We start from the raw sequence: 143,694 nt of genomic DNA, 5'->3' as shown, positions 1-143,694 counted from the left end.
ACACTGCTGCCCTGAACTTCTTGCAAGAATGGTAAGATGCAGGTGTAATAAATAGGTTTAGTGGAAGAGAACCAAGTATCCATACCTGTCCATGGCTATTGGCAAGGTTGTCCGATTCACCTCCCAGGTGATGATGGCAGGAGGGTTGGCAGAGATTTTGCATGCAAAGCGAGCCACACTCCCTTCATGCGCCTCCACTGGAAGTGGCTGAATTTCAAATGCAGACATAGCTAAAAGAGGGGGAGAAAAATGAAAACTTGAGAATTAACACAGAAAACAAGCAAAAAGCAAAATGAATGCATTATCCTATTAAGAAGAACACATTCTTTTCTTCTTTAAGAAAACAGCCTCTAAAGAGAGATCAATTTAGACAACAGATGAATGAACCAGTCTCACAAGGATATATCCTTGCAACTAAACTGAAATTCCATTAAAAAATGCACTTCATTTGCCAAATGCTTCCATAACGCATGAATTTTTTTTACAGGTCATGCTGCAAACATTTCCCAGGCAATTGGCAAAACCCATTTTCGGCTGCACCAGGAACCAGTCAGAGATTAGGCACGGTGGCTCTCTGCCACATAGATACATACACTCACATGAAGTCCCTACTGCAGCCAACACGTGACTCTTTAAAGTGCTTTCTCTAGAGTAGCCTTCTCCAACCTGGTGCCCTCCAGCTGTTTTGGACTACAAAGCCCATCAACCCCAGCCAGGTTGCTCTATAGAGGTTACTTTAGGCAAACGAGAGCTACTGCAATGACCTCCTGCTACAATGGGTGGGTTACAGAAATCCTAGCCAATCAGTCATATGGGTTTTAGTCAATTAGCCAATCAATTAATGCATTACATTTGCATATGAGTAAAAAGTAACCAAGTAAGTTTGAAGTAAAACAACAAACAAAACACAGCCCTTTGTTAATAGACAATGTACTACTGCCAGTTTCCACAGACCGCTTCCTGAAAACCCCACATCACCCTCAGCTGGGATCTCCTGCAAAGCACCGGGAAGCAAGGGGCACAGTCTACTGTGCAAATCACTACTTTTTTCCTGCTTTTTACTTTACAAGATATTGGTGTGAAATTTTTTTTAAAGCAACAACCACCAGCAGGTACAGCGATCTCACACACTCAGTATCCAGCCTGCCTAGCTTCCCAAACATTTTTTAAAAAATAAGTTTTTATTAAAGATTTCATCGTTTACAAAAACACATGCATTGTCTCTTTTTTTCAAGTGATGTTTCATTTGTTGTGAGACTTTGATTTAAAGTCCAGCAGAAATTTCCATAAAGTAGCTCCTCCCATGAGGCTTTTTTTTCAAACCAGCAAATGTGGGCAGCTAAGTAAGATGAAAATGCTGGAGAGGTAGGTGAAGCAAAGAAAAAACACACAAGCACATCACCCCTGGCCACCTCATAAGGAAACCCCACACTCGCTGCAATTAGAAGAGAGGAAGATGGAGGCCTATTTTTTGAGGGGGGGGAGGGGAAATTCAAGAAACGAGTATAGGCTTCAGTTCATCACTAAACTGAGACACCTTTTAGCAGAGTACAGTGGTACCTCGGGTTAAGAACTTAATGCGTTCTGGAGGTCCGTTCTTAACCTGAAACTGTTCTTAACCTGAGGTGCCACTTTAGCTAATGGGGCCTCATGCGGCCACCACACTATTTTTTCTCATCCTGAAGCAAAGTTCTTAACCTGAGGTACTATTTCTGGGTTAGCAGAGTCTGTAACCTGAAGCGTCTGTACCCTGAGGTACCACTGTATTTTTAAAAATGATGTAGTCAATTAAGAAGTTGCAGGCCTAGTGCTGATGTTCTTGAGAGGCACTGGACAGGTAAGCTGCAGGTGGGATTTATGGCTAAGAAACCTTGGAGGTTAACCATTTGATGAATCAGATGAGGCCAAAATACACTAGTGATTGCATGAGACAAATGTGCCTGTAATCAGATTTCAGGGAAAGAAAACCCAACTCACTTTTCTATGTAGAAAGCTGCACCTGGTAGGAGAGGAAGAGCCCCCACAAAAAGAAGCTGCCCTTTCTTCCTTGTCCTGGGTTGCAAGGGCTACAGGACTACGTACCTTATCTGCAACATTAAGCTGCAAATCTACAAGCCCTAAGACTGATAAGACACAGGCAATAAATGCGAGGTCACTCAGCATAGAAAACAAACATTAAGGACAGGGAAACAAAATGGTGCCTCAAGGCTCAGTTTATTGGAAGACAGAGTAGACCAATCAGCCACTCATTTTCCCGCAGGGCCACTAGAGATGGCAGTGATGGTCCAAATTCTGTTGCAGCATTTTACTTTTCTGCCACAGGCTACCAATGGAACAACACCGGTGTCATTCCCAGCCTCTGATCCCATCACCCGACTGCCAACCAGCTAAGCCTCTTGCCGCAGATGGCACCACACCACTTTTGCCTCACCAGGCTGACAACTACGAGGGCTCCAAGTGGGCAGAATTTGACTCAAGGGGACTGAAAGTTGCTGACCAGTTTGGCCCTCAGACTTCACTGCTGCAGAAATTGCTTTATACCGCTCTTGGTTTTATGGTATGCAATTTATCTTTAGTGAAAAGTGTTTGTGTCATTGCATCACATGCAATGTTTCCTGGCATGAAAACTACTGTGAAGCACTTATTGGCCAGCCCCATGGAAATGACTTTTCCTTATGGGCCCCCCCCCTTTTATTGCAACCAAGGCTCAGGAAGGGACATCTAACGGTCCTTTGATTGGGAGAGTGGTTTGGGGGTTGGCACATGCTATGATTAACAGACAGTTGATTTAATTTCCTTGAGCAGGAGTTTCCCCTAAGCTTTCTTCAAGAGCCACTGCTTTTCAAATCAGGACTGAAAAACATGGGGCTTATCTCTGGGCAACACAGCTTGATTCTCAGTTTACTGGGCTTTACAAACAAAAACACCAAGGAATAAGGCCCTTCATATCTAAAACTACAAATGCAAATAAGTCTTTGGAGAATGGGGAGCAGATTACATTTGACTCCTTAAAAGGGAGCCACAAACTTGCAAGAATTCCAGAATCAAAGCACAGAGAGATAATATATTGTCTGCTACTTAATTTAGTAACAGACTAGATGTGTATAAACTTTGTGAGCTGTTTGCAATGCTACCCTACATGAGTGTGGCGGCAAATAGAGACATTTCTGTTTACCTGGCCATCTCCTGACTGTCGAAACAGAGATCTTTGTTGTTGCTCTGGCTGTGGTTGTTACTAAAATTAGGTGGTATTACTATCTGGATATTTTGACTGTTCTTACTTATTGTTAGTTAATGTTTATAATGTATATCATGAGCCACTTTATGAGATTTTTAAATGAAAAAATTATCGTGTAGCAACTGTGAATAAGGTGAATTCCATGTTAGAAATAATTATTAAATGAATTTGGAAAGAAAACTGCTAATATCACCTTGATCATTTTGGTGTGCCTGCACTTGGAATACTGTGTACAATTTTGGTCACTTCACTCCCAAATATATCTATTTGTAGAGCTCGAAAAGGTTCAGAAAGGGGCAGCCAAAACGATCGAGGGGATGGTGCAACTCCCCCACGAGGAAAGGTTTTTTTCTAGTTTTTTAGTTTTTTAAACATGTGAGTTACAGGAGACACGATGGAGGTATATAAGAATGTGAAGTGGGGCCATGCAGTGAAGCTGAATGTTGGGAGGTTCAGGACTAGCAAAATAAAGTGCTTTCTCACACAAGAGTATTAAAGCTATGGAACTGGCTTCCCAAACAGGCAGTGATGGCCAACTTGGGTGGCTCCAAAAGAGGATTAAGACAACCTCATGCATGGAAGAGGACAAGGTCTCAATGGCTACTAGCCATGATGGTTATGTTCCACCACCTCCACTGCCAGAGGTGGAATGCCTCTGAATACCAGTTGTTGGGAGTCACAGGTGGGGAGAGTGTTGCTGTTGTGTTCAGGTCCTACTTTCAGGCTCCCCCTAATGCACACCTGGTTGGTCACTGTGAAAACAGAGTGTTGCAACAGGTGGGTATTGGCACTGGCAGAGGAACAGGGGTGCGGGGGGAGCGCACGACCCCTGGCGACATGATCCCAGTGGGGTGCCATTGCAGCTGCTCCCCATGGGCTGGGCATCACGCCCCTGAGGGCGCCGCGCCACACCCCCGGGACACATGCCCACCAGCCACGCCCACGCCTGCTCTCCGCCCCCCCACCCCCGGCAGAGCCACTGGGTATTGGGCATTGAAACATGTCGCAGAGTGCGTGCAGAGTAGACCACACAGATGGAAACACTGAAGAGACGCAAAGATATCTTTGCAAGGTTTAATAACAACTTCCCAAACACACATCTTACATAGTGTCTGTAATCGTCACCCACCAGGGCAGAATAAGGTACATACTGCACATTATATATCATTCACAATTGCTGACACAGCTAATTACAGTGACTTATCAGCACCTGCTACACAGCTGTAAAAACTAGGTCAGGATATGACCCTGGCTTTTAAAGCCGTACACATCCTGTGAAACAATAATGAACCCTAAGATTTAAACAAACTATTCAACAGTGGGTCCCCCCTTTGGTCTGATCTTGCTGCAGCAGGGCTCTTCTTGGGTGGGTTGTTATGAGATCAGTGGGCTCTGGGTTCTGGAAGAGGCCAGGCCAGGTTTTGAATAAGGACTAAGGAGCTAGTTAAGGACTTGAGCTAAATAGTCCTGCAACTGAGGCAAGTTGTCTCAGAAACATCTTGGAGCAACCAGCAGAACTCTCTAGTCTGGGCAGGGAGTCAAGATAGAAGCCCCTCCACCCAAGCACCATCTGTCCAGTTAAAGTGTTGGTGCCCTTGTCCGTAGCGGCTGGTTTTTCAAGCTGTGGGGACTGCCTTGGGGAAAGCTACTCAGGGCTCTCCTGACCCTCCCATGTGCCTGAGTCCAGGAGCAGAGGTGTCTCCTCCTCATGGTTCAGGGAACAAGGTATGGGCTCTGGCTGTCAGATGGTTCAGGGTGGAAAGACTGGAGGAACAGGGTTGCTGGGGCACACATAGATGCTGCCCAAATATATCTGTCATTCTCCACAGCTTTCCCCCCTCTCTCTTGTTCTTTATTTATTTTTTGTTTATAAGAAGAAATGTTCTCCCAAGAGTTTGCTTTATAGCAGCATCAATCAATCAGTGGTGCTACTGTAACATAAACACAGTGAGTGATAGTTGTTGCTATGGCGGAGCGTTAATATATTTTCCTTTCCCCCTCTTGAGTCCTGTCCACATCTGGGTTCATTCAGAAATAAAATACACGCCATGTTTTCAGACCAGTCCCTTGTGGGCAACTGCCTGGAAAAGGGAATCACCCAGACAACTCATGTTTTGGTTTAGGCAGCTCAGTGCTGCAGCGCTTGGGAGGGCAGGGAGCTCATGAAGTAGATGAAGTAGCAGCAGCCAATGTTGCCTCTTGTCACCCGGCTGCCAACAGCCTTGGCCCCACAATGGAAAAGGAATGATGCTTCAGCAACAAAAGTTTGGGGTTCAGTGTTTTCGTATTAATCGATCCATCTGTTTGATCATCCTTCCTCAACCTGGTGTCTCCCAGATGTTATTGCACTCCCACTCCCATCAGTCTCAGCATCACACAGCCATCTTGGCTGGGGTTGGTGAGAGGGGTGGTCCCAAACATCTGGAGAGCAACACTAGGTTGGAGGTGGCTGCTTTTGATCTATTTAAGAGCAGCAAGAATGTTGTTTGCCCAGAAATGGAAGGCTCAAATATCACCTCAGAGTATTGAGTGGCTAAGCAAGCTTTGGGAAATAGCTCCAATGCCAAAATTAACATATTATTTAAGATTTAAAACAAAACAAAACACGGTATGGACAAAATAGATTTCTGGAAGTCTTGTTTATTTGGTGTTGCCAAATAAATTGTCTCCAAAAAATTCATTGTGGTTTTCATGGTCCATATGCTCTTCTGTCAAATAGTCATGTGAATATATTTGTTTTATTTTCTTTTAAAATAATTCAAAGAATGTGGTGTGTTGGATCTTGAAAGGTTTAACAAGGCTATCATAAGGAAAAGCTTTATAATTAGGAAAAACTTTATTGACAAAGATGTAAGGCACACTGTAATTGACAGTACCTTAAAGTACTGTGTAAAAAAAGGTTTGCTTATAAGCCACTTATCTATCTATCTTTCATTCCCTACGAATTGGGCAAAACTTTTAAAGTGACTCAATTTTAAGGCAGGTACATATAAAAACTTGCAGGTGTCTGGCAGCGCCTTCAGGGAACTATTCTCTCTTCACTTTCACACCAGATGGGATGTATATATTCCCAGAATTTGTATGTTGTTTTTCAGCCACACAACTCGCTCCCCAAGACAGTCTAAAACCACAAGCAATAAAACCATATAAATATATTATTAGAATATCATCTTTTAAGATGATACCTGCTGCAATATGCATCCACGTGCCATCTAAAAACCAAGTATGCTTTTTGTCTTCAGAGCTCTTGTTTCCATCTTATGAAGGATGCTGATGTTGTGCTTGGATCCTGCTTGCAGGTTTCTAAGTGGGGTGCATCTGGCTGGCCATTGTGATGACAGGATGCTGGAGTTGGTGGACCTTTGGCCTCGTCCCACAGGATTCTTCTTGCATTCTTATGGAACCGCATGCAGATTTAAAATGGATTAAAACTAAGTTTCAACTAGCTAACTGTTTAAGATGTTTTCTTTTGTTTTGTTTTCCACGCTAGACAGGACTGCTGGGAGCTGCAGTTCAAAACATCTGGAAGCCACCAGGCTGGTGAAGGCTAATTTAGCTAATCACAAGGAGGGGAAGGAGCAATGCAAGTTAGTGAAGCCCTATCCTGACACCCCCACGCCCCACCCCCCAAGCTCTGGAAGCCACCCCTGCTCGGCTCTTCTCACCCCTCCCCATCACAGCATCTGAGGTTCTCTGGACTTGTCCACTCATTTTCAATTCCCCTTGTACAATGATGGGAGGCATCCCAGCCAACAAGCAGCGACATTTTAGGGGGGGGGCATGGTCCAGAGCTATATCCAAACACCAGGATTGCCCAATGCATATCAGCCAGAAACACTTTCCCCCTTGTGGAAAATGCTGTTGGGAAATCAGCTCTGCATCTTCCAAGTGCCTCCTAAAGTCTCACTAACCCATCTGCGAAGATTATATTAAACCTGCATTTCAGCAGTTCCCTCTCACCTGCCCAGCGCATGTACGAATCATCAGAAATTGATCTCATATATGGATCATTTCCCCCTGCCTGCTGGGAAACACCAGCAGCCACAGCTGACCCCCTTCCCAGACAGAGGGCCTTCTCGGTAGTGGCGCCCTCCCATCAGATGTCAAGGAAATAAGCAGCTATCCTATTTTTAAAAGACATCTGAAGGCAGCCCTGTTTAGGGAAGTTTTTAATATTTAATGCTGTATTGTTTTTAACACTGAATTGGGAGCCACCCAGAGTGGCTGGGGAACTCAGCCAGATGGGCGGGGTATAAATAATAATTAATAATAATAATAATAATAATAATAATAATAATTACAATCTAGGCCAGGCAGATGAGCAAAGCACACAGAACATGCCCTCCAAATTGCATTTCCTAGGACTTGACAGCTCACAATTACCATGTCCCTTTCTGGAATTGTAGTTCCCAGGGATCCCTGGTGGGGGGGGAAGGACTTAAAGAGCTCAACCGCATTGCGGAAATGTGGCTTTTGAAATAAAGTGCTTTGTTCAGAACCATGAGGACTAGAAGCTCTCTCTATTTTTAAGGGAAGGCTGCATAACTCAGTGGTTTTGCATACGAAAGGTCCAAGATTCAGAGCCACTGTCAGTCAGTTTAGAGTGGCAACAGTGAGCTAGATGGACAAAGTTTGACTCTGTATAAGAAGCAGCAATTTCAAGAACACCCACATATTGCTCACACAATATAATATAGATATACAGTGGTACCTCAAGTTAAGAACTTAATTCGTTCTGGAGGTCTGTTCTTAACCTGAAACTGTTCTTAACCTGAAGCAGCACTTTAGCTAATGGGGCCTCCCGCTGCTGCCGCGCGATTTCTGTTCTCATCCTGAAGCAAAGTTCTTAACCCGAGGTACTATTTCTGGGTTAGCGGAGTCTGTAACCTGAAGCGTCTGTAACCCGAGGTACCACTGTAGATGCTCACACTGGCTAGATGCGGAACACGTATGGCTATCCCCAAAAGGGAAAACGCAAATGTTCCATTCTGGACAAATCAGAGAAGTATGGAGGCAACAGGAAGCCCAAGATGAGTGGCATTTCCTCTTCACCTGCTTCTTGGCATGTTCAAAGACATTCAGGGGCAGACAGAGGAAAATGACCCACTCCTTTCCGTTTTAAATATTTTTCGGTAGTTTGTGTGTGGCCGAACCCCAAGGAACAGATGCATGAGCTGTCCACTTTTTGCTGCAAACTGCCCTGATCACAATACGAAGCCCTGAGCCCTGGGAGTCAATGGGATTGCACCAGCACCTTGCAGGCATAGCCCCTCTGCTCCCCTCCCCCTTTGTATTCGGAGGGCCCAGGGGAACCTCTGCAAAGGCAGCAAGAGACAATGCAAGTGCATTCATTAAAAGAAAAGAAAAAGTCTCCTGAGCATGCGTGAAAAACTTCTTGAAGGGGAGGCAACTGAAGACCCTTACACAAGCCCAGAAGAGTCGTTTTCATTGCTTAGGAGTTCCTGGGCCTGCAAGGAAGCCTAGAGGCTGTTTGGTGCCTCCCACAGATGCAGCAGAGGGGGCAACTTGTGCTGGCAGATAAGCAAAAGCTCAGCCACTGCACAATGCAGAGCAATATAATTTTTGATTATTATTTTTTTGAAGGATAATGCCAGACGGAAGAGCACTGGATTTAGTGCCAGAAAGAGGCACATGGTTTTGCAAACAGTCCTGTTCTGCAGTCCCCATCCTGTTTCAGGCAGCATAAAGGTAGAAGAGGCTAGGGTGAGCTCCTACATCACTCTGTCCCACCAGTAAGCAAAACATCACAAAGCAAGTGGGACTGGGTAAGAAACCAGAAGGCTTCTCCTCTTGGGAAAAGGAGGAGGCACCTGGGTGTGACCTAGAGCAACATGCTGCTGTTTGGAACTGGTATATCTCAGCATGGCAAGGAGGCCAGAGGCGATGTGTACCCTCATGCGCTCTGCCAGTGGCAACCCTGAGCACCTTTGCAAGAGCTGTGAGTCAGGCCGTTGTGAAATCATGATCAAAGCCCAAATGACTCTTGTTTTCCACATTGTGTTTTTCTTTGAGCTGTGAAGGGGCATAAATCTGCCTTGCGTAGAGAGGTAATTACACAAAGCTTTCATCAATAAATAGCGAGGGGGGGCGGGGATTCCAGATGCAATAATGAGAGAGGATTCTGGCCATCTGTCCCTCCTGCTAGGCTCAATTCATCACCTTTGCCCTGGACAAATCTTTGCAGGGCCTGATCGCAGCAAAGCGAAAGGCTGGAGGGGGGGATGCAGCACACAAAGGCTGCTTCAGCCAGTTCTCCCCCCCCCCCCAAGCAGCCTCCTCTGTCCTGTGCAGTGGTTTAAACCATTGAGGCTCTGCAACAGAATGAAATTTAACTTCTTAACCATATGTCAGCTGCCCTCTCAGGAGAGCAGAGAAGGGGAAAGGGAATGGAAAGGCAAGTAGGTCCGTTGACCCTCTGGGGACAAAGTCACTTGCCCCCGCCCCCTCGAACAAGTGGGGAGTGAAGAAGGGAGCAAGGAAGGAGCGCCTGCTCCGCTCCTCCTGCAAGGAAGTAAGATGCGCCTGGAGGATTGGGCCCCTAGGATACAGAGGCAGCAACCCAAATGCTGCTTTTCACTCTTCTAACACACCCCTGCCTTCTCCACTGGTTTGGTTGGAATTATTATTTAAGTCTTTAGCAAATGAACTGCTTTAGTCCTATTGTGATGCCCCCCTTTTGGGTCGTGGGATTTTTCTCTCTGTTTGCCTTGGGAGAATCTAGTCAGCTGGCATGCACAAAATATGTTTTATGCATATAAAAAAAAATTAAGAAAAGCGCCTGGAGGTGGCACAACGGGTGACTATGGCTGGCTGTTAACCAGAAGGCTGATAGTCTGAGCCCACGCAGGGACAGCTGTGGACAGGATTCCTGCATTGCAGAGGGTTAGGATGGATGACCCTCAGGGTCCCTTCCAACTCTACAATTCTATGATTCTAGTTCAGGGGTCAGCAAACTTTTTCAGCTGTGGGCCGGTCCATTGTCCCTCAGACCTTGAGGGGGGCCAGACTATATTCTGAAGGGAAAAAATGAATGAACTCCAATGCCCCACAAATAACCCAGAGATGCATTTTAAATAAAAGGACACATTCTACTCATGTAAAAACACACTGATTCCTGGACCGTCCGAGGGCCGGATTTAGAAAGCGATTGGGCCGGATCTGGCCTCCAGGCCTTAGGTTGCCTACCCCTGTTCTAGTTTAACAGGACCTTAAGCTCTAGCAATGAAGCTCAAGCAGCCCTGAGCCCGGCTTCGGCTGGGGAGGACGGGATATAAATAAAATTTATTATTATTATTTATTATTAAGAAAACAGTATTTAAGGCTGTAGACAATAACATGTGGGCTGTGTTTTAATTATTACAGGTTTGCATAACCACAGAAGGTTTTCAAAATAAAATAAAATAAATGTATTTACTCATTTCACAATAAGCACAACAGAATGTTTTGATGTTATTAAGAAATGAAGCCCTAACTAGTCGCCAAAGGCTGTCATCTAAGAAAAATAAGAGGCCGCAGCCTCAACATAGGGGATACGAAGGTGTTATAAGCTCGTGAAACTCATTGCCACAAGACCACTGGTTACATCAGTTGATGGGAGTTGTAGACCAGCAACATCTGGAGGGCACCAGGTTGCAGCGGAAGGCTGAAGGGGGAAAGGTCTGTGTAATCCCCACCAATGGCAGAAGTGCCCCTGCAAGAGGAGCTGGCTAACCAAATGATTCCAGTGCAACAAAAAGAGAAAATCAATGCAGTGCTGGTTTAAACCTCGCCAGAGCGTGATGCAAGACGCAAAACATCTCCTCACCAGACATCAGATCAATTGATAAGTACAATCAGCTGAGGGAGGGGTATGCTACCTGCATCTTGTGTGTGTGCCTGAGAGAGTGTGGGTGGCTACACACACCAGCGGCATCTACCGCCCCCCCCCCAAGGGTTGGCCCAGTGTGAATGTAGCCCTTGGGCCAAAAAGGGTTGCCACCCTTGTCCCTCAGTCACATGGCAAGAAGAGGCTACCTTAGTAACAGATGCTGCTGGGGGTTCCAGACAGAGATAGCCCACCATGGGCACAATCTACTTGGGTGTTCTTCTGTGGAAGGCCAACTGGGGTGGGGAACACCTGGGGCCAGCTGTTGCTGAATTCCATCTCCCATCATTTCTGGTTATGCTGGGAGTTGCGAGTCCAGCAATATCTGGAGAACCACAGATGTTTCCCAGGCATGTTAAAGAACAACCAGGAGCCCCAGGAAACACAGCCAGAGCTCTTGAGTCTTATTTGCAAAGCTCTCAGTTCCACTGCTATCAAAAAGCCACCAGAGCACAGCAGGCTTGTGTTCTTCTGCCTCCAGAGTGGCAAAATACTCTCTGAGAACAGTGAACCAAGAAGCAAGCACCTTCCTTCCTCCCACAGAACACAAGCAGGAATCAGGGATGGGGCAGGCAGCAGCCCAGGAGCAAATGGCAGCGATTGTTCTGCAGGGTTCTGCCCAGGAATTTGCCATTCTACTCTGATCCTGTTTCATATGAAATGAGGATTTTGTTTAAAACTGCAACACAAGTCTCCTTGGAGGACACCTGCAAATCGTTTTTAATCTACTTACTACTAAGAGCTGTATTGTGGAGACACTCAAGCCCTGCTAATACATGGCATGAATCTCTTATTTTAAACCAGCAGTTGGCAAACTAAGGTCCGTGGGCTGGATCAGGCCCAATTGCCTTCAGGATCTGGCCTACGGACTGTCCGTGGATTGGCGTGGGGATTCTGTTCATTCGGGCTGCGCCATTTTTTTCCTGAGCCATTCCATACTCCCCCACACACCGCGGTGGCGCCTCCTCCCTCCCTCCTCCTGGCTTCTCCCCGCCCTGCCTAGAGAAGGAAGGGGGCTGGCTGAGCACCATTTTAAGCAGCCCCTCTCCAGAGCCAGCCCTTTTGTGCCGCTCATCTTCCCTCCGCCACCGCCGTCACCCTGGTGCTCCTGTGGGCCAGAGAGCGGAGTGGAGGAGCTCACTCTGCCTACCCATGAGAAGCAGAAGCGGTGGTGGCAGTGGCGGGGGTAGCCCCAGGGAAGGTAAGCGCAGTGGCTGGACTACTTGCCCCCCTCGCCTCTTCTTCCAGCTCCCCTGCCCCGTGCCACTTCTCTGGCCCACCACAAGGTCTAAGGGACAGTGGACCGGCCCGCGGCTAAAATTTTTTGCCAAGCCCTGTTTTAAACCAGCTCATGTTGGCCACCATAACTCCAGTTACTTATAAAGCAGAACATCAAGGTTACCACAGGCAGGCAGGCAGGCTCCACCTTCTGCAGCCGGCTGTGATTTTCATGTCCTGCAGCAGAGAAGACCTCCAATGGCGAGAGGCCTCCACCTGCTTTGATCTGGGCCTCCACACTCCCAAGTTTTCCTGGGCCTCGCCAAGAACCCCTTTCCAAAATCGATGCAAGGCCCACATGGCCGTATGTATTGTGCTCCCAAACCTTTGGACAGTAGCTCATAAATACGGTAGCTGAGGGAAGAGCCAGATCTCAAAGGGCTGCTGTGGGAAGTAGAAAGATGCATCCTCTTTTCCATCAGGCAACATCCGCTCCAGCCAATTGCTGAATGTAACATTCTGCAGCATGGTAATAAAATGCACCACAGCAACTGAGTGTCCTTCATGGCCCTCTAGGTTCCGCCTCAATTCAGATTTTCAGGAGCTCAAAATTCTGACACTCCATATGAAAAAACCATGAGCAACCCATGAGATAATTGCAAAGGTAATATCCAATGCACAGGCAAACCAGCCTAGGTTTCCTGAAAGCTTGGAACAGCAGCCCAAATTATGCACATGGAGAGAGAGGAGGAGGAGGAAGGAGAAATTCACTACTTAAGTCAGTACTGAGCAGATGGGAGTTGTTGTCCGCAACATCTGGATGAAAAAACCAGGGCTGACTTCATGCCTTGGAGCGGCTCAGGAGAAACGGAAGAATTTGACCCACAATTCCCAAGGAATGGGCACAACCCAAACACAGCCTTTTAATCCTGGAATGCCAAGCACAAACAGAGGCGCAGGCAATTCCCTTCTCCCAAAACCAAACTCCATGTTCCTGCTGCAGAGTGAGCAGGCAGCAAAGGCCTACGCAGAGCCCCAAAATCATGCCCACGTGCCGGGTTCCTTTTGAATTACAGTCTTTTTGCTTTGAAGGGTAGAAGAGCAAGAGGCTGGCTAGGAGCCAGACTGAAATCCCTTCGTAAAGCATCCATTAAGCCAAATCAAAACAATACATAGTTTGTGTGAGGGAGGATAAAGATCCATGTAGGCGTCTGCTGCAGCCCATCATGTCCGCTGGCAGAGAGCCAGGAGCCTGACACGCTTTTTAACACGACAAGGTTTCCAACGGGTAAAAAAGGTTGTTCAGACTGAAAACAGCCACAGAAAGCTACAAACACGGCCCTCTCACCAGAACTCCGTTCCGGCACCTCTCAGGTGGGCACCATTGCCATTCCAAGAGAACAAGGGAGGCTCATGGTGAGTCCCAGCACCGCTTTTTCTAGAAAAATAGCACTGGGTACAAACCACCACTAAGAAGGACACTTGTCAGGACTGAAAACAATGGAGAGAACTATTGGGTGGAGTGAGAAAGAGAAAGGGTTTTTTAAAAATTAAACTTCCCTATGACAGCATTTCAAATCCATTTCAGCTTCTGATAATAAGGGCTAAGCAGTGTCCAATTAAAGGATGGAAAACAACAGGAATCTTAAGTTCATGAGGCTGGTATAAAAATCATAGGAGATGTTTATTAACAGCTTGGAGACTATGCTGTCTACAAAGCTTCACTCTGTGATCAAGAGAACTAGGAGCCTGTTTTAGGGTTCTCACCAGGAATGCAAAAGCCTTCCTTGCCCCTTCTCTCTTAAAAGACCTCCTCTGTGGCATTGGGAGAACTAAGCTAACAAATAGGAACACAGGGATTTGCAGGTGCTGCCCCAGGCACAAAAGCCATGAAATGACATGCCAAGGCCCCTGCTTGTGCCAGTGCTCTCCCGGGCACTCATTTGAGGGTCATTTTTATATAATGCATTTTTCACATATAGACTGGCATAAGGATACCCTAAGTGAGCAGTGGCAAACCCAGGTATGCTGCTGTAAACCGGCCTTCTACAACCTGGTGTCCTCCAGAGATTCTGGACTACGACTCCCATCATCCCCAGGCAGCACTCCCTCCAGGTTGGGGAAGACTGCTGTATATGGTGGCAGCTTATGGCACTTAAGATCCAGTGGTAGAGGAGCTGCACCTCAGTGGCCGTGCGCATGCATTGCACGCAGAAGGTTCTTCCAGGTTCAATTGCTGGCAGCCTCTCTACTTAAAAGGATCAGATCCTAGGAGGTGATGGGAAAGACATCTCTTTTCCCACATCCTTGGAGAGCTCCTGCCACTCAAGAACTGGCAGTTTTGTGTTAGCTGGGCTCAGTGACCTCCTCCTTCAGGAGCAACCTTAAGCCAGGGCATGCACAAGTAACACGTACAGTGGACCCTCCAGATACGAACTGAATTCGTCCCAATGGTCCGTACGTACCCCAAAAAATCCGTATCCAGAGGCACCACTTCTGCTTATGCGCATGGCGCGATAGAGCGTTTCTACTCATGCGCGAAGCGCGCAGAGCTGCATTCACAACCCAAAATTATTTTACCCAAAGGTAATGTAACCCGAGGTACCACTGTACTGTAACAGACTGGTTACACTATCACCAATTGGATGACACCTTTAAGGTAGACAAAAAAAAATGGCTTTGCAACATAAACATCGGAATTAGAAAAAGGTCTATTAAAAAATAAATACAAGTGACTTTCCAAAATGTACAGGTTATTGCTAGATTGGGAAGTAAAAGAAGAGGAGGTAAAATAGCGGCTATGGTTCAGGGGGCAAAGGACTTCGGATATACTGTACTTTTTCATGTATAAGACTATGGTTTTTTTATTCAAAAAACATGTTCAAAATCAGGGGTCGTCTTATACATGGGTAGTGCATTGTGGGGCTGTGGGATTGGTTGCTGCTGCAAGTTGGAGGTTGTTATTGGTGGCTGCTGCAAGGACTGTTGTCGATTGGCTGTCGCTGCGGCAATTGGGTGGGCAACTTGCTCTTTTTTTGGCAATGGGACAGAGGATAGGTTGCCTTGTTGAGGTGTGCAAGCAGCATTGTCGGTATGGCTGCTGAGCGATTTTTGGTATTTCCTGGCTCCCCCCCGCAACAACTCTGGCTCCCCCCCCCCAAAAAAGCTCAACAACAGTGGGCAATGCTCCCCCCCAAAAGCTCCACAACTTCAGGAATCCCCCCCATTTTCTTAATTTTGAGTCCCTCAAAATAGGGGGCGTGTTATACACGGGGGCATGTTATACACAGAAAAGTATACAGTAATATACAGATGGCGGAATGGGAAAACTTACGGAGAAATGAACTGAAATTTACGGATTGCTTTACTATAAAAAGAAAACTTTATGAAGATGCTATGAAGATGGTACATCACCCCCAGCAAATTGGCTAAAATGTACAAAACCAACTCAAATTTATGCTGGAGGTGTAGAGAACTAGAGGGAACAATGTACCACATGTGGTGGGGTTGTAAAAAAATTAAGAGCTTTTGGGAACTTATATACAATGAATTAAAAAAAACTGTTAAAAATAACATTTATCAAAAAACCTGAAGCCTTCCTCTTAGGCACTGTGGCATCAGACATCCCAAGAGAGAAAAGGAGGGTTCTTTTGTACGCAACAACAGCAGTGAGGATGCCGATTGCCAAGGGATGGAAAGGAGATGAAATCCCATCAAAAGAGGAGTGGCAAGTTAAACTGCTGGAATATATGGAACTAGCGAATATGATGGAAAAGATCAGGGATCGATCGACCCAAAAGTTTAAAAAGGAATGGGAGATTTATAGGCAATATTTAAAAAGAACATTGTCCCCACATTAAAACTTTAGAATGCTTTGAATAACTCTCGGAATTGTATAAGGTATAAAGAACACAAATAATATTTAATACAGGCTAAGTTTATTGAAAACAGAGGCAAGCAATAAGGAAACGAAGAACCCACACCAAGAAGGGCGGAAGTTGATGGCTGAAATATTTTTGTGTTTTCACATTGTATCGTTTTCTTTTCTTTTTATTTGTGAGTTATGTGTTGTGGTTTTGTGTGTGTGTGTGTGTGTGTGTTGTTTATAAACCAATAAAGATTGAATTTGGAGCAAAAAACCAAAAACCACGTGTGTCTGGAGGGAGGGGCCCTTTGCTTATCCCCTTGTGCAAGCAGTAACACAATCCAGGATTACCGTATTTTTTGCACCATAACACTCACTTTTTTCCTCCTAGAAAGTAAGGGGAAATGTCTGTGCGTGTTATGGAGCGAATGCCTACGGATGGCGGGGGGGATCTGCTGCAGTCGTGAGCAGAGGATCCATGGTTCCCCTTCCTTCCCTCCTCTGTGGTTACAAAGCATGGATCCACATGGATCCTCAGGATTTTTGCATTGGGCTACTCCAAACTCACTGTCAGATCACATGTCTGTGGCCACAGCATGAACCACAAAAATCATATATCCACTATTTCGTTTAGAATTTTTTTTTTCTTGTTTTCCTCCTCTAAAAACTACGTGCGTGTTATGGTCTGGTGCGTGTTATCGAGCGAAAAATACGGTAAGCACTAACTGTAGTTTCCCATTGCATGAGAACCTGGAAATGATAACTAATGGCTCAGAATCAAGGCATGATATGACGCCATGGTTAAAACTTGGGTTCCCAACCCTGGTTTGCTCGGAAACAATTAACAATGGTTTCCAGGTTTGCACGTAACAGGAAGTGCTGAACCTTGGCTTGTTTTGCTGTTTGCACAATCATGGGGAATAAAAGAATACAAAAGGGGCCTGCCCATACCACATACTGGCTTATTGAGCCAGGATCTCTGACTTAGCTTGATGTCTGAACCTTGCTTCCAATGTTCCAAAGAGGCTTTGATTTCCAGAAATGTTTGTGCGATATAAAACTACCACCTTTGGTGCTAGTGTCATACCATAATGTCTGAAATAACTAAAAGGAGCTATTTCCAAATTGTTTGAAAAGCTAGCATTGGCTACTGTGGAATCACAAGGGCCCTAGATGTGTGATGAAAAAACCAAATTTACTTATCTTCCTACCTAGCGTGGCAGACATTGTCTTTGTCTAAGCAAGCTCACCCCCAAAGCAGAATAATCTCTGGCATGGATGTGGAGTCCAGCTGGTGGAATGCAGGACAGGACTTATTGTCCTGCTGAAATGGGAGCTCTCTCTGGCCTCTTTGTGAGCAGCACAGAGTGCTAGCAAAGAGAGAGAGAGAGAGCGCAGCAGAAAAAGAAGAAGAAACAGCCCTAAATCTTCCTTTGATAGAGGGTCATATTAAGGCAGAGCCATGCAGGGGCTCTTCTGACCCAAAAGCAATCCACTCAGTCAAATAATGCCTCTGTCCCCCTCCCATTTAAGAAGAATGAATAGCCCCCTCCTCCGCGTCCCTTTCTCCCCTGACAAGCCCTCGACAGAAGAATGTGAATCTGGACACGGGAGAGAATCAATGGCCAGCTGCTCCTCTATGGAGGAGAAGAGGCACTGAAAAGCCTCAGTGGAGTTCACTGACCACTGGCCAGAACAGGACAAAGGCCTGCCTGGCCCCTCCAAAGATCTGGCTTCAGGGTCCAAGAGGTCAGCCAAAAACTCTGTCAATAGCTCTCTCCTGCCAACAGGGACGTCTTCTGCTATTCTGGGGAGGCAGCCTTGGAACAGGGGTGTCCACAACACTCACCCTGCAAAGCCAGGCTGCGTTCATTGGGTGAAGAGGAGCCCCATAAGCTAAGCAGCAGCAAGAAAGCAGCTTGTTGACTGGGCTGCAAGCTTTATGCTGATAGATTAGCCCAATAAGGACTCAGTTATTAAGTTTTATCCACAAGGTCACATTTTATCAGATCACTTTTCAATGGTGGGATTTTGGCACTCTGTCTAGCAAGGGGTAGGAGCTTTTTAATTGATCTAAGACAGTAGCTCTGAGGTCTTGATAGCATGCAAATGTATTTGCATTTTTAAAATAATTGTTTAAAAGTCAGGTGCGTACAGTCATACCTTGGGTTTCAGATGCTTCGGGTTGCGTATTTCGGGTTGCGCACCGCGCCAAACCTGGAAGTACCGGAACAGGTTACTTCCAGGTTTTGGCAATCGTGCATGCGCAGAAGTGCTAAATTACACTTTGCACATGCGCAGAAGTGCCGAATCACGACCCGCACGTGCGCAGATGCAGCACTGCAGGTTGTGAACGTTGCGGGTTGCGAACATGCCTCCCGCATGGATCACATTCGCAACCCGAATTTAATCCACTAGCAAAATATTCAATAGGTTAACTACATTAACTTGTTTGTACAGTGGTACCTCAGGTTACATACGCTTCAGGTTACAGACTCCGCTAACCCAGAAATAGTGCTTCAGGTTAAGAACTTTGCTTCAGGATGAGAACAGAAATTGTGCTCTGGCGGCGCAGCGGCAGCAGGAGGCCCCATTAGCTAAAATGGTGCTTCAGGTTAAGAACAGCTTCAGGTTAAGAACAGACCTCCGGAACGAATTAAGTACTTAACCCGAGGTACCACTGTACTGGAGGCTGGTTCACTGTGTTACTGTGATGTGTGTTCTGATTGCTATTTATAGTGAAATGGTTGTTCCATTACTTTTTAAATTTTATGTCACCATTGAGGATTTGGCCTAAGGAGACTTAATACATGGAAATAATAAATAACTAACAGACTGCTTTAATAAAAATACAAATGAAGTCACATGCCATTATTGACACACTTAAGAGTTAAATTTTATTAAAAGTTGCACATGCACCTAAGTTTTGTTGCGGACTGCTTCTGTTCAAGGTGCCCTTTTTCATTTTATGCTCTCCAACTTCCTTGGGATGCTTGAGGGTCCTCCCGCCTTAGAATTTCTAAGCCTTTTTTAAACTTCAGTGAACCTTGGAATCCCCCCCCCCCAAGTCTGGAGATAGTCTGCAGATCTGGAGAGCCAATATTGCTCAGGCATACAAATAAATATTGCAGATCATCATCATCCAAAACCAAGGCTATGTTCAGAGCAGAGAAGCAGGAAGGTCTGCTGTACACGTAAGGACTGTGGACATACCAGCAATCTGTGTGGCTGTGTCGTACTCTGGCAAGGCCAAAACCTTAGCTGAGCCATGACATCTTCTTTTCTTTGGTTCTCAATCACTGCATTTGACCACTGTCTGAGTTTTGCTTCCAGCTCAAGAAGCTCTGCTGGCCTGAGCTTCCCACACAGCTCTTGCCACTGGTCAGATTGGACTAAACAAAGCTTAAGTCATTCTTCTGCACACTTAAAGCAAGGTAGGCTGTCATCCTGGCAGGCCGACTGGGAAGGAGAGATCTTTAATTATCAACAATGACAATATTTGGTCTTCAGCAGGTAATGTAGTGAGCTCTTCCTGTGATAGCTCAGTTGGCAGAACATGATACTCTTAATTTCACAGTTGTGGGTTTGAGCCCCACGTGGGGCAAAAGATTCCAGCACTGTAGGGGGCTGGACTGGATGACCCTCATGATCCCTTCCAATTCTACCATTCTATGATTCTTCCAAGTAGCTGGATACAATTTGGGATTACTTGGGATTAGTAAATGGGGTGGATACAGCTGCCTTTAACACCTCTCTCCTGTCCCCTCTCCTGCTCAGCAGGAACAACAGAGACATTGAGAGAAAAAGCTTCCTGGTGTAGGGTTGTTTGGTGCCACTAAGGCAAAGCAAAAAAATCTCTCAACTGTAAATGTTTCAAAATATGGATCACCTTGCTAAGCCCACAAAAGTCCACATAAAAGTACTACATTGGCGTAAAAGTCCATGCAGCCCATTCCCACAGACCAGACTCCATTCCTGGTGCAACCAGAAATGTTTGGATTCTTTTCCTGCTAATGTTTAGCTAAATGCAACACCAGGACTTCTGTAGCAGGCAGTGCATCCCTGCTAGTGCTTGGCTCCAGGATGTTGACACCTTCAGTTTCCTGCTGCTTTACCCAATGCATAAATGCAATTTTTGTGTTCCTTCTGTACTGCTGTTTTTGAACACAGGAATCTGCCTTATACCAGGCAAGGCCATTGCTCCATCTAGTTCAGCAGTGGTCCATCTCTGACTGTTGTTTTGGATGCAACAAAACAATACAGACCCAGGAAAAAGCTGGAAACTTTTTTCTTAAATGGCCACATTGTGAACCACAATCACAATCCTTACTTTCCTTTCCTAAAATCTCTGATGGCCTCAACCATGTTGTGAAACCAGTTTAGCCCAGACTGCTCTTTGTAGTAAATACTGCAAAACCAAAATAGCTTGCAGGAGAACAGCAGCTGATTTTTAATTCCCTTTCATTTTTCAAAGTTCACTTTCCAATTACACACTAAAAACAGATAACTGCAAGAAACAATAATTATAAAATATTTTCCAATTTGCATTTGAAATACAAGACTGAAAAGGAAAGCCACTTCTTTGACGAGTGGAATAGATTTGTCTGAATCACAATATGACTCTTAAAACACATGCTACAAGCCATTATCCATTTTTAAATTAAGAGAGAGATGGGTTAAGGAGGGTCTTGCAGAGGGTGTGTGTGTCTTATCCTGCATTATTTCCCTAATGGAATGGATGTAATAATCACCAAATATTTGACTCCAGTATTTCTGACAGTGCTACTTCTACAGGCTAACTTTTGTCAAATAAATAAATATTACAGTTTAATATGTTACCCTATTTGAGGTGCAACTATTAAGCTGTGTCCAAGTTTTCTGAACATTCATGCTGACAGACAATGATATTAGAAAACTATGGCTTTAACAATCAAGAGTTTGGGAATTTTATAGAAGAGAATTTGTTTGTTTTAAGGTACAGGCCACTGATGTAAAAGCCAGTGATTTACTATCTGAAAGCCTGTGCATATGTGTTTTTCCACAGTGAAAGAAAGTTATGACCTTTGACATGTGTCTGCGGTGCTGGAGAAGCTGCCTGCAGATACGTGTAAGGGAAGAAGCAGAAATCAATAAATTCATTTAATCCAGTGAACTATTATGCAGGGGCACACAATATATTATAAGGGGCCCGATGTGCTACCATTGTTTCAACAGACTGCATATCGCGTCTATGGATTTTCTTGGTTATTCAGCTGCCTTCTTCCCCTGTCTTTTTACTCCGGGGCGGTTGCCTTGGCTCTGCTTATTTTACACAGCTGCCTGTTTATGTTTTAACAATTTCTGCTGTGACCTGAGAAGAGGTTCGTCTATGAAGCTAATCCAGCTAGGACCATGGGACCCTGCCACCCAGCTGTGTAACCAAGCAAGCTCCAGTGAAATGGATCTTAGTGAGTGTAAGATTTGCACATCCGCAAGAATCAAAACCAAGAAGGCAGGATGGGGCCATTTCTTTCACCCAGCCCAGAGTCTACAGTACTGCACGTACAGAGGACAATCCTCTGGGACTTTCAATGGGGTTCTGCATAAGAACATCTCAGACAATCAGGCACAAGGTAATTCCAAACACTCCAGCCAATGTTGTAGCCAACCTGCTGCAATTTCTTTCTGTCTGGCACCATGCTCACATCAAAGTTGGTGCCAGGTGAGTCTCCCTGGGGACAGCATTACTGGGAAAGTGTGGTCATTGCTGAAAAGGCAATTTCTCCTTTTGCATGCAGAAGAGCCCAGTTAAAAGGCTCTCGGGTAGCACAGCCGGTGATGGGCAAAGGCCCTTCTCTGCTCAAGGCTGCCCTGAAGAACTTGCTACAATATAAAGGAAAGAACAATATGAACCAGTTGCCTGAACTGCAATATCACTGCTTCTTGCACGTGCAAGTGAAACTAAACTTTGTATTTTCTCTTGCCCTGGACCATCTAAATAGGAGCACTTCACAAGTTCCAAGCTATATAATGAGGCTAATAACAGTTAGGTTTGCCTATCTCTGTTGGCTGTTGGGCTGTTTAACGGAAATGAAGGTTCCCAAGGCTGCTGTGTACTCATTTATTTACAAGACAGACAGATGACACCCCTGTAATTTGGGACATACATTGTACAAAGTTTTGTCTCCTCCTCAGGCAAAATGACCGAGCCCTACCACATCTCCCAACAAAAATTTCCAGTTCCCATCAATTTACTAGATGTCAAAGACAAGTTTAATCATAAGTGATGGATATCTGGCAGGGCCAACGGCAGCTCAATGCATTCTATTTACAAAGAGCCTACGTAACACACAACTTAGCCTAAGGCACACATTACAGTTGTTAAGGAACTTCTGAGCCCTCTAACAGGGCCTAGAGCCACAATTAGCAGCCTCAGTCTACACATGCACCAGACCAAGAGGGAAGCAAGACAGTCGGATCCTGAGGTAGTTAACTAGATGGTGCTACCTCAGGCTGTAGGTGCAGAGGCAACTTCATAGACAGACTTCAGGGGGGAAAGGAAACTTCCCCCCAAGTGAGGGGATTGGTAAAAAGGAAGTTGGAGAGCCAGTGATGGAATAGTTAGAATGTCGGACTACAACCTGGGAGACCTGGGTTCAAATCTCCACACAGCCATGAAGCTTACTAGGTGACTCTTGGGACAGTCACTACCTCTCAGCCCAACCCACCTCACAGAGTCAATGTGGGGATTAAATGAGGAGAGGGAGAACCATCTACGCCACCTTGAGCTCCTTGGAGAAAAATGTAGGAAATACAGTGGTACCTCGGGTTAAGTACTTAATTCGTTCCGGAGGTCCGTTCTTAACCTGAAACTGTTCTTAACCTGAAGCACCACTTTAGCTAATGGGGCCTCCTGCTGCCGCCACGCCACCGGAGCCCGATTTCTGTTCTCATCCTGAAGCAAAGTTCTTAACCCGAGGTAATATTTCTGGGTTAGCAGAGTCTGTAACCTGAAGCGTATGTAACCCGAGGTACCACTGTAATTGCAACAAATAAATAAGAGGAAAAGCCAAGAGGCTCCGGTCTCTCCAAAATGCTTGGGAGTTGTTTAAAGCCACAATACAAGAAGCTGAGCTAGAATGTATACAGGGCTGCCTATCTGGTTAATGAAAGGAGCCTAAACTTACTCAGTCAGCAAACATGGAGACAGTGCTGGTGAGGAGACACTCAGCCATGTGCTCCCTTGACCCCTGCCACTCCTGGCTTATTAAATCTAGCAGAGGGTATTTCACAGAGTATTGAGATCCATGGATGACACAAGTTATTGAGAGTAGCATGGAGGGACTGCTTTTTGGCCCCCTGGCAGTTACTGTACAGTGTGCCGCAGGGCACGATCTTATATCCAATGTTTTTTTAATATCTTTATGACGCCACTGGAAATGGTCATTTGGAGTTTGGGAGAATGTTCCATCCGTATGCTGATTACACCTTGCTCTATTTCTCCATAACATCCGGATCAGGGCAATTGCTATGTACAACACTCCCATCCTTTTCCTTCTCTTGCTGTGAAATTGCTAAGTTGTTCATTTGTTATGAAACAGACCCATAAGTGACTCAGCAACAGCCATTCCGTCAGGCTGCCTTGATCATTAGAAGAACTATAATTTTATGGACTAGTCAGTGAGCTTGCTTTTTCCTCCTCCCTTCCCACCCCTTTTTCCTTGTGTGTGGAATCTTTTAGAATGTCAGCAGGCACTGTCATAACGACTGACTTTGGAAAGCCTCTCTGGGAGCCTTTTCTGCTTCATCCATTTGGTCTGTCGGCTTCTGATCCGTTAATAATTTTCGCCATCACTTTTTCAAAAGCTGCTGACTAGAGAAAACACGTTTTTTCTTTCAGTGAGGCCCAGCGTTCTCTGGCTTCTAAACAAGAAAAAGCACACGGGCTGCAAAATGTGCCTTGGGGCCACACGAACCTTGGAGATTGGAGGCTGCCCTTGCCTGCCCTCCAGAGCCAGCCTGTGTAGAAGGAAGACCTTAGATGCCAAATCAAAACAATGGCTGGATCCCAGTCTCCACATCCTCCTTGCGCAGGCCCCAAATCAGGTCAGGGAGGGTTGCCCACAATGGCCACTGCAGCAGCAGCATCCAGATGTCACTTCATTCATCTTGCCTGGGCCATTGTTTATGCCATAAACACACACACGCAAATAGTGGGCAATAGGAAAACCATCCACGAATAAAACAAAAGCAATCCTTACGGAGTTATTTTATTTATTCTCACAAAATACAATGTAGGAATTTGGCCCTTTAAAAAGGCCTTCAGTGCCATTTGCTCTTCAAAAGCCAGGCTGCAAATGCAGGAGCAATTTATCATGGTAAAAGATCAAACTTCACAAGAATTGCTTGCTATTTTTTAAACACACACACAAGGGAGGACACCAAATCACCTAATTAGATTGGAGGGTAGAAGACAGCCTTCTTTTCCCCAAAGCTCTCTAATCATTTAACCAAATACTTGTCTTTTGTATTCCCAGCTGTTTCAGTGTCAGCCCGGCCTCTGTCCTCTATCAATTTTGCTTATTTCCTTCCTTCGGCTTGCTATTCAATTAGGCATTCAGAAAATCTAAGAACAAGGAGCAAGAAAAAGAAGCTTCGGGTTTATCTAGCCTGTTAAAAACTCCAGGTACATGATGGTGTGCTCAGCATATAGCAAACTTTCGTTTCTTCCCAGAACATCAACGCCCTGCTTTATTTAGCATCTGCTTAAACTTTAAGCAGGGCAGCAACTTCAGTTGAGCAGTCAACAATGGTGGAGCTGTGTTGACTAGTTTTCACTTAGGTGGTGATTGCCGGTTATAAAGACGGGAGGTAATCAATCCCAGTTTAACAGCTGGGCCTACTGAGGGAGGGGGCAAAAAGAAAACAAGGCCAAACTGAGAGATACACCCAAGCTCTTTCGAAAGGTTCGGCACCAACATTTGGGACAGGATTCTCTCCCCACCCCCCACCCCACACAAGACACTTCAGAAATGGCTGTGCTTCTTATACGAAATTCTGCCTTTGGAGGTGCCCCTGTATCATTCCTTTATCATATGTTCTGTACCCAGCCAAAGGGCCCATGACAAAAGGGGTCTGTGCTGAAGGCCCTTTGGACAACTGCTGTGAGAGAACAAAAGTGGCCAGAGCAGAGCACAGCACCGGCTCAGCTATTAAAATATAAGGCTTGCAACTCAGCTCCGTCAGCACATGGGGGAACCCCTACATACACAGGTGACCCAGAAAGAAGATGGACAGAAGCAGGAAGCACCCCCAAGTTTTGCAGAATACTGTTTCAGAATTACAGTTGTAGTCTGAGCAACCTCTCCTGTGTGCCATTTCTAAACTTTACTTTGATATTCTTTTTTTTGTAGCCCTTGTTATATTGTTGCTGCTGTCTTAAAATTGCAAAAGCTTCATAAATACCATTTTTTATTTTAAAGAAAAGATTAGTACTGTGATGCAGAGTACACTTACACGTAAGCAAGTCCCACCAAAATCATCAAGCTCATTGCAAGCGAGCCTGGTTAGAATTAGGCTCCATGTTAGTCATCGAACAACCTGCCTTACAAAATATACACAATTCCATTAGTCTCTTAAGAGTGAAACCCTATACATGTCTACTCAGAGGTAAGTCTCACTGAACTCATTAGGATTCAGCCATAGATGCTCATAGGACTGCAGCCTTAATCAGATGAAGATATATCCCATCTGGGGACTGCCACAGAAACCACGAAGGTGCTTCCTTAACCAGGGTTGAGAGAGCAAGAGGGGGCCATCAGATGGGACACCCACCAACATCTCAAGTGCACTTAAGCGCTACAGCAGCAGCACTAATATTAGCTAAGGTGAAACTAACCAGGGGTTTGCTTTAAAAGAGACGCTACAGCAGCTCCAAACGCTTTCATGCTAACTGCAGCTTACACCAGTGTTTACTATCTAGTCCAGGAGTTTCCAATGGGGACACCCACCTCTCAGCCCCAGCCAAGGCCCCTTGACCAATTGTTGCTTTTTAATTTGTGATGGGTTGTGGGGGGTTAAGGTTTCTTGAGGGGCACTGCTTTTTTGCCTATGCTTTATTTGTTCTGAGTGTTTTAGGGGGCAGGTTCTTAGCATCAGAGGTCATTCCTGTGGTGCCTGCCACAGTTTCTTAGATTTCCAAATGTGCCCCCCAGGCTCAAAAAGCTGGGGACCCCAAATCTAGCCTGATGAAGCATTCTGAAGTACTCTAAGACTGGCACCCTATTATGTGACATTTTGGTTGGCCTAGTAAAGGTACAGTGGAACCTCTGTTTGCGAACGTGATTCGTGCAGGAGGCACGCTCGCAGCCCACAGCGTTCGCAACCCACAGCGCTGCATCTGCGCATGCATGTGACACGATTTGGTGCTTCATGCGCAAAGTGCGATTTAGTGCTTCTGCGCATGTGTGAGCACTGGAACCTGGAAGTAACCCATTCCAGTACTTCCAGGTTTCGGCGCATCTGTAACCTGAAAACGTGTAACCCGAAGCGTCTGTAACCCGAGGTACCACTGTATTGCCCTAACAGGGATTGTGGAATTTTTCTTAAGTGGGCTTGGGTATAGACACTCATCCAGTCAAACTGTCTGCAGGCAACCAGAAACGAAAACTTTTATAATGGAAAAGCAGATTTCTCTTTCCCCTGTGGTCACTGCATGTGGCTCTTCCTTACCCATGTGTTCTGCTGCTGGGGAAGTCTCTTAGTTCTCACCCCCCCCAACCCAAGAAAGGTTTCTGCTGCCCCCACTTGCTCAGGGCCTCAGCTTTGCATCATTTGATATGACCTCCTTAGCATGTCTCATGCTGCTATTCGCAGCTTTAAATCCTGAAAATGGGTTTTGTGGTTTGCACTAGAATACGAAAACTCCAAAATGCACAGTTATGAAATGCCCTTTTAGTACCAACCAAAGCATCAGAAAATCTTGGCTTTTCAAGCTCTCCAGAACTCTTCATCAGGCAACATGTTAACACAAAGTGAGGCAATGAAAGCAGAGGCAAGCGGGGGGGACAAAAAAATACCAAAAAAATAGGCTGGATGTAGTACTGTACTCTGTGATGTTTTGGTTGGTTGGCAGTGGATTTTAAATTTCCCGCATTACGGACCAGCCATTGCTTTTTAATAAAATTAAAAAAAAAATTATACTCCTCTCTCACACACAAAAGCTAAATATCACCCCCCAAAAAACCCTACTTGATTTTAAAAAAGAGGGAAAGCTTCCAGTGACTCCTGGTCCATCCATATACTAGGTAGGCTTTTAACTATAAACAGGAAGCAAACGTTTGTATTCCTAGGGAGGGAGGGGCGCTACCTTAAGCCCCTGGAGAGGCAAGAAAGCAGATGTGAAAGAAGCAAAAGTCCATCACCTCATTGTCTGAAGCAGCAGACAATCAGCGAGGCTCTAACTTCCCTTCCACTCAACTGGCAGCCACCCACCTTTGTTCAAAGGAATTTTCTACAGAAAAGCAAAACATAAACAAACAAACCCTGCAAACTGCTTTTGTGCTGACACAATCAATTAGAAGATCTGGAGTGATTTTAAGTCAGTATCCTCTGATACCCATCTATGCCCTGCAGTGCAGAAATCAATAATATGCCAGCTATGTCACTGTCTCCTTTGATCTTAAAAAAGAAGATAAGAAGCTCTCTCTCTCTCTTAAAAAAACAACACACCACACTTCCATCCATCCACCCTTAACATCCATCTCCTTCAGTCAGACGAAGGGTTTCCAATCTGCACTAGAGTGCTTTACTTTAGTATCTTCCAGTGCATCTGTTATCCAAAGGCTAATTGTATTTAAAAAGTAAATAATTTCAGGGGGACCCATCCAACCAACCTTATCAAGCTTTTGTTCCAGTTTTAACTGTACAGGGCTTAAGCATTAGGTTCCAATGCCCCAACACCCCCCCATCCTTGTTGAAAAGACCTCAATGCTCAAATACTCTAGCAACTTTGAATCCTGTTAGTCAAAGAGGCGCTGCTAGCCTGAACTTCCAATAAGCTGTTTAATCTTCAGATATTAGCATTTTACCCACACATGGTGCCTCACAAAGAAACTGTGAAGGAGGAAGGCATCTTCCTGCATGCTCCCCCCCCCACCGCCCCCCCCATTACCCTGTTGCATTAGGAGGAGCAGCAGGCACCTTCCCAAAATGCAATATTTTTTAACCTAACCGATATGGTGAAGGGCAGAAAGGGATGCTGGAAGGAAAGAAAATAAAGACTAGAAGCAAGTCAAAATTCTTTTGTGCTTGGATGAACAACAGGAAAGCAAAAGCAGGGGTGGGGGCGCTGGAAAGGGATCCTGGCCCATCCCTGCAAACTTGTTCTGATGGGCTCTTGAGATAAGGCTGCAGAGGGGCAGCGGAGGGGAGGCCAGGACGCATTGGGAACTCTGCATTCCTCAAGAACAATTCATGGCAATCACTAACTTTGCAGAGGAGCTTACATGAAAGCTTTGGCCAGTGAATGAGGGTCATCTGCTCTTTATCACAAGGGTAAACCTCATCCTGGCCAGTTTCTAACCTTTTAACCCTGTGAATTCTTAATTTGCACATGAATAATGGAATGGCTGCCTAGAGTGCAACCCTCAGCTTCCCCTCCCTAACTTTAGATCCAAGCTCCCCATGTGCTCAAATCTCAAACTCTGGAGCAGATTAAAGTTTCAGATTTCCAAATGCAGCACCCAGGAATACACTTCTGAAACCAAAGATAAACCAAGGTGGTGAGAGATTTGAGCAAGCAAAAGGGAGAGAACAGACTTGCACCCTGCTGCTTGCGGGGTGGGGGTGGGGGGCTGGAGCAGCCGCCTTTTGCTTTTCACCCTTTGCAAAGGAAGAAAGAGAAGAAAGGGAAGCCCAGCCTCCACCTGCTTAGTATGTATAGTTTCAGCTTTGCCATGGCCACAAAGAAAGTCATTTTGTTCTTCAGAGCTGTAAAGCCATCATGAGCCCAGCTAAAACTATTTCCTTTGACTACAAAATGCTGGAAATTCATTCGCATCTTCTGAAATTCTGAGAAACAGGAAAGGGGGCTTCCTTTATTTCTAATGCATTTGGGGTTTGAAAAGTTGAGTTTGACCCCTTATCACATTTAGACTGCAATCCTATACACATTTACATAGGACAAATAAATAGGTGTAGGATCATGCTGTAAGGCATAAACTTTGGCTATATTTTAAACTTTGCAATTCCATATAAACACAGGAAAAACACTTGATTCAAGAAAGTGGGGGGGGGGGGAATCACCATAATGTATATTGTTCCGTAACTCTATTGTCTACCAAGCCTGACCATTGTCCGAATTATTTTAATTATATTCATGGTGACCCAAACACCATCTTGTGAGACAATGTGACGAGAGAATGGAGCTATACCTTTCAATGTCAAAACATATGGATCAGAATTTAGATGGTTGGGTCACCCTACTTGATCCAAAATGAAAGCAGCAAAACTTTGGGAGGAGCTTACTAACTTCTGGGGCCATGGTGGTCACAGACTGCCCAGTCGTCTGTCTTCTATTGTGGGAAATGTTTTCATAGGCAAGACTAGGCTTCACGAAATGTATCAGAAAGGATGGAGGTGTGAACTCTCTAGGAGCTCATCTACCACCTTTTCTGAGAATCAAGAACAAGGTGCTCTGGGATCCCCCACCACTTACTTGGACCATGTTTCTACATAGGTTTGACACCACCATTTCTTCAAATGTGTCCTGCCTGCCTCCAGTGTCATCAGAGGCTTCCCCAGGAAGCTGGGAGACTGTTATTATGGAAATCTCACAGCAATAATTATTTTGCCTTTAGGACTTTCTTCCACACACAGGCAAAGACCACCCAAGCCAAGATTCGGCAGACATGGGTTCCAATCCCCAACCATCGGGAGATTAAAAGCACAAATGAGCCAGGAACAAAAGGGACATCTTCCAGAATCTGTAGATATACAGGTTGAACCATCAACTCAGAAAGTAGCAGGTGACTGACTCTCCACTTATTTGAAACCTGAGAACTTAGGCGTGGGATATTTCATTTATAAGGTAGGCTACTGATGGAAGGCTTTCCCCAACTCTGACACCAAAAGCCAAGCCAGGCAGGAAGTTCCTCAAATCCTTGGTTGCAAAGAGGAATTAGCTGGTGGAGGTCACTCTTTGCCCCACTGAGTGGGCAAAGCTGGGAAGCAGCAGGCAGCCATAGGCCTCCAGGAAGCTCCAAATCCCTCTGGAAGGAAGCCTTGCAAAACAAGATAAAGAGTTCCCACAAGGGCAAATCTTGTGGTGGGGAGGCCAGAGCACCAAGTGCTTTGCTTGGGATATAAAAGCAAGCAAGGATAACGCTGGCAGTATTACCATATACCTCACTCACCTGTCCCAGAAGTTCACATGCAGCCCTGTCTCAGCTTCCCTCTTGCATATTTATGCCACCACCCAGATAACTGTTTAAATGTGTGGCATAATGGTTATGGCCTAGGAGACCAGGGTATGAATCCCCACTCAGCCATGGAGCTCACTACTGGTGGGCCAGTCACCATCTCTTAGCCTAACCTACCTCACAGGGTGGTTGTGAGGATGGAATGGGAAGGGGGATAACCAGGTGCACTTCCTTGAGCTCCTTGGAAGTCAAAGGTGGTATAGAAATGTAATAAACAGACAGACAAATTTGACTTTTAAGGTTGCACTCTTACTTGGAAGAAAAACTAGACATGTTTTGGGTCAAGCTGTAAGAAAAATGATCCTGAATAAGCTTGCTCACAAGGAACAAAACTGAGACAAAAACCCAGACTCAAAGTCTGGGAGGCCATTTCCATCCCACAGAAGATTGAACATAAGAGTGAGGCTGGGAGAAAAGGAATATATTCAAGGGAAACTATGCTTCTGCTGTGCAAGTTTTTTTGGCCACAGCCCAGCAGCAACTCCTCCCCTGCTAGTCAAGACAGTGGATGAGCTCCTTGCAAGAACCACTGTACTGGCTGAGGGTGGGAGGGCTTTTGTGTGATAAGAAAAGCCCATGCAGGAACACCCTGATGTGGTCTTGAAGAGTTTTTACTTTTCAAAGTAAGTGGCAGTCACTTTCCAGTCATCACATTTGGCCAACAAGATGCCACTGCACAGCCATTTAAGATCTAGGTGTGGTCTGCAGGCACTTGATGCACAACTTAAGCTGAAGTTAAGCAGTTCTGGCTTTGGTCAGTCAGTGCTCAGATAAGACACAACCTGGGACCCTCCACAGACACACACGTATGCTGCCTTAAATTCCGAGATGCAAGAAAAGCAGAATCTAAACATAGCAACTACAAGTAAAGTAATGGCTTTCACACCACCACATGCAGCATTGAGAAGCTGGCTCATTCCTTACACAGAAGTGGTTAAATATCTCACTCCTTCCTCCTTTCCCCACTTCTGTGGCAGCATATGGAGTGGCCTTTTGTGATCTCCAGACACTATGTAAGTAATTAGTCTCTAAACCAACTCTCAGCATCAGGCACCAACATCTAAGTTCTCATTGGGAAACAACAGTGTCTCCTGTGGGACAAAACACACTTTTAAGGTCTTGCAGCACCTTAAGATTAAAAAATATATATATTGTGTCATAAACTTCCCTAGACTAGAGTCTACTTCATCAGGTGCATGAAGAGTCATGAGAGTCTGCATCTCCAGCAAAGAATTCCAAACTTTATCCTCTGGACTGCCATTGGCCCACAAGCTTCATTCAGGTGGGAATTGGAACATCCATCATATAAAATATTCATATTGATGTTTAATTGTATTTTATTGCTTCTTTTATTTCCCAAGTGTGTTTTACTGTTATCACAATCTGAATTATATAGGGTTTACAACTGCTACAACAGGCAGAAAAACCTGTGGCCTGCCAAAGATGCTCAGCAATTTTCAAATGGGCCAGAGTGGGAAAAACTTGAGCACCACTCATCTACAGATGAGCACAGCCACAGCAGTTGCTGAAACCTTCCAAAAGCTTGACCTCATACCCAAAGGTGCACCCCTCCCTTGTCTCCTGGGACAGAGGGATGCCAGCTATACACAGTACATCAGGCATAGACAAACTCAGCCCTCCAGATGTTTTGAGACTACAATTCCCATCATCCCTCACCACTGGTCCTGTTAGCTAGGGATGATGGGAGTTGTAGTCCCAAAACATCTGGAGGGCCAAGTTTGCCTATACCTGCAGTACATACTCATCTACAGATGAACACAACAGCCACTCCCCCAAATTTAGCTGTACAGAATGAAAATGCATCAGCCCATGCTAGAAGAGTATTCATTGTTTTTGCTGCTGCAGACCAACACAGGGCTGAGTACCCTTCTGTCCAGTTGAGGAACAGCAGTGGCACACTTACAGAGGACCAATAGCCGATCCTCCTTCACAGGAAGGGCTGCCCTATAGCTAGTCAGATCACTTTGCCATCTAGCTGTCAACACTAACTGGTCTACGCTAACTTGCAGTGGGGCTCTCCCAGGTTGAAGGCAGGAGACAGTTCTCAGCCCTGCCTGGAGAAGCCATTGGGGATTGAAGTTGCGGCCTTCAGTATGCAAGGCAGATGCTGCACCACTGAGCTTCAGCCCTTCAAAGCAAGATGGCAGCAGGTGTGGATTCCCAACTCTGATATCAGCAGATTAACAACAACAAAACAGAGCTTCAATGTGCTTAAAGGCAAGCATCTCACAAATATTTAGGTCCCTGGGAGCCAACCTTCCTTAACCTGTTGTAGTCCAACAGCACCAGGAGAGCAACCCTCATGAGCCCCGATTTCATGCAGCCACACTGACTGAGGCTGATGGAGCTAAAACCCCAAAGAGCTGGAGGGTGCCAAGCTGGGGAAGGGCTGTTGTAAGTTCATGTATTCACAATGTTTTAAAAGATAGTTTGCAGCAATAGTTCGCTCACTCAGAAATCTCCCTTTAGGAAGATGCCAGGTGTACTATTTGGAGTAGCCCAGACAAAGTCAACCTCTATGTAGCAGAGGTTAAAAGAGGCTTCACAAACACACGCATTTACAAACTGAACCGTGAAGTCATTTAAAATTCCCCTAAGGTTTAAAATTGTACTGGAAGAATGATAGCAATGCATTTTATCGAGCACGCATGGGCTAATGTTGTCACTCTGTTCCTGAACAGGTTTACAAAGGAAGGAAATGATCAACAGCGAAGAACAACTGTGATGACTTACTGGCTAACGTAAGGTGGGCTTTATGGCTGAGGATAGCACCGTATTTGTTGAGAGCCAAGCACTGGTAGTGTCCTTCGTCCAGCGTCTCCCCACGTTTGCTCTCCACTTCGCTGATGTACAAAGAGCCATTAGACAAAGTGTAGATCCGTTCATTTTCAGCCACCTTCACCCCGTTTTTGAGCCACGTGATGGTGATGGGGACTTCGCCTCGTGCCTGGCAGTCCAGAACCACAGCCTCCTTCCTAGCAACGGTTACGTCCTGTGGCTCTTTCGCAAAAAACAGTTCACTAAAGCACCATATTCCTGAGAGAAGGAGAAAGAGGGGAAAGGAAAGAGAAAGAAAGTAGTTTCTTTTCTGTGTAGGGTCAAACACATGCTAACTGCTGTGTAACTGGTTTAAAGTGCTGGAGGCCTGAAATATTTTAATAACACTCCACACATAAAACATTATATATACAGTGTTTGCTGGGTGCATTGCTAAAGGTTACGTTTTTAAAACTGTACTTGTTTAAAAGCTGAAAGAGAGCTTTTTCTCCTTGTTGATTGGAAGGGGGGGTGTTTTTATTTTTGGTCAAATTTATTAACAGATTAATTGAACAAACACTGCAGCCCAACCGAGCAGATGGCGACCAGATCAAAGGAGAGGGAAAGCAGCTAACACGTGGATAACTTTATTTAAAGGTCCTTTGGGAAGAAAGTTCTGTCTCCCCGCCCCGGAAAAATTTAGAGCCCCAGCACTATCGATGCCCGTTGGGGTTTCACAGTCCCACCCTGGTTGGCCAAGGGGAGCAAACGGGCATGCTGCCCCCAGGAGGAACACTCGGGGGGCGCACACCGCCTCGCCCGCGGAGCCTGGCCGGCTCGGCTGGGGCTGTTGGGGAGAAGCGCTGCCAGGAGAGCCGCGGAGGGGCGGGAGGCGCCCGGTGCGACTCCCCTTCCTTTCGCCGGGGAAATGGCCCCTCGCCTCCCTTCCCGACCTGGGGAGCCGGGCTCCTATGATGTCCCTGTGTGGAAACGGCCCCTCCGGCCAACGCGGGAATGAAGGGACCCCCCCCCTCCCGCGAGGGAATAGGCGCTGCTGCGCGCGGGGTCTTCGAGCCTCGTCGCCGGGCCCCTTCCAGGCCACAAGCCGGTCGCTAATTTTACAAGCTCGTCAAAAAAAAGATCCCGCGCGGGGCGCCTCGTAAAAGGCTCTTTTTACAAGAGCTCGTTAGCCCGGCCAGCGCTGGACTGGCGGGAGGGGGGGAGGGGGGAGCCCTGAGCGGCCGGGACGCAGCGAGGCCAGCGAGCGAGACCCCCCCCCCAAAAAAAAGAAGGGGAACGCGCCGCTCCGGGGAAGAGCTCCGAGGGACGGAGAGGCGCCGTCTGGGCAGCCGTCGGGCTCTGGGCAGAGGATGCCGCGGCTCCGGAGGTGGGAAGGGGAAGCGCCGAGCCGGAGGAGAGGAGGGGCCGGGCGGCCGCCTCCGCCTCTTCTGGGCCGGCTGCCAGGAGGAGGACCGGCCGAGCCAGCGAGCGAGCGAGCGGCCGGTCGGCCAGTTAGTCCGGGGGATGCGTGGCGGAGCCCGGCCGGCGGCTCACCTGGGAGGGCGAGGAGGCCGAGGAAGGCGGCGAGGAGCGGGTTCCGTCGGGGCGCCATTTAGCCTCTCTGGGGCATCGCCCTCCTCCGGCCAGCAGCGCGTCCGTCCGTCCAGAGGGCCGAATGGCTTCTCTCTGCCTGGCCGGCCAGCGCGCCCGCCGGGGGACTCTTTCTTCTTCTTCTCCCCCCTCCCCGCTTGGGGCTGCGCAGGGACACAGCGTGGAAGGACGCAGCAAAGGGAGGAGGGGGCCGCGGCCGGGGTCCGGCAGGAGGAGGCGGGGGCGCGGGGGGCTCCCCGGCCCTACTTTCGGGGCCTCTCCATTGGCCTTTGGCTGGAGCCGGCCCTCCGCCCCCGCCCCGCGCAGGCACCTGAGGTCAGCCTCGCCGAGCGCTCGCCGGAGAGGAGGAGGAGGGGGCGGGCGAGGAGGCTCTGCCGGGGGATCCCCTCGCTGCCTCGGCCCGGCGCGGCCTTGATGCGCGCCCTCCTGAACGGGGTCCTCGCCCCGGGAAGAGCCTCCAGCGCCAGGAGCAGCTGGGCGGAGGGGCTTCCCGCCTCGCAGCCCGTGCACAAGATCCCCCCGAGCCGGCGGCCCGCTGCAACCGGAGCTCAGGGAGCGGACCTTTCTCTCCCGAGGCTGCCACCCCCCGACGTCTCGCTCGCGGCGCTGCTCCTGCCCGAAGTAGACCGGCAAACGCGGGGGGCTTCTGAGGGACCCCAAGGGGAGCTTCGTGGGGGCCGCCGGGGTCCCCGAGCAAATAAAGGGCAAAAGATGCCCCTCCAAGCGCCGTTAACCCGTTGTTGCCTTCCTATTTGTCTCTGTATATTTAAAAGAATGGCTTGGGGCAATATGTATTTGAAGAGCCTGCCAAACTCCGCTTTCTTTTCTAGTTATCTATTTACGGCTGTCCTCCTAGCTCTGATTTTGATGAATTGCTGCTATAACTGGAGACCTCGTTGAAGCTATGCAAGGTATAACACGCAGCACTTAGGGCTGATAAAGATCTCTCCGCATCAGTGCTGTGTGTGGCCAGCATAAAACTCCCATTGGCATTCTTTCGCAGTGAATATTCGACTCTTTCATTTCCTCTCGTTTAATTCCATAAGAAGAACTGGGCTGCTGGATCAGACCAAAGGCCTGCCCGGTCCTGCATCCTGTTCTCATAGTAGCCCAATGGGAATAAGCTTGAAAGCAGGGCATGTGCTCCCCACATGTCACTGCCATGGAATGAAGTCTAGGGCCACATTACTGCAAGAAGTTCTCCAGTTGTCCCAAGGAAGCTCCCACTGACCACCTCTTGTCTCTGGCAGGGACCCAGAGCTGGCATTAACCTTGCGCACAGATCTGGAAACACTTAGGGAAGAGGACAGGAGTTTTCAGGGACTGAGGATTAAGCATACCCCGTCCCCCGCCACAAACGTAACTTGGGGTTCAGAAGTATGCACAGGGCTATTGTTAGATGCCTGGCTAGAATGCCACCTGCCTTTTGGCCTTTGTATAGGCTGAACCTGCCACCCAAGGGTGCCCCTCAGAGTTGTTCTTTATTGCAGCATTTTGGCCACATTGCTGAATTTCCTAACAAACTCACACTTTAAAAGTGGAAAGCTTGACCAGAGACCTACTGAGGCCCAGAGATACACGCAAATGTGTTTCATGTCCTTGTCTACTCTTACGTGGATTTTTAGGAATTAGCTGTTTGATTCCCCCCACCCCTTTTTATCTTCAATTACATCAGAAGGATAGATGGCTGAGGCCTTCTGCCTCTGCTCCATTTTATCTCCCGCAGACGTGCAGGAACTCTGACCAGAGGCGGCTCCACCAGGCCTGTCCCCTTATCTTAACCTCCCCCCTCCTCCAAAAGGCCCTTCCTACCTACCAGCTGCTGTCACAGCACAAGAGCGATGACCTCTCAGGAGTGTGAAGATAAACAGATCGGAAGCCTCCAAGGCATCTCCCAAGCCCTCTCCCTGCCTCTCTCTCTCTCACACACACTGGACCACAGGTCTAGCTTCCATAACAATATTTCTCCTCACCAGGAGTCTTATATTTCAGAGAGGTCCTGAACCACACACAAAAGCTCCTCTGATGCGGTTTAAGGCCTTTTTGCAAAAAACAAAAACAAAAGAGTCCATGAAAGTTTGTCCATTTGCTCATCTTGCTAACAAAACTGTTCATTTCCAGCTAATGCTAGAAACTCTTGGAATTTTTGCTTAGCTCAGATTGGATGCACTAGGGGAGGGGAGGGGAGGGAGGAATTTGTTTCCCTGGACCCAACAGGCTTTGTAGTAGGATTTTTTCTGCCTGGCACCAAACTGGAGTCAGAAACAAGCCCTTTCTGTATTCCTTCTGCATGTCTCCAGGAACGTTAGCAAACTTCCAGTAATGCAAAAGTACAAGTGACACCTTTTGCTGGTTGTGTGTCGAGTGGCATGGTCCTTGCTTCCATGGGAGATACAGTACTGCACCAAAGCAGGTGCCACAACGACAGAGGCAGCACTTTGTGAGGATTTTGCACAGAACACATTCATCTGCAACACTCTTCCACAAGTAGAAGCAGGCTGACATAGAAGACAATGGACAGTGGCTTTAATCTTTAAGTGGGTTGTGTAGTGGTACCTTGGGTTGAGTACTTAATTCGTTCCGGAGGTCCGTTCTTAACCTGAAACTGTTCTTAACCTGAAGCACCACTTTAGCTAATGGGGCCGCCTCCTGCTGCTGCCGCGCTGCCGGAGCACAATTTCTGTTCTCATCCTGAAACAAAGTTCTTAACCTGAGGTACTATTTCTGGGTTAGCGGAGTCTGTAACCCGAGGTACCTCTGTATTATGAATCAGAAACTGGTTAAAGAGAATAAGGATGAACCAAGACAGTTCTTGCTATGGAGAGATGGAACCGGTGGGAACCCTGAAGATCTGCAACAGGATTAGTGCTTTTTAATTCCAAGCAGGACTTAGTTGAAAACAATTATAGGTAACAAAGTCTGAGGATGGCACCAAATTATTTAGAGTGGAAAAAAGAAAAGGAATCAGGAGGAGCTCCAAAAACTTCTCTCCATACTAGATAAACTGGCAGAAAAATAGCAGTGTACACAAGTATAAAATATCACAATGGGGTCTGAGCTGGCAGTGGCTGAGCAGAGAGAGGAGAGGCAGCAGAGGGATTGCGGAAAAGCGAAGAACATAAGATGAGCCTGTTGGATCAGGCCAACGGCCCACATAGTCCAGCATCCTGTTCTCACAGTGGCCACTCAGATGCTTGTGGGATTTGAGTACAGCAGCACACTACCCTCCTGTGGTTTCCAACAACGCGTATAAGCAAATCCAGTGGTACAAGTGCTTGCTCCAAATATAACCCAGAGCCACTATAACCACTTTTTGAGACATTTCCCCACCATTGGGACATTTCACTAAAAACACCAACTACTTTTAAATGCACAGCTGCCTCCATCGTTGCCTTCCAGGAAAACTCAGTGCAGCCTTCGGCAGCCTAGCGCCTTCCAGATGTTTCGGACTACAACTCCCATCATGCTGCTCAGAGCCGGTGGAAGCTGTAGTCCAAAACTTCTGGAGGGAACCACATTTTTGAGTTATTTAAGATGGTATTCATAAGATTCGGTGGCTACTCCTTGTGGAATTGAAGAGGTTTCTGCTTACTCCAGTGGGAACAGTTGTCAAGTTGACTGAATTAATCACATATTCAGGATGAATGTTGGATCCTATTTTTTGTGTTCATGAAGCTTTTCTCCGCCCTTTTGTTACTGGGTCCAATTCCCTTCAGACCCCATTAATATCCCTACCAGGAGATAAGGTGATTTGGGGCACCTCAGACAACAAATTTCAGAGTACTGTATTTGAGTCCTAAACTTGTGTATTCTTGCTCAGGCCCTAAATTCATCTGCAATGTGATAGCTGGCTTGTTATGCCCTCTGGTGGAGCTTGAGGAGTAATCAAAATTGCCTCAATCTCCCAAGAAAGAGAGATTCCTCATCATTAGTGCTGTTAACTCATTGCCTGCAAAGGTGCAGGGAAAATCTTTGCCACTGAATACCGCTATTTGAGGAGAGACAGAAAGCTGTCTATACCAGTAAGACAGACTAGCAAAAATGGCTTGGGATATCTTGTGGATAGCAAGAGCGCTTTTAACCTCACTAACCTTGATGGGGAAAAAGTGAGACCTCCTGGAATAGATGATCAGCAGCTGAATCAAAGGGGGAAAGGGACATATTTATGTCACTCAGAGCAGAGTTGCACTGCAGAGAAACATTTCATTTCTTCTATTGAAGAAATGCAAAGGCATCAGACCACAATCTTGGATAACTTATACATTGGCTGATCCCACCCTCACCCATTGGGGTTTTTGATCTGTGATCAGCCTCTGAACCGCATGTTTAGCACTTCCATCTAACTCAGGCTTCCTCAATCTCGGCCCTCCAGATGATTTTGGCCTACAACTCCCATAATCCCTAGCTAGTGGGACCAGTGGTCAGGGATGATGGGAATTGTAGTCTCAAAACATCTGGAGGGCCAAGGTTCAGGAACTCCCCATTTGAAAGAAGTCATCTGGACTATGTGGAAGTGGAATATAACCCATTTTACAAACCTCACCCATCATTTCTAGGGGCTGTGGAAGGCTCAGAGGGAAGCTGGACATCTTGTGACTGCCTGGCAGGCTGCAACTCACAGAACTTGCTTGATCCAGGAAATAAGCTTGGTTTTCATAATCATCCAACTACATAGTAAGGCAAATCAACTGATGTCTGGTTTGACACAGCTGCATGTTTGGGAGTAGCTTTTATCTACGCATTAAATAAACAACTGCATTTTGTCACAGGTCATTGGTTCTCAAATGGTGTGGCAGGAGATGATGGCAAATGTGGCAGGAAGGTTCAAGGGCAATCAGAGAAACATTTAAACATTTCAGGGTAGCTTAGTAGACTATAAAAATAAAAGAAAAAAATTGGATATGCAACCATTGGTTATTCTTCTGGTGCTCCATGACATATGTCTGTCTCAAATTAGAGATTACCTGCCAAAGGCAAGCTCACGCCCCTCACTGAGTCTGCATACATACTTAAGGTATATATGTTTATAATTATATTTTGGGAATGATTTGTGTTCCTATGTAGCTACATTGTTTTATACCTTCTGGATGTCCTATGATCATATTGTAAAGCATGTTATAAATCAAGCACTGCTAGGAGTTGTTTCTTTTGGTTTTCTTATCAATAAAAAAATTCAGTACGGCATGAGCAAATTTCTATTCTGCAAGTGTAGCCCAGAGAAAAATGTTTGAGAACCACTGTCATAGGTTTTCACACACAGTCCCCACTCCATAGTTCAGGGTTTTTATTTATTTATTGCATTAATATGCCACCTTCCCTCTCCAAGGAGGCGCTCAAGGTGGGGTACCTGGTTCTCCACCTCCTCATTTGATCCACACAACAAGGAACAGTGAAAGGTAAGAGGATATATAGCAAGAGCTTTGGGAGCAGATATTTCCTGGAGCCAAGAGGCAAAGGAGGAGAAACTGATGGGAATGGCTGCTTCAGAGAACTAATTATTGACCATTTCAGTAGTACCGAATGGACCCGAATGAAAACCAGCCAGCTTATCAGAATAGATTTTATTTACCGTTTCAGGTTCTTCAGGTTGTTCATTTGTTAGACTAAAGTACTCTGTTACATTCAAATTTATACAGACAGATTATTCCAAATTTTACACACACAACCCCCCCAGAAAGTATGTATATTGAATAGTCATTTTTATTTACTTGTAATACTCTTGAATGCATTAGACCCCGTCCAAAAAGGATTTGAAAGACCCCTTAAGGCCCATTTGTTAGGGCGAGTTGCAGGCCTTCGACAATGTGCATGTGAGATGGCCACTGGCCACAGGGGTGGACCTGCCTTTTCTCCACGTCTTTGGTGCAGTTCACCAAGTGCTGCGGCAGCCCAGTGACCTTTCCAACAGGTCAGGCATGAGCCCCTTCCAACTGGGTCAGGATTGTGGCACTTGGGGAACTGCTCCAGGTACGTGCATAACAAAAGGGTTCAAGAGTCAACCAAAACCAAAGACTGTTGTGTAAGCTTCCACTTCTCAAAACATGATTTTAAACCAGCATTGACCAAAATACCAGCCCTGACGCTCATACTAAAATATCCTTATTTATTATTGAACAAATGTACAAAATGTTTCATGCTGAATTGCACATTATATACTATAACTTTGGTTATACTGTATTTTTATTTGGTTTCTAGACTAAATGTTGACAAAACATAAAAATGCAGTTGGAATAGGGATGGAAGAGGAGTCCTGTAACATCTAAACTAATTTCAGGGCCAAATTCTGCCCTGGGTGCTTATTCTGAGAAGCGTCACTCACGTTTCCACAGATCAGATTGCTGAATTTGGCCCGCAAAACCCTGTAAACATGTCTGCATATTTATTTATTTATTGTGGTGCAATACTGCAAGAATGAATATGAAAAGGCATTTTGCTATGACTTAACACTGTAGTATTCAAAAACAAAAAAAGTCTGTCTTGAGTTCAAAAAAGCAAAGCTGAAAATATTATTTGTTAGACAATTTATCAAAATATGATTTACCAAAAATACACTAGCATATAAATCCAAACAGGTTTTAAAATAATCTCATTTAAGTCCATGCTACTTTTTTAATCTCAAAAGTTAAAAAGTTTAGAAATAGAATTGGGAATACTAAAAAAGGAAACAACTGAGCATAATCGACTGGGAAGAAGTTTCCTCCTGTGCAATGCCCAGGGAAGCAGCTGCCAGTCTCCGTGCACAGCTTCTCACTACTCAGAGCAAGCACAGCTGGACAGGGAAGCTGCCATCCAGCACCCAGGCACAAGCCCTACCAGCTCGGCGCCTGCAGCAATGTGCACAAGCGCAGCCAGAGCCAGTTTACTGCGCACAGGTGGAAAGATTTTAAGGTTACCCAAAGATATAGTTAAGGTGCTTTGGAAAGTCTGAAGAAGTGATTCGCAACCCAAGAGCAGAATCCGTGGGCTGTCCGGCCACATCTGGAGAGAGAATGCACACATGGACCGACAAATGGACGGAAGACAGACAGACACACTCGGCTTTTCACAGCTTACGCTTTCAGTAGTTAAGATTGCCAAGGCGGCAAATTCTTGAAAGAGGTAATGCAAGGCTCATTCATGCCAGCCTCACCAGTGTTCATGCGCACCCGCTAATCCAACAGGCAAGAGTTTGAAATGCAAAATACAATTAGCTGTAACTGAAATTAACACTTTTTTTTAAAAAAAAAAGAGGATACCATAAAGATTCAGTTGCCATTCAAATGCAGCAACAGTCCCTGGAATATTTGTTTTGCTTGTAAACTCTCAAATTGCAGCACAGAAAAGAAGTACAGCATTGTCACCCTCCTCTCCTGGGGCTCAGTCAACGCCATCAAACCCCTGAGCATTTTCAATTGCAAAGTGAAGCTTGTCCCACAAGTCTTCAAAAGATTCATACGGAGGCAAATCCAAGCGGTTAAAACTGGGGTGGGGTGGGGTGGAGATGGATAGAAGAGACACACACAAAAAAACAGCTATATTATATGCCAGGATGGACAGAGGAACATTCTCAACAGAATACTTCATGCTCAGGAATATTTACCAAGTATGAGCTCTCGGCAGTTTGTCAGGGCTGCCCCAGTACTCAATGGTGAACAACTGTGGTCCATTTGAACCTGCAAGGAACATACACAGCAAGCCTAATGATTTTAGATCCTCACCTGGTCACAGTGTAAGCCTTGGCTACAGGCAGCTCTCATTTATGGAAGTGGAACGTGCAAACTATGAGAAAAAGAAACTAATCCAGCAACAGCAGGGTAAGGGCCAATACTGACTTGTGAATCAAGGTGGTCCAGTGGAGAAGACCTTACCTCTGCCCTGTGGCAAACCCCATCCTCATCTGCAACACAAGGTCAAAAGCCTACCTTGCAGGAGCGTGGTAAAGGGTTCCTGACATAATGAACGTGATGAGGCTGCTTGAACGCAAAAGAAGCAGCTCAATGTCATGTGCTGATTCCAAAGTGCCTCTAGACTTGGTGACCCTCCCAAATGGGTTCATGGCACCTTGTGCAGCCATTAACAGATGTGGGGAATCATGATATTTAAGAAGTTATTTTCCAAGAACATGCAGCCTAAGTTGGCCCCACAACTCAGCTCTGAGGGAGCAGGACGGAGGGCTCCTGTTAAGTATTTTTGCTCCTATTTGGGTAATTGCAGCGCAAACAAATCAATACATCTTCCCGTTAGTTATTAAATTAATTCTAGTTACTGGGGATAAACAAGAGCTGGTGATTTTGTCAGCTGCATCTCCCCAACCCCACACCGAAGAGGGGTGTGTGTGTGTGTAGGGGAGGGTAGACAGGAAGGGCACATGCAAGGGACCACATGTGCTATTATCAGCTTTACAGAAATGGGGCAGAAACGGAGCCTACATTTCCCATCTGGCCTGGGCCTATTGCCAGCTTTGCATGGGCCTTGTTCTCCATTGGACTTGGGAGGACATCCTGCAAGGTCCATTGGGTGGAGGATAAGTAATCCTTTGCTGGATGTCCTCCAAGTCGAATGGAGAAAAAGGGCCATGCAAAGCTGGCAATAGGCCCAGGCCAGATGGGAAATGTAGGCCCCGTTTCTGCATTTACTTATCTATATTTCTGTATTGATCTTTTTGACTCTTCTTTAAAAGATTAACATCCTGTGCTAAAGGACCCCCCCCCCTTGATTCTCCTTGCAATATCAATAATCTTTACCAAATATTTGCCCCCTTTGCCTCTACCAGGAGGACTTGGAGGACGCCCATGCCAACTGGCCCACCTGCTCTGGCCTGAGGGAAACTGGCAGGTAGAAAGTGCAGGAACCCACCCACACCCCACAAATCCCTCTACAAGTTGCCCCTGCATTTATCTTGCTTACACATGATATTGGGACAGGCACACCCTCTCTTTTTAGGGTGTTAAGGTAAAGGGACCCCTGACCATTAGGTCCAGTCACGGATGACTCATCTCACTTCACTGGACGAGGGAGCCGACGTTTGTCTGCAGATAGTTTTTCCGGGTCATGTGGCCAGCATGGCTAAGCCGCTTCTGGCGAACCAGAGCAGTGCACGGAAACGCTGTTTACCTTCCCACCAGAGCGGTACCTATTTATCTACTTGCATTTTGACGTGCTTTAGAACTGCTAGGTTGGCAGGAGCAGGGATTGAGCAACGGGAGCTCACCCCGTCGTGGGGATTCGAACCGCTGACCTTCTGATCAGCAAGTCGTAGGCTCTGTGGTTTAACCCACAGCACCACCCGCATCCCTTATTTTTAGGGTGTTATTTTACCCCAATGAGATTTTGAAGGCAATAACTTAAAAGCCCACCTCAGGCCATAAACTCACAAAGAGGCCACCACCACCTCAGCTTCATACACAGACACACCCATCTGTGATACGGGGATAATATGAGGTTGTGAAGGATGACTCAGCGTGTGAAGGATTTGCTCCAGAATGCCCATGCAAATGCCTTGCTATTGTAACTGTTACTTCCCTGCAAGTACATACCATATAGTTCAGCAAATCCATTCATAGGTACGCGGGATGTGCCCGTCACAAATTGAAGGAGTCGGATTCTTTTTTCAGAGTCCATCAGCAGCACAGCCTAGGAAGAGTTACAAAGACTTACTGAAATGCTAACCTTATGACCAACCATCACACGTGTTCATTGTTCAATCTGGTCAATTTGGCTTGTTTATTAAGTGTCTGCTCAGAGAAAATTAGCCTGGTTTCATTCCAGGCGGAGTTTTTTTTGGTTTGTTTTTTGCTTCCACTGCACAGAAGAAACATTTGTTGTTAACTTAGGAGGTTGCCAGGATCAGTGATGGGTGGTTAAACAGTGCCACTGTTTTAAGTTGAATTCCATCCATCTTTAGTACAACCATGGCAGAAGAGAGCATGCTGAGCACCCTATGTACTCTTCGCTACTTGTAGCAGGACATAAACGCTCTCATGCAATTCTGGCCTAACATTTGCTTAAAACATTCCTGATAGAAGAATTAAATCATTATTTTGGTTACCTTCCAAAACCATTGAATAACTATGTGATTTGCACTGTAGCCGTTTTTGTACTTTGTGTGTTCCCTCCAGTCATTCACATCTACATCTCCCAGGCCACACATCAGTAACTGAAGAGAGAGAGAGAGAAAACATTATCTCAGAAAATATCAACACACAAACTCCCCAAAGGAAACAGGTTTTGAAAGAAGCAGAAGAAAGCTTACCTCCAACTCATTTTCATCGAAGATTGTGATGAGATCTTGTGGTATTAGTTCAAAAAAACCCTAGAATACAGAAGAGGCATAAGGCAAGCTGGACAACTTGCATGGCGATGTGTTTGTAGCCATAACCCCACAACCCCACCATTACGGAATTCCCCCTCAAAGAAGCTTTGCTGCACCTCGGTCCCATTCCATTTTGGACAGATTCCTATTTTATCCTGACTGAGACAAAAACAAAAACAAAACCCCTTGCAGCAGCAGGACACATCTTCTTGACCATATGTAGACAGACTGAGCTGCTTCTGACAAAATTCATCCCCATAAAATACGGATGGAGTTAAGAGCGGGGAGAGAGAATCTAAGTTTTCCACATTCTCATTTGGGGTTTCATGCTGTGCTCACACAGCTTTATGGCTTTAAAAATAATAATGCAAGCCACTCTAGGTATAGAGAAAGGTAAAAATTCAATAGCACACAGGTAAAAAATTAATGGACTGAAATCAATATTGAAACAGACTATTGACAACATTAGAACACAAAGAGTATCTGCAAATGACGGTACCTCTTTGAAGGCAGCCATTTGTTTCCTGATCCTGTTCACAAATCTCCACTGTATTACAAGACTGTAAAATGGAAGGAAGTATTGAGTTTTGAACACCAACATGACAGCTACATTTAAAAGGTTTTTACAGATTCTTCATAGCATTAGCTTTAAGATAGGGCAGATTGGAAACTGAACAAAGAGTTTATGGCAAACAGTTGCCACTGGAAAATGCACACACAAGGGGTGGGGTGGTGTCAGTTCTGCAGTCTGTTACTTACTAAATATACTCTTGCTTGTTCTTATTTGTGACCACCACATCTGACCCTCCAGGTTTCAATTCATGTTGATGAGTCTAAAGACAAGAGGACCAAAGCAAACTGAGCACTACATAAGGCGTAAGGCAAAATCTCCTCCTCCTCCCTCAAACACAGACCTCCTATTTGCTGATCACCTGAAGTGAGTGATGAGATACAGCAAGGGCTTGCTGGCGGAGCTTCAGGATTTCTCCATTTAATTTTGAGGTTTCTTACAGTCCCTTCACCATAGGGTCCCAGGGCGAGTTACAATGAAACAATGATACAATTCAAAATCAAAATCAAATCAGTATATTTACACCAGAAGCACAGGCAGGTGGTTGACTTCCCTTCCATGAGCTGCTTATCCACATCTTCAGACCACAATACTTGAAACTGGTCCAGCGCAGATGTGACAGGCAGGGCTCTGGGCACCTCCATGGGAGACTTGCTCTAACCATGGCGTCTAATTCTGTCTGAATCTGAGTGTTTTATCCCTAAAGTGTCTCACAAAACTGTCCCAGCAGACTTCTGAGGGTGCCAGAGCAACACTCTCCTGGTCAGATGACAAAAGACCATTTGCTACTCTGAAAAACTATATCTGTTTAAATTCAAATTAAATTCTTTGTGGTCACAGGCTTGTGGCAGTGTTTTGCTTGTGTTTGCATGTATGCTTCACTGCAATTTAAACTTATTTTGTAGATGACCACAAATATTGAGACGACCAGGTAAAAACTCTAATTCAACTCCCTTATCAACTTAATGTTTCATTATCAAAAAAGGACAAATCAGCATTGGACAAGGTAAGACTGAAGCAACCATGAGGCATCCTGTACCTTTTGAGTGTTCTAATTTAAGCCCTGCGTGGCTACAAACCTGCCCAAAAAGTTCTTCATCAACTGTGAACCGGAGGTCCAGTTCCTTGGGATCGTTTTCAAGAATCCACCTCAGAGAACTGTAGTATTCACTGTCCTAGAGTGAACATGACAGGGATGAGTGATTAAGACCAGCAACATAAACTGTCCTTTGGGTAGAAGGTGCTAACAAATGTAAATAATGGGTAAGAATGTGCACCAATTTAATTCACCATAAAAATGTGAGGCAACAACAGCAGCTTGGGGTGAACATTACATACCACAGATTCCATATCATGAAGAATTATTGGCTTTTGAAGCATCATTTTGTAAAAAGGGCGAATAAAGAAACCTGCAAGAGACAAAGAGGAAGAGCTTGGTCGCAAAGAAATGTTATGGAGCACAGTGCTAATAATAGCGGCCAAGAAGCAGCCTCTGTAATGTCAAGTACAAACCATCTAAGAGCTTCCCATGGTAGACGGCCATCCCTGCCACACGGCCGATGAACTTGAAGTATGAAAGGTGGTCTTCATTGCACATGCCGGAGTTTGGATTAATCTGGAGAGTATAGTTATCCCTGCAAGGGAAGTAGAGGCCATGTGCTCCATATACTAGCAGTAGACATTTGCTCAAACATCTCAGAAGCTGCCCTATGGGGACCAGGCCATTGGTCCATCAGGATCAGCTTTGACTATGTGGACCAGCAATGGCTCCCTAAAGTCTTTTCCCAACTCTACCTAGAGATACTGAGCACTGAAGCTGCAGTTCAACCAACCTGGAGCACCCAGAGCTCTCTGCCACTGAGCTATTGCCCTTCCCCAGGAAGTCAGAATTTGCCATCCATCCAGTCTAGCACTTGCCTCATCCCACTGGGCTCTCTCCCAGGTAGAAGCGCAAAGATGAGTTGCAGAAGGGCTACTTCCTTCACCTCCTCTTCCTGGAGTTTGGCTCAAGGTTAAATTTGGTTCTTAAGACTCAAATTTTAGAACTGCCATTCTCAAAGAAATGGGCAAAGAGGAGCCTTAGGGTAGCCAAGTTTAGCCAAGAGAAGAAACTTAGTGCTCCCTCTATAGACACACACATAGCTAACATAGGAGAACTTCAAATGAGGTATGAAGTATCTGGATAGCAGGCTGGCTAATTTCTTGTTTAAGCTGTTCAACATTTCACACCCACAGAAGAATCTTGGCCACAGCAGGTGTCTTACTTACGTGGCAGAATATTCAAACAATCCGTAGTATGGGTTAAACATTTCCTTGGAGATGAAGAAGAACCACTCCCTGGCGACCCCTCCATAGTCCAAACCCTTTTCACCATCAAATTCAATCCATAGCCTGGCTTTGAGATACTCCGGCTTCTTTACAGCACTAATTCTTCTGTAGGAGTCTTCGAAGATTGTGGCACGGTGAAGTTTCATTTCAAACTTACTTGGAATATCACCCTGAAGAGAAACACGGTAACTGATTGTTAGAGTAGTCTGTCAAGCAAAATGAAGGGAGGATACTTAAACAGGGCCCTGCACTTTTGGCAAGAAGTTTGATCAATGAAGACTGAAGAATACTCTTCAATTAAACACGGAGCATTTGAAGTTATGTGCCCTAACAAATATCAGCCTAGACTGTTAGTACTCCAAGCTTACAAAGACTACACTTAAGTAGTATACCTTTTTTAAAGCTATTTTTTCATAGAGCACACAGCTAATGAATTCACTCCCACAAGATGGCCACCAACTTGGATGGCTTTGAAAGAAGACTATGTATTTTTTATTATTAAATCTATATATTGCCCTTCATCTGAGGATCACAGGGCAGGTGACAGGATTAGATGAATTCACAGAGGATAAGGCTCGGATGAGTTTCAGTTAGTATTGCTTGGGGGCATGGACAAGGTGCTCAGATTGGCACAGGCGACCACGTGTGCTATATAGTATTATTTTATTTTTTTATATGCCACCCATCTAACTGGGGTGCCCCAGCCACTCTAGATGGCTCCAAACAAAATCTTAAAAACACAATAAAAACCAACCATTAAAAACTTCCCTGTGCAGGGCAGCCTTCAGATGTCTTCTAAAAGTCATATAGTTATTTATCTGTTTGACATCTGACCGGGGGGGGGGGAGTTGTTCCACAGGGTGGGTGCCACTTCTGAGAAGACCCTCTGCCTGGTTCCCTGGAACTTCACATCTCACAGTGGAGGAACTGCCAGACCCCTTGACCCCTGCCCTTCATGACCAATAAAAACTAAGAGGGACAGCATACCCGTTTGCTGGGGATCAAAAATGGGGAGAGCACTGCTGGTGCACTCAGCTCCTGCTTGTGAGCATTCTGTAATGGGCCAATGTGGGAACAGGATGCTGGACTTGATAGGCCTTGGGTACCCTTTGGTCTGACCCAGCAGGGTTTTTCTTATGTATAGTTAACAAGGTGGGCATGCAGGTGCAACTGTACTTCTGTGCCAAGTGACTATTTAAAGTAGCCTGTACACTAGCCATTCCACTGGTTTGTTCAGTGGTACATCATGTAACATTGTCATAGCCCAGGGGGCGGGGAAGATCACTAATTGTAGTCGGGGGGGGGGAGTGGTGAAATACTGCTGATCTTTGCACTCATTGCAAGAGAAGAAGACAGGAGAAGCAGCACACATTCTGGAAACATACTGACTTTGAAGTTACTGGATTCATAACTTACTTGCTTTTTTAACTTCTTTCTGAAGAATTCATACTTTCTCTTATAGTCTCTGGAATAAGGCACAGCCTTTGAAGAAGAAGAGGGAAGGGTAGAAGAATGTAAGATGTCCAAGCATCTAGCATCACATTTCACTGGGGCAAATATTTGTTGATGCATGACAGTTTCTGCCTTAGGCCAGGGGATTACAGTTTTGTGACAGAATTTGGGGTAGGAAGACACTCAGGAGGGAACTAGAGCATCTTTCAGTTATACCACACACTTGTTTTGCAATCCTTGTCCACAGTACTACCCAAAGTTTTAATTCACTTTTTATAGAAATACAGTGGTACCTTGGTTTAAGAACAGCTTAGTTTATGAACAACTTGGGTTAAGAATGCTGCAAACCCAGAAGTAGGTGTTTTGGTTTGTGAACTTTGCCTTGGAATAAGAACGTGTTTCACTTCCTGTTGAGTGTGTTCCATTTGTAAAGTGAGTCCCCCGCTGCTATGGGAAAGCACGCCTTGGTTTAAGAATGCTTTGGTTTAAGAACAGACTTCTGGAATGGATTAAGTTTGTAAATCAAGGTACCACTGTATTAATATAAATTTATTCCAACAAAAATTTCTCATTTTCTGCAAGCCAGCATTGGATCACTTATCCCTCACAAACACAAAATCAGCCCCTTTAGTAAACCTCCTTAGCTTTTTCTATTTTGTCCGGGGGGAAATAATGAACAGGAACAGATCTCACAACGGATCCAAAATGGTTCAGATACCACCTTTAGTAAATAGTTTCAACAGAGCCTGCCAACAGGAGCCTGACTTCACTCCACCTACTTATCTCAGGGATGCAACTGAGCTGTGGCTGGAGACCAATTTGAGAGCCTTGCACTTTATTTTAAAGCATTTCTAAACTGCTTAATGTTTCCAAATATCTCTAAGTGGTGTACACTATGTACAATATAAATCCCCTATCCCTTAAAAGAAAAGGACAACCCAAAATCAATGCAACAGTATGAAAGCATAAAATGAAGATTCGGGGATTCAGATGCATAAAACTGGGTTCAATCTTATGGCTCAGTTGTGACAAGGGGAGTCTCAAGAATTCTTCTCAAATCCAACTGTCAATATAGAGATGGGCGAAACCACTTTCCGCCCCTCCCGCCATCTCAGTTTAGACGAGCTTTTCCAAAAGAAAGAAAGAAAGAAAATCTGAAAAACGCACAATTTCCAAGTCAATTCCAAAGTTAGAGGCCCAGTGATGGTACCAGGAACCCATGCCAGGAATCAAGTACTTCTCCTCACCCCAGGCCTTTTATTTTCCTGGTAGAAGCAATGGAGGGGGGCCCTTCAAGGCACTCCCCTTGCAAAACCATCATTACCAGCTGGCGTTTGGAATGCTGGACTGGCTCAAAGAGCCCCGGGGGAAGGGTTACTTTAGCTCACTTAATGTTTATTAGCCAAATTTTCCCAAGGCCGCATACAGTATCTGATAAAATCAGTTTAAAACATATACAAAACAATAGACAGGTGAACATCACTGAGCTCTAGGAGATGTTCATCTTCACAAGCACTGCCCCGCCTCCTGCCTGTGAACTTCAACACTATCGCCTCCCACCACTAATTCAATTCCTGGCCCCATTTCAGTCACTTCTCACATTCAAAATAACTGCACCAATGCATTTGAACCATTTTGCATCCTCTTATTTCTACCATACAGTTTGGCAACTGCTCAGAAGGATAAATATTGAACCTGCACCCGACTTATAAACTTCTGAGGTGAAAGTGCCCTGGGGTGAACAGAAGATGCAAATACTTGGCTAGCTGCTACAATTGATTTTAAAGTAATCTAGGGAGTCTTACTGGTCCAGCAATTGCGACATTCTGCAAGCGAGGGTCTTCCCACTGAGTTTTCTTGGTATCTGCAAGCACACATATGTATTAGCTGCAATAAGGCTGAGCAATAAGGGAGGGTCTTATAAGGGAGAGTCGTGCTATATCTTCTACATACTGTGGTTTATGTAGAATGTTCTTCCATCTGTATGTATTCGTTCTTCCCAGCCAGGCTAAAGGAAAGAGAGAAAACCATAAGTACCCGCTGGCAGGATGCTAAATGATGGGTGTGCTGGCATGGTTCCACAGATTTAAACAGCAGCAGCCCTTTAAATGTTTGTGCTTAATGGTAATCTGAGGGATGCAAAGTATTAAAAAGGCCAAGAGGCAGGTGCTTACCGGTAGAGGGCTAAGGTCTGCAGGGTCCAAAGAGGTCCTTCTTCTCATTTGAGCAGGAATTCTCAATCTGGGGTCATCCTTTGACAAGGGAAAAAACACTGTTAAGCTACTGTTTTAGCCATGGACATTTAAGACTCTTGGCTGGCTGCTAAAGGAAGGCCTCCACACAAGGGAAGCCACTGAACTCTACTTTCCCACAAGCAGCTGGAGGCAGAATTCAAACAGCAGATCCATGTGACACTTCACGGAGAGGAAGATTTCCCCATAGAAATCCAGCCATGCCTCTCTCCATGGGCGAAATCATGGTTCAACGGGACTTAATCCCTGGAAAATGTGCTTAGAACGGCTGCTTTCAGTCAGCAAATCTGACAGATTTAAGCAGCTCTATCTGCTCCCCATTGCTTTCAAAAGCGAATTCTGCTTTCTCGGGGCAACTGCTCCTTTTGTTAGCAGCTTCCCTCCAGGTAATGACAGAATGTTCTCCAGAAAGAGAAACTGACATGCCATGCTGGGGTTTGAGACCAGTGCCTGGATTGGGGTCGGGTGGTGAGGAAAGATATAGCTCTAGCTCAGCTTTGCTTTATGGAAACAGGCTTGTTCTCAACTCGGTTTTCTTCGCAGCCAGCCAATTTTCTTGTTATTTTACTGTTTTTGGTTTTTATAATCAAAACAAATAAATGGCTACTAGGGTATAACTGAAGCAGCTGGCAGGATAAGTAACACAGCAAGGAATCAGGAAGGGAAGGTGCTCAACAGCAGGACCTGCTAGCAAGTCAGTGCCTTGTGTGAGGCAGATCACATGGAAACCAAGCTCAGAGGGAGCCTTTCAAGGGGACAAGCCGGGCCTTCCCTTCCTCAGAGAAAGTCACAGATTCCTCCTCTTTCACGTGACATTGCTGGGAAGTGTCTGCAGTTCAGCAAAGGTCAATCAGCAAGCCAAACACTCTCGCGGGTGTAAGGACCTTGCATTGCTCTTTAAAGAATTGTCCTTTCACCCCAACCCACTTTCTGTCTCCTCAATATTAAAAATACACAGCAGTATTAAATCTAGAAGCTACCTACCCACGTTGTTGTTTTGGTATTGTGGTCAATAAAGAAAGGCCTCCCATTTGGAGCGTTACGAACTTCCCAGCCTTTTGGGAGAAGTCCTAGATCAGCTTCTGGGGGTTTCTGGAACGAAGGCTGCTGCGGTGAGTCATCTGATGCCAACTGTTGTCTGGAGGAAGAATGTGGAGCCGTGGCCTGCTGACCCACATCCACCCCAATCTGATGGAAAATTGAGAATGCAAGTAGAGTGAAATGCGCGGGCAAGCAGGGAAGACCTTGCTCAACACCTCAGGCCAGAGTCTATGAGATGGATTACACAAGAGGGAATGTTACCAGTCTCAGTTACCATGTTTTACAATTGACAGAATACAGGTTGGTTGTTTTTAATGCGGGGCAATTTCAAATTATTTGTTTTAAAATTATTACTGAGGTTTGGCTTAAGAGTGTTATTTTCCTGATTTGCACATACGGTTTGCACAAGAGTGATAAAGTCCCCAGTTATATTTCACTAAATGGTTGTTTATCTACTAATTATCTACTAAATAAACTCTGTTTATTTTTTGAGTATGGTTAATGTTGTTTGTAATTAATATGGCAGGCATGTTGTTTTTGTTTTTTTAAAAAAATAAATGTTATGTTAGATGATATATTGGTGTATGACATGATCCATCCACTTTCTCCCCCTTACGGTTTTTTGTGTGTATATATATCTGATATGCATATATATTGCTGTAAGTCACTTGGAGACCTCCGAGTGACAACAGGTTTAATAAATAATAACAACAACAACAACAACTGTTGCGCTTTTGATGCGGGGGACAATATCTATTCCTACTTGTTAGTTTATCTTAATTAATCAGAGGTCTTGTGCAAGACTGTAGCTATACTGAAATTCTGATAAAGATCTTGCACAAGACCCCTGTATTTCCCTTTTTTTAAGCCCAATGTGTGCACTGCAATTACAGCCGCTCAGGTAAACTCTTGCATGTACTGAAGTGCCCTCAGCATGGGACCCTTGGATGGATATAAGACATGCTTGCATCATTTGGGCTGCTGGAAGAAAACGGCAGGTTGTGCTCAGGGGACGAGCAAATGGAACGAAAGGACGACAACCAATTCTTCACAGATCTCAAAGAAACATGATTCACTGGTTTCAAGGTGCCCCAATAGGAAACAGGATGAGACAAACTCTGTCAGCTCCTTAATGCAATTTCCAATGCTATCATCCAAATACATGTTGATACAAGCAAACTCTGTAGTGACATGCACACCATCAGGGATGGTGGAGTTTGTTGCAATGTTTATCTGAACAGGGACAAGGGACCTGTGGCTCTCTAGAGATCAGACTGCAATTTCCATCATTCCAGGCTAATGTCCATGCTGGGCTAATGGGAGTTGGGCATTCCACAAGACTGAAAGACTACAAGGTCCACGTTTTCTTATCCAATGAGACTTGCAGAGAAAGCTTGAATAAGCAGGAACTGATTGCTGTACGTTTTAGTGACTTGGCCAAACCCCATGAAGCAATCTTAATTCTAGATCAGATGACTATGGGGTGGGGGGGGGGAAGGTACCTGTACAGCTGGCTTCTTCCAGGTGGTAGTCTGGGAATTGTGGTCTATATAATACGGCCTTCCTTTGTCATCTTTCCTTACTTCCCAGCCTGGAGGCAGTCCAGATGAAGTAGGCAGTAACTAAAAGAAGATAGAATTAGCTGGCAAAGGCTACCTGTGGATTTTTTCCCAAGGCTCAGACACATCACAGTACAAAGATTTAAATATTTTAGGAAGCAAGTTGACAACTGAGAACGTACATGCCAACTAAGTTAACTGCTGTGTTAGGCAGTTACCAATACAGTCAACCTCCACCACCCACTAGGCAGTCTCCTACTCCATCCGTGAGCAAGTCCAGAGGTGGTAAACTAATATAAAGCAACATCAGCCACTGGCAATAAATTTGACCAACAGAAAGAGGTTGCAGGTGCCATCCCAGTCAGTCAGCAGTATTCTGATCATCCATAAGTTTGCCTAGCCCCATTTTGGAAGCTAGGAGTGAATTCCAAACACCAACAGGGTGCTGTTTGAAGGGAGTTCTACTTGTTTTCAGATTAATTGCTCATTTCCCAGTTAGTTCTGAAACGCACAAGTTCCCCTCCGTTCACCACCACTTTGCTAAGCTAATCACCCTCCAAACTAGTTCTTCTCTCCTATCTGTTTTCCTATTCTTTGGTGATCTTGAATCAGCACAGGAAACCCTTAAACACTATTCCAATATATTCTCCCAATGCTTTAGGTCGTAGTGAAAGGATTGCAGTAACACGGACGGAGCACATGCGACTTGGTCACATGCAGTGAAAAGAGTCACAATCAGGCAGGATAATTCAGAGCTTAACTTACAACAGGAAGAGCTGGTTGTTCTTCAGCTTGGTACGACTGAGGGTTACTTCTTCTGCTTAAATCACTCTTGAAGGACAAGAGAGGGAAAGGCTTTTTAGTTCTACATTTACTGTTGTGATGAGCAGCACATGCAAAGGTGTCAATCCCTGGTACATGCATACCCTACTATGCTTACCCAATACACCAGAAAGCAGGAGATGGAACTAGGCTACCCTTTGAACAAGCCAGCTGTTGGGAGAGGGTGTGTGATACAGAGCCTCTTCAGGGGCAGACCCTGCTGCTTAAAGCATGCAATGCTTGATTTATCATCATGCTTACAGTGCAGGAAGCTGCTTGGGCAGCAGTGGAACTCCCAGAGGTCGTAAGCTCTGTGCTCAGTTCTTCTGTAAGGCTGTTCTCTGCCTCAGAATTGTGTTGCACAGTGACTTGGGGAGTCTGGTTGCTGTACATAGTTGCTTCATCTTCTGTGATGATCTCCCAACTCTAAGAAACGTTAAATATTTCATCAGAATTTTAATGTCACTATCATCATCACCATCATTGTATCCCGCTGTGTGGGAATCCCTCACAGATGACCACAGTGCCTGGAGACAGACAGTCAGGTCTATCCATGGCTGTGACCAGAGGAAGAATGACTGCTGGGAGGAGCACAGGCAGAAGAAACAACATGGTGCATCTGCAGCAGCACAACCAGACGTCTCCATCTGCCCCAGCTGCAACAAAACATGTTTCTCCCAAATCGGTCTCTGCAGCCACAGCTGGTGCTGGAACTCCAACGGTTTGACTTTGACATACGCTTCCACTGTCTCTCGAGACAGACAGGTGACAACAATTATTATTTAACTGACCTTCATTCTAAGGTCCCAAAGCAGATTATAACATTAAGACTCAATATCTAAAACACTTTAAAACAACTTACAATTACAAAAATAAAAATATCCATCCCAAGTATCAAAGTCAGGGTAAAGAGGTGCTATGAAAGCTATGAAAAGTGAGGTTCCCACCTCAGGAGATTCTCTGTGGTCCAGATTCTCCGCCTCCTCGGTTATTTGATGCCGGCGAGAAAAGGCATGTTGCACTTCCAGCTGAATGTTGCCAGTCTCTGCATCGGGTCCGTTGTCCCTGCACAAAAATGTTGTTTAAGGGAACATGGGAGGTGGGTGGATTCTGAGGCTTCAAATATTTGAAGAGGTACAATGTAAACGAAAGGTTTGCTTTCATAGGGAGATGAGGCAGGTCACAAGATTAAATAATGGAGCTGGCTGAGAAGTTTAAAGTAGACGTTGGTAAGGCATTTGGCAGAGCTTTCAGCATTTTGAATGACCGGAGAACATGACAAGCTTCAGACCTGACACGGGTGTCTTCCAGATGAAGGGTTTATTCTGTTTTTGTGGTTTTATTACTGTACAGTGGTACCTCGGGTTAAGTATTTAATTTGTTCCGGAGGTCCGTTCCGAACCTGAAACTTCTTAACCTGAAGCACCACTTTAGCTAATGGGGCCTCCCGCTGCTGCCGCGTTGCCAGAGCATGACTTCTGTTCTCATCCTGAAGCAAAGTTCTTAACCCAAGGTACTATTTCTGGGTTAGCGGAGTCTGTAACCTGAAGCGTATGATGGTGTTTCCTGCTTGGCAGGGGGTTGGTCTCGATGGCCCTTGTGGTCTCTTCCAACTCTATGATTCTATGATTCTATGTAACCCGAGGTACCACTGTATTTTTTTTCTTGTTTGGAACTGGGGCCAGTCATCAGGCCAACGAGGCAGCCACCAAGGGCAAAGACCTCAGGGGGGCGCAATACTGACCTTTGAGGGGCACGGTTTTAAAGAGATTAGTTTTTGTTATATGATAATGTTTGACATTTATTTTATATTTTGAAGAATTTTATCATTTCTCTGAGACATCTGTCTTTGAAAACTGAAGTTAGCACAACAACAAAAATTAGGAGGGGTGCAAATTTTTCTTGCCCAGAGCACAAAATGGCCTGGCGCCGTCACTGCTTCTAACTCATTTTAGGGCTTTTTAGTGGCGAGCTATAAGCAAATTTAATAAACCTAGCTTCATTCTCAACTCCCACCAAATATGCCTGGCTGATATTGAAGATGACGAAAAGGAGACCTTACTGTCTATAAAAAGTGACCATCTTAGGAGTTCCTGCTCCCCAGTTACTACCTTCCTTCCAAGGGAAGAGCAGGAAGAGTCTTGGGAGGCTTCGGTTGTTCACCTGCAGAGTTGGGGCCTGAGGTGCTTACCCTTCCTTCCTAGCATCTGGGAACTGCTACCCTGCTAAAGCTCAGGAGGGAGACACAAGGGCCCCTGTGATCTGTGAAGAAGGCGGTGGAGAGTTGAGATGGCTCTTTTTTTTTTATCCTGTTGCCGCTACAAGTATATGCATCTCTAATATACTGTGAGACAGAAGAAGTGAAATCCACCTGAAAAAGACAGCTAAAGGCTATTTCTCATGATCTTTCCTTTCCTTTCTATTCTGCCTGCGCTTCTATTCCTGCTGCCTGCTTCTTCCGTGGACATAATCCTGTGCCACCTCCTGCCCAGTTTCTAGGCCCGCTGACCGCTTTGTGTTTCCTCCAGTGCTGCAAGAAGGGCAATGACCCACATTGGCTCCTTCCTTCCTTCCTTTCTGGATGCAGCTGAAGAGGAAGAGGCATTAAGGGGTATTGCAAATCTGTAAAAGAAGCCTACTGGTGCTGACTTCTGGGGAAATAAGAGTCAAGCACCCCCACCGATTCAGAGGACCATTGTGAAATACTGGTGAAATAAACAGCACTACAGCACAAGTAAATGATTTTTTTAAAAGACTGATGTGGGAAATAATTGGGCCTCTGCACACACAGCTATGTCATGCCTACTAGTGTCAACAGAACACAATGCAATATTCACAGGGGTCAAAGTGCAACAACATTCCCAATTATCTGGGAAATTACTTGCAGTTTTGCCTGTAGCTTACAGCGGAAGAGCAATGGGCTGGTCGGCCCTCTACACAGAAGCACAAATGGTGCATGACTAGTCAAAGAAAGTAGCTCTAAAAATGCAAAACCAATTTGTTTCATTTAAAATTGTGGGGGTTTCCCCTTTAAAAATGGAAATCAAGAAATGTTCTTGCTTAACAACCATCTCAGAAAAGTATTTTGAATCAGATCCACAGATGAGAAGTCCTAAGCACCTCCCACAGACAAGCCTTCTCTAGTAACATGCATTTAGTAATATCCCTATCGCGGACTATTTTGAATTAAGATCGCAGTAAGACTTACTGAGCGGTTGGTCTTTTCCACTGTGTCCTTCTCGATTCATGGTTGACAAAGTAGGTCCTGCCAAGGACATCCTGCCTCTCTTCCCAGCCTGCGGGTAGAGAAGACTCTGGCTCCCGCAACTGGCAAGTAGCATCAGGTTGGTCCAATAAAATCCAGCCAGGCTGCAAACAACAAGAGCAGGTGGTTTATGTGGTTATAACTTGCCCAGGACCTTATGTTGAAGGGCGGCTAAGAAAGCCATATGAAGAATGGCATGAACACTGCGATGGCTGCCTGAATCTTGCCTCTGCACATACAGCCAGGTACTCAAGACAGGCCATGTTCCCATCATGCAGCATTCCTCATGCCTTCCAACCAGATACAGACACCAGAAAAGTCTATTTTCTTATAATGCTTCTACTGTAGGGGTGAAAACACCAAACGTTCTGATCCGTCACTGAAGTCAGATGGATCCTAATTGTTTTGAATGAGATACTGACAATGAATTATCAGATTATATGAAGGATTGCTGATAAAAATACATGGGTGTTATATGGGGCTTATAACAAGTCTGGTGTTGTGATGGGGTCTGCCACTCAGATACCTCAACTGACTCATTTCCCCCTCAATTCAAAATCTCATAGCAGCATAGATGCCACGTGGTTTATAAATTGTATTTTTATTGCTTCTTTTATTTTTTACATATTGTATTTTGTGGAATGCAGCATAATAAATAAAAGAGGCAATAAAAATACAATCAGAAATCAATATAAATATTTAACACAATGGATGAACTGCCTCCCACCTTCAGCTGCAAATCCACAGGCATGCCACAGACCATCTGAATGAAGTTTGGAAACCCCTATTCAAGAACTGCTGCTGATCCAATTTCAGCAGATGCTAATCTTGTGGCACATACTCAGTGGGGACCCCTCCTCAATGTGGCCAGAGGCTGAATTCATTCTGATGACTAAAGTCACCTGAAAGGCATGTGCCAGCTGAATTCATCATACCAGATCAGGCCACATTTCACACCAAAGACCAAACCACTCACCTCTAGCTCTTCTGCCTGTTCTGTGCCATCTTCCTCAGATCCATTGTTTTTAGGTATGTAGGTCATTTTTAACCTGAGATGCCCCTTCACTCTGGATTTATGGCTGCAGCAGAGGGGGGTGGGATTGTAAAAGTTTGTGAGCCTGTTAAAATGCCAACACTTGCAAACATTTATAAATAGTGCCTGGCCTCATGCTGGACTAGTAGCCATGCCTCATCTACCCACCCAGGCTGCCTCCTATTTCTTTCATTCTATTCCTGCAGCTGGAAGCCCACCAGAAGACGGCCCTCACCACTGGATCAGACCAAAGGCCTACCTGGCCGGCTCTCACAGATGCTTATGAGAAACCCACAACCAGGAACCCTGTGCAATGGCATTCTCCCACTCACAATCCCCAACAATGGGTAGTCAGAGGTATACTGCTTCTGATACATAGCCTTATCCCTCCTCCATGAATATGTCTAATCCTCTTGTACAGCAGTCCAAGCTGATGGCCATCATGCCATCCAGGATCAGTGGAGTCCATTTTAACCATGCACTATGTGAAAGAAGCCTTCTTTTTGTCTGTCCTGAAACTCCTTGCCCATCACTTTCATTGGACAGGATATTTGGGCCAGACAAAAGGAATTGCTGCTGCTTCTTCATACACTGCAAAGCTAAGCTTGGATTTCATTGCCACAGGATGCAGCCGTGGCAACCAAACTTGTACAGCTCTACGAAGTGATTAATCACATCCATGGAGGAGGATAAGGCCATCAATTGGTGCTACTCATGATGGGTGTGTGGTTCCCTATGAATACCAGTTGACGCGAGACTGCTATTGCACTTGTAGATTTCCCAGAAGTACCCGGCTGGCCACAGGACAACGGAAGGACAAGTTTTCTGAAGAAAAGTCACTCCCACCAAGAATGAGAGAGAACACGTTCATGCTAATGTACAGTGCAGATCAGGATGTTCAGTGCTTTCCAGGTATGATGTTTACTGACCTCCTTGGATGAAGAAGAAAATCCTTAAACGTATATGGTCTCTCAGTAGTTGGATTCTCTGTCTGAAATGAAACAACAGTTTCAGGTTTTTCTTCACCCAAGCAAAAATACCGATGCTTTCCTCCGTTGAGAAAAGAATTTATGCAGTGTTCACTTCTCCAAAGAACATCCTGTTTTACAGCAGCAACAGTCCATGCTCGTCACAATGGCAAAGACGTTGAGCCACAGCTCCACCCTGCCAGAGGTGTCTCTCTTTAAGATATCTGCCTTCTGTAGCCCTCACACTTTTTAAGTAGGGATGTCCTGTCTTCCTCACTACTTTTGAATCCAGGAGCTGAGCCATTTTTTAAGATATCCTGTCTGTCAGGACAGTGGTCCAAGAGGGAGATAACCAGAGCATGTACCTCTCTGGCGAGACAGGGCACAGACAGGTTACACAGGGTAATCAAGTTCAGTTTACCTGCTGCTGCAAATGCTCAAAGGTACCACATACTTAGGACAATCTCTCTCCCTTTAAAAAATAGACAAAAAGGTACTAAAAAGACACAGAGGAATTTTGAACTGAAGAGCAAAAGATTATTTTTAAACAAATACAAACCGGCAGTTGACAGAGAGGCACATCTACTTGGCCAAGAAAATCATCTCTCGTCTAGGAAGAGAAAAAACAATTAATGGCATGCAACCTTTAAGAAAAGGTTCTGTCTGAGCAAAAGCCCCCCACCCCCAAAATGTGTTGTGTGTTCTCAAGGCAGGTCCACACAGAGAACAAAGGCATCAGGCACCAAGAATAATGGAAGAAAGTTTATAAATAGACATTTGTTCTGATTTACTCAAAAACATGCAATGCATCTTCCTTCACAAGCCTCCCTTTTTGAGGGTTTAGAGTTACTGTCTAGGAACTTGCTGCTACCTAAGTTCAAAAACAGGATCCATTTTTTATTCTCAGCTGTTTCCCCAATATTTCCTTCAACATATATCTATCCCACTTTTCCTATGCAACACCCTAAAAAGCTAACAACCAGTTTATTAAAACATTCAGTGATAAAACACAGCTTTAAAACAAATCAACAGTTCACATTAAAATATCATAACTGAGGAACAGATAGTATCAGTAAGTCATAGAAAACTAAAACGAAGCCAACAAGAGATTGAAAACAAGCTGGAACAAGCATGTCCTAATTGTCCATGTGAAAGCAAGGAAAGAACGAGCTTGGCAAATCTCCCCAAGGACAGCTCTCCAAATCTAGGTGCCACCACAGAGAAGGCCTCATCTCTGATACTTACTAGCCTGCCTCAAACATTGATGGGACACAGCAGGTCAGACAGGTTCATGTAGCAGAAGGCAATTCTGATGGCTTCCTGGTCCTAGGCCCTTAAGGACATTCAAATGCTAACACCAGCAGCTTGAATGGGTAGTCGGTGGAGATGAAGTAAGATTAGTCATATGATCTGCTTTCTGAGTCTCAGTTAAAACTCTAGCAGCTGAATTTATGACAGGGCAAAGCAGGATAAATTCTGGTTGACAAACATCCTCACACCAGTCAGTTAGAGCCAGTCTGCAGGCAAGATACAGTGGTACCTCTGGTTACAAACTTAATTTGTTCTGGAGGTCCATTCTTAACCTGAAACCGTTCTTAATCTGAGGTACCACTTTAGCTAATGGGGCCTTCTGCTGCCACTGTGCCGCCGCTGCCGCCGCGCGATTTCTGTTCTCATCCTGAGGTAAAGTTCTTAACCTGAGGCACTACTTCCGGGTTAGCGGAGTCTGTAACCCGAAGTGTTTGTAACCCGAGGTGTTTGTAACCTGAGGTACCACTGTACTCACATTTTGCTTTTATTGCCTGGGTCCAAATAGCATTTTTCTTTTTTAACATTTCAGAGCTGACCCAACTAAAAGATGAATGTGCCCACTGGCATATCTCTAAACTGTTAGAGATACAAACAAGTTTACCTTTCTTAACCCATGACCAGGGACTAGTTGGGCGAGATGGTGATTTGGGTATTCTGGTCCTCAGATATATACACACACAATAAGACTGCATTGCCAAATACTTGTCACTTGTCCACCTTGGGGAAAGCTGGAGCTTCTGTTTCTCATACTCTCTATTTAATAGCCCAAGGTTATTAAAAATTATTTAGAATTTATACAGATGTCAAGTGCCCCATCTTTTATACTGGAATCTAACGCTGTTTTAATGGGGCTCAAAACATAGACCTCTAGAGGGAAACACAAAATGCATCCCAGGATACACTTTCCCCCTTATGCTATGGATTCTTAGTGCCTGTGTTTCCGAGGGAACTTCTGCTTGCCATGAACAAGGTCAGACACTTGACTATGCTTGTCTTGAAGAGTTAAACAGCTCTCTTGTCTGTAGCAAGGTCTGAGAACTTCTCCACCACTTCAGTCTCCTCTCCCTCCTCCCCCCCCCCCCCGGCACCACTTCAAGTTCCTCCCATATTTCATAATTTGCTTCAGTTCTTATTTCATTTTGGCAGCTACAAATAATATGAGATAATTTTTTTTTCAGGCCAGTAAGATGCATGCTGAAGTTTGTACAAAAACACACACTCCTGCAGTGAGCACAGAAATACCAGGAACAGTTTGTGAGTAACTGTGCTAGGTACTTGCTAGGCTTCCTTTTGGTAAAGAATACAGTTGATCCTTGCAGAGGATAGGAAGCAAAGAGTTCTTGATATATCACTGGATGTACTCCAGAAGAAAGAGATGTCCACATGCCAAGGAGGCTTTGGTTTAAATTAGACACCCCGCAGAGGAAATTCATCCCCTCAGAGTCAGGACACTGGATAAACATTTGTGCAGGGACACCAATAACTTTATGCAACTTCACAGGTTCTTCTCAATCAAGTACAAGTTTTCAGAAGCACCTGGGAGGATTCAGGTGACAGGAATTAAGGGGGCACAAGGCTCTCAAGACCCTGAGCCAAGGTCCAGAAGGTTACAAAAGAATAACAGTAAAGGCAACGGATAAGTAACAGGCAAAACCTAGTCATATTTACTTGCAAGTCAGCCCTAGAAAGATCATTGTGAAGAAACAGAATGCAATAATTTGCATGACTTGAAAATGGAAGTTATTTGTAAAAAAATGTATTACACAGACAAAGCCAAACATCAGCTTTAGTATTACCAGAAAATCAGAGTTGTGCTGCTGAAGTAAGTTACAGGGCCTGCGTATCAACAGTTTACTAAAACATACCAAGAATATATCACACCTTGTTTTGTTTAACCTTGGTTTGGGGACACCAGTCCACAACACTGGAGGTGGGGAAAGACTGGCAAGACAGGGCCTCAGAATATTCTTCTTACCATCTCAGTTTCACTGCATTATATATTGGACTTAATGTCTAAACATCAGAAAGGCGGCTTCATGTTTTACTGGCAATGCATGTTTTCTTTGCAAACTTCAGGAAGATACAGGTTTGGCCTAAGCTTAAACAGCCAGAATCTACGATTCTATGAGTCACAATGGGAAAGAAGGACCAAGACACGCTCCAAACTGAGTCAAGGCTCTTATCAGGTGAAGCATCACCCATACCCATCAACTTTTTCCTTTTTTTAAGGGAAATTCCCTTATTCCGAATAGGATTCCTCGCAAAAAAAGGGAAAAGTTGACAGCTATGCCCATATCCCAAACCTGGAAACAAACACAGTACAGTTCCCATGTGTTGCAATGTCGCCCTCACACAGCATTTGCCCCACACGGAACAAACATTAGAACAAGGCCAGTTCGTTCTATTTCATTAAATGCAATAATGCTTTGCTTGAGATGAGCTTAGAAGCAATGTCTTGTAAGAAAGCAAACTGCAATTAATTTTAGTCCAATTTCTGGAGTGTGTATCACCCACCCACCCACACTTCAACCCACCCTTATGAGCGGTAATGCTCACTCAGGTGACTGTGTAAGCTTGTATTGAGCTTGATGCACAATCTTCACCATCAACATTCCAAAAAGACCAATCCTGTAAGATGCTTATCTGTTTGTAGCTGGACGTCCTTACCACAGAGTATTTACTAACATCTGCAAAGGCCAGGATGAAACATCTAGATTTTGTAGCATTGACACTAACAGCCTGTATAACTGCTAGCCTTCTGGGACATGCAAATACGAGGGCATTTGACAAGATGGTTGGGGACAAAGATTCCAAAGAAACTGATTCAGGGTCACATAGGGGCACAGAGCAAGTTTAGGCCCTTTCAGCAGCATGCTCAATGACCAGCCTAACAGGTACAGGACCTTACAGCCCAGGGGCTTTTCTAGTTATCAGATGTCTTATGGGCTATAGCAACTGCCTGCATGCCAGCCTGCCAGTCTTGACTGGTGCTGAACTGGTCTGTGGGGTGGGGGGGAGTTGAGCAGGAGTCACTCTACCCAATTCACCCACCCTGTTCTTGGTTATACAAGTCAGTTCCCTCACTGGTAATACTAAATCATAGATAAAGGTGGTCTTCTTATATACTGACCTGGCATTGATCAACAGGAGCACCGGGCTAGAAGCCTCAGTAGCCAAATAACCAGTTATCTGCAAAATGGGGTCAGTAGAGCCAAAGGTCTGGTGCCACCTTCCCCCTCTATTTTTCTGTTCACCATAACATTATCTTCCCTCCCAGAAATAACTTGTTATGGGATACCGATTCCCCTCCATGTCACCCCAGCATGCTTATTCCAACACATCCCACCACACTCATCCTGTGCTCACATCACAAATTCCCCGTTATCCAAGTGTGTAACCGGGAACAGCTGATCTAAGCTCTCACCAAAGCAGCTGTTCCCCCCAGCACTCCTCCTCTCCCTGAGAGGCTAAGTTGAAAACTCACCCCACACACTCCGTTACGTCTGTTTCTCACTCAAGAGTTACCCAACCTCTCAAAAAAAAAAAAATATATCACAGAATGTGAGGTCTATGACTTCACTGCTGCCCAAAGGAGTAACTCAACCCAAAGGGACAATTTCCTTTGGTGCCTTCCTTTTGGTGTCCCCTGCTGGGGTGAATTGCTGTGCCTTGTTAATGTATCTTTAATAAAATTGTGGACCAATCAGTTTGATATGGGCCAGCTGTTCCCAGCGTTCTCCTCTGCTCCCCAGGGTTCTTGCAGCATGTGATACCAGCAACAGGCCAAGACAAGCACGTTACTGGCAAACGGTGTGTGTATGTCTAAGGTGGAAACTATCACATACACACCCCGCACAAAAAAACCCTTCCCATTCTCCTCTCCACCTGGCAAAATTCTAGCTGTATCCTTCATGTGTGGCTTGCTCCCTCTCCCAAACTTTTCAAGTCAAAGCTCCAGGACCCGACAGCAAAACAATGCTCCTCACCAAGTACTGCACAGAAAGCTTACAAAAATGCTGTGGAATATGGAGAACGGGAAGCTTAACTCTCAGCAAGTAGATCTACAGAGCAGGCAGGCAAGAGGCCTTTTGCTGCTGCTGCAGACACTGAAGTCTGAAACCCAAGCACAAATTTAATTTCATGACACTCGGCACAGATAGCTGACATTACTAAATGTGACTCCAATATCATCCTGTTAAATTGGAAATGAGACTCAGCATATCGTTATACTAGGCCAGACTAACTGGAGTCAAGGAAGTATTTTCAGGACTGTTAATTTTAAAATGAATCACAATACAGAACTATCATTAGAGACGACACTTATATTTAACAAAATTGTTTGGGAAGGCTACTTTTCCAACAGTGCTTATTTAACACAGAAGTCCTTCAGCTGCAACTTAATAAGAATGTGGTCATACAGCACTGTTTCAAATTTCTTTTTTGGCTACCCAAATTTAAGAGTAGGGAACATGTAGCCTTCCAGATGTTGATGGACTCTAACTCCCAGCAGCCTGCGTGGCCCCTGGTGAGGGCAGATGATGGGAGTTACAGATGAACAACTTCGGAAGGGCCGCAGGCTCCATCCCCCATAAGCATTAAAGCAGTGCTTCCCAAACTTGAGTCTCCAACTGTTTTCAGTCTACGGTTTCCATCATCTGTGACCACTGGTCTTGCTAGCTAGGGATGCTGGGAGTTGTAGTCTAAAAACAGTGGAGACCCAAGTTTGGGAATCACTGCATTGAAGGGTTCTTTTCACATTGCCCAGTTAATGAAGCACCAATTTGACTTGAGACCCAGATCCAAGCAGTCTTTATGCAAGTATGGATATATTTTGCATAAGTGCACAAGCTCTTGTTGAAAGACAGCTAGCCTGGCATCAAAACCATATTTGACTACTGTTACTAATGCTCTGCATTTCATGTCAGATTTTAAATTTGTCTCTAGATGAACTACTACCACAGCAGCAAGACATCCTAACAAATTATCTTAAAATGTTTTCACAGCTGCTATTTATACAAGATTAGGGTCTCTGGAAAAAAATTGTTTGCCCTGAAATTAATTTCCAGAATTATATGAATTGAAGCCAACAATCTCTTCTGCTGTGATTGCACAATTAGTGCCATATGAGAACTCCTTAACAACCAGCTGCTAAAAGAATGTGCTGCTGATCGATTGGGCATTTCCCGCCTCTCATGCCACACCGGTCTGCAAGCTCACAGTTCATTCAGCAAGCAGCATTACTAAAATAGCAATTTGTGGAAGCGGGGGGAGTTATGTCCCTTTTCTGATCCAGAGTACACTTCTAGGCCGAAGGTTGCTAAATTGTTTTTTTTAATATTTATATCTTCTGATATTCAGCCCTATCTTCTCCTGAGACAGCTCTTTTTAAAGCATAACTATGAAACAAAACCCACTAAAATTCCGTTTAGTAACAAGCACCTTGCTTCCCCCTTTCTGTTAAATATGTGTAACTTGTTAGAGTTTTAAAGTGAAATGAAGATTGATGAGCAGAATATAACATGCTATGTGCTCCCTTGAGGTCTGAAGGCTTATGATAAAACTGATAGTGGAAATCAGTTTAAACTTTTTAGGTACAGAGAGTAGCGACAGTCATGGAAAGGAAACCTAACTACAGTAAAGTCACTGCAAAACCAGTAATTAACAACATACAGCTAAAACCAGATTGCCAATTTTAAACACACGTGTGTTTCACTGTAGTGATCTATTAATTATAACACAATAAAAGAGCTTTAAAATATGTTCCACAGACGTTTAACCCCATTTTAGTGTAAATAAAAAGCATCACATGGAAGAGGTCGCTCTTTTTGGAGCTAGGGACTCACCTCAAGAGGTTTCCTCAAAGTACTCCTTTGAACTCCACTAGGCTTCCCCTCTCTCTCGGATCCAAACTGTATGTGTAAATGTGACGTTCCTGCCTTGGAACTGTATTTAAAACTGGATAGAAATGAAGGCTGGGATGACCCCAGTGAGAGGCTCCTCTGTAGGCCATGATGGGGCTTGCTCCTCCATGCAGATGATCTTTCTTCAGTTCCTATGCTAGCATGATCCTCCAAATTCGAGGGCAAACAGGCAGATGCCGTATGTCTGACTCTTCGATTAGGGTAGGCTGCTATGGAGGGTCCGCTGGAAGAGGACACAGTGTCACCCTTCGGTGCTCGTGCTCCATGGGAGAGGTGAAATGAAATACAAGAACCTCCATTTGGTATTTCCTCACAGGTGCCTTGCTCACAGCAGGTTCTCTCCCACAGCGAGCTATTCAAATGCAGTTGCCTAACATCCCTACTTTCATTAGGAAAACAAGAACCTTTAGAAAGCCGAAATCCATTGACTACAGTAGAGAGGGACCCCCCGGACACGGCCTTGTCTTCACTTTGCACCTGCTCACTATGAGACACTTGAGAGGGTCGCCGAGTTGGCGGAGGAGACGTTGGAGACATTGGCGGGGTATCTGAAGGACTCCTTGGGAAAATGACCAGAGATGAGCAGCGTCGTAAGGAAACATTTGTCTCTCTTGCTGATGGCAGCTTTGTTGCCCTCACAGCTTGTTCTGGGTCTTCTTGGTCAAAAATATTTCTGCTTACACTATTCTGCGCAGTGCTGCTCCTGTGGGGAGCGGAGGATTTGAGGTTGGTGCTTCGACCTGCAGAGCTGCCAGAGACCATGTTACCAGAAAAAATACAGGCATCTCCAGCAGAAAAGGGGCAGCTACTGCTGTCACTGATGATGCTACTGCTATAGGACCCGCCATCACTTGTGGTACTTGTGCATGACCCGTAGTCACTCCCTGCGCTGCTGTAGGCTCCTTTGTCACTGGCTGAGAAACTGCTGGGAACCCCACCAAACGCTGCAGTATCAGCCAGACCGCTGCCATTTGTTAGCTGGTGAGACTGACTGACAGTCGCATTCCTGTTACAACAGTCCCCTTTCTTCCTTAGGCTGACCAGGGAAGTATGGTCTTCCAAGGCCACGGGCTGCAAACATCCATTGCCTCTAGAAGTCTGCAAGGAAATCTTCAGCGAAGCACTCCGCTTTGGTTTTCGGGATGAAACCGGCAGTTTGTTTTCTTCCTGCATTTGATTGGGATTCCGCTTCATTTCAACAACGTAAGGGGCAGCATTCGACTCAGGACTTTGGGTGTACATGCGAGTATCTTCTTTATACCAGCCATCTCCAAGGGTCTCTAATAACGGATCCGTGTGACTCCTTTCAGCTGCAAAATGCAGCCTCAACTGCCTTGCCATTTGTCCTCATTTCCAAAGATAAAGGTCAGAGAGTTTTTTCTTCTTCTTAAGTGGAAAGCAGCTGCCCGCAATCACTTGCCAGTTAATCTTCAGTATAACAGATGAAGACCACAGAAATGCAGGTAGCTGTTAGCCAGAGTGCCTTCTGAATTTAGCAAGTCATTCCTGCCACACTGCCGTCTCTGGCCTGCCCAGGGTTGCTTGTTGTGAAGAGCACATTCACTCACAAAACGCTTAGTGCCAAGCGACCTTTAAAGCTCAACTCAGCTGCAGTGGACCAACACTGGAAGCCTTGTCTGAATTCTACCCTTCCATGGCAAATTAATTCAACAGCAGTTCTTCCTACAGATTCCCCCGGCTGCCCTGGCTGAATCTGGGTCTGTGCTTTCTTTAGCAGTGTATGACCACTAATATTTTTACCCAGCGGTGTAGAGTTACAGGAAGTTGGTAGGAACCAAGTTCCACATAATTATCAAATCTAGGATTCACTGTTGAAAGATCAATAGTGCAAGTAACTGGATAAGAGTATGCCCTGAATAAAGTAGCAAGGAACTTCAGTTTGAGAGAAGTTCTTACTGCATACATTTCATTTAAATGCAGCTACTGAGAAAAACAGCCCTTTCATATTTGAAGGAGGTGGGCGGGCTTGATGATGAGAAGCGACTGAACAGATGAAAAACCATGGGTGGGTCCCCAAAAAACCAGCATATTTTGGAAGGGCTAGCACTATTTTTTTTTACACTCTGCCCATATTTTTATAGCTTAAAATTTGCGGACTGTTTGTACAATTAGCTGGTGCTTGAGCTCTGAGAGAAACAGATTTTTTTTATACAAGGTGTGGAAAAACATTCCCTACATAGACAGATATAATTGTAATAAGAGTTCCATTTAGAAATCTGTTGAAAGCAAATTTCAGTATTCCAACATTACAGTCTGGAACCAAACCAAACAATTCTCCTAGCTGCTTATGAAACCAAGGTATTCAAGACCATTTCTGCTGTAACACCACCAAAACAAGCAGTTCCTCTATTAAGAGCACATTCACAGTGGTAGAAATCAAATGGGAGTATATCAGAGATCTGCTTGAAATGTTAACTTTCATGATTGTCATTTACGTCTTGCCTTTTCTCCTTTGTGCTGCTGCCACCGCTGCTCCTAAGTCAGATTCTTTCCTGGCACCTAGTGGCACTTTGAGGAAAATGCACTACTCCAACATCTATGCTAGCCAGCAAACATTCATCCAGTTACAGACATCTTTAAACCCCCAGAAGTTACACACTACACATTTCTGAATCCCACCACAGCAACACAGAATTAAACTGCAGGCAGCAGAGAACACTGCACCATTTATTCCTGTGTAAATCACATGACTGAATATTTTCTGCTAGGTATTTATTTAACCTTTACTACATTTTCAGGGAGTTTTCCATTAAAGCCAGCATTTTACATTCTCTATGAGGAAGAGAAACAGTTTTCAAAAATCCTGTGCTAGAGCCAATTTAATTCTTAGCTGGGTCTTGTGAGTGAAAAGAATAGAGCATGCCAAATGGAAAAAGCAACAGAAGTTAGCTGGTTGTGACAGTTTCCACTAACAAGGTCTTATTAGGTCTCTGTTTTCTCCTAGAACATGGATGGAGGGCCACAACTCATCCTTGGCCACTGGCTATGTTGGCTGAGGGAGTCAGACTGATGGGAGACCAACAATATGGGTCAGTGTGTCTGGCTGTTAACCAGAAGGCTGGTGGTTCAAGCCCACCAAGGGTTGGCTGTGGGCAGGATTTCTGCATTGCAGGGGGTTGAACTAAATGACCCTCAGAGTCCCTTCCAACTCTACAACATCTGGAGGGTCACAGGTTGCCCACCGCTTCTCTAGTACCCTCAGCTGCCCAGAGGTTCCTTGTTCAGAGCATCACACAATACATGTATCTTTCCATGAAATCAGTTCCAGTGTTGCCTTCACGAGCACGGTATCAATTCCCCATTAAAGCTCCCTTCTCCTTTTAAATCTGGCTACCAGGCCACACCACAGATCTGAAAGTGTTTGGACAACTAGTGAGTCTACTACAAGTAGTGAAATGTGGAACATTTCAAAAAAAAAAAGTAAATAACCCCAAGAGTGCAGGGATTGGCTTGCATGTCACAGTGCCACGGTTGGCAACAAATCTAAAACACATCACAAGAAAATGTACAGGATTCCGATTTTGTTCCCAAACAACAAAAAGTCCACCTACCAAGCGGTTTTCATCGAACACTTCAAAGAGGAATCTGTGCTTCTGAGGATTGACCTAGGAGAAACAGTTAACGTCTGGTGAGTTGGCTTGGTAGGAAAGGAGCTTTAGAAAGTACAGCATTGCTTTCTATTACACCACGTAACTTTAAAGGGCATTAATCACAACAGACTTATGCTGGATTACAATGCTCAGTCGTCACTTCAACATGCAACAAGGTTCACTTACTCTAAAGAAAAACTCTTCATTCCACTTTGGATTCAACGTCTGCAAGTAAATAAAGAGTAAATTACTACAAGACATACGCAGCTGCCTTTTCTCACTTGGCCCTTATAGCCCAGAAATACCTAGCTCTGCCTCTGCCAACCTGGTACCCCTCCAAATGTTTTGGATGCCATCAGCCATTTGGGACAGTTGGTTCCCTCACAAACATGTGATCTGACTTTTGGATTTGTAGCCCCACACATCTGAAGGGCATCAGGTTGGTCTACCTGACAATAATTTCCCACGATCTCAGGCAAAGGTCTTTGATAGCTCTGCTACTAGAAATACAGACCAGCATTAGCATCAAAGTATGCAGTTGCAAATGTAAAGGCATCGCCAGCAAGGAAAAAACATTCAGAACTAAGTAGCATCACCCCAGCTGCAAGGAGAGCTGATACAGCTGCAACAGACACCTGAGTGCTTCATTTCAGCCTCTGGCCCTCAAAGCGCCCCAGTGTCACAAAGCACATTCACTCTGATCTGCCTCGAAGAGATGAACAAAACTGTGGATCTGATGAGCTGCACTAAACACAGACCTGACATACTGTCTTAGTTAGGTGCCGACTGAGAGCTAAAAATAGCTGACTTCCACAATTCCCCTTCAATAATGCACACTGTCTTATTTGAGAACTTTGCACTGAACGTCAGCTAACCTTTATGCCTATGAGCAGACCAAACAGGAAGGAAGGCTGGCCAACCGCACCTATATCCTTTGACCCTTGCAAGGAAAAGAACTTGGAAAGAATGCTGTGGTTCCAGAGGAGTCCATCCTTCCTTGGAGGTTTATAAATGTATTTATTCTCTGCCATTCAGTTTCCCCCAGTATCTTATTTGGCACAGACCCATTCCGAAGTTGCAAGTACAATTTTTTGGTACTAGGAGATGTGCATTTGCAAATCAGCAACTCCAGAGGATATCAACTGCATCTGCAAATGGCAGATTAGAAAAAAGCATCAAAACAACCAAGAGAACTGGCCAGGGAACAGGGTGGGCAGGAGGAGGAGCTCCCACTCTCTTCTCTATCCACAAGTACATCCCAAAGGCTCCTGCTGAGTGAGGCGGGCTGAGCTGCCAAAGCAAGATAAGAGGAAACCTGGTCCTTCTCCCTCAGAGCCCACCCATTCAGAAGGACCTCCCAACCCTTGCAGGAAGGGAAACTCCTTGTTTTTTTTGAGGGAGGGGGTGCCAGGAAGAGGAGCAGGTAGGAAAGTCACCTTCTATAGGCAGATCTCAACATCTATGTGTCTGTGGCCAAAATGTAAGTAGACAACATAGTTCATTATGTTTTGTTCTGCCCATTTTAAAAAGATTCCCAGAGACAGATTCTGGAGGAGTCCGATTAGTAGCAATGGGTTGCTATCAGACTCTGGTACAGTTTTTCTGGTCTGATTTAGGAAAAACACATCTCTTACACGGTTACTATGTTTGCAGTAGCTGTTGAAAAAATCCACAAGGAACCATCAAGTGCCACACCAAGTTGGAGGTGGCCATCTTACAAGGGTATATTGTTCTGCCCATTTCCTGCTGCTATTTTGCATTGGTAACTACCGGTACTGCATCTTACACCTATTTGAGCTTCAACAAGTAAATGTCTACTTTCAAGTCACTTGCTTGATTTTGCACCTATTCATTATGCAAAGAAAGTGCAAAGTCTAACCTTTTTAACAGTTTTTGTTTGAACACTGGTAAGGATTCCATTGGCTGAATCATATACTGTCACTTTCACATAGGGATCACTGTACAAAATACAAGCACAAACGGTTAAAATAGGATTACTTGTTTGCAAGAGATATGGGCATCACAACCCCTTTAAAGAGACAGACTGACCTTGGTCTGTATTGCTAAATTCTGTATATCCATCCATGCCAAAATGTCACTAATACTCTCCCACACACCCAAAAGTTTTGTTTTTTCACTATCAAGAGATAAGGGGTGAAATTAAGCCAACATTCTCCTTGGTTCATACGTGGCCATTTTGCAGTTGACCTTAAGCTAGCAGATAAGAGGAGGAATATATTTAGTAGTATATTTTAGAATTGAGAACAATTGCCCCAGAAGTCTCAATTCTCAGCAAGTGCCTCTCTTTGGAATGAGATTCATGGCAGAACAGGGATTTGAATCCAGGTTTCCCAAAACTCAGGTCAGTCCAGATCTCTACAGCTTACCTTCTCTAACATCTTATAACACTTGCCGGGGTGGGGTGGGGTGGACTGAACATGACATAATTTCCTGCATTCAATCTCGTATGCCTTGTAGAATCTGGAAGGGATCCTACATAGGAGTCAAATCACTTTCTCATTACTCCTTGTACAACCTTGAATCATCAGGAGGTTGAGCAAGTAGCACTGGAACAAGCGTGACTAACACTCCACTTAATAGTGGCACTGAAAAAGTAAGAGATTTTTCAGAAGGGACAGTGCATGATTTCCTCCTCCCTTCCTCTTTGTAGAGAGAGCTGGATGCTTACCTTGTTCCTAGGAGATCCTTCTTGGCCAGGCCAATTCCAGCTATCACCTTCAGCCTCACTATCCGCAAGTTTTCCTGAAACAGAAGTAGTTTTGCTTCCAGTTAGCTTCTGGCCAAGCTGCAAGGTGACTGTGCAGTTTAAGAACCACCCCACAATTGATTCCACAATATGAAAGTGAGTACACATTTAACCTCTCAGTAGCTTTTGATACCATCTACTACAGTAGATACAGCCAGGGTGCTGATGGGAGCAGCAGATTGGTCACATTTAACTCCTATTCTTAAACAGCTGCACCAGTTACCTGTTATCTTCCAAGCCTAAGTCCAGGTGCTTAGGTTGACATTTAGAATCCTGGGTTCCAAATATCTGAGCAAACACCTTCTTCCATATCAGCCTGCCTAGGTATTTAAGGTCAGTGAAAGAGGCTGTCCTGGTTGTTCCTGCATTAAATGAGGTGTGCAGTGCCGGGACCTACATAAGAGCCTTTTCGGTGGTGGCTCTGCATCTATGGAATGACTTCCCCACTGAGGTGCATCTCAGCCCAACTTTGTGCTCTTTCAGATCCTAGGTAAACCTGCTTTTTCACCAGGCTTGATTATTTAGGAGAATAATTGTAATGCTTTTATTATCATTTTATTTTACCTTATTTTATGTAAGCTACTACTATCTCTGACTGATCAGTTTTTGGGGGCAGGGGGGAAGTCAAAGGCCTGGGAAGCTTATTACTCTAGTCGAGTCTGTCAAGAAAATGATGGTTAGAAAATAAAATCAATTTTAATTAAAATATTTCTATCTCCCATCTCTTCTCAAAAGAAAGTAAAAGCAGTTAATTAAACACAATCCTTGGACTTTTCAGTTATGATGGCACATTAAGTAGAGGCTGGTTTGTGTGCACCAAGCCCATCTTTTCCAAATCCCAAACCATCTTTCTTAGAAGCTCACTTATTTCAATTTCATTTTGTTTGGCTTGGTTAGATGTGGGGCATCCCCAGACACCTGCGTGACATCGCAGGCCAAAGTTTTCTCTTGGCAAAAAGCTATCCTTCCTTCTCTTTCCTGGTGCCAGGCAAGGCAGCCAAAGCAACACCCTCTCTCAACCACACAAGGCAATACCAGAGCATCCTGCTTTCTTTATGAAAGGGCCAGGCTGTGCTGACAGGGAAGACAGTTGCCTGCTGCTCAACAGGCTCCTCCAAATGCTCTCTGCTCCTTAAGCGGCAGGTTGGAAGGGGCTCAGCAGCCAGCAAGGAACCTGGGCTGCTGCTGTTCACCATCTTCTGATCTGCACTCATAACACTTGAATATGCCTACATGCCATCCTTCCTCAACCGGTGGCCCTCCAGGTGGTTTTGGACTCCCCAACTTCCATCAGTCCCAGCCAGCATGGATTAACAGTCAGGGATGATATGAGTTGTAAGCTCCCAAATTCACGAGGGCTGATTTACATAATGTATAGCAGTAGATTTTACATCAGCCCTTGACTATCCACAGCCACTTCACAATTAAGATGTTTCAGTCTTCCTGCAGCACAAATGAGTATGTACCAGGTAGGAAAGTACTTGCAGTAACCATTTAGAAGAAGCAGCACAATACCCGGTCAATAAAACCCAGGTAGTCTCTTTTCCCAATTGCCATCAGCAGCACACAGACCTGAAGTGGTCTGAATGGTTAAGTTATACAATACTGTATCTACTTTCCTTTGCGATGGTGATTACCGTAGTTATCTCCCAAATTATGGGAAAGTGCTCCCTCTAGGGTACAAATTGTGCACCTAAGGCTTGAGGAAATAGAAAGCAAAGCAATGTAAATATTGCCTCCAAGCTCCCCACCCCACATAATTCATTTATTATTATTATTATTATTATTATTATTATTATTATTTATGCTTCACCCATCTAGCTGGGTTCCCGCAGCCACATCTTGCTACCACAACCCCAAGGGCAACTGGGGGAAGGAAGAAAAGCTTCCCAGAGCATAAAAACTTCCCCATTTCTAGAATGTCTCCCAGGGAGTACTCAGTTATCCTGCCCCGAAGACAGATGTTGTTGCAGGGATGGGGAACATCTGGCCCTCCTCCAGATGTTTCTGAACTACCATTCCCATCATCCCTGACCATGAGCCATGCTGCCTGCTGGGAAGTACAGCAAAATCTAGAGCTTGTCCACCCCAGGCTATTGTTTTAGTTCATGATCCCAATTACATTCAGGCATCCTAGCCAGGACCCCCCCCCACCCGCCAACTGTGCTGCCTGGGACCAATGGGAACTGGAATCCAAAACATCAGGAGGACACCAGGTTGAAGAAAGCTGTTTTTCACAATGGAACCTGATGCAAAGGATGCTCAACTAACACTTGGGGTACTTCCAGACAGGTGTTTATTACGGGACGAGGACTTGCTCATGCAAATTTCTTTCAACATTCACACAATGTTTTTGTCATGCAATTCCAGCCTGTATCTCTCCCCGCCCCAACTTTAATCCAGATTTTTTATATCCCATGGAAATCCAGTAAGATAAAAAACAACAACACATAAACAATTTGTTAGCAATTTTTCAATAACCTGCATGGAAATTAAGCAGTGTATGACCACTCTCACAAAAACTCTCTCAAAATGGTCTTCAGAAAGGTGAGAACACACAGGGCATTAAGAGGGGGGGGGGGGAGATGGACTTCCGGGGTTGGCGCCATCGGTAATGGCGGATTCCCTCTGATTCTGAGGGACTTAGCTCTGCGGGAATCGGGTCTTACCGCTACGGCGAAGCGGGGACCCCTCTAAAAATCACAGGTGGGTGAAGCCTGTGACTGTGGGACTCGGCGGGCACCTTCAGCGCCCCCCCAATTCGCAAGGGAACCCGACTACGGGCTCCGGAGCGAGCGGGGTGAGCGGCGCGGTGCTGAGAGTTAACTGCTTCTTCCGTGGAGCGAAGCCGCACAGCCGTTACCGGAGAGCGCTGACTTTTTCCTGTGACAATTCGGCCACCAAAACAACTACCCGTGAGTAGGTTAAAATTGGAAATAAGGGAAACAAAGGCTTAATTTGGGGAGGCATAAACAGGAAGTCCGCCTTCCGTTTCTTGTAAACAGATTAAAGCAAAGAAGTTGTAAGCTAAGACCTGGAAAGTCGATTGAAAAGGACTATAATCCTAACACCAAAACAAGAGATTTCCCCCCCTTGGCTGCAGGAGAGGAGGGGGAAAGGTGTGAACTATATTTTCCTGCAAAAAGAGAGGAAAGGAAACAAAAGTCTACCGCTTAAAACCTGGGAACGGACTGCCAATGGACAATAAGATTGCCGTATTGTGAAACGCGCTGCTTGTGAATAGAGTACTTTTTGACAGTTAACTCTGCAAGAGAGATACATTGTTTTTGGCTGGTTTCTCCTGATTTTAAGGTAACTGGAAACTAATTGAAATTGAAACTGTTGCCTATTTTTGTAAAATGGGGGGCTAAAAAGAGTTATTTTTTAATGTAACAAGCATTGACTGCTACTGTGTCCCCCTAGAGGAAGTTTGAAACTGTTACAACAACTGGGCCAGGGGAATTTTCCACTTCAAAACAAATTCTGGCCGTGGGATTGACCTTGGGCTTCAGCTAGAGTGTTATGGCAGATGGAAAAGAAAAAATAGACTTGCTTCAAGAAAAAACAACGAGGTCTGGTAAATCGTGGCAGCAGCGAAGAGCATCAGCATCTGGCCCTTCTGCACCATCAGGGGCAGCATCTGTACAATTTAAATCAAAAGGAATGGCATCCAAAGAGGTTTTAGCTCTGGCATTAGGTAAAATTAATGAATCTTTGGAAAAATTAAGCAAACAAGTAGCTGAAGCATCAACTAAAATTGATCAAAACACTACAAGCATTAATAATTTGGGACAGAAGGTGAATACTAATACAGAAACTATTGAGAAATTGCTACAGGAATCTACTTTGACCCAAAAGACAGCTGAAGAAGCAAAGGAAAAAGCAGTTGCTGTAGAGAAGATACCACCGATATGTAGGCAACTCGAGGACCACAGGTCGATGTTGTCTATGATTGAATTGAAGGAGAAACAAACGAACTTGAGGATCAGGGCCGTACCTGAACTTGAGAAAGACAACCTGATTGACTTTCTTATGCAGGAATTTGCAGACTTTTGAAACCTAGATTTAGAGAAAAAAGACTTTAAGATAGTGAGTGCTTTCAGGCTTGGAAGAGGGGGGGAAAAGAACAGGGTGAGAGACTGTTTGATCACCCTCCGAACAAAAGAGGAGAGAGACAAAATTTTGAGTCTGCACTTTCAGAAGACCCTGGAAATACATCAGTCAAGAGTGGAGATATTTAAAGACATCCTGAAATACCTTTTGGACCTTAGGTCCAATTATGGAGATTTGGTTGCCCTGTTGAGAAGTAACAGAATTGTCTTTAGGTGGGAATTTCCCCAAGGCCTATCTTTTAGCTTCAAAGGAAGAAAGATAAAAATAAGATCAGTGGACGACAAAGAAAGACTTTTGAAAGATTACGGAGAAGATTTGCAGAAAGAATCTGGAGAAGAGCCAAGAGCACTAGAAAGAGGAATATTAGACATAGCAACACTACCTTTTGGATTGGACCACTCAGAGAAAGTGATACCACCGACAGAACAAGAACAAACATTGGGCGCAGTTGGAGGAAAAGCAAAGTAACTACATCATGGCTCTGCAACTATTAAGTTGGAATACTAACGGTCTTAACTCCCCCCAGAAAAGGAAAAGTGTTTTTCATTTATTAAAAAAGGAACAATTGGACTTGATTCGTCTACAGGAAACACATGTGATAAGGCTACATAGAAAAGTATTGATCAAGAAAAGACTGGGTCAAGAGTTTATCTCATCGGACAAAGTTAAAAAAAGAGGAGTAGTGATTTATGCAAAGGAGAGTTTATCACCGAAATTTATCTTTAAAGATGACCAAGGAAGATTTGTGGCAATTGAAATTCAAATACAAGGAGAGAAATTTTTGACAGTAGGAGTTTATGCACCAAATGAGGGGAAATCTGAATTCTTTAAAAAGTTGCATGAGACCTTGATGGACTATTTGGACTACAATGTGATTTTGATGGGGGATATGAATGGAGTGGTATCCACAAATATGGACAAGGCACAAAGACAGGTAGTCACCAAGGACGGTAGACTACCGAAAACCTTTTTTGAGATGACTAACAATTTGGACTTAGTTGATATTTGGAGAACAAAGAACCCCTTGGGTAGAGAGGGAACCTTCTTCTCTGAAGCCAAAATGACATGGACAAGAATTGACCAAATTTGGATAACTAGAGGACTGGCTCCAAAGACTAGAAAAGTGGAAATTTGTCCTAAAACCTGCTCCGACCACAATGCTGTGAAAATGGAGATGAAACTAACACCAATTGGCTCCTTCAGATGGAGGATGAATGACACCTTGTTTAGAGACGAAGAAGTGACCAAGAAGGCCCAAAAAACTTTGAGAGATTATTTTGAGATAAATATGAATACTAGTGTTGAAAAAAGCGGTTATGAGAGGGTTTCTGATACAACAGAATGCAATAAAGAAGAGAACTCAAAATGAGAAAAAAGATAAAATTTTGGAGAAAATAAAAGAAGGTGAGAAGAAATTGAGAGCGAAACCAAAGTCGCAAGAGATTCTGAGAGAAAAAAAGCTACATCAAGTACAATATATGAAAATGATGAACCAGGAAATAGAGTGGAAAATCAAACAGATGAGACAAAAGACATTTGAATCGGCTAATAAATGTGGGAAATTGCTAGCTTGGCAAATGAAAAAAAGACAAAAACTCAACACTATTACAAATTTGGAAGTGGAAGGAAAGAATATACAGAATCCAGTGGAGATTAGAAAATGTTTCCAGAGGTATTTTAAACAACTATATACACAAGGGCCACAGAAAGAAATTGATATAGATCAATTCTTGAAAATAAATGGACTGCAAAAAATCTCTCAAGAAAATAAGTTAATGCTGAACTATAAAATAACTGAACAGGAGGTAGAAGGTGCCATCCAGAATATGCAATTGGGTAAATCTCCAGGACCGGACGGTTTAACTTCAAGATATTATAGATCTTTGAAAGACTGGATAATACAAGCATTAAAGGAAGTTTGTAATGGAATTTTGGAAGGGAAAAAAGCACCAGAGTCGTGGAAGGAAGCTTACATTACACTTATACCGAAAATCGAGTCTGAAAAGACACAACTTAAGAATTACCGCCCCATATCTCTGCTTAATGTGGATTACAAAATTTTTGCAGACATTTTGGCTAAAAGATTAAAAAAAGTACTAGTGGAAGAGATACATAAAGATCAAGCAGGCTTTCTCCCGGGCAGACATCTGTCTGACAACACAAGAAATATAATTAATATCTTAGAAAAATTACAAGTGAACATCAATACTAAAGCAGTTTTGATATTTGTAGACGCGGAGAAAGCTTTTGACAACATTTCTTGGAGTTTTATGAAGAAGAATCTTCAGGGGATGGGGGTTGGTCAAGGTTTTGGAAATGGTATAGGTGCAATTTATTCAGAACAAAAGGCCAAACTAATTGTAAATAATGTGGTGACGGAGGAATTTAAGATAGAGAAAGGGACACGACAAGGTTGCCCAATTTCCCCATTGCTCTTTATTTCGGTCCTGGAGGTTCTCTTAACTATGATTAGAAGGGACCAATTGGTTAAAGGTATACAAGTCAGAGCCAAACAGTACAAATTGAAAGCATTTGCAGATGATTTAGTACTGACATTACAGGAGCCAGAATCTAGTACTAAAAGAGTATTGGAATTGATTCAAGAATTTGGTCAGGTTGCAGGATTCAAGTTGAACAAGTTAAAAACTAAGGTTCTAGAGAAAAATCTAACACCGATTGAGAAAGAGAGGTTTCAGAAGGAGACAGGTTTAACACTGGTTAAGAAAGTAAAATACCTGGGGGTTAATATGACTGCTAAGAACCTGAATTTATTTAAAGATAACTATGAAAAATGTTGGTCAGAAGTGAAAAAGGATTTAGAAATATGGTCAAATTTGAAGCTTTCCCTGCTAGGCTGCATTGCTGCTATAAAAATGAATGTATTGCCAAGAATGTTGTTTTTGTTTCAATCATTGCAAATTTTGGATAAAATGGACTGTTTCAAGAAGTGGCAGAGAGATATTTCTAGATTTGTCTGGCAGGGCAAGAAGCCCAGAATAAAATTTAAAATACTAACCGATGCAAAAGAAAGAGGTGGATTTGCCCTGCCAGACCTTAAACTTTATTATGAATCAGCTGCATTTTGCTGGCTGAAAGAATGGCTGCTTCTTGAGAACACAGACATTTTGGATTTAGAAGGTTTCAACAATGTATTTGGGTGGCATGCATATTTGTGGTATGATAAGGTCAAAGCACATAAAGCATTTAAAAATCATATTGTCAGGAAAGCATTGTTCAATGTCTGGGTAAGATATAAAGACTTACTTGAAAATAAAACCCCAAGGTGGTTATCACTGATGGAAGCGAAGGCTCAGAAAAAGCTCAATATGGAGGCCAAATGGCCGAAATATTGGGAGATCTTGGAACAAGAAGGAGATAAATTGAAATTGCAGAGCTTTGAGAAACTAAAAGACAAAGTGCGAGATTGGCTTCATTATTATCAAATAAGGGAGGCTTGCAATTTGGACAAGAAAATTGCCTTCCAGGTGGAAAAATCAAAATTGGAAACAGAACTGTTAGATCCCAAAACTAAGATATTATCAAGAATGTATAACTTGCTGTTGAAATGGAATACTCAGGATGAAACGGTGAAATCTGCTATGATAAAATGGGCACAAGATGTCGGACATAACATTATGTTGGCTGACTGGGAACAGTTATGGACCACAGGTATGAAATTTACGGCATGTAATGCCTTAAGAGAGAATATTATGAAATGATATACAGGTGGTACATGACACCAGTCAAGCTTGCAAAAATCTATCATTTGCCCGATAATAAATGTTGGAAATGTAAAGAAAACGAAGGTACATTCTTTCACCTTTGGTGGACGTGCCCAAGGATTAAGGCTTTCTGGGAGATGATCTATAATGAAATGAAAAAGGTATTTAAATATACCTTCCTGAAGAAACCAGAGGCCTTTCTCCTGGGCATGGTCGGCCAATTGGTGCCAAAGAAGGATAGAACTTTCTTTATGTATGCTACAACAGCAACAAGAATACTCATTGCAAAGTATTGGAAGACACAAGATCTACCCACCCTGGAAGAATGGCAGATGAAGGTGATGGACTATATGGAACTGGCGGAAATGACTGGCAGAATCCGAGACCAGGGAGAAGAGTCGGTGGAAGAAGATTGGAAGAAATTTAAAGACTATCTACAGAAATACTGCAAAATTAATGAATGTTAGAATGATGTCGAAATGAAGTTAAGTGGTTTTAGCAGCAATGTTATAAAGGAGTATGTAAAAATGGATTGTTAACAGGTGAGAATGTAAAGTTATAATATATCAAGGTAAAGGATTAAGATAAAAACAAGGAGGGAAAGGATTTGCTGAATTAACTAACTGAACTGGAATACAAAAAAGGGAGGTGTGAGGAGGTCAGGGAAACAAGTAAATGAAAGACAAGATATGAAAAGATTGATTTGTTCTTAACTGTTTTTATATTTCTGTATTTTGTATTTTCTTCTTCCCCCCCCCCCTTTTTTTCTTATTTTGTAACCTTTTTTGAAACTTTAATAAATATCTTAAAAAAAAAAGAGGGGGGAGATGGAAGACAAGGTCCTGGTCTCCAAGCCTATGTTCCTTGGTGCACAGCAGGACAAAGCTCACCAAGAATAAAGGAACCCACTATGGATCCTTTTCCCCTTCCACAGTTTCCCAGTGCCTCAATCCCTTTTCAGGAAAGCAAGAAATCATAATAGAATTGTAGAGTTGGAAGGGATCACGATGGTCATCTAGTCCAACCTCCTATAATGCAGGGGCCTGAGCCCACGACCCTGAGTCTCATACTCTACCGACTGAGCTAGATGTCAATACCACTCTGCTACACAGCATCCTCATATGCCTCCTTTCAGCAAATCTAGTAGGAACCTAGTTGCCACTCTATTAGGGCCTAATTCAGCTGAAACAGATGGCTGTTGACATCACGGACCCAAGAATCATTTAAAGGCTTGCCCATTCTTAATCAGGCCCAGTGTGTTGGGTTCCATTGAAAGGAAGATGGATTAAGGTGGGTGCAGGAATGCAGCTGTGCTTCCAAAGAAGAAAGAAGAAAGCAAATGAAAAGTGATTTTTTTTTGGGGGGGTGCTTAAAATGACAAAATTTAACTGCTCAGCTGAAACTGGTTGAAGTTGGAATACAAGTGGGATGTTTAGCTAACTTAATATATTGACCAAATAACATTCAGAACTTTTGAAATGAAAGTGATTTTTTTCTGGTAGAATGTTTTTTTACAAGGACACTCAAGCAAACCAGAATTAGTCTCCAATGGGTTGTGGTTAAAGATGAGCATAGCTTGCACAGGAATACACAGTTATGTGGCAACTTGCACTAAGATGATTTTTTGAGCTGCTGGATCAACAACTCCAAGAAATGTGAGATAACTTGCATTGGCTAGCATACAAAATGCAAGAAATCCAGAGTCAAAAGGCACTGGAGCAGGAAGGACACAAGCCACTATTAATAGATTTTTCCCCCTTCAACGCACTAAGATTCAGTTATTAAGCTGAACACATGAAGCATCAAGCCTGCCATTCAACACTTTACATATGACCCTGAACAGCCTTCAGAGGAACTGTCTCTTATTAGAGATCTTACGTAATTTGATCATGAAGTAGAATATCCAAGCCAAGAAGAAAAACACAAAATACTTAGAAATATGTTATTTTACTTTCCAGAATTCCTTCCACCTGTTCCCTTCTCACAGGTTTACCAGACATATATCAGAATATGCTTTCAACTTGAATGCGGCAGCATGTATGTCCATCCCAATCACATTAAGAGGATCATTTGTATTCTGCCGCTTTCAAGCTGATTTGTGCAATCAAAACTTCCAGGACAGTCACACCCATAGCAATCTATGTGTGGCTCATAAAAGGTAAAGGTAAAGGTAACCCTGACCGTTAAGTCCAGTTGCGGATGACTCTGGGGTTGCGGAGCTCATCTCGCTCTATAGGCCAAGGGAGCCGGCATTTGTCCACAGACAGCTTCCGGGTCATGTGGCCAGCATGACTAAGCCGCTTCTGGTGAACCAGAGCAAATATTCTGAAACTTTTCAAGCCAGAAATGTTCCAGTTTAGTTCTTACTATCACCACCTTTGATGTGCTGTGTTGTCCTGGCGCTGTGTCAGTTCTACATGACGTAGCCACTTCCTCACAATTTCTGATAATGCTGTTTCTGTGGAACTGAGCAATGTATCACAAGCCTGAACATTAAAACTGTAAAAGTGAAAGTATCATCATTTTCAATTTGTATACCGTCTTTCTATCTTACAATACTCAAGGCGGTTTACAAGCTGCCATAGCGCAAAAAGTTCTGCTTATATAAAAAGAGGCGAGATAAAATCTCTGCATGCCTGCTCTTGGCACTGGCTACGGTGCCAGCAATGCCTCAGACTGGTCATTACAACAGCTGGGGTTGGAAGCCAAAATGTTGCATTTATGTTGGGTAAGACTGTGCATCCTGAGAGTACAGCACCTTTATCTGATTATTGGCAATTAAAAAACAATTTCTGAAGAGTCGTCTGTACTTAAACATACTTCAGGCTCCCACCCTCAGATGAAAGATTCAGGCTCTCCACACAGGAAATCCCAAAAGCTTTATTGATAAAATCATCCCAGTCTCAGCATCAGCCCTAAGTACAGGATACATGGTTCGTACGCAGAGTTCTTGGACACAGTGCTATGTTACACATAAGCAAAGATGTTCTTCCCAAAACCGATGCACCCCTCCTGCTCTGCTTTTAAAGTAGATTTAAAGATTTCTACCATATGGAATGTGCAAGAGCAGGCTTTGCAGTGTATGCGCAATAAGCAAAATAGTGTGGGGAGGGATGTATAAGGCATGCAGGATTGGGCTGCTGCAAACTGAAGTCCAAAACATCTGGAAAACACAAGGATGGGAAAGGCTATTACAAAGCAAAGCACAGAGAGGAAAATTTATTGTAAGTCTTTTTTGAGGAAGCAGCATAAAGTTCCCCGGTAGAGCATTTTGCAAGATAGGAGAAAATGGGGCAGAATGAAAGGAGGTCTTCTTGTGGGTTTGGGGATTCAGTTTAGGAGCTGTTCTACTGAGGTCTCTTCCACACTTCTGTTTGCTTCACCATTTTCCACCAGAAAAACCTGTTATTTACTGCAGAATTCCAGCAAATGCAAACTCCAGATTGATGTTTGCTCCAGTTTAATGCTTAAGCATGGGTTTCCTAGGGAAAAGCAGGGGGGCAAAGACAAAACCAATCAGACTCCTGCTTTCTAGGCAAGGGATGAATGGAAGTGTGAACAAGCCCTGTGTACAATATAGAAATCCTCAAGCTATGCTTGTCCAGCAGGCGGCAGTCACAAAGCCAACTTCGCCTCTACTACACATTTCAAAAACTGGATATGAACTAGCAGTTTTAGGTAACAGGTGGGGCTGGGGGGGGGAGAGGGATGGACAGGACTCTAAAATGCACTGTCTTCCCACCTTAAGAACCTAGTAAAACAAGGTAAAGAAATATAGTGCGCCACATAGAAAGAGAATGTCCACAAAACAGCCTAGGATTTCTTCAGCCAAACCCATCGAAAACGTTGGGTGAAGGTCTGTTGGTGGAGAAGAGGTTAATCTTCCCAGCAGAGAGGTGATGAGAAGGTTTTGTACTGCATCAGATGAGAGATGAAACTGAAACTGAGCAAGGTTGGGGGAGGTCTCCTGTTATTGGATTGTTCTTATTCAGCAGACCTATCTTTCTATACATAATTATTGGTTGCTTATTAATATATTTTATTGAAGTGAGAATTTAGTGGATGGAGTGATATGTTGGGTTTAAAGAGAATAGCTGAGCCATTGGGGTGACAACATGGTTATATGCAAGTTTTTGTTTTGCTTTTCTTTTTGGACTGTTTATGATATTTTCTAGATCAGGCTTCCTCAACCTCTGCCCTCCAGATGTTTTTACCTACAACTCCCATGATCCCTAGCTAGCAGGACCAGTGGTCAGGGATGATAGGAATTGTAGTCTCAAAATATCTGGAGGGCCAAGGTTGAGGAAGCCTGTTCTAGCTACTGTATGTTGTATTTGATGCTGTTTGGTAGTTTGTATAGAATTCGATTTTGTGGGATTTTATTTATGTACATTGTTTTGTTGCTTAATTATGTTACTAAAAATGTGGAAGTGATGAGTATTATTAGCTGAATGTTAAAGTTGTATTGTATTTTTATATTTATTTCTTTTGAAATATGTGGACTGCTTAAGAGATTTACCTTGAAATGTAAAGCTGTCTACAAGACAGATAAAGTGGGCGATATCAGTTTTTCAATGTTGCAATATATCACCAGCCAAACATCATGATATACTGATATATCACATTGTCTGAAATGGGGAGGAAAGATGAAATAAGGTTTGGAGCAAGAAGCAGGCCAGTATTGATTCCTGGATGTGGACTAGTTCAAAGCGGTTTTGAAGGATACATCGCCTACCCCTAAACACAGTGACACCATGCACAGGTTCTGCTGCTACATGGCAAGGCTAGGTGGATGGTGCTGCCTTGGGCAGAGCACATCAGGCGGGCCACCACACACACAAATGAAGAGCCACAGCCTCTCCCCAGATCCTGCCCAGCTCACAGCAACGGTCACAACTACTGGGAGCCATCCTCCATGCAAGGCACCAGAGGCTACTCCATTTCTCTTTATCACTGCAGTGCAGTTCCCATCTCTGGTGACTACCGCTGCCAATCAACCACATAGTCCTGAAGGTGAGGGAGAGGAGCCAACGCTGCTCCTCCCAGTAGCCGGTGTGAGGAGGAAGGAAGCAGCCCGTTTGCTCGGCCGGAAAAGGAAGCGAAGGTGCTGGCAAGCAGGCAGGTGAGCGCACACAACAGGTAGGCACAGGCATGGCTGGGGGCAGCCAGGCCCCAGCACTTTTTCAGGCGCCTGAGGCCAACGGCTTGGCAGTGAAGGAGGGAGTGGGTGAGGATCAGGCAGCCTTGCAGGGCGCAACACCCCTTTTGCTTGTATTTATTTTTGATTCAGGTTTGTCATGGCCAATGGCTAGTACAATAAAGTTATTTGGGTTGGGTGCAAACAGTGAGAAGAGCTGAGGAGGCCGTGCTTGAAACAATGGCAACCCCGAGGAAAAAAATGCATGGTGCTTGAAGCAGCCACAGGGGTGAGCGGAATCCACAATACATTGCCAGCTCAAAAATTCTGATATCGTTATCGCAATCTGAACTTTAAACTGGTTTTGGGCAACGTATCAATACAGTAAGGGGCAATTTTCTCCAGCCATGCTGCTCCAATGCAGCATGGAACAAACTGTTTATCTTATCCTATGTATTTCATCTGCAGATAGGAAGAGAATTTTTACTTACTTAGTACTTTCCAAACCTATATATTCAAACCAAAATGGATTCTTCTAAAGTCACACTTCTTCCAGTTTTGCACTGTAGCTCTTCAGCTAAAACATGCTTTGCAAATAAAGACCTAGAAAAATTGGTGCTCAGAAGTGTGTCTATGAGTAAAAATTACATACAAAATGTTTGGGAAAGCAGCCTGCAAAAATGAATATTGTAGGCAAAGGCTGTGCAAAAATGTGTTTATTTAGGAATAATGCATAAAATTTTCCTGTGGGGTTTCTTTTTTAAGGTTTGCAAACTGATGAGGAAACAAAGCAAACTGAACTTAAGGTTGAACAAAATGAGAAACCAGAATTGGCAGATTCATCCTCTCTAGTCTCATCCTTCCTCCAAATAGCCCTGGGCTTTGAGGTCCATTCATTTAAATAAGGTTATTTTCGAAGGCAGTATGTGTGGACTGCAGGCTTAACATTTTCCTTCCTAGGCAAACATGAATTCTTAGAAGTACTTGTCAGAGTGCAATTTTAACACACAGACACACACACACCATTTCTTTGTTCCTGAAGCTATCGTACTCACCTGAAATGCTGAAGCTATCATACTCACACCCAAAAGCAATAGGTTTAACAGAGGAGTTCCAAAATGAATGTGGCCCTCAAGGCAAACAATTCCAAATATGGGCCACTACAACTACAAGCAGCTAACCTCTATGGACTGAGAGGGATATTACTTAACTTCAAAATGTATATTCAAACAAAAGCAAGTCACAGACGAAGCCACCTTAGACCAGCTCACACCATCACAGTACTGCTTCTTCCAATGGGCAGCAGCTCTCCGAAAGATCCCCAAATCTTTTATGCCAGAGGTGCCATGGCATGAAAAACAGGTGCTCATCCCACTGCATTGTGGGCCCACTCCAAGGCAGTTTCTCCTGGCTTGCATCTGTGGGCCTCACAACTGCGACAAGATGAGAACCACAACACTACAGAAACCACACATGTCTCTACATCAGAGGTTTCCAAACTTTTCATGATGGTGACATACTTTTTAGACATACGTCATTTTGTGACACAGTAATTTAGTTTTACTAGCAAACCAGAGGTTAAACTAACCCCTTTCCAGCCCCGGGAAGAGCATGGGGAGCATTTGCACAACACACCTACACAGTGCAGCCGACACACTAACGTGTTGCAACACACAGTTTGGAAAGCTCTGCTCTACATAGTTCCATCCTGATATATTTGTATATTGCGGTGTTTCGCTGGTGATATATCACTATGCTGAAAACCAGATTATTGCCCAGCCCTAACATGCACCTACTCAAAGGTACAAGTGACAGGTATGCTTTGAAGCTGATACTTTATGCATGTATTCTTGGGCATTTCCTGTGATGGGAAAGAGCGACTGCTGCCACCACTCAAAGATTGTCCTAGCTAGCAGTTTCACTTGATCACTTGTTCTGGAAACCTGCACAACCTAATCTCAGATGTCAGCAGAGGATAAGCAGGAAAAAAGAGGAAGCAACAGAGATGAGGACTCTCCATTTTTAAGCCATGGCCAATGAAACCTGGAAGATGGGGAATTCAGTTTTCAAAGATAGGAATTGATAAAGTCTCCAGGGCATAGACAGAATGCCTTCCTTTCACCGCTGAGAAATTCTGCAGTTGGATTTACTTCTGAAGAAGGCTCCTATTAAAACCTCTTTAATAAAAAAGAAAAGTGAAACTCACTGTTCCCATGATCGACTTTTAAAGATTGCCAGTGGCTGCAGACAGATGACAGATGGGGAGGAGACTGAAGGCCCCATTGCATGGGAGCGGATGCTCTCAGCACTTGTCTTTGCCCCACACCCTGCCTCTGCCCACACAGGACAGGATGCAAAAGAAGAGGCCTTTCTCTGGCCCAAGTCTGCACAACCAGACATGGGGGACAAACACTGCTCCCCAGTACTGCCCCACAGCCTCTCCTTTGGTGTGAAGCAAGACACACACTACAAACAAACAAACACGAGTTTGTTGTACTCTTGTGTTTCTCAAACGTGGGTCTCCAGCTGTTGTTGGACTACAACTCCCATCATTCCTGACCACTGGTCCTGCTAGCTAAGGACAATTGTGGTCAGGGATGAAGGGAGGTGTAGTCCAACAAGAGCTGGAGACCTAAGTTTGAGAAACATTGTATTAACCTTCCCAGCCCCCCGAAAAGATCCCCTCTTGAACCAGTACGCCACCCCATATCAAAATGAAGAGATGAGGAAGAAGAGCGGTCGGGAAGGGAGGAGAAAAACAGGAGGGGAGGAGGAAACCTGGGGGCTAATCCCCGCTCCCTGCCCCCTCGGCCGCCCCCAGCCCAAGGCTCGGCCGGCCTCCCTTGGCCCCAGCCGTGAAATGGGTCCATTTGCCGCCTCTCCGTCCTCGCCACCAGGGGGCGCCCGAGCAAATGCGACGGTGGGGGACCCGAGAGGGAGCCGCCCCGGGCCGGACAAGCAGGAGCACCGCGACGCCGCCGAATAAGGCGCAGGAGCCGCTGCCCCGCCACCCTCCGAGGCAGGAGGGGGAAGAAGCCCTCGGGCCGGCCCAGCGCAGGCTCACCTCTGCGGCAGCAGCCTCGCCCTCCGGCAGCCCCAGCACATTCCCCGGCGAGAAGGAGGAGGAGGAGGCGGCGGCGGCGGCTGCCATGGCCCCGGGAGCACAAGGCCGCCGGAATCCCTCAGCGTCTTCGCCCGACTGACGGACTGGCAAGATGAGCGACAGGCGGCCGAGCCCAGCTTTCCCTCCTCCCTTGGCCACGCCCAGATAAGCCGGGCCGCTCGCCCCGCAGCCAATGAGATCGCCGCGCCGCCCTCCGCCGCCGCGGGAAGCTCAAGGGGATTGGAGCACGGCGAGATGGCGCCCGCCCACCTCGCCTCCGCTCGTGTCAACAACAACCCCGCCCGCCTCACGGGCTTGGCGCCCCACCCATCCCCGTGTCCCGCCTTTTTCCCTCTCAGGGCGGGGTGGGGAGGAGCCAGGCCGAGCTCTGGAGGAGGAGCCACAAGTGGGCGTGGCCGGCGAGGTCTAGTCAGTCTCATCGCGTGCCCGGCCTCTTCCGAACGGGAAGCTCAGCTTGGCGATATGGCCTTGGAGCTTCTGGTTATTTGTGGGTGGGAAGCTTTAATCTGGCCTTTTAAAAAAAATTAGAGTGCGCTTTTGGATTTTTGTATGGTTTGTTTTATGCTGGTTTTATTGTGTGTGTGTGTTTCTCGTTGAGTTGCTTTTTTTGGGAGGGGGAACCAAGGGTGTCTTAATAAGTTTAAACAAAAAAAATTTTTTTTCCTTCCAGTAGCACCTTAAAGACCAACTAAGTTAGTTCTTGGTATGAGCTTTCGTGTGCATGCACACTTCTTCAGATACAGGAATTTTTTTTTTTTTTTGTTTTGACTATGGCAGACCAACACGGCTACCTATCTGTAACTGTTAATAAGTTTAATAAATAGTAATAACAATGGCCAGATTACACAACATTGATGGTAGAAAGTGAGGAGGAGTTAAAGAACCTCTTAATGAGGGTGAAAGAGGAGAGCGCAAAATATGGTTCTAAGCTCAACATCAAAAAAACGAAGATCATGGCCACTGGGCCCATCACCTCCTGGCAAATAGAAGGGGAAGAAATGGAGGCAGTGAGAGATTTGACTTCCTTGGGCTCCATGATCACTGCAGATGGTGACAGCAGTCACAAAATTAAAAGACGCCTGCTCCTTGAGAGAAAGGCGATGGCAAACCTAGACAGCGTCTTAAAAAGCAGAGACATCACCTTGCCAACAAAGGTCCATTATAGTTAAAGCCATGGTTTTCCCAGTAGTGATGTATGGAAGTGAGAGCTGGACCATAAAGAAGGCTGATCGCCAAAGAACTGATGCTTTTGAATTATGGTGCTGGAGGAGACTCTTGAGAGTCCCATGGACTGCAAGAAGATCAAACCGATCCATTCTGAAGGAAATCAGCCCTGAGTGCTCACTGGAAGGACAGATCCAGAAGCTGAGGCTCCAATACTTTGGCCACCTCATGAGAAGAGAAGACTCCTTGGAAAAGACCCTGATGTTGGGAAAGATGGAGGGCACAAGGAGAAGGGGACGACAGAGGACGAGATGGTGGGACAGTGTTCTCGAAGCTACTAATATGAGTTTGACCAAACTGTGGGAGGCAGCAGAAGACAGGAGTGCCTGGCGTGCTCTGGTCCATGGGGTCACGAAGAGTCGGACACGACTAAACGACTAAACAACAATAACGGCACAGTGACTTACTTTGCAGCCAAGCGGCAGCTCCCACCAGCAGCTCTCCTGCTTGATTTCCATCCTGGGTGGGTTGTGAGGAACAGATGCAACTTATTTATTTACTTATATATTACATTTACTGGCCCAAGGTCAGCCAGTGAGCTTCATGGCTGAGTGGGGATTCAAACTCTGGTCTCCCAGGTCATAGTCCCACACACTAATCATTATGCCACCCTCCCCTCCCTTCATTTTCCTGGTGTTTCACTGGTCTTCAACTGGTGGTTCAGGACCCTCTACTGGGTCCTGGTCTGCTCTGAGGTGGGTCACAGCAGCAGCACTGTCTGTCACCATACAAATATATGGGTGCCTATGAAAAATGGTTCCCAGGTAGGAAAAGATTGAAGATGCTTTAGATTGCAAGCCCGAAGGCCGCAACTCTCTTACTACAGTGGTACCTCAGGTTAAGTACTTAATTCGTTCCGGAGGTCCATATTTAACCTGAAACTGTTCTTAACCTGAAGCACCACTTTAACTAATGGGGCCTCCTGGTGCCACTGCGCCACCGGAGCCCGATTTCTGTTCTCATCCTGAGGCAAAGTTCTTAACCTGAAGCACTATTTCTGGGTTAGCGGAGTCTGTAACCTGAAGCGTATGTAACCTGAAGCATATGTAACCCGAGGTATCACTCTACTGGTCTTTTGTAAGGCAATTTTGAGAGCTTTTTCCTCCCAAGTGCAGGGTAAAAACCTCCTGAAATATATACCGTATTTTTGCATCTGTAAGACACCCCATGTATGGCAACCATGTAAGACGCACCCCCTTCTCATGGCAACCAATCGCCAGTCCACCCTCGGCACTATCAGTGTATAAGACACCCCCTAATTTTTGACATTTTTAAGGGGGGAAACATAGTCTTATACATGGAAAAATATGGTAGTTTCCCACATAATTTTTCAAAGGGTGTTTACTTTTCTATCCTAGCTTTGTACCTCCAAAATGGCAGATACGGCTCTGCCTCCACAGTGCTGTTATCTCAAGCCTGTGAGGTATGTTAGATTGAGAGTGACTGATCCCAAGTGAGCTTCTTGGTTGGCTGCAGAATTTGGTTTCCTGGTCCCAGTGCCAGATTAAATCCCGTGGAAGCCCCTAGGCAGCTGAAATCTGGGTGGGGTGGAGCCTCATAAATGATCTCCTAATACCTGTTTGTAATTTTCTTTCAATATCAAATCTGTATTATTTTGATCAGTTGTTGTGGGGCTCCGAAAAGGAGTGGGGCCCATAGGCATAGCTGTCAACTTTTCCCCTTTCTTGCGAGGAATCCTATTTGGAATAAGGCAATTTCCCTTAAAAAAAGGAAAACGTTGACAGCTATGCCCATAGGCCCTGCCTATTTGGTAATCTGGCACTGCTTGGTCCATCATGTTGGACCGTCCCCGTTAATTGTCTCACCAGCTGATGAAGATATTGAGATGTGACTTTGTAAAGTGGGTTTTCTAGTCAGTTTTCCAGTCTTTGGACAGCCCATACCCCTCCCCCAATTAATAACCATATATATTGGAATTGCCACAGCTCAGTAGCTGAGCATATGCCGTAATTTGCATGCAGAAGATCTCAAGATCAATCCCTGGCATCTCTAGGTGGGGTTGGGAGAGACTTCCATCCAAAACCCTGGAAAGCTACTGCCCATCAGGTGTAGACAACACTGAGCTAGATCAATCAGTGGTCTGACCGGGTCTAAAGCAGCTTCATACGTTGTGAATCATAGGCAAGGCAGTTTGAGTGCTCCAAAGCAACCTGTCAATGTGAACCATTCTTGTTTATCACATTTAATGCTTGTTTCCGTGGGGCATGTACAGGTCTTGCATACACCCTTTCCCACACACATTGCAGAGAGACACACCCTCCCCTGCGGCGTTTCTTAACACCCGTGGCCATGTAATAAATTGCTCCTCAAGTCCGGCTTAATATAAAATGTTTTATTGTTTCTGAAAACATTAAAAAAAACAAATTTTGAGCACTTTCAATAAAAAATCAACTGAAATGCTACTGCAATATCCAACTACTGTCATTTCAGCAGGTACAACAGACAACAAAACACCGGGGGTGGGGGAGAGAGAGAAGAATCTGTGCACTAGATGAAAAGGTAGAGAGGGTGGTTTTTTTCTTCTTTCCTTATAGAAAGCACAAAAGTATAGTACAAGACTTTATATAAACTTCAGATGCTGCACTGCCCAAGAAACAATTTCCTTCTTTTTCAGTTCAAAAGTCAGTGCTTATTGCAATTATTTGCAAATTCTTTACTTCATGAATTCTCATGAAAAAAATTATGCCAAAAGGGTTTTCCCCCCCAACACCAGAGCAATAAAGATAATGAGAAAGTAACGTATTTAACAATAACTAAGCAGAATTAGTAAACGTAAAAAAAAAAAAAAATGTAACAAACTGGTGATTCAGCTATGCTTGTCTGGTTAGCACAGACCCAGATCTAATACAGCGCAAAAATAATAATAATGAAAAAGAGTGGGTTACAAGAGTCTACCTAGCACTGTACAAGGTAAGTCAAGAGAACACGCATGCACATCAGGTGGTCATGTATTAACATGGTGAGGCAAACAAAACAGTTCTTTTTTTTTCTTCCTGCTGTAAGATTCTCATGTAAGAGAATAAGAAATAGAAACATCTCATTGAGATCAATGCACATTGCTACATAAGACAAGTTACCTGTCATTTGCATGACATTTTGCCTTTTAATAATGAAACACATTAAAAAAGTTTTCTGTAGTCATTGTTTTTCTCTCTTTTTTATAATCCGTGGGCCATCAAATTTGTTGCATTTATCCTAAGGAATGTGCCTGCCACAGTTCAACAGAAGCCTTAGTGCAATAGCTGAACCCCACACAGTCCAACAGGCTGGCCAGCCAAATCCAAAATATATTCTTGGCAATACTGTACATGGGGGTGCAAGTTCATTCGCCTTTAGCCAAGGAGAGCAACCCTCTGAACAACTAAAATTATCATTGTTACGCAGGGGTCTTATCTGGCAGAAGGGGGCTTCCGCCTCCCCCGGAGATGGCACGCTTTGGTGTGAAGCAGGGACTTGTCTGCAGGCAGAGCGAAGGGGTTGCAAGCACCAGGAAGAGGGAGGGGTCCAGCAAGCTGCCCATTACTACCCCAAACACATGGAGGAAACCGCAAAACAAGCACAGGCCAACAATACACAAAACCCCATTTTGGGTCTAGCACCATGAAGTGTGTGTGAAAAAATTTTGGTTCCCCAGGCCCTCCTTGCAAACCTAACTTCCATTCAATTCGCTTTTAAGTTATCGCAGAATTCCCAGAATTATCGCTTCAGTCCGATTTACCAGTGGCGTTTCAAAATTAAGGTAACAGGCCTTTCTTTTATTTATTTGGGGGGGGGGGCGGAGAGACAAAATGATAGTGGTCACATGATAAGTTTGAATGTCTCACATTTAAAATTGATTTCAATTCAGCCATCTGTAGCTTGTATCTACATTACAGTCCATGCTCAAACCTGTATCTACAATGCATCCAACACATTTTGGGTTAAAGGTAGGTCACCGGTCAAAAAAGTGCTCCACTCCCAATTGATCTGGATGTGGGCCAATCAGGAGCGCCAGACGGATGATGAAGGTGAGCAGCACATGTACCACCCCCAGGTTGCTGCACCTTCACTACCATCACCTTAGGGACAAACCAAGAGTGCCATTCTTGGAGGGGGGCAGAGAACCCAATGGGAACCTCTATCTGCACAACAGTAATGGCTGGGCAGGGTGAAGGAGGCATCCTTCTCTGCCAAGGAGTGCTCAAAATATACGCCAGCATGCCTCCTTTAAGGGCCTGTGATGTGAGAACACACACACACCAACACACACAGCTATCCTGCCACCCAGGACAAAACCTAGATGGAAAGGGGAAATCTCTTGTTTGGTTTGATTCTTTGTACTTCCAGATTTTTTTATTTAATGAAAAACACGTGTGCACACACAAATCTTAAAAATTACAACCAAAAAACATGCAGAAATCGGATTTCTCTCTTTTTAAAAAACCACAATATACTGGGTGCATGTACTATGGAAACCTCTGGGGTACCCAGGTAAGTAGTTACTGCTGTGCCCTCATCTCCAAAGTCAACTTTTCTATACACTGCTGCCTTAACTCCAGGAACACACAAGCAGTCAGGAAACTCCCCATGGCCCTTGCTCCTTGCTCCCTGCCCCCCACCCCACTGACACCGAAGGGGCTGGCTATGGCTCACATACATGGAGTAAGACGCTGGCAACCCCTGTGGGGCCTGAAATGAAGTATTGTCACAGGGCCTGGATTCCAGCACCTTGAAGCAGAGGCACAACAACACTGGGAAAACCTCCTCCTCACGAGCACATTAACCAGAACTGCTGCCCTGAAACCTTTTGCTCTGGAACTGCCCTGCATGTGCCAACAATCAAGGCACAATCTACGTCTGACCGGCTGGTAGTCTCAAAAGCCTGCCATGACTGGCTGGTGCATTTTTTGCTTGCTTTGTCTCATGGGCAGCCATTTGCAACGGCTCCTCTCTTTCTCTCCTTCTCAGAAATATTCTGGCCCTGACACCTTACTTGGGTTTTGGCAGGTGCAAAATGATCAGCCCACGTTACAAGAGGAGGCAAACACAGCACAAGCACCCAGGGAACAGCTTCCCGCAGCCTTGGACAATGGATCTGGCAAAAGGTTTTCCAGGTGAAGTCACAGTTCTGGCACAGATCCTTCTGCCTGAGTAAGGCCCCAGCTGGCTAATGGCTGACTGTTCTCTCTTCACAGCCCTTTGAAAGGCAATGGCCACAGTCCCCGGGCAGCTCCTGCTGGGCGCATCCGCGTGCAACAGGCGGAAATGGGGCACCAACAAACCTATGTATCTTTCCCCATCCATTTCCATTGGGTTTGTGCAGGGTAGCTTCTGAAATACATGCCATGGCATGTCTGTACACCATGGCATCTAGTAGCACTTATGGCTCTATGAAAATTGTTCTTCCTATCAGCTTCTCAGGAAAGAGCAGAGGGGCTGCACATCAGTGAAGAGGCAACTGCTTTTCTGCACCCTCAAATGTTGTTTACAAGTGAGAATGGATGGGTTGGGGCCATTTCCACCTTAACTTCAGGTTGCTCCAATTCTGATAAATAAATAGGAAACAGAACGGAATGAAGTCTCAAGGCTCAGAATTACATTTCCTCTCAAGGATATTAAAACCAATAAAAACAGATAGATTTTTAAGCTGAGATTTTCAAGCAACTAAAGAAGGCTAAGCACACACACACACCCCACACACTTTCCAATAAAATTTTAGTGCTTCTTTCTCATTCCTTGATAGTTCCTATCTGTCGCCCCCCCTTTTAGCCCTTTATTGTCATTTTAAGTTGTATTGGTGTCTAAGTATAGCGTTCTCACACCATCCACCTTCTAAGCTGTATGGTTAGTTTTTACCCAAGTCTTCCTCCGCCATTATCCACAGCTGGGGCCCCCACCTCTGTGCTTCTCTAACAGCAATGAAACAGAGGAGGCGATAGCGAGCCCAGAATCTTTGGGAAGCAGCCATTTAAAGTCCATCACCCAACCAAGCAACCTGTGCTGATATACACAGGGAACTCTTGCCTCCTGGACCGCTTCCCCCGTTTCCTCTACAGGCTCGCTCCTCACAGATGTGTGCAGGCCCTCCAGCGCAAGGGATGCGCCAGCGTGTGCAAGGGCCCTGTGTCCACACCCAAGTGCACGCAGCCCTCTCCATCCAAGGAACACGGTTGCTGCGTGGCCTCCACTCCTTCCGGTGCAGCTTGCTTGGTAACCCAGGGAACAGCAGCCCAGCAAGGGACTCAGGGCGGCACTGGCTGAAATGAACAGAGGGAGGAGCAGCCAGGTAACACTGCTTGGGGAACTGGCGAGCCCCTTTCCTTAGCAATTTAGACTCACTACACTCTTGGAACCTCCCCGGTCACTTTTTCTTTTACAACAGCAAAAAAGTGCTGTTCGGTAAGTAATTTTTTTTTAAATCTAATACTGGCTCTGGATCAGGCTGTATCCTTCAGAAAAGTCTTTAAAACGGGTAAGACTGAATATTCCCTGCTGAAGAATAGAGCAGCTGGTGGAGCAAAAGGTGTTGGTTGTTGTTGGGTTTTTTTTCGTTTTGTAAAAATGCCACAATTAAGTCATAGTCAATGTTTCTGCTGCAGGGAGGCACTTCCATTAAGACAAATACAAAGTGTCTGTCTGTCTTTTAGATACAGTGTGCTACATACATCATATTACATATATTTATTTAATTTTTTTAATCTTTTTTTTTAAAAAAAGATTCAACCCAACATTTCAACAGCAGGATGGTCCTTGCTCTCCATCCAATCGAAACCTGCCGAAGCCATTGAGTTAATGGACTCGTTGCAGATCTGCTGGAACAAGGGGTCATTCTTTAACTCTTCCAGTGTTGCTTCATCGTCCTGGCCCTGCTGGTGAGCCGGGTCAAAGAGCAGGTTTGCGTCCAGCGTGTTCAAATCATTAATGCTGCCCGAGAGCTCGGAAGCCAACCTGATGTCATTGGAGAAGACGGAGGCCACGTTGCTGAGATCAGAAGCCACCTGGTTGGCCAGCTGCTGGCTGCTCTGGAGGCTGCCCTCACCCAGGAAGTCTTTCACGGTGCTGCTGAAATCCAGCTGTTCCTGCTGCTGCTGCTGCTCCTCCTCCTCCTCCAGAGGCTCCGATTGTGCTTGGTTATCTCCGGGAGCAAAAGGGATGTGATCGGCGCTGCTGCTCTTCGTGAGGTAACTTGGTGTTTGGAATTCGAAAACCGAAGGGCTGGGGCTGAGCACGTTCTGGCCGTTGGCACTCGGAAACGTGGAAGAGGAAGTTTCTAAAATCTGGGTCAGGTTCATCCTGGCTGTGTAGTTGGAGGGCATGTTGTTGATCCCCAGGCCCCTCACCGCGTCATCGTTATCCGAATCGAGCTTGTTCAGCAAGACATTTGTTATCTTCTTAGAATTCGCCTGCTTCTGAGGAGGCGGGAAAGCCGTCTGCATCATGACGGTCAAAGGGACTGACTGGCTCCTCTGCGCAAGGCTGCTGGCACTCGTGTCCGCGTGGACGGCGCTGAACGTGTTGTGGACTTCCGGAGTGACGGGGCTGCCGAAGGGTGCTGCGGTCGCGGCCGTCGTCGTGCTGGAGCGCAGCACATTGCCAGCAGGGCAAGCGGTGCTCCCACTGAGATTGCGCTGGCGGTGGACGGCAGGGCTGACGCTCCGGCACCTGAAGCTGCTGTTATGGGAGGAACCTGCCCCTTTGCCGTCCAGGGGCGCAGGCACAGCGAAGCCCTCCTGCTTGCTGCCGGCGCTGCTGACAGGAGAGACAGGAGTCACGCGGCCAAAATGGGCGTCGTGGTGCCGCGGCTGAGACTGGTAGGACTGGCCGGGAACGGCGAAGGCGTGGGGCTTCCTGAAGCGGTCTTCCACCAGCTCCTGGTAGCTCGGGAGGATTCCATGGCTGGAGACGGGCGGGTTGCTCACTCCGCTGTACCCGGCGTTCATCCACTCCAGCTTGGTTTTGTCGGGGTGCGTGGCCATGGGCCGCTGCATGGGCTTGACGGGGCTGCTGGAGACGATGCTAGCGTCATGGTAGGCCATGCTGGAGCTGATGGGCGTGAAGGCAAAGGGGTTCCTGCATTCCACGGGGCTCGGCGGGACGCTGCTGCTGCAGTTGGAATGGGGAGTGCCGATTGGCGTGTGCCGGCTGCTCCCCAGGGCACTGTCGACGGGCGTTGTCTGAGCCATCCTGGAGCAGGGGCTCTCTCGCGACACGCCCTGCGATCCCGCAATGAGTTCGGACGTCGGAGTGGGCGTGGGAGTAGGTGTTGGGGTGGGCGTGGGCGTTGGGGTGTGGACAGGGGTGCCGCTGTTGTGGATCGGGTGGTAGAAGTGGGTGCTGCTCGCGTGAGAGGACAGGGATGCCCCCTGGGCCGCCCCCTGGCTCTGGAGGGCCATGCCCAAGGAGCTTCCGTACAGGTGAGAGCTGTTCATGGACATCTGCTCCTCCATGAGCACCAACTCCTCCACGATGCTATCCTGGGTCAGGTCGTCGTCGAAGGAGAAGAAGTTCTCGTTGGACTGCGAGGCGGCATCCTCAAACTCCTTGAGCTCCGGCTGCAAAGCTAACTGGCTTGGCGCCTGCGCTTGCAGCTGCTGCTCCAGAGAGGGCTCTGGCCCCTGGCTCTGCACCTGCTGGCCGTAGGCAGCTGCCTGCTGGAGCCCTTCAAAGTGCACTGGCTCCCAGACAGACTTCGGCAAGGCCTCCGAGCCGCCAGCGTGTTCCGCAAGAGCCATAACACCGACGTCCTCCTGCAGCGGCTGCTGCTCGCAGTTCAGAGGGGCAAAGTCGGAGCTCTTTGCAAGATGCTGCCATATGTTGGGGCTAAAGCCGTCACTGGGCTGGGAACTGCTTTCTAAGACAAACACGTTCCCTTCCAACTTCACTTTGATGTCTGAAGAGGAGTCTGCCAGCTGCTGCCCTAAAGTGGGATCGCTGGAGTCAAGAACAAGGTCGGCGTCCAGGGGGCAAGTGGTCACTAAGCTGCTGGGCACCGCAGAATGGACTTTGATGGTCACCTTGCCAGGCACCTGCACAAGTGCTGCAGCCCCTTCGCTCTTGGCCACAGCCACCACTCTCTGCTGCACTTTCTTCACACCTCCCACTTTTGGGGCTTCTGTGCTGGCTGCAGAGACCTGCCCCACAGAGAGCTTCTTGACTGGGGGGCCCTGGGAGTCTGTAAAGGCAGATGGCAGCCGCTTCCTTGGGCTTTTAGCACACACTTTGTCACCACCGGGAGGCACAGGGATGCTGGTGCCAGAGAAGGTCTGCATAGCAACCGAGGGAGTGATCGTGCCAGGACTGATCTCCAATGTGGGAACAGGGCGGGATTCAGTGGGCTGGGCAAGGCTTTTCCTTCCTGCTTCCTCGGCTCTCGGGTCACAGCCCTGGACACACTTCCCTTCTCCGCGGACCTCCTCGGCTTGACCTTTCCACAGTTCTGCTTCACCTTTCCTCTGCTGCCCAACTGAGGTGCTCAGAGCAACCTTTGCAACTTTAGAGGCGTCTGAGTTCTCTTGGCACCGCAGCACTGTCTCCTCCAGGGCTGCCTCTGGCTCCATTTTGACCTCAACTGAAGACGCAGAGGGAGCCAAGCCTCCTCCTGCTGCTCCTCCACTGCCACCAGCTTTGGGCCCTGGAGACTGAAGCGAAACGACGGACCCATTCTGAATCTGCGGGACAGTCCTCAGCTCGTCGGCTGCTCCAGAACTGCTGACCACTGAAGGCGTGTGCTTGACCGGTGTGCTGCCAGCGCTGCTGCTGCTGCTGCTCGGAGCGAGGGAGATGGTGGTCATTTTCACCACGTTCATGTGCTGAGCAGGGACAACAGTCTTAATGGGGCTGCTTGTGAAGAGCACTGTCGTTGGGGATCGGATGGTGAGGGCACTGGTGTTGGCAGGCTTGGGCAGGATCTGAGGGTAGCGGTGCCTGGCAGAACGATCACCCACAGGGCTGGCGGGAACATTCTGGGGGGTCTTTGGTGACTGCTTGACCGACTGCATATGCTGGGTGACCACTTGGACGTTGAGCGGGAGAACTTTGCCATCGGCTGAACCCACAGGACTAGGCGACGTCACCAACTGCCGGGTCCTCGGCACCTGTTGGGGGAGGGAAATAAGGTTCCAGTTACTCCTCTTATAAAACCAGTCACCCAGCAAAACTAAACAGATCGAATTTGGTCTATAGAAGGCAAGTTTCCTTCCTGTCCACTTCCACTACTTCCTGTTTGACACAGCCCCCCATCCTACAATCTCCCATGCCCTATGTTTTTTAACTCTCTGACCTACTCATGTCAATCAAAAATCAACTCCTGCAGCTTCCAAACACATGTGTCTCTTCCCCCTTCTCAAAAAAAGGCTTCCTCAACACCTCCTGCCCCACCAACTATTGTCCAAACTCCTGGAGTGGGCTCTCCACTGACACTCATCTTTTGTCCACTCTGCTGCACTGACAGTCCACAACCCTCACAAAATTGCCAAGGATCTCTTCATTCCCATCGTCAAACTCCCATGTGACTCCCTGTGACTGCCACATGTTGATTCTCAGCTGCACCTTTTCCCTACCTCTCTACCTGCCTTATTCCACTTTTTCAGCAAGGGAGACTCCTCCCCTCCCTCTCCCCCCCACCCAGGCTTCCTTCCGACCTTCGGGTGACCTCAGCAAGGAACAAGAAATGAGAGCATAGCTGCATTTCCCAATTGTCAGGGATCTTGCAAAGTACATGAAAGCACAAGGCCACAGGCGCAAACCTGCATAAAATCCGTAAATGCTAGTTTATTATTTATAGATTCACGCTTAGATTTTAAATGTCACAGAAGGCCAAGCCAGGTAATACCCTGATCCAAATCACACCAGAAAAGTTCTACAATAAATCTGCACCCCACCCTCGGATCACCCTAAATCACTTTTGCTTCCATTTGTTTAACCCCATTTAATTTCCAAAAAACCCTGCTACAAATCAGTTCAATTCCTTCCATGTATTCCCCCCAAATCAATCTCCAGAGAAAATAACTTTGAATTCATCTGTCTTCCTCTACTAATCATCATACACAGTACCCAAGATAACTCCACCCCAATTTATTACCCACCTGGAAGCCCATGGGGAGGTCAGCAAAAGGTTTAGGGCCCACTGTGTCTACCAAGATCCACACCAACAGCTTACCGTTATAGGGCTGGGAACAGCAGCCACGACAATGCCAATGGGCTGAGGAGACAAGATGGCTGGGCTCCCATTGGAAAGGCTGGTGACCCCATTGCTGGTGGTGCCCTCCACCTTCTTGGCCGGGGACTCTCCTGGCAAAGGCGACTGCAGCTTCTGCTCCTGCTGCTTCTTCTGGATCTTCCGCTGCAGCTGCTGCTTTGCATCAACTGGGGAGGACAGAGTCTTCACCTGGGGCTGGAAGGAATTGCTCTCCGCGGTTGGGACAAAAGCCGAAGGCTGGGGGATCCCTTTGATTCCTGGAAAAGATGAGGAGGAGGGCGGGTAAGGCAGGCCTGCCATTTGAGCACCAGCCTTCCTGCTGTGTTGGACCAGAACTCCCATCAGCCCCAGCCAGCTCAGTCTTACGATGCTGTGGCTGATGGGAATTGTAGTCCCAAATGGCAGGGGGCACCAGCATGGGAAATGACGGCCCACACAATCCTCGGCCGAGCTCTTCGGACGCAGTTCGGGTTCACTTGCACAGGAGAGGGTTGTGCCCTCAGGTACCTGGAGGAGCACAACACCAGGCTTATCAGCAACACCACAACTGCAAAAGCCACACAGTCTGCTTAACCACAACTATTGTCCAAGTTCAAAGGCGGTCGTTGTGACTGCTGGTCAGCTGCTGCAGTAACCTCCTTTAAAGGCGTGCATTTGGCACTAATCAGCTGACTGGTGCAGGGTGTGTGCCTTCAAAGGGCCATGCTTTATCCCTTGGCTATGGTATTGAATTGGGAGCTCACATTAAGCTTCCAGTTATCCCTCTGTAGTCTTGGACATACCTGCCCCACATATGACATCACATAGGCATGGTTTGTGGGGAAACACCTCATGAGCCAAGCTGGGACCTGTGCCAGGCCTAACTGGGCCTGAAGGCTGGGAGTTTCCCACTGCTGCCTAAGAGCACCTCAAATGCCTGGCAGGAGGTGGTAGTGACCTCATCTCTGTGGGACACAAGTCTCCTCCTTGTATACAGAAATGAGAATGGAAGTCCCTCACCTTTGTAAAATGGAAATAACAACAACTAAACGATTGTCAAGTCCACCTGCTGCAGGAGTTTGTAGGCCCTCCTGTATTGCAACCAGATAGCTGGTGGGTCTTTCCATGGTGCAGAGTTAGGCCTGTTTCCCCCCCTCTCCACTGAGTCATTGCTGCAGCTCTAGACAAGAGACCTAATGTTTCCCAGGCAGATAAGAGATGCTTGCATGCCAAGTGGCACACGGACTTTCAGGAGAAAAGGCCTTCCTCAGACTGCACTGCTTCTGGTCATACAGTGGGGAAATATTTCACAATAAAATACCCTGCATACAGAAAACCCACCTATCAGGTGAAATAGCAGGATCCCACTGCAGGGACTGTAACACCCTCAGTTTAATATAGGAAGGAATTTGTCCCAAGTGGCCTCCTTGTTAAAGTTTCTTTCTTTAAGAAGTACTTGCAAACCGCTAATATGTTTAATATTTCTAAGCAGTGTACAGGATAATGGAACTCTAACTACACACTCACACACACACACACACACACAGAGAGAGAGAGAGACAGACAGACAGACAGACAGACAGACAGACAGACAGACAGACAACATGCAATAATCCTTGGAGCCAGTGCAGAGAAAACTCTTCTCCCCAAACCGGATTACTGACAGGCCAACAAGAATGAACCAAAAGTCCCAAAATGCCTTTCCAAGAGAAATCTGTTGAGATTTCAGCATGGGCCCACCACGCTCATATTTATAGCAGGGGAATATGAACCCTCCAACCCTTATAACATGGAAAACGCCAACAGTTTTTCTCCTCCCAGGAACAGCACATCAAGTGGTGCACTAAGCCAAACCTCCTCACCTGCCGGGGCACCAGCCATCACGGTTAAAGCTGCCATTGATTTAGTGCCTATGTAGTGGCTTTTGACCAGGTAGCGGGCCAGATCCAAGACGGAATCGAAGGGCTGGCTCAGCACTTTCTGGGCCCACTGGCAGACCAGCTGGCAGGCAGCTGACACCACCTCTTCGTCGGCACTCTGCAGGTGCCCAGAGGACTCTGCCCCTTCCAGCTGAAACAAAAACAAAAAGGAGAGCCTGAGCAACAGCAACAGCTTTGCTATAGTACGTGAAAAGTACACAGCATTTCAATCTAGCCATGGAGATTGGGGCTAGTACTGAGCTGCTGCTTAAGGAAGGCCTAAGCGAGGGTTTGCTGATGCTTTGCTTCCCTTGAAAAGGACTCACTATTTTTGCCACATGCTCCATGGTGTCCCTTCCATAACATAATAAGGTAAGTAAAAGAATTCTGGCATTATGTTGGGGTTCTTGAAGGACCTGAAGTGGGTTTTCCACTCTGATTTAGCCTTTTAAAATTATTTCAGACACTGTCATGGCGGCTCTGCAAAATTTCCTACACCTGATATAAAACATATATCTAAGCTTCAGTAACCATTTTAACAAAAGGAAACTGAAAACAGGTTTGCTCATTTCAAAAAAGTACTTATGGAATGCCTGCGGGGAACTTCCAGATGTTGTTAGTCTCAATCAGTCCCCATCAGCCAACATGGCCAATGGTTACGGATGGTGGTGATGGGAGTCTGGAGTGTGGCAACATCTGGAGGGCCCCCAAAGATGCTCCCCCCCCCAAAAAAGTTATGGATAAAATCTGCCCCCTCTTTTAATGCCATTTCCCACACTACTGCTTGCAGACATGAGGTGGTCACATCTGCATTTGGACAGATGCAAAAATATATGGTGAAAACATGCTCTTTGTGTCTTGTGGCAGGCACCTGGCCCCAAGCTTTCCAAAGTGACACGCAGTATATTTCTGAAAGCTCTTCCCGCCCAATGTGTACACAAAATGTAACAAGCTCAAGTGTCAGAGGAGTCTTTGACTTTATGGTTTACCTTGTGTTTTAAGAAGTTGCTCCTTCTTCCCATTTACTGCATAATGAAATCCCTTAGTTTTAAACATTCCAACTTCTGCAAAGCAAACCCAGTGATCTTTAATTCTGCAACGCTAAGCTGTCAGCTTTCCTTAAAGCCCTTTTGTTCTACCTAAAAGGTCTTAATCATTCTGCCCAACAGCTCAGGTGTCTACTTTACCCCATCGGCAGTTTTGTGGAAGTCAAGGTTGGGGAGTGTCGGCATCTGCACAAAAGCTTTCTTCCGAAGTCCACTATAGCAATACGTGATTTTTAAAAATTAAGGTGTAAATAATTGTAAAATTGCAGTATTTCCCTTTGCATTAAATTAACTTTCTTACACAGACCTAACATAGATACAAAGCTGATTGGTCAACAGAACGTCCTTTCTGAATTTAAGAGCAAAAATGCAGGTGTGATCCAAAAATGATCAAGGGTTAAGAGAGGAGCTCTGTCTTTCTATTGTTCCTTCCAGGCCTTCAATGGACCCCCACTCTTCTAGTGAGGCAAACTGCCCCCCTGTGCTCCCCCTACTCATGGCCAAAGCTACCTTTGCCTCACCACTGCCATTGTCTGCTTGCTCTTGCCAGACAATGTCAATGAGCAAATGGCCAGCCTTCTTTCTCCTGCTCCTCCCTGCCACTGTTGCTTCCTTGCAAGAGTGAAGGACAGGTGAACAAGCAGGCTGCCGCAGTGAAGAGGAGGAACATCTCCAGGGGAATGCCACCCTTTGATGCTGACCCTGATTTCCAGGAAAGTTAAGTGAAATGGTTTCAAAAACATTTCGACAAAGGATATTTTGATTTTCCTCTTGTGCCTAGACGGCGAGCCTTCATGTTGGGGAAGACATTCTTCATGATCTTCCCAAAGTCAGCAGCACTTAACGGATGGTATCCAAGATTGTCACAATAGCTCCTGAAACAAAAGGGAAGCAAGTAGAAATGAATAAGAGCAGGACTGGGGCAAGGCTGATACCCAGCTCTACCTCTCCTTTAAATCAGAACCAGTGAAGGCGGTTAAGGTCCTGTGTGAGTGCCTGGAGGCGGTTGGAGGATGGATGGCGGCTAACAGATTGAGGTTGAATCCTGACAAGACAGAAGTACTGTTTTTGGGGGACAGGGGGTGGGTGGGGGACTCCCTGGTCCTGAATGGTGTAACTATGCCACTGGAGGAGCAGGTGCACAGCCTGGGAGTCATTTTGGACTCAAAGCTGTCCATGGAGGCGCAGGTCAATTCTGTGTCCAGGGCAGCTGTCTACCAGCTCCATCTGGTATGCAGGCTGAGACCCGACCTGCCCATGGACTGTCTCACCAGAGTGGTGCATGCTCTAGTTATCTCCTGCTTGGACTACTGCAACGCGCTCTACATGGGCTACCTTTGAAGGTGACTCGGAAACTGCAACTAATCCAGAATGTGGCAGCTAGACTGGTGACTGGGAGTGGCTGCCAAGACCATATAACACTGGTCTTGAAAGACCTACATTGGCTCCCAGTACGTTTCTGAGCACAATTCAAAGTGTTGGTGCTGTCCTTTAAAGCCCTAAACGGCCTCGGCCCAGTATACCTGAAGGAGCATCTCCACCCCCATTGTTCTACCCAGAGACTGAGGTCCAGCCCCAAGGGCCTTCTGGCGGTTCCCTCACTGCGAGAAGTGAGGTTACAGGGAACCAGGCAGAGGGCCTTCTCGGTAATGGCACCCGCCCTGTGGAACACCCTCCCATCAGATGTCAAGGCAATAAGCAACTATCCAACTTTTAGAAGACATCTGAAGGCAGCCCTGTTTAGGGAAGTTTTTAATGTTTGAAGTTTTATCTTGTTTTTAATGTTCTGTTGAAAGCCGCCCAGAGTGGCTGGGGAAACCCAGCCAGACGGGAACGGTAGAAATAATAAATAATTAGTATTAAATTATCTAGGTCAGCACAGCAGCACATGTCTGGTGCTTTGGCCTTTTCCTGGAGTACCAAAGAAACAGAGTCAGCAGCCCTGGAAAAGCCCGGCGGCTCCCTCTCAGGACAGCCCCACAGGGGCCTTAGCTGAGGGTTCCCCGTCAGTCACAGAGGCTGCTGCCTTGCCCTGTCTCCCCCCGCATGCCTACTTGGTTGGGCCTAGCCACCTGGTTGCCCAACTCTGCCTCCAGGCTACCAGCTCTAACCGTTTTTATGGAGCACATGAATCGAGCTATAGTTTGATCCCATCCCATCCCCAGGATAATTTCCCCATGAGATTGTCTAGTGACAACTTAAGCCGGCTCAGGCCAAAAGGTCCATTTGGCCCCACATTCCATTCCCGCAGTAGTCAACCGCATGTCTGCTATGATGCACTATGCCGCGGTCCTGAACATGGCAAGAAGGCTCTCCTCATCTGCAATCACCAGCTTGTTTTCAAAGGCACACTGAGGTAGAGCACAGCCATTAGGGCCGTAGCTGTTAACAGCCTTACCCTCCATGGATCTGTCTAATCCTTTTTAAAAACCAGCCAAGTTGGTGGCCACCTCATAGGAAGAAGAAGAAGAGTTTGGATTTGATATCCCGCCTTTCACGCCCTTTAAGGAGTCTCAAAGTGGCTCACATTCTCCTTTCCCTTCCTCCCCCACAACAAACACTCTGTGAGGTGAGTGGGGCTGAGAGACTTCAGAGAAGTGTGACTGGCCCAAGGTCACCCAGCAGCTGCATGTGGAGGAGCGGGGAATCGAACCTGGTTCACCAGATTATGAGACTACCGCTCTTAACCACTACACCACATTGGCTCTAGGATTGTATCCCACAAGTTAAACTATTTGAAGAAGTACTTCCTTTTGTCTGCCCTAACATTCAGCTTCATTGGATGTTCCCGACCTTTAGCATTATGAGAGAGGCCTATCCATTCTCTGCACATCATTTATTCACCTCATGTTTCTCCTTAGTCACCATTTCTCAAAATTTAAAAAACCCCAAATGCCACCATTCATTGCAAGGGAGTTGCTCCAACCCCTTAATTATTTTAGTTGCCATTTTCTGAACCTTTTTCAGCTCTGCAATATCCTTTCAGAGGTGAGGCAACCAGAAGAGTACACAGCATTCCAGTATGGTCTCAACCACATATACATATAACGGCATAACAATACTGGCAGTTGTTGTTGTTGTTTCTCCACATAAATTTTTGTGGAAACGTTTTCATCATACAATGAAATAAAAAGCAAACTAATCTAAATTTTAAAAAGCAAAAAGCAAAAATCCCAAAGTAAATACAAAGCCCTCTCTCAAAGGTAGAACTTAATTCTTGTCTCCCACAGAAGGGGGTGGACCTTCCCAGCTCTCACCTGGGGATTCTTCTCTCAGCCTCCCGCTCTGGGAGATCTTCCCTTCCCTACCTCTCACACAGGGTCCTTCATCGGCCAGTCCTCACCTTCACTTCCGTACAGTCTCCTCAGTGAACCAGAGTAGGAGACACAAATAAACATAAGCAAGGGAAGAAAAGAAGAAGAAGAAAAAGGAACAGGGAGATAAAGATAAGAAAAGAGTGAAAAAATAAAAGAAAGGAAAAGAGAGAGGAATAAAAAGGGCTTCTGATTCTCCGTCTGTCAGTTATATGTATAAAGATTATTCAGAGTATTCACTCCAGGATGATATCCAGCTGTTCCTCTTCCTGCTATGCAGTATTTTCCCAGTCTTCAGACTCAGACATCTCAAGTTCACTCATTTTTCCTTCCAAACAAAAAGTCTGAGGGTTTCTCCAATTAATATTATTATTGATAAACGTCAACAATAGTCTTCCTCCAATCCAGCATTACGACTTTGCCTCCAAGAACTTCAACAACAATTCCTCCATGTTGAGAAACTATTAATCCACCTCCTTTATTCACACAGGAGACTCCCCACTGTGGCCATATATTAAAAGAGTAATCCATGGTTATTTACTAATTGTAGATTCATTAATTCACACCTAGTTCCACATCTTCTGGTTCCATTTTCTGTTGGCTGTGATTTCCAACCTAGTTTAGAAAAAAAAATCTTCTTCCATTCTTTTCCCAGGAAAGTCACTAGAGACTTGGTAGCATTTTCCTCTAAATTCACTCCAAATTGTACACAAAATCCTTTTCCTCTCAGCTGTTTTCTCTGCCAGTTCAGAATATTTCTTAATCTCTCCATCCATGGTTTCTTTCCACTCCTCCAACATCGTAACTCCACCACATGACTATTTCACTGCTCCAGTCACCTGTGTGAAGGTCCTTTCCATTTCATCATCTACTGCCTTCAGCTCTACCATTCCACGCTCCTGTTCTGACAGTCCTTTATTAGTATTATTAATCAAAGGTTCTGTGTCTTCTTTAGCCACATATTTATCTGTTCCATTTTCTTTCACCATGTCATCCATCTCAGCCCTGATTTCTTTTAACTGCTCATATAGTAGTTGCTGCACGATGCTAGCAGTCAATGGGGTGCCCAACAGTGTTTCTGCCATACTGAGTGTTCTTAGTTTTATTAACAATTCACTCTCCGCCTTAAGATCTTAGTTTCCTTGTCTCCAGACCACATTCTTTTCCCACAGTGGCATAGATAAACTAGTTTAACTTTTGCAGCCAGCACTTTCACCAGAGGGACAAAAGGTTAAAAATAAAATAAAATAAAGAGTTCTAACGGTTGGAACACCCCTTAACCGTTTAGAATCTTTCTTAGACACAAAGAATTAAAACATGCTTTCTGTTTTGCATCCAGCTATTTAATGATTGTCTCTTCTTAAGCCAGGAATCAGTTCACATTCCAGACTCAAATTTCAACCATCACTTCAGTTATAATTTCTAACAGTCTCAAAAGTAATTAAAATAAATGGCGGTTTTGCTGGCCTTACGCCCTAAGGACTCACTCTCAGGACTACTATGAGGTGTTTGAGCAGTTCCTCTGGTCTAGGTTACTCACCCCTGTTGGGTCCCTCAAAACTTCTCAGTCTCCCAGCATGGAAAGCTGCTTTTTCAGAGAATCAGATGTTATTTTCCGTTCTCTCTGTCTTCCCAGAGAGAGTGTGACAACCAAGACTTATGGCTTGGCTATCTTTAATCACCACATCATTATCTCGCAGGAGATGCCTAGTCTGCCATCTTCCTCCCCAGAAGTCCTGGAAGTCTATTCCCTTCCTGGATCAACTTTTTCACAGCTGCTGAACACTGGACCGGCACCTTCATCAAGCTATCCTCTACAACCCCAAGGTCTTGTTCCTGGTCAGTCACCTCCTGTGACCCCAGCAGCATAACTGTGAAACGAAGATTCCCCCCCCTCTAATGACCAATGTGCATCACTTTACACCTGTTTACACTAAATTGCATTTGCAATTTCACAGCCCATTGCCTCAGTTTGGAGAGGTTCTGTTCATCTCAAAGAGGCTTGCATATAATGGGTAAGTGTCCCTAAGTAACAGGTCTGATCCCACCCACCCCCCATATTTTATAAGTATAATTTTCACAAATGTTGCACCACATTTGGACAAGGAAGCAAAACAAGTTTTCCAAACGGTGCTCCTCCGACAGCCTACAAAAGTTTTCAGATGAACAAACAATTCAACATTTCCCGTGTGATCTTTGATTTCTGGCCAGTACATATTCCAAAGACTCTAGTGTAATACCTGTACATAAGACCCACAGGTAGGGAGCTGCCTGCTCCTGCATTAAGAAGGACTGGAATTGGCTAAAACCAAGCAAAAAAAAGGGACAAGCCTGTTCTCCTCCTCATTCACACACATCCTTTTTTAGAAAGGGGATACTATGCTGCCCAGATGTAACTGGCTATTGTCTTAGACTGCTAATGCACATTATATACTAAGACCATAGACTGATCTTTCCATATAGCTTTGGCCTGTCCCCAAATCACTGGCCTATCCAACTCAGGGTAGCCAACATGGTACTGTCCAGCTATTAATTCCCCAAAGTCCTGGTCAGTGGTATGCTCTGACTAGGCCACAAAGAGCTGCCTGCCAAGGCAGAAAAGGGTATTTCCCAGCACTGGTAACTGGGAGTGCCGGGAACCAAACTTACAACCTTCAGCACACAAAGCATATGCTCTGTCATTCATTCGGCTACAGCCCCTCCAGTGCTAAGCAACCAAAAAACCCAAAAAAAAACCCCCAGGGGATCAGGCACAGGATCAAAATGAGGGCCATCTATGTTGAGTCGATCAGCTCCAAAGTGCTTTAGACTACTTTCTGGAAAAGCAGTATGCACCTTTCAAACCAGGGGTGGCGAATCTGTGGTCCAACATGCTGCAGGACTTCAGCTCCCATCATCCCGAGCCAAACAAGTTCCTTGGGTCATTCCACCTGCAAAGCCCGCACTGTACTACTAAGCTGTAACCTGTCCCCAAAAGTCCTCCCTTCTCTTTGGAAGTGCAGCAGGAAACAGGCAGGAGTGGCAGTTCAAGTTAACAGTGGAGGCAGGATACTGCAGCGCCCATCACCGCCTGCCCACACAGCCCGGATGTGACCTTTCCAGGGGAGAATCCAAGAGGCAGCTTTCCTCAGCTGCTGAGGACCACATCTGAGACACACCTGTAATGGGGACCCCCTCTGGGGGTTTCCTTGGGAAAGCCTTCAAGCAGAAGGGAAAGGGCACGGCAGAACCCACAGGGCTGCCTTTAAAAGGGGGAAGAATTTCATGCCGGACTAGCAAGTGCAGAAGTGCTGTGCACAGCTTAGGGCGTGACAACCAGCGCCTTATGTGGGAAGCAGCAAATGATTCTGAAAACACGACCAGCTAATACTGTGCTGTGCATAAAGCAGAGGGCATGAAACACTTCCCGTGCCCAGACAAGCACCCCACTTCCATCTAGTACATTTCGGCACTCAAATAGCTTTTACTGTTGCCCTTTGGTTCACACACACACCAGCGCTGTTGCCTCGGCCATCTACCATGCAGCCTTTGTGGGTCAAGGGATCACTTTTATAGGCCGTACAACGGGGATTAATAATTTACAAAGCCACGGGAGGAGAGACGCTCGGCTATGTTTGCCAGCACACTGAACCTGAAAGCTGAACGAGCAATTCTGCCATTGTTTGGCTGAGCCCGTGCAACTCTCCTAGTGAGATAGAACCTAGCAGGAGGGCCAGCCCACCCGTGAAGAAAGGTGAAGTGGTGGTCTCAGACAGCTGGGAAGGGTGCTGCTGCCACACACATGCCATGCTCTGCCCATCACTGTTGATGCTTAGGTGAGTGTGTGGCAGCAGTGGGTTCCGTGGATCGGTGTTGGGATTCCATGCTTTTTTCGCAGCACCATTTTTTTTCTCGCTGCGGGGACCGACTTCCAGGTTGTAAGAGCACCAAAAATAGTGTACACGGGACAGAGAAGCGCCCATGCGCATACGCTCTTCCGACCTGGAAGAGCACTGGAAATAGCTTGAGCGCACGAGCGGGCGCGGGTGCGCACACTCCAGCCCACCGATAGGTCTGTCAGGGAGTGGACCGGCTCGGCCTCAAAAACCGTTGCCGACCCCTGCTCTCCACTATTCAAGAGGGCTCCCCCTCCCCGGCTTTGTGCAGTGCCGTTCTGGTTTGCAGTACAAGTAAGTATTTCATTGTTTAATCAGGGACACCCTCCTCCTTGATATTCTCCCAGTGCACAAGTAAACCCACCTCCCCACAATACATTTGAAAACACTCACTTGTACTCATCATACACCTCCTGCTTGGGGAGGGATGTCTCCGGGTGCTCCTCTAAGGTGTTACGGATCCAGGAGAAGGCGTGCATTTGCTGGGCGCGGCTGGATGACACAGACAGCTGATCGCTGAGCCAGGAGAAAAGAGGGTCAATTAGGACGACTTTTATTATTGCGATATTACCATCCAATGTGTACTGAATCCAAAGCAGAGAAAGGACAGACTGGCAGACTCAGCTTCCATGGAGGTTCCAATTTCAATAGATCACCTGGATTCTTAACCAATCTGCTTTCTGCAATTTTGCCTGCTGCCAACACCTCAAATATAGGTGTACTTTTGAGATATCAAAGGAAGAGAAAGATAATATCTAATGAACAAAAAGTTATCACCACCCACAATGGCAGGGACAGCAAGGAGAGGGAGCTGGTCAGCAAAGGCAGTACCCCCACCCCACTTTTCTATCATGCCTATTACCCTAACCCCACCCCAATGATGAGGTCTGGTCCTGGGCAGTGGGACAGAGCCACAGCCAGACTGCCACAAGGTACAGACTTCTTTGTCTTTCCAACTTCCTCAGCAGCCTTTCAACAAAATATCTGTTTGTCACACCAAACAACAGGAAATTAGGCAGCAAATGTGAATTATATGACTATTCTGACATGTACATACCTTTTCTCTCCATTGCTAGGACCAGAAGGCAGCTGAAGGTAGAGGTAGAGTTTCTGTAGATCTGTAAACTTCTCAACTTCTTGCTAAATACAGAATTTTTAACAGAGTTCACAGTCAGTAGCGAAGAGTGTATATTTTTGCACAAAATGTAATTACAGCTAAACTGCTATGGTTTCAATTTCAGCAATCAATACAGAACTCTTCTCTAAATTTCTTGTGTCTTCAATCTTTTAGGCCCCATCTGCACTATACATTTAAATTGGTATCATACCACTTTAAACACTTTAAGAGATGGTGTTCACATTTAGCTCTGCCTACATCCCCTTTAATTCCCGTACTGGACCACCCATCATTCTGCCTTACAGATAAATATGTACAATATAAAGAATGGAAGGCAGCAGGAATTTATAGAATTAAGTATATTATTCCTAATAGTCATCCTTCCATGTCTACCCTAAAGGAAAAGATTGGAAATATACCACAGTTAATTCAAATAACTACATATGCTAAATCTCTACCTTGTAAGGGGGATTGTTTACTTTCTCTACTTTTGAATCCTTAGTTGCTCAAATATCTCTGAATTTTAAAGGTTTGGTATCCAATATTTACAAGTTGCTAATAAGCTAGGCAATGGGCTCCTCCCAGCAACTTAGGATATCCTAGGATGGTGACCTTAAATTTCAGATTGATGAACATGAGTAGGTTCAAATTTGAGTAAATGCTCCATTGAAAACTACTATCTTCTAGGATTCAAGAATCCACTCTAAAAACAATACTTAGGTGGTATTGGACTCCGGCATGGCTTTCAGAAATCAATACAAACATCTCTTCACTATGCTGGTGAGGCAGTAATACTATTGGAACATATATTCATATGTGGTGGGAATGTGACGTTTTACATAGTGTTTGGATAAAGGTTTTTAGCATTATCCCTCAAATCATAGATCAATCACTAACACCAGATCCAGTCTTGGCCTTGCTTTTGATAAAAAGCAATACAAATGGCACAGTATCTCATAAGAAACTGGTATTTCTATTACTAGTGGTGGCATGAATGTCAATAGACTGTCAATGGAAATCTTGCTCACTTCCCTTGGTTGATTATTGGTTGGGTAGAGTTTGGGATATACTACTACTACTACTACTACTACTACTACTACTATGTTACGGAAATTACGGGGGAGGGCACATCTTTAAAGTTGTAAAATGTTACAAATATTATGCCTGAATGTATCCTTTCAACTTGACAGCTCAGGGAAGTTACCTAGCTTTAAAAATAATATAAAATCAACTCCTTTGCCAGTTTCTTCCATTCCAACGCTATTTTGCCCTTGAAAAAGGGACTCCAGGAAGTAACCAGAAGTGACAATTGCTGAGCTGATTGTTGGCCAAGGAAAACCTACCGTATTTTTCGCACCATAGGGTGCACCGATAGGGCGCACCCAGTTTTTAGGGGGGGAAATCAAGGAAAAAAAATTTTTCTCCCCCCAGCCCCAAAGAGCAGCGTACAGGCTGCGCACAACCTCTCCCTACCAGAGGCACAAGCCAAGGCAGCGAGCAGGATGGATCCCGCTCGCTGTTTTGGCTTCCTCTTCCTTGCCGGGAGATGCTGCGCAGGGCTAAAGAAGCCATAGCCCCGTGCAGCCTCTCCCTGCCGGAGGGGTTGCGCGCAGCTATGGAGCAAGCCAAGGCATTTAGAGAGAGCTAGACTGTGATTTAATTTGTTGGCAGCTGCCCAGATTGGCAGGGGTGACCCAGTCAGATGGATGGCATATAAATAATGTAGTAGTACTTGTTAAGGAAAATTCTGGGTTGAGAGACTACTCAACAGCCCAGCTCCTCGGGGTACCAGTCCCCCGCGGGTCCATGCGGTCAGTAAATGTAGGAAATTCCAGACAAGCAATTTGGAGCAAAACAGCAGTCAGTAGGCTTAGATCCTTTATTGTTGCGCAACAGTTTCAACAGCAGCAAGTGAACCCAGAGCATGGGGCAACATTGACTTTTAAAACTTCCCACCACATCCCAGAATACAGTTCGCACAGCATCATTGATACATCATCTTTACATCACTGACGTGTCACCAAAGGGAGGGGTAGACAGGGGTTACACTAGTTCAACCTTGGCAAACATGTCCAGACAAGTCCTTGGTCGAAGATTACCATAGGCAAAACATGTCAGGGCAAGACCCAGGTATAAGATTAGCATAGGCAAACACCTCTGAAGTCCCATCACCCAAAGTGCAATAGAACTTCCTTTGCATGTCCAGACCCCTATGCAAGACTGGTGATGGGATTACCGTATTTTTCGCACCATAGGACGCACTTTTTCCCTCCTAAAAAGCAAGGGAAAATGTCTGTGCGTCCTATGGAGCGAATGCAGGGGGGAGGCAGGCGGGAAAAGCCCCCAAGAACCGCACACAAGCTCCGTGCGCTCTTGCAGGCTTTTCCACAGGAGGGAGAAGGGACTGACTGGCCGCATCAGTCCCTTCTCCCACCTCCTAGAAAAGCCAGGAGAAGCTGCAATCTCTTTAAAGGGGTTGTGCGGCTTCTGCGGGCTTTTGCGAGAGGTGAGGGAATCCCCCCACCTCCCAGGAAAGCCAGGAGAAGCCGTGATCTCTTTAAAGGGGTTGCGCGGCTTCTGCGGGCTTTTGGGAGAGGTGAGGGAATCCAACCACCTCCCAGGAAAGCCAGGAGAAGCCCTGCGCAGCGTCTCCCGGCAAGGAGAGGCTGCACGGGGCTAAAGGGGAAGCCCAAACAGCGAGCGGGATGGTCCCTTACCTTTCCCGCCCCGACCTGGCCACACTGATCCATGCGACGGTCATCTCCAGGCTTGACTACTGTAATTCGCTCTACGCAGGGCTGCCCTTGAAGCTGTCCCAGAAACTCCAGCGGGTGCAGAATGCTGCAGCAAGGCTCCTCACGGGGTCTCTGCCATGGGAGCATATTCACCCAGTGCTTTTCAAGCTGCACTGGCTCCCGGTGGAGTACAGGGTCAGATTTAAGGTGCTGCTTTTGACCTTTAAAGCCCTTCACGGCCTAGGACCCTCGTACCTACGGGACCGCCTCTCCTGGTATGCCCCACGGAGAGCCTCAAGGTCCATAAATAACAACACTCTAGTGGTCCCGGGCCCTAAGGAAGTTAGATTGGCTTCAACCAGAGCCAGGGCCTTTTCAACACTGGCTCCAGCCTGGTGGAACGCTCTGCCTCATGAGACCAGGGCCCTGCAGGATCTGATTTCTTTCCGCAGGGCCTGTAAGACAGAGTTGTTCCGCCTGGCCTTTGGCTTGGAGCCAATTTGATTCCCTCCCTCCCTCTCTTTCTTTTTTCTTTTCCTTCTCCTCCTGCGATGAGGCTACATTTTAATATTTTAATGTTCCATTATTTTAATGTTGTATTTTATTTTTGTTTTTAAGTTGTAATCATTCATCTTGTTTTTATTATTGCTTGTAAGCCGCTCTGAGCCCTGCCTTGGCTGGGGAGGGCGGGGTATAAATAAAAAATTATTATTATTATTATTATTATTATTATTATTATTATTATTACATATCAAAGAAAAGTAACTAGGAGAGAATCTAAATCAGATCATTTTTATACTATTTAGTCTATATATTTGATATATATCACAGAGACTGAACAATGGCCCCATTAGGTTTGTGGAGAGTATATATTTTAGAAGATTAGGATAAAGTGTTTTCTACGTGCCTTGGATTGTGATTGTAAAAGATGCATCACACAAATTAACGTAGGGTATTATTTTCCATTTTCTTCCTTTCTCTCTTATCCAGTCTAGTCTTCCAATTTTTTTATTTTACTTTTGTATCAGTAAGTTTGATGTTGTTTGTATTTTGCATTTATTCTGAAAATTAATAGTTTCTTTTTTTCTAAAAAAAAATAATCATAGCTTCCCCCAAAGACTTCTGGGAAGTGCAGTTTGCTAAGGGTGCACTTAGAGTTGTTAAGAGTTATAATGGGTTTAACAGTCAATCCATCTTCCCAGGAGTATTCTTGAAACTGTGATGGGAACTGGGGTCTCCTAAAAACTCTCAGCACCCTTAAAAAAAAAAGGGTAAAGGACCCCTGACAGTTAAGTCCAGTCACAGACGACTCTGGGGTTGCGGCGCTCATCTCGCTTTACAGGACTAGGGAGCCGATGTTTGTCTGCAGACAGTTTTTCCGGGTTGTGTGGCCAGCATGACTAAGCCACTTATGGCGAACCAGAGCAGCGCATGGAAACGCCGTTTACTTTCCCACTAGAGCGGTACCTACTTATCTACTTGCACTTTTACGTGCTTTCGAACTGCTAGGTTGGCAGGAGCTGTTCAAAAGCACATCAAAGTGCAAGAGGGAGTTCTACCAAACACACACACACAGCTTGTTTTGCCCCAGATAAACCTTTGAGTTACCAGATGACAAAAAAATAACTTTATTTGTGGTCATTATCAATGTATATATACAAATCAGAGAAGGCTCTCTACTCTCTTTCCACTGCTAGAAACCAGGAGAGAGAGAGAGAGAGAGAGAGAGAGAGAGAGAGAGAGAGAGAGAGCACAATTCTGCCACTAAAGACTAAGGCCCAAGCACCTCCTGCCCATTCTGTGGTGGAGAAAAAATTGGCTGGTTGCTGGTTGGGTCCTGCAAAGAGTTTTGGAACCTCTTAAAGGTAAAAGGTAAAGGGACCCCTGACTTCCTGCCAGAGCGGTACCTATTTATCTATTTGCACTTTTTGACGTGCTTTCGAACTGCTAGGTTGGCAGGAGCAGGGACTAAGCAATGGAAGCTCACCCCGTCGCGGGGATTCGAACCGCCGACCTTCTGATCGGCAAGCCCAAGAGGCTCAGTGGTTTAGACCACAGCGCCACCCACGTCCCTCTCAGCACCTTTAACTAATTACAATTCCCAAGATTCTAGGCCCAGAAAGCAAAATGGCCTTATCGAGTTGTGAGTTTCAGTTTCTCTTTCACCTCTTTTTTTCCTGGCTTCTTATAAAACAAGTAGGGGCTGGTGTTGTTAAATAAAAGATCTAGTTTTAGCTTACTGCTGGGTCTGTTTTCCATGTGATGAGACAAAAGCCTACTCTGCAAGAGGAGGGTACTTTTGCTCCCTGTCAGCTACAGAAAGCTTTCCATTTCAAGCTTCCCAGCCTGGGGTATTTTAAAGAAGCTGGCAGCATATGACAGACTTGGAAGCAGAGGAGGCTAGGTGACTATGAAAGCAACTTTGGTTTCAAGGCTACTTACCAAAATGCAGTCCACCTTAGATTGTACAGTTTTGCTGGAGAGTGAAGGAAAAAGAAAACACAAAGTTAATATTCACCGTCATTATTTCTGCAGGTTTATTTAAAGACCTTTGTCAATAAGCAAGAACCCAAATGCTGCATTTTACCTCATTTAGCGGCCAACCAATCTGCATGACATCTCAAGACTTAACAGAAAAACCGCTCCTGATATAGACGCAACCAAACACCACTCTTTCCCTGGCAAATGTTAAGAGCTAATGCCAGGAGGTACTGAACACCTGTTAACCCAGCACCAGAGAAGCCCCACTATTCAGAAATAGGATCCACGTGTTTTCCCATCTGGAGGTGGCAGCAACAACCGCTGCAGGAACCTGGCGCTTGCTGGTCGGCTTGCATTACAAACCACACACAGTTACACAATATGGTTTTCAGAGCCAAGCTCTGCTGCTCAAAAGGCAGACTATAATATCAAGTCTTCCTCGGTCATTGCCTGTCCTCTTCGGCACTCAGCACAGACCCTTCCTCCTGCTTCCAAGTTTCTCTACCACAGGCTTGCTTTCTGCCCCCACTCCCCATTTTTCCAAAATTGCCTGTCTGTGAGCAGCCCACTTGCGCCTTGGGAAGCCTTGCCACAATGCCTACTTATTCCTATTAATATTCCTAAATTTATTCCCTGCCCTTCACCAGCGGGTCCCAGGGCAGGTTACAACAATGGAAAATTCAGAATTAAAAATGGTTAAAATATATTACGTGCACAAGAATAGGGCGGGCCCTGAAAACACACAGCTTAAGTGACACAGGTGTAACACCCGTATAGTGAGGAATCCAGGTGCATCTCTGTGGGGAGCTCCACAACTTAGGGGCTGCCAAAGAGAATGCCCTCCCTCAGGCATCCCTCCAAACTTCTGAGAGAGGCGGTACGACCAACCAGGCCCCTCTTAACACCTGAGACAGTCTGTAAGGAAGGAGGTGGCCTTTACGATATTTGGGGCCTATGTCATTTGGGGCTTTGAACGGTAACATGAGGCCTTGAATTGGACTCAGAAACACACTGGAAGTCAAGGCATCCTGCTTTGCCACTTCTTTCCCACCTGATAACGTGCCTCTCAAGAGCCCAACTTTCCTGTCAAATCTCTGGCCTCTTTAATCCTAAAAGCTTCGAATTCAGACAGGAAAGCAGGGAGGGTGGGGTGGGCTGGCTCTCCTTCTGTACAGATTTATTACACAATATTGTCCCTTCTCCTCTGCCTGTGTACACCTTCCTCAGCCTCCACGATGTTTTGGGTCCCAACCATCCACCGTCAATCCTGCCCATTGGCTTTGCTGGCTAATTGGTAAGAGCTGTGGCCCCAACATCTGGAGGGCACCATGTTGGGGAAGTGGCTGCTTTGGGCCTTTAATACAACATCTAGGTGGTCTTCAGTCCGTCAGTCTCAGCCGACTTCCTCATGAAACCAGGCTGCTGCTTCCAATCCCGAGTTTGATTTCCAGGGATCCAAAACACACCACACACCACAGGTGGGGGGAGATCCTTTTCCCCACCTCAATCACAAGAAGTGTTTTGCTGGATCAAATGTTTTGTTGGATCAAGTTGAAGCCTCCTGCACCCTATTTCCCAGAGAGACCGGTCGACGGTTCTTACCTTACAACCATGATTCATCCACCAACCCTGCTGTGAATTCACCATCCTAATCCCGTAATTCCATAAATTATTTATATGGACAATTTATATTACACATACAATTAAACAAAGCTCTTTATATACGGTATAGTCTACCCCAAGTTGGCTGCTGGTTAATTTCACTGTGTGGACTCAGGGGGTTCTAGCACTAGGCAGGGGGCAGAGGGGGGAACCCCCCCCAAAAAAAAACATTTCATGAAACTCTATCAAGTCACCCCTGTCCAGTTTGCTTTTTAAATGGAAATGTGTCAAGGGTGCCACAGACAGAAGCAGCCTCCATGCCCAGGCTGCTGTGTAGGAAGGAACTGTCTTGGACAACACTGCTTGCTGAAGGTCTGCCTGCTTCTTCAGAGCAAAGTTGCATGGAAGTTGCATGGCTGTTCCTGCTCGGGAGAAAACAGCAAGCACCCAAACACAGAGAGACCAAAGGGGGGGGGCGTGTTCCCCCAGTGGGTTAAACCAGCTGTCTGCTGTCTCAAAGCTGCCCATCCATCTGTCCATTTGGTGCCTAACCTATTTCTCTCATGGGCAGCAGAGCAGCTGGTGAGAAGGAAGCGGAGCCCCTACTCTGCCCAGGGACTCGGCCATGACCTTTACTGATGAGCAAGCATCGGATCACCACATGGACAGATGCATCAGCTGGGGGGTGGGGGAGAGAAGGCAGCAAGATCCAGCATGGGGATAGGGGTGGCACACGGCTGGCATGTGGGTCATTCTCCAAGGGGCAAGAGAAGGCCTCCACACCACGCACTCAGCAACACACAGGGGGCAGCAGCTGAGCAATCAAGCAAGGAACATGCAATCCACACACAGCTTGAGAGGGGGCTCTTTCATCAGGCGACCACAGCCTTCCCCAACCACATGTACTGAGCCACCACTGCCATCTGGGGGCTGCCAGGCTGTGGGGGGCTGGGCTACTGTGATCCAGGCACCAACTTGCCATGCACCTCTTATCAATTCCACTTGCAATATCAGATTCAGGGATGTGACAATACCATGCTGTCCTGAACTGTGCCGGGGGTGCAAAGGAAACTGCAGCAGAAACTTTTCTAATGCCTGCTATTCCCTAATAAACCTTCAGTGGCGCTCCACAGAACTTTGATTATCCCCTTCAAGGAGCGAGAACTTCAGAAAGGGAGAGCAGTGGCCATGACTGGGTTTAATCTTCCGTGGCATCTCTAGGTAGGTAGGTAGGTAGGTAGGTAGGTAGGTAGGTAGGTATGTCAGAGGATGTTCCTCATCTGAAACCCTAGAGAGCCACTACTGCCTGTCAGTGTGAATACAAAGCTAAATGGATAAATGGCCTGACTCAGGGCTCACCTACACTTCTCTTTGTCCCGTGATTTCTAGTCATGGGTCCTAGAGGTTTTAGTATTGTCCCACCGCTTTCCCTGGGAAAACCCGCTGTTTACTGCTGAATCATCAAGCCTCAATCGGGTGCCCTGGCTGGGCCTTGTTTTGGTCCTAGTGGTGGCCCTGCTGGACACGAAGCACTATTGGGACTCGGAAGTGGCCTGGTGGCAGGTACCAGCTGAGGGAGCCTCGCAGGGTGGACAGAGAAAGCTTTGTGAGGGTAGCTTCAGGAGCAGAGGCACCTGAGTGGAGGGATGCTGGAAGATGGGAGTTGCTTAGGGGGCAGTGAGGAGGGTCAGTGCTGGTCTCATGAGGCTGAGAAGTTGGCAGGCAAAAAGGCATTTCGGAGGTGTCAGGAGCAGGAGATTTGGGGAGGCTTTTGGTTTGGTTACGCATGAAACCCAGAAGTGGGGGGGGGGGAGAGATTCAACCAAGCCCCACAGCACCTCCAGCTTGTGAGGAGACCCTCCCCTTTGAGCTCCAGGGAGGGTCTCCTTGCAAGCTGGAGGTCCAGAGGGGTGCACCCCACTTAAACATATATCACTTATGTGCACAAGGGGCCAAAACGTAACCCCCACATAAGTGGGGAGTCTCCTGTACTGTAATTTAATTCATACCAGGAAATGGACGGAGAGAGCTGGAGAGTCCTCGTGGCTCAAGAGGAAACCCTCCCTGCAGCCCGAAGAGGACTTCAGTGAGAGCGGAGAGGAGACTGGAGGCGCAGCAGGGCTTTGCTTTCTGCACGTCCTCCAGCCTCCTGCTGGCCCCACAGCTTCAGTTCCAGTTGTGGATATTTTTGGTACAGTATTTTTGAACTGGATTGGAGAGAGAGTGGGAGAGAGGGCATTGAAAGTGTGTTTACATGTTTTCCACTTATGCACCGGAACATAACCCCCATGTAAGTGGGGAGTCGCCTGTAATGAAGGCAACCAGAGGACTCCTCAAAGGAGGAAGCCACTGCAAAAAAGGCCCCAAATCAAACAACCACCACCATCATCCATTTCTGGAGGGCAAGAGGTCAAAGCAGCCAAACACAACGGTAATTTGCTTTGGTGGGGTGCAAAGGGAAAGGGAGCTGACCTTCACCTTCAACTATAGAAGTAGAACAAGTCACCAGCCAACCAACAAACAAGCAAGCAGGGGCTACTGAAAATAAGGTGTCAATTAATCACTTCTCTCTTTCACACACACACACACACACACACACACACACACACACACACACACACACACTATTCCACAGAAATAATAATAAAAGAAACAATAAAAATATGAAATCAGCACAGGTGTTTAATGTGATGATGTGCTGTCTACCATCTTCAGTCACAAATCCACAGATACACCATGGACCACCTGAACGAGGCTTGTGGATCAGAGTTTGGGTACCCATGGTTTAGACAAATTCATTGAGGACAATAAGGCTCTCAATGGCTACAAGCCATTACAGCTATGTTCTACCTCCATAGTCAAAGGCAGTAAATGCCTCTGAATACTTTGAATACTGGAGAAAAGTGGGGCGGAGAGGTTTCATGTGCCCATGTCCTACCTATTGGCTTCCCCTTGGGGGCATCTGGTTGGCCACTATGAGAAAAGGATGCTAAGACTAGATCAGGGTAGGCAACCTAAGGCCCGTGGGCCAGATGTGGCCCAATTGCCTTCTCAATCCAGCCCATGGAAGGTCTGGGAATCAGCATGTTATGTAAAAATGTGTGCTTTTATTTAAAATGAGTAGAATGTGTGCTTTTATTTAAAATGCATCTCTGGGTTATTTGTGGGGCCTGCCTGGTGTTTCTACATGAGTAGAATGTGGTTTTTTTATTATTTAAAATGCATCTCTGGGTTATTTGTGGGGCATAGGAATTTGTTCATTCCCCCCCAAAAAAAATATAGTCCGGCCCATCACATGGTCTGAGGGACGGTGGACCGGCCCACGGCTGAAAAAGGTTGCTGACCCCTGGACTAGATGAACCCCCTTTGGGTTGATCCAGCACCCAGGCTCTTCTTACGTTCTTTAAAGAAAACAACACACACACAAATACACACTGTACGCCATATAATATATTAAGTCAACAGAGGCTGCCTCTACTCAGTATCAACAGCTTAATGTTTCCCTGCACAACAGGAGCCAAGTAGAATGCATTGACAACACAGCACATTCCTGGCAGCGTGGATTACAATACTCTGCAAACAAGGAGCTCACCAGGTTGCAGCAGCATCAGTGAGGAAGGAGAAGAAAAGACAGTGGAGGGAGGGGCAGAGCAGCCGAAAAGGAGACATGAGGGGCTATTTAGGTGAGCTTCCCCAGCAGCAGCACAGCCCACTCCTTGCTGCTAGGGAGCGAGGACCTCCCTTCTTCTGCCCCAGCAATAATTGCTTGAGGAAGCACAACAAGCTGCAACTTTTCTATTCCTACAACCATCTACGTAAAATAAAACAATGAATACCTCATGAGAAACTCTGAGTCAAAGACACTGTCTTGCCCAAAATCAACAATCAAGTTCATAGATCTTTTTAGATTTGAACTCCCATCTCCAAGCTTTGATTTTTAGTGAACTGAAAGTTGTTTTGCAAAAGCTTAACTGTCCACGGCAACCAGAAAATGCATCCATGTAACTGGAATTTGAGGGTTTTGGTTTAAAAAACAAAACAGGAACCCATCGAGCAGATAATATCTTGCGATTAACAAAGGTCATTACTTAAACAAAGGCTCCTGAAGAACCTACAATTGTTTCCCCAGCACCACCAGCAAGTGATAAAAGCATCAACGTCATGTTCTCTTCAACTTACGTGAAGGCAGAAAAAATGCCACTTGCAAGTAACAAGAAGTTGGTCATCCTCAAGACTCAGGCTGCTACTGTGAAACCCCTGAGCTTGGCCTGCCATGAAGGAGTTCAAACTGGGACAAGTCCACCACCTCTTATAAGTGAGCCAAAGCAAAATCCAAACCTAGTCATCCTTTGTCTGTCGACTTTCTCTGTTCTCAATTCGACATCATGGCTCTTCCAGTTGGGCTTTATTTGGTCTTGCTTCGTTGCTTGCAAAAAATGTAAGCATCTCTCACTGGTCCAATGTGACTGGTATAAAGTTTGGTGTCATAAAGAGCAGGGAGCACCAGTTCCTTCATCACTACTCCCACCTCTACTCCTCTGCCTGTATCTTGATTCTCAACCCCCCACCACCACCTTCTGCTTCATGCTACTGTTTGGAGATACACATGGAAGTCCTGTTCAGACATCAATGCTAAATCACAGCCTAGCACGACAGGAGCAAACCTAGGTGAGCATCAGGCTCCTCTTTGCCACAGCCACAAGGGCAGGTTTGGAAGCTTTTGCTTCCAGTTCAGATGGACTGAGGCTTGTCATTTTGTCCAACACGATAAAACTGGTTTCAAGTGTCTCATTTAAAAAAACATTTTAAAAAAACAACAACCCAACAACAACAGGTGCTTAAAACCCTAAATGACTTAGGCCCCAAATATCTGAAAGACCTTCTCCATCCCTACAGATCCTCTTTGGTGTGAAGATAAGAGGGGCTGTGGGGCTCTTTTGGTAGTTTCATCACCTTCAGAAGTGCAAGGAATGGTAGCCAGGAAGAGACATTCTATGTGGCAGCCCTTAGATTGTGGCTCTCGCTCCACACAGAGGAGCATCTGAGCATCTTCATTGCATAGCTTTTGGCATATGCTGAAGACAGACCTCTGTGCCATGACCTTTGACAGGTAAGCGTTTTGTTGTTATTTGTGGGACACACCTCTTTGGAGGAATCTACACTGTTCTGTTGGAACAGCTTTGGTTTTACTTGTCGTTATAACTGTATACTGCTATAATAATATATATAAACTGCTTTTATACTGCTGTTACTCACCCTAGGTCTTCGTAGTGAAGGGCAGGTAACAAATCAAGTAAATAAATAATATTACCCAAAATGTGTCCATTCTTACAAAGCAGCAAACTGCAAACAAGCAAAACCAGAAGTGAAAGCTTCTCTAGACTTATCACAGCCTCGCTGAAGCAGTGGGAAAGGAGTGAACCACAGACTTATTTATGCTCGTTCACATCACACCAGGCCCTGGATTTCTTGTGGTGTGCAAATAGGGCCACAGAAGCAGCAAGCTGGCATGTAGGAAGACTTGAAAAAAGGGTTTCAACTCATACAAATCTTGTTTTTTGAAGTCTGTGAAGCTGAGCATCAGTTCGAAAGTTTGCCTTCAGTCTTAGTTCGCCTAGTGCTCTTCAGATATTATGGACTGCAACTCCCATCAGCCCCAGCCAGCAATGACATAGGATGCTGAAGCTAAAGGGAGACTAGTCCAAAAAAATCTGGAAAGCACCAATTTTTTGGGGGGGGGGGGCCTGGGGCTGGCTTACAATCTGAAGTTATGATCTCCAAGACATTTGGTTCTTAGTATCATGCACAATGATAATGATGATGATACTGTACGAATGAGACTGTCATTAAAACTTGACAAAATATCTACATTTACTGCTAGTTCATAATATTATGACCAAGGGGTGGCGGGGGGGGCAGCTGCCTCCCCTAAATCAAGTAAATCAAGAAATATACTTAACTGAGGTTCTGCCCCCCCCCCCCGCATGAAGCCTGCGCCCTAACAAAAATCCTGGCTACGCCCATGGATCTGTGGTGAACTGCCCTGAGAACTTTGTTATGGAGTGGCCTGCAAGTACTCTAAAGCATGCATAGGCAAACTAAGGCCGGGGGCCAGATGCAGCCCAATTGCCTTCTCAATCCGGCCCGCTGACGGTCTGGGAATCAGTGTGTTTTTACATGAGTAGAATGTGCCCTTTTATTTAAAATGCATGTCTGGGTTATTTGTGGGGCATAGGAATTCGTTCACTCCCCCCGCCCCAAATATGGTCCGGCCTCCCACAAGATCTGAGGGACAGTGGACCGGCCCCCTACTGAAAACGTTTGCTGACCCCTGCTCTAAAGGAATAAGTGCAGTACAGAATTGTTCACACTTCAAGGTTTTTCCACAAGAAATCTGAGTGTATTCTTATTCTGTGTAAAAATTTTGAATAAAGTACTGTTTACATCTGAATGTAACCTTCCTTGTTGTTCGATACAGACAGCCTTTCTAAGTATGTGCTTAGCTAACGTGTACATTTACTCACAAGTAAGTTCTGCCAAGTTCAATGGAGCTTACCCCCAAGAAAACATGCACTGCGCTGCAGAGGGCCAGCACTACAAGATGCTGCATCCCGACATTAGGACGGTGCTTGTGGTGTCTGCTCAAATAAAAGTAAAGGATTTATATTTCAAAAATTCATCAGGAACTCTACTTTGTCAACTTTTACTTCGAGAGCATGACAATATAATAAATAAATACAGTGGTACCTCAGGTTAAGTACTTAATTCGTTCCGGAGGTCCGTACTTAACCTGAAACTGTTCTTAACCTGAAGCACCACTTTAGCTAATGGGGCCTCCCGCTGCTGCCGCGCCACTGGAGCACGATTTCTGTTCTTATCCTGAAGCAAAGTTCTTAACCTGAAGCACTATTTCTGGGTTAGCAGAGTCTGTAACCTGAAGCGTATGTAACCTGAAGCGTAAGTAACCCGAGGTACCACTGTAAAAGACCATTTCTAAACTGTGTTATATAAAAACCTCCAACAAAAGCTTAAACAGTATGTTATAGATATATAACAAAATCAGTACAAATATTCAGAGTAGCAGTAAAAATACAGAACTTCAATAAAACTCTGTAATATACAACAACAGCAACAACAACAACAACAACAACAACACCCCAGGGTCAACAACAACAACACCCCAGGGTCCAGCTTACAGATCAGGTAAAGGCTACGGGGGAAATTTGCCTCTTCAAAAGGTGTCTGAAGCATGTAATTGATGGTGAAAATGCCCTTTAATGGGACACTGCCATAGAATATTCCAGGGGAAGCATTTTTTTGAATCAGATCACCTTCTCTCAGTGTCCCAGGGTTGTTGTGAGAATAAAATGGGGGGTAGAGGGTTAGAACTATATACAGGGAATGGCTATTTTACACTTGTTCAATGCACACGTGATTGTGCAAGTGCACATCACTGCAACCTAGAAGTGGCCAGAAAAGGGGACAGAACAGGGTTTGCTTACATGTGCTCTGCCAACAGGTGGGGGGGGCACGCAAATCAGGGGTTGCTGCACATGCAGGTCCCGCTGACTGAAGACAATGAAAATCGTTCATTAGCAGAGCATTAGCATAATGAGATGATGATTTCCATTTATTCCTATGGGGAAATTTCTAATGCATTCCCAGCCACAGAATTTGGACCCCCAAAAGCCGAAACAAAAAACAGGAAAACTGCTCTGATTTGTCGGATCATTCTCCCTCCTTTCCTCTGCCAACCAACAGAAGACAAACAAGGAAGTAAAACAAATGCTCTCTGTTCAGAATATGTGGTGTGAATAGCAAGGTTTAGACGCTAAATCCTCATGTTCGGATACGTGAATTTTCGCACCGCAAATGTCCGTTAAGCAGGACCTGCATGTACACAACCTTGAACTCAGAGGAAAAAATGGGTATAAATGAATTAAAATAAATTATAACTATGGCTACCTCCCCCTCTTGCAATTATGCCCAAAACTCCATGAAACATTTTAAAATGCTATTTGTTGTTGTTTAGGTGCCTTGTCTCCCTCCACAACAAACATCTATCCTGAGCTGAAGCAAACCCAACCCCCCCCCAATACAAATGTGACTTTACTCAAGCAAGGCGGAAGGGATTAACAACGAAAGTTAAATGACAGGTAACCACACACAAAGCTTTTTTACAGTCCTGCCTCCTGGCTCAGTCCACTGACTTCAGTGAATATCTGAAAGGATTGGCAGATCCAGCAACTGTTTTATTTCTTTGAAACTAGGATCTATCATTGTAGGAACCACACAGTTTCCAGTTGTGCATGATACCAGCTGGAAGTTGCTTGGAAAGTGAGGTTGGCTTCCTCTACCCTCCAAATATTTTCTGGCTAACTCACCACCTGGAGGAAGGGCACACCCAGTTCCTTATGTATCCCTAAGGCACAAATACATCATCTACGCCCAAATTTGCTATCAAAAGCAACCTGTGTGTGTGTTGATGTGTTAGAGGAGGCAATAGGAGACAATACACAGATATACAGTCAGATATTCTCTCTGTCTCTCTCTCTCTCTCTTTTCACACCCACCCACCCACCCACACCCACAGGTATCTAGTAGTTCACTGATGAACAACAGTGGGTGAAACAATCAGAAATGAGACTGTTAAGGTGCTCTGGCTGCAGGAGGCAGCAGATCAAGCCAGCTTTAAATGAAAGTGGTTTTTTAAAGCGGCGTTAGAAACTCAAGAAACTCAAGCCAGGTGCCAAATGGCTCCTTAAAGCAAGGTTACAGTCGCCAAAATGGAATGTCAAGTTGTCTTATTTTTCAAATGAAGGACTGGCTGTGATTATCAGTTAAACATCTGGCTAGTTCAGATGACAACCTTGAGCTAGGTTAAGAACTTTGAGAACTTAAAGAAGAAAAGTCACTTTATCCAGGGATAGCCCACGTACATATTGGCCTATTCCTACCTTTTTTCCTTAATAGTGACACGGGCCATTCATAACGTTAAGAATATTCTTCACAACTGTGAGCAGGGAAGTGGGGTGGGGTGAGTGTAGACAGGCTACAACAATTAACTATAATGTTATTCACTGCTCCTGCTGAGGCTGAACAGAAAAAAAGCATGTTGGTTCCTGAAATTCATCCTGACTGTGCAAATAAAATATAACTGATAGAATTCTACAAAATGTGGTATTAGTGTGTGAAAACAGTCAAGATCCACAGACATTGCGCCTCCAGATGGAGATGTCAGGCGTCATCCTGGCACCCAGACATCTTCACTTGGTCGCAAGCGGCCAATAGGTAAAGGTAAAGGGTCCAGTCGTGACGAACTCTGGGGTTGCGGCACTCATCTTGCTTTACTGGCCGAGGGAGCCGGCGTACAGCTTCTGGGTCATATGGCCAGCACGACAAAGCCACTTCTGGCGAACCAGAGCAGCGCACGGAAACGCTGTTTACCTTCCCACCAGAGAAGTACCTATTTATCTACTTGCACTTTGACGTGCTTTCGAACTGCTAGGTTGGCAGGAGCAGAGACTGAGCAACGGGAGCTCACCCCGTTGCGGGGATTCGAACCGCCGACCGTCTGATCAGCAAGTCCTAGGCTCTGTGGTTTAACCCACAGCGCCAATAGTCAGGCACAAATTGCGCCTGGTGCCTGGCTAATTTCAAACACTGTCTTTAAGCAATTTGGGTGAAAGGAAAATACAAAGAATGACAAGCTCCACTGGAAGTTCTCAAAAGACAGCAAAGTGGACAACTGTCTTGTAAGACATTTAGTTGCCCAAAGCAGGGGACTGGGGAACAACAGCACCTCAACACACACACTAATTAAAATGGGTAAAAATCAAATCCACCAGCAAATCCACCTGGCCAAGTTCTACTGAAATGAGCAGGGGCTGGGCCGTGCCAGCATCACTGTTTTCTTTACATTTCTAGCATTATCCTTATGGGACATCTGCTGGGGGAAAACACTAGTCTGCATCCTTAATGGGACTTGCAATCCACTGCCTTGATAGCTTAAGTTCTGTTGAAGATGCTTTAAGTATATATAAGGTCTTGGGGCAAGTAGGTTGGGCACTTGACCCACTCTGATTTGCTGAGGAACTATGACTTTTGCAGCCCTTTCTTTGGGATAGCCAAATGGTCTCAAAAACTGGATAAAAAACTGGGGTTGTGTTTATCCATGGGGTCCTCTTCAATGAAAACTGCTGTTCTTGGAGACCAAAATTCTACACACAACAGATACAACATCAGAACAGCACATCAGAAAGTGTGGAAGGCAAAGAACTTTGGGAATATGTGCAAGTTGCTTGTTGGATCAACGTCTTAGCTGGCATTTTGTTTATGTATGTCCCATGTAGCTGCTGTTGCGCCCTGTAACCTTTTGCCTGCCTATGTACCACTCTGATTTGGCATTAAAGCCTTTGGCAGAAACAGAGTTGGGATTTTTGATTTCTTTGTGTTGCAGTGAGGGTCATGTCAAAAGGGGCTGGTGAGGATGCCATTCAAGCTGTACCAAAGCTGAGCCAAACTACAACAACTTCACTAACTTCTGACAGGACCCTGATCGATCGGGATTATTGTCTGGGCAGCCTAATATATGTGTGGTTGCTCTAAAGAACATTCAGAATCTCCACCTGGTTTAGGATACAGAAGCATGCAGAGAGACAAGAACACATCGGCCTCTTTCTGAAGCAGTCACATGGTGGGTCCCAATTGACTTCTAGCCCCGGGTAGCACCTGAAACACCTGTCTCCAGCTTACTTGGAGAGAAAGGCCATGGCCACATTTCTGTGATTTTCTCACGGAATGATGGGAAGTGGCACCAAGAATGAGACTGTCTCCTTCCCCCCATGTGAGGAAATATCAAAACGGGGGACAGGGTTTCACTCTCACACACCAACATGTAATGTGAATGTGTGAGGCACTGCTTGGCAGACAGTTGCAGGGGTTGCAATATTGGCAACCATGTGAAAGTTGTTGCACCAGCCTTCCCTGAACCTGGCCTGGCACTCTGAAGATGTTTGGGACTACAGCTTCTGTAAGTCCCAGCCAGCATGACTGCACGTTACCGGGACTGAGAGCACTGCTATGTTGGCTGTGGCTGATAGGAGCTGTAGTGCAACACATCTGCAGGGCACCAGGTTGACCGGCTGGATCTGGCCAAAGGGGGCCCCTCCAGTCCAGCATCTTGGTCTCACAGTGGCCAACCAGATGCCCTAATGAGGCAAGCCCACCAGCAATAGCACTCACAAGTGGAACACACTTTAGCAGCCTTAGTGAAACTGCAGACTTGACTCTCAAAAGTCTGGAGCATCAGAGATGTCTGTCGACAGTCTCTTTGTCAAATACACCCTCCACAAACACAGTGGGCCATACAATGTTCACTCCGCCCTAATTTTTTATTTTTACCTTTTTTTTCACTCCGCCCTAAATTAACCAAAATCCCATATTCACAAGCAGTTGAGCTGAACAAAGATCTATCTCCCTTTTGATGTTTAAGTGTCTGGACACAAAAGCGATTAGCATAAAAGCTTTAATGAATCTAAAATAAAAACAGAAACACAGAGATTAAATCCCAAAAGTGCAGCAAAGGCTGGGGCAATTTGCAACCCTGCCCTAAGTGACACTAATCAGGGCTGTCTGGGCGCTGTTGCTCAGGCCTGGTCTTTTTGTCTAGACTTGTAATCCATGAAGGAGAAAAGGGGAAATAAAGAGCTCAGAGATCAGCTTGGGCCTTTTCATCAGTACTGTAAGAGGAAAAAACCAGTTCATGGCCAGAAAAACAAAACAAAAACAGCATCGGTATGTAGCTCACTGATGCCTGTGTTGCATTTCGATTATTGTATATATAAACACACATACGCCTCAAATGGACAACAAAACAGACACCATTTCATCATATCCGTTTCAGATGGGCAGAAAAGAATAATCCTGACAGGATTAGAAGATACCAAATCATTTTAATTTTTACACAATACTTAATCAGCTGCAAGAAAAGAGTCAATTGTTATGGCTGCAACCCATTTAAGATTTATTAATTTTATTTATTTATTTATTTAATTTGCATACATCCTTCATCCAAAGATCACAGTCCAATTCACAACAGAAAAATACAAAATGAGAACACAAAAGACATAATAAAACAAAAACAAATCTGTCACCCTCCCCCCAAACACATTTTAAAGGACATGGAATGCTGGTCGGCCTGTGGCCGGTTATAGAGAAACGCTTTTGCCTGGTGCCTAAAGATATGCAATGAAGGTGCCAGGTGAGCTTACCTAGGGAAAGCATTCCACAAACAGGGAGCCAGCGCAGAAAAAGCGGCCTCTTGTGGAGGTGGCACACAAAGAATGGCCTCTGATGATCATCACAGGGTCCAGGTTGGTTCATATGGGGAGAGGTGGTCCTTGAGGTGCTGCAGTCCTGAGCCAATTAAGGCTGTAAAGTGGTACCTCTGGTTACGAACTTAATTCGTTCCGAAGGTCAGTTCTTAAGCTGAAACCGTTCTTATCCTGAGGCGCGCTTTTGCTAATGGGGCCACCAAAGACGCACGATTTCTATTCGCACCCTGGGGCAAAGTTTGCAACCAGAAGCAGCTACTTCCAGGTTAGCAGAGTTCGTAACCTCAAGCGTTCGTAACCTGAAGCATCTGTAACCAGAGGCACCTCTGTATAGGTCAATACCAGCACTTTCAATTGGGCTTGAAAACTAATTGGCAGCCAGTGCTGTAGGGCCAAGATCAGTGTACAGTGGGACCTCGGGTTACATACGCTTCAGGTTACAGACTCCGCTAACTCAGAAATAGTGTTTCGGGTTAAGAACTTTGCTTCAGGATGAGAACAGAAATTGTGCTCCGGCGGCACAGCGGCAGCAGGAGGCCCCATTAGCTAAAGTGGTGCTTCAGGTTAAGAACAGTTTCAGGTTAAGAACGGATCTCCGGAACGAATTAAGCACTTAACCCAAGGTACCACTGTAATATGCTCAAACCATCTTGCCCCTGACCACTTAATTCTGCACCAGCTGAAGTTTCCAAACCATCTTCAGAAGCAGCCCTACATATAACATGCTGCAGAAATCTAATCTAGAGGTTACCAGAGCATAGGCAACATAAGTTAAGCTATCCATGCCAGATAGGGGTGCAGCTCGGCCACCAGCCAAAGCTGATGGAAGCCAGTCTGTGCCACTGAGGCCACCTGAGCCACAAGTTACTGCAAAGGATCTAGAAGCACTCCCAAAGTTACGGTATGTATCTGCTCCTTCAGAGGGAGTGTAACCCCAAAGTGTTAGAAACTCAGATATATAAGCTAGGTGCCAAATGGCTCCTTAAACCGAAGTTGCAGTCACCAAAACCTGCTTACCTGCCTAAGAAAGCTGGAGGGGCCAGTCAGATGGAGAAGCCTAGCATCCAGAGATCTCCACTTGGTCGCAATTGGACCCACGCCAGTTACAAAAAGAGCCTGGCAAATTTTGAACCTTGGGTGCCTTTCACACGTGTCAGACCACAACTCCCATCAACGTTGGTCAGCATGGCTGCATTATGATGATGGGACAATGAGAGTTGTACTCCAGAACATCTGCCAGGGCTGATGGGAATTACAATCTAAAACATCTGGAGGGCACCAGGCTGACCAAGGCCATAAAATGTTAAATCTAAGATATAGTACCAACAACAGAAGCCAGATAACAGATGATAACAACAATGCAGATCTAACAAATACTCCCCCTGCCCCCAAAAAGAAGAAAAAATTATGAAAACTTTGTAAATAAATATGTCTTCAGCTCACACCAGAAAGATGGTTAGGCATTCCACAACTGGGGCACCAACACCAAAAACGTCACCCACCACAACTCATTTGGCAGGGCACTTGGATAAAGACCTCTGAATGTGATCCTAGGGCCAAGGTAGACACATGGGACAGACACAATCTGTAGTTTTTAAAAAGTTTAGCTGTGAGCTGCTTTGAGCAAGTAATCTGGTCACTGATTCACTCCAATTCAGCGTGCTGGTTTTCACGTAATGGGACAGGGCTTGGGACCTCAGTGCCTAACAGACTGCCTTCTCTCATTTGTACCTGTTCATACCTTGAGGCAACTTTTGTCAGCTTGGTTCAATCCATAGGTGCCAGACTATAACTCCCATTAGGCCAGCATCTGCAGGATGGTGTTGAGGGTGTCGGGCATTGTAGTGGAAAAGCATCTGGAGGGCACCAGGTTGGGAAAGCCTGCCCCAAGGTCATCTGCAGAGGCCCTTTGCCATGTGCCTAGAGAACCGGTTCTACAAGTGCCTCATAATATAACAAATATCGCCTGTCAAACTCATTTTAATTTCCAGAATAAATTCTGTTGTGGCTAAAGCAAGAAACAATATTGCTGGCCAAGGCCTCAACCGACCAAACGCACTGTGGTCCTTACAGACTTGTTATCATCTCCAAGTCTTCCATTTTAGTAACTGCTATATATCGCTGTACCCTTTAAAAGTGACAATGGGGAGAGCAGGTTTAATTAGTAATCAACTACAGGATTATTTGATCAATCGGTGGCGGAGGGGGAATTAGTGAGGTAAACTTCTAGCTGTTGGGAATGCAAATTAAAGGGGAGGCACATTTTGGCACTAGTGTGCCCACTGCAATAGGGAGATTAAAAGGTGAGCCATCCTTCTATCACCAAACAGAAGCTCTTCTGTCAATTTTGTAAGCCACTTTAATTATCTTAAAATAGCATCTATACTGAGGTATTGTTTTTACTTGCAAACCACTAAAAGGCAAATGAATTGTCATTAAAAAGTTATTTTAAGAGAGTGACAATTTTAATAATTCATTGAAGCAAACTTAGGTATAACATTTTATTGATATATAACATTTTAATTTTTTATATTTTTTGTAGCCTCACCTTTCCTCCAGGAAAATGTAAAAGGCTCTACCCATCTCCATTTCCCCCCTCCTCAACCCAATTTCCCCTCTGAGGTAGTTTAGGCCAAGAGACAGTGGTTGAACTAGAAGCTTTGTGGCTGTGTGGGATTTGAACTTGGGTCCCTCCCCTAGTGCTCACCTGGAGGTGTACTGCACTTTTAGGCACAGGCAGTGATCCTTTCACACAGGGGCTCTGTTCCTGGCCGCCACACACACCGGCAAAGTGTATATAAGTGCACCCCATCCTGTTACATCCCATTCTGCCCCGCCCCCATTCTGCCTTCTTTTGGGTTCAAAAAGATCTGAGTGTCAGCAATCATATGTCAATTGGATGTGTCTAAAATGGTTACCACCTGTACTTGTTGACAATGGAGTGTGCATCCAAGGGTGAAGTCAGTAGCAGCAACATGACCTCCCTAGGGCGCAAGCCTGGCCAGTGTATCTGGAAGGTCCCGGGCTGCCCAGACGTCAAGACCCTCTCGACCTCGCTGATGTGGCTCAGAGGGAAGCACAGCAAGATGTTTGGCACCAGCTTGGCTGCTGTTGCCCAAAGGAGGGGTACAAGGCGCCATCCAACCATCTTAGGGATTCCAGTTTTGTGTAGGGTTTACTCCTTAGCCTTTTCTTCACGCAAAGGTACCCCTCAGGTTGTGGAGGTTTAAGATCAAAGTTTTCCTTCTCCTAGATGGGCTACCTTCCCAGGTTGACAAGCCCCATCTGCCCCCTCTACAGCTTGTGCAGAAACCGCCTTCTTAACCGTTGGACCCACCAGCAGTGAAATCCTATGTATGTTTATTTAGAATTTCAACAAGCCTTTCAAATGGAGGTCTTAATCTCAATTAGTACCTGTACTGGATTTTAATTGATTTTATGTATGTGTGGTTCTTTAAAACTATTTTAATATAAATTTTTAAACTGTTTTCATCTATGCAATTATTTTAAGTTTTAATATATGTAGCAGATATCATACATACACACAAAATGCTGTGTTATAAATTGCTCCAGGATGCCTCAGAGAAGTGATTTATGAATTAAATAAGTAGCAATAATAATAATAATATAATTTATTTAGAATTAAGTCCCACTAAATTCAATGAGGCTTACTTCCTAGTAAGTGTGTTTTGGACTGCAGTCGAAGTCAGCCACATTAAATCCGACTTACGTTTCAGGAGTTAGCATACAGATTTTCAGATGCTCTTTTCAGTAATCCCAGCCAGAAAGACAAGGTTTCATTTTAAGCTTTATTGGTTAATGGAGAACACAGACCATTTGCCACCTTCCATACACAGCAATTTTTCTTACTTATTTATGGGATTTTTAGCCCACCCTGCCCCAAACCTCAGGGCATTAGATCAGTGCACTATTCCAGCGTGTAATGGAACTGCAAGTCTGAGCTACAAAATCCCTGGCTGAGCACATGGACTCCGGCAAAGAGTGAGAGAAGCCATTCAAGCTGAAGACTGTTTACTAGCGGTCCACTACAAAGCAACAGCAATGAAAACCAGCCCAGAGTACACACCACGGCACAATCTCCTGAGAGCACTGCACAAAATGCTTCTGGGCTGTTGTTTCACAGACACAAGGATACATGCAACAAGACGCTACTCTATCTGTACAATCCCAATTCCAATTCCCAGTTCTATTCCCAAAATCACGTGTATGAATTTCAATCCCCATCCCACCTGTAGCCACACGATTGAGAAAATGGTGAAAGACTTGCCCAGTGGCTACGGAGCTTCAATGAGAGCTCACATGTTCCTCCTGCTCACTTGTGGTCCCCTCAGTGACCTTGGCCCCCTCTCTCTCAGCTTACTAGCCCACCCCAAAGGGCTGTTGTTGCAGAAATAAGAGGGCAGGGCCCTCGCAGGTGTGGCGCCAAGATGCGTGGAGGAAAGGTGAAACACAAATAAATCCCAGCTTCAAGGCATGTTTTTTTGCAGCCTGAACGGCTGAGTTCAAGGGGACACACTTGTTGCTAAGCACACACAGGATCACAGACTCTGGGGCCAAGAGCAGCCAATGGGGAGATGGGGTTAAAAGGAAACTAATCCTTATTATCTGCAGCATGCGCCCAGAGCTAGAATCCTGAACACTTGAGACACAAGCTCATTCAAACTGGCGGGGCTTCCTTCCCAGACGCGGCATTCAGGATCACCTTTAGGGTAAGCAAAAAAGCTGCCTGCCCAAAGATGGCTTTGGGTGCTCTGCGCTGGCTGGTCACACTCCCAGTAACAGCACCATTCCAGCAGGCACTGCCACTGGGCATCCTCCATTCACTCCCATCAGGCTGACAAGCCAATCCCCTAGCTAAAGCAGCCAAGGCTATGCAAAAACATTTGGCAGGTTGTCTATGTGTCTTTTAAAAAAAAATGATGTCCTAGAAGCCCCAATTTTATTGGGAATTAAAACAAACAATGCTATGGTGTTGTGCTTGAACTAAGCCTATACACCCAAGTTCATATAAAAGGGAAGAGGTTTTACTTAGTAGCCATTTTGTCTTCCAACTTGGATGTTACACCTCCCCTGAAACCACTGATGTAAACACCCTATTCAAGAGGCTGATTTCTGAACACTAGGAGAATGGGAAAATATTTTAAGTGGGTGTCTAAAAAAATAATAATACTGTAAATCAAACACTTCAGTAGCAGCAGCAATTTAAGACACAGTCAGGATGCTGATGGAGAGAACTTCTAACTCATGGCATTCTGTAAACAAAACAATGGCAGCGAGCAGACTGGAGTCGGCAGACACCTCCTTTGCCTAGATTTTTAAAGGCTACTTAATAGTCTGTTCCCCAAAGCCTGTGTGCAATTCACCATCTCAAATGCAACCCCTTCACACAACCTGTATTGCTTCAACTGACAATTCAATCTGCCCCATATATTTTACACCATGTAGATCTCAATTTCAGATCAGCACTACACATACCCAAAATGTCATTTTTAAACCACAAGAGCAAATGCATTAAAGGTTTCAAAGGACATCGTGCACACAGGGAAAGTGAAAGGCCTTTATACTGTGTTTTTCAAGCACTGAAAGACACCTCATTTTCAGGAATTTTATTTTTGCAAAGAAGTCGGATCAGCTGAAAAAGGCTTCAAATGGAAGGCAAAGCTCAGGTGCCTCCCACTTCGCAAGCCAGTGTAGTGTCTAAATCCTCAATGGCAGACAGCGAGTCAGTCCCTGGCTTTAGGAGTGTACCCAAGGAACAACGTATTGCAGTCTTTTTTGAATGAACATCTTCTCCAGCTCTCTTGCTCAAAGGGGAGGTCTGGTTCTGACGGAAAACCCGGAGCAGTGCCGAGGAAAAAAGGGGGGCTGCGGCGGCGGCAGCAGCTGTAAACAAGCGAGGGGCTGCTGCTGCTGCTATTGCTGCTCAGCAAGAGGCAAGTCACCCCATTCTGGTGTTTGCAGCAAGGAGGGGAGGGAGAAAGAGATGCATGTCAACATGCGGCAGAGGCGCCCCCGCCTCCTCCGACAAACGCGCCTTGGGGTGGGGGGGCGCTGGGCGGAGGAGGAGAGGGCGAGCCCAGCCAGCCGCCAGGCGAGGCGATGCCCCTTCACGGAACGACCTGCTGCTTTGCACACGACGGGGCGAGGCGGGGGGGGGGGGGGAGAAGGCATGTCTCTCGCCTCCTGCCCCGGGCTGCACCGGACGCGACCGTGGATCGGGAAGCAGCCCCGTGCAAAGCAGCGCCTGGCGAGCTTTGTGTTGGGTCGCCAGCAAGCTAGCTAGGAAGCATGCAGGCAGACGTGCACCCTGCCTTGCGCGCCCAGCCCGACCCCTTCTCCATACGAGCGTGTCTGGCTCTGTCTGCCCGGGTCTGTCTCGCTCTCCCTCCGCAGAGCCGAGTAAACACATTTTCCATTTCCCCTCCCCCACCCTGCAGACACACAGGCACACACACACGCCCCGCCGCCGCCGCCGCCACCTTCTTCCTCCTGCCGCCGCAGAAAGAACCTTGCGGGATCGGAGCCAGAAGACAGCATGGGAGGGGAGGCGGCGCAACGGGGGCTCTGCAACCCTTGCAAAAACAAAACCCCGACCTGGAAGGCGAGGGGCCCGTCCAGGCACCCCGACCCGGCACCGTTGCGGCTCAGAGCGCCCTATCAATATGCAGCAGGCAGGGCGGCTGGGCACATGCAGCGCATGCATGAGTAAACCCCCGGCCGGCTCCCTCCCGAGCACCCAGCCAGCCACCCCCGGGCCCGGAGCCTTCCCCGGGCAGCTCACCAGATGGAGTTCTTGATCTTGTGCTGCAGCGCGCTGGCTTCGGTCCCCTGCAGCCCGGGCACCAGCGCCGGCAGCGAAGGGGCCGCCGTGGCCACCGGGACGACCCCGCCGGGGGCTTCGGGGGGCGGCTGCTGCTGCTGCTGCTGCTGCTGCTGCTGCTGCTGCTGAGTCGGAGGTGGCTGGTGCTGCTGCGGCTCGTCTGCCATCACTGCCGGGTCGGGGCTGGCTGGCTGGCGGAGGAGGAGGCGGAGGCGGAAAAAGGGAGGCGGGCGGAGAGGGCGCGCGGCTGGCTCGCTTGGCTAGGCCTTCCCCGCCGCCGCCGCCGCACCACCACCAGCAGCCACCGCTGCAGCCCTCGCGGGAGCCGCCTGGCCCGGCTGCTGGCTGGAGGGGCGCATACCCGAGCAGCAGCCGCCGCCGCCGCCGCCGCCGAAGGAGGAGGAGCCTCCCGCTGTCGTTGCTACGCCGGAGGAGGAGGAGGAGGAGGAGGAGGGAGGCGCATCGCGGCCAGGCGCGCACAAGGAAGGCCGGCCAAAGGGAGCCCGCAGCCGCGCAGCGCGAGCAGCAGCACCTCGCCTCCGCCGGGCTTGGCTTCTCCGCCTTGCAGCCTCCTGTGGCTGCCGCCGCCGCCGCCGCTGCCGACTTGGTCGGTCGGTCGGTCGGCCGGCCGGACAGCCTGCCGTGCGCGCAGCCTCAGTTGGCGCGACCGCCCTCCTGTTGTCGCGGGAGAGGCAGGGAGCGAGCGAAGGAGGGCGCGCGCTCGGCCCAGGAGGAGGAGAAAAGGCGCAGCCGCCTGCCCGCCTCCTCTGGTGCTCGGCCCGGAGAGATGGGCGCCCCCCAAGCGCCCCGGCCGTCGCAGGTGTTCGCTGCCTCCCAGGGTCCGGTGCCAGCGGCTGGCATCGGCGGCTGCTGTCGCTACTCCTGCTCTGTTGCCCGGAAGGAGAGACCCACTCCTGGCATCCCTCGGCATGCTTCGGAGGAACCGCCCCCGGCGAAGAGGAAGGCACGAGGGAGGCGGCTTCAATCCCGCGCATTGAGGGCTCGCTTCTTGGCAAGGAGCAGCCGGCCAGCGGAACGCAGCGGGACTTGATGCCAAGGTAAGGTGCCTCGACTTCTACTCGTCGTCTTCTGCCTGCAGAACTCCAGAGCGCGAGGGAACGCGGCTTGGAAGCAGCGTCGCGCTCCTGCACGTGCCCCGTGGCGTTCAGCATATGCGAGAATGTGGGTCGGGAATTGCAGCCTCGGGTTCCACGCTGCTTCTGAGTAGACTGCAGTGGATCGCGCCACCTGAGATCACATGAATTATGACACAGGAGAGCCATTGGGCACCTGAGGATTTGCCTTGCTGGCAGAGGCCAAAGGGCTCCGTGGTGTCCATCTTTCCTCCACAACAGAAGGACAGTGAGGAATTCCTGAGCAAAGAAGGTCACACATCTTTTTTACCCCCATTTGTGGTATACTGTCTCTGAGCATGGAGGTTGCAGTTAGAGAGCATGGCTGAGAGCAAATTGTAAGTGAAGTTTGGCTTCCATGAATGTGTCAAAGGCCCTTTTGAAGCCAAGTCAAGCTATCTGATGTGGACTGGCAAAAAATATCCATTGTACCAGGAACCGGTACCATATTTGGCCCCTAAAGCATCCCACCCAAGCGTGGCCTGCAGAGGAGTCACTGTGAACCAGCAGCCTATGGCTCACGGACTGGCACTGGTCTGTGGACCAGCACTTTGAGTAGCACTGATCTAGCCCACAGCCGTCACCAACTCACTTGTGGCAGCAGCAAGTCCCAATGGTTGATTGTGCCTTATGTGAAGAAGGAACACCTTCTAAAGGCTGGAAGCCAAGTTCAAGTTTGGGAAGCTCTTGGGTTCTAATAGTGCCATTAGCATTTAGCTGGCTCTTTTTGGAGAGCTAGCTTGGTGATGAAAATGTCTGACTGGGATGGGAGGGGGGCAAGATTAAAATCTCCACTCAGCTCACTGAAACCATGGAGAGCTGTAAGTCAGCATAATAGCGAAACACAGGCGGATGAACCAAAGGTGTGACTTGGAATAAGACAGCTTCTTCTGGGCCTGCTCTTGGTGGGCTCTCGTATAACAGCAGGCCGGAGGAGAGAAGTGTGCAGAAAACTTCTCTTGCACTGGGCAGTATTTGCCCCGTGTCTGGCCTGTAGTTGGTCTAAAATTCTGGGATCCCCATTTCCAACCTGCTTCCCAACAGATTCCAGAGAGAAAGGCCAGTTTTCGGGAAGAGCAATGCTTTCTGGGAAGGTGTTTGAAGGCTAAAGCTCTAATAAAGAGCCAGTTCAAGGAGGGGAAGATGTCAGCACATCAGTCCTCTGGAAGTTATGACCCTAACACTGTTAGTGTCTGGCATTTGCTTCAGCGCCTGGGCAGCTCCACTCCTGCTTGTGCCTCAGATGGGGAAGGGAGGAGGTGGCAGGCTAAAGGCTACTGAGGAGAGGCCTCTGCTCAAACCAGGCCTCAGGCCTGATGTTTGGCTCCTGCCACCCTCTGACCCTGTGTCTCATAAAGAGGAAAGGGGAGGCAGAGTGGTCATCTTTCTCCAAAGCACTACTCTGTGAGATGCTGAAGGGGAAAAGAAGACAGGAAGAACCACAGTGCTGGTGCTAGTTCTGAGTAAAAAGGCAGGAAACAGAAGACACCTCATGGACCCCTTCTGAAGTGAGGCAGGGGGGAATCGGGACGGCCAACTGCCTTCTCCTCAGGGGAAGGGAAAAGGAACCTGGCTGCCACTTTGAACTGAGACTGGCTTGTTCTTCAGTCGTGAGTGGAGAAGACAAAGCCATCTTGACCCTTGGCTTGTGCCTGAGGCACATGCCTTTCCCCACTTCCAAATGAGTTTGAAGGTAAAGGGACCCCTGACTATTAGGTCCAGTCATGGCCGACTCTGGGGTTGTGGTGCTCATCTCGCTTTATTGGCCGAGGGACCCGGCGTACAGCTTCCGGGTCATGTGGCCAGCAGGACTAAGCCGCTTCTGGCGAACCAGAGCAGCGCACGGAAACACCGTTTACCTTCCCGCCGGAGCGGTACCTATTTATCTACTTGCACTTTGACGTGCTTTCAAACTGCTAGGTTGGCAGGAGCCAAATGAGTTTAGGAGAGCATAAATGGTGGCTGGCTTCCTTCTTTTAATGGGGGAGAGGTAGAAGCCATCTTAGGACTGGGTTTCTGTCTCAGGAACACACCTTTCCCAGCCACAAAGTTGGAGGAGAAGAGCACAGGTGTCATGCAGGACATTTGGCTTCTCTTTCCTGTGGTGAATGGTTCTTCCTCAGCTCCTTTGGGACTTGGGGAAAGAGCACTGTTCTGAAAAGCTTTTTCTCTTTCATGACCATAAGGGGTAGCCGATATGGTACTCTCCAGATGTTGCTGGACCAGAACTCCCATCCTCTCAAATTAATGGCCACATCTGCTGGGGCTGATGAGTCCAGCAGCTTTTGAAGGGTGCTGGGGTGGCTCCCACTTAACACCATTTATACCCAGGCAGGGCATAGCCTTGGAAGCATCCTTGCCACTTGACATCTCCTGTAGCCGTGTGGTTGTGTTGTCCCACCTACGACCACTGCCTCCCCTTGGCACCTGGGAAGAAGGGCGTGTGCCACATTGGGCCTTGTGATGACTGGCAGGCCAAAGCCCCTGGGCTGGTTATGCCTTGAATAAATACTAGCAGCCCTGTCTTCTGCCCTACCTTGGTCAGCTGAATACT

The 143,694-nt window shown here is 46.0% G+C and overlaps 3 protein-coding genes across 10 annotated transcripts in view; all 3 read right to left on the bottom strand.

Moving 5' to 3' along the window:
- PRTG (protogenin) overlaps nt 1-35,149 on the bottom strand; it is a 78,519-nt gene extending 43,370 nt beyond the window's left edge. For both annotated transcript variants that reach the window (XM_083586281.1, XM_083586282.1), the window contains exons 1-3: nt 34,998-35,149; nt 33,420-33,722; nt 86-230 (exon numbers count right to left, since the gene is read on the bottom strand). In XM_083586281.1, coding sequence (XP_083442407.1) covers nt 86-230; nt 33,420-33,722; nt 34,998-35,055 — 506 coding nt within the window. In that variant the 5' untranslated portion in view covers nt 35,056-35,149. The remainder of the gene's footprint in view (nt 1-85; nt 231-33,419; nt 33,723-34,997) is intronic.
- A 5,451-nt stretch (nt 35,150-40,600) lies between these two features.
- NEDD4 (NEDD4 E3 ubiquitin protein ligase) lies at nt 40,601-90,478 on the bottom strand. Of its 6 annotated transcripts, XM_083586267.1 has the most exons (29): nt 90,283-90,478; nt 74,169-74,242; nt 73,359-73,437; nt 71,666-71,704; nt 71,441-71,494; nt 61,196-61,246; nt 60,598-60,659; nt 59,612-59,714; nt 58,579-58,739; nt 56,318-56,435; nt 55,632-55,796; nt 55,314-55,379; nt 54,492-54,611; nt 52,933-53,136; nt 51,871-51,948; nt 51,650-51,704; nt 51,502-51,560; nt 49,661-49,726; nt 48,185-48,414; nt 47,429-47,550; nt 47,255-47,325; nt 46,996-47,091; nt 46,105-46,178; nt 45,845-45,905; nt 45,286-45,345; nt 45,082-45,189; nt 44,570-44,666; nt 42,634-42,706; nt 40,601-42,513 (listed from the first exon to the last, which is right to left on the bottom strand). In XM_083586267.1, the coding sequence occupies exons 1-29, from the start codon at nt 90,367-90,369 to the stop codon at nt 42,411-42,413; spliced, it is 2,736 nt and encodes a 911-aa protein (XP_083442393.1). In that variant the 5' UTR covers nt 90,370-90,478; the 3' UTR covers nt 40,601-42,410. The 6 variants fall into 6 exon arrangements, with proteins under 6 accessions (XP_083442393.1, XP_083442394.1, XP_083442395.1 ...); XM_083586268.1 differs by lacking the exon at nt 55,632-55,796 and having other exon boundaries at nt 90,283-90,466; XM_083586269.1 differs by lacking the exon at nt 73,359-73,437 and having other exon boundaries at nt 90,283-90,427.
- A 3,426-nt stretch (nt 90,479-93,904) lies between these two features.
- On the bottom strand, nt 93,905-140,740 carry RFX7 (regulatory factor X7). 2 transcript variants are annotated; one of them, XM_083586173.1, is made up of 9 exons: nt 139,969-140,740; nt 119,191-119,224; nt 113,954-114,036; nt 113,290-113,412; nt 106,466-106,582; nt 105,849-105,933; nt 104,605-104,812; nt 102,725-103,020; nt 93,905-101,660 (listed from the first exon to the last, which is right to left on the bottom strand). In XM_083586173.1, the coding sequence occupies exons 1-9, from the start codon at nt 140,172-140,174 to the stop codon at nt 98,286-98,288; spliced, it is 4,527 nt and encodes a 1,508-aa protein (XP_083442299.1). In that variant the 5' UTR covers nt 140,175-140,740; the 3' UTR covers nt 93,905-98,285. The 2 variants fall into 2 exon arrangements, with proteins under 2 accessions (XP_083442299.1, XP_083442300.1); XM_083586174.1 differs by lacking the exon at nt 139,969-140,740 and adding an exon at nt 122,841-123,392.
- Nucleotides 140,741-143,694: the final 2,954 nt, after the last annotated feature.

This window comes from Podarcis filfolensis (genome assembly GCF_964270895.1).
Source record: "Podarcis filfolensis genome assembly, chromosome: 14".
Classification (NCBI taxonomy): domain Eukaryota; kingdom Metazoa; phylum Chordata; class Lepidosauria; order Squamata; family Lacertidae; genus Podarcis; species Podarcis filfolensis.
This window is presented reverse-complemented; position numbering and strand designations above follow the sequence as displayed.

Excerpts from the sequence above, each read along its gene's own strand:
- NEDD4 (XM_083586265.1), bottom strand. The coding sequence starts at position 69,209 with ATGGCAAGGCAGTTGAGGCTGCATTTTGCAGCTGAAAGGAGTCACACG. Across the intron at positions 58,740-59,611 it reads AACAGGCAGAAGAGCTAGAG|CCTGGCTGGATTTTATTGGA; the intron begins GTGAGTGGTTTG and ends TGTTGTTTGCAG. Across the intron at positions 55,380-55,631 it reads CCCAAGCAGCTTCCTGCACT|AGTGATTTAAGCAGAAGAAG; the intron begins GTAAGCATGATG and ends TTGTCCTTCAAG.
- RFX7 (XM_083586173.1), bottom strand. The coding sequence starts at position 140,174 with ATGGCAGACGAGCCGCAGCAGCACCAGCCACCTCCGACTCAGCAGCAG. Across the intron at positions 105,934-106,465 it reads GGCACAAGAGGAAAATCAAA|GTATTGCTATAGTGGACTTC; the intron begins ATATCCTTTGTC and ends TTTAAAAATCAC. Across the intron at positions 104,813-105,848 it reads TCCACAAAACTGCCGATGGG|CTGGAAGGGGCAGAGTCCTC; the intron begins GTAAAGTAGACA and ends TTTTTGTTTCAG.